The sequence below is a fragment of the Perissodus microlepis genome, chromosome 5 (assembly GCF_051167445.1).
Source record: "Perissodus microlepis isolate ML-2025 ecotype Zambia chromosome 5, ASM5116744v1, whole genome shotgun sequence".
NCBI classification, from domain to species: Eukaryota; Metazoa; Chordata; class Actinopteri; order Cichliformes; family Cichlidae; genus Perissodus; species Perissodus microlepis.
The window spans coordinates 17448312-17592490 of NC_140465.1; the positions used below are offsets into that span (position 1 = coordinate 17448312).

General features: G+C 40.2%; 3 protein-coding genes across 4 annotated transcripts in view; all 3 read right to left on the reverse strand.

The window, feature by feature from the left end:
• Nucleotides 1-10130: 10130 nt before the first annotated feature.
• On the reverse strand, nt 10131-75971 carry col7a1 (collagen, type VII, alpha 1). 2 transcript variants are annotated; one of them, XM_084928392.1, is made up of 119 exons: nt 75656-75971; nt 68591-68663; nt 68298-68478; nt 68053-68209; nt 67861-67954; nt 67591-67749; nt 67343-67500; nt 66260-66389; nt 65830-65949; nt 64843-64998; nt 64494-64613; nt 64249-64398; nt 61938-62054; nt 61597-61743; nt 61378-61503; nt 61121-61267; nt 60734-60856; nt 60237-60503; nt 59983-60126; nt 59713-59844; nt 59468-59614; nt 59129-59263; nt 58870-59019; nt 58651-58787; nt 58409-58535; nt 58140-58283; nt 57524-57690; nt 57252-57293; nt 57038-57064; nt 56904-56948; nt 56446-56565; nt 56296-56367; nt 56149-56184; nt 56009-56062; nt 55840-55914; nt 55513-55626; nt 53503-53529; nt 53359-53412; nt 53179-53250; nt 53048-53107; nt 52695-52730; nt 52564-52608; nt 51986-52021; nt 51842-51886; nt 51688-51723; nt 51511-51546; nt 51346-51378; nt 51181-51252; nt 51032-51091; nt 50817-50852; nt 50648-50728; nt 49705-49740; nt 49470-49514; nt 49286-49357; nt 49104-49148; nt 48980-49015; nt 48797-48838; nt 48529-48609; nt 48340-48375; nt 48189-48224; nt 47867-47947; nt 47738-47773; nt 46848-46919; nt 46673-46717; nt 46382-46417; nt 46083-46118; nt 45480-45584; nt 45335-45400; nt 45003-45038; nt 44448-44483; nt 44320-44367; nt 44187-44222; nt 43597-43701; nt 43223-43432; nt 43108-43143; nt 42971-43015; nt 42761-42877; nt 42601-42672; nt 42072-42116; nt 41629-41664; nt 39299-39334; nt 39176-39220; nt 39047-39079; nt 38861-38923; nt 38687-38722; nt 38027-38107; nt 37870-37938; nt 31105-31140; nt 30933-30992; nt 30774-30818; nt 30653-30688; nt 28507-28542; nt 28363-28422; nt 28122-28247; nt 27956-28027; nt 27697-27732; nt 27552-27611; nt 27405-27449; nt 26964-26999; nt 26806-26841; nt 26424-26480; nt 26235-26306; nt 24988-25059; nt 24880-24915; nt 24692-24772; nt 22966-23019; nt 22614-22667; nt 22458-22520; nt 22306-22368; nt 22045-22161; nt 20610-20687; nt 19781-19834; nt 19572-19620; nt 19337-19345; nt 15867-15947; nt 15439-15567; nt 12461-12628; nt 11902-12084; nt 10131-11814 (listed from the first exon to the last, which is right to left on the reverse strand). In XM_084928392.1, the coding sequence occupies exons 2-119, from the start codon at nt 68652-68654 to the stop codon at nt 11786-11788; spliced, it is 9237 nt and encodes a 3078-aa protein (XP_084784518.1). In that variant the 5' UTR covers nt 68655-68663; nt 75656-75971; the 3' UTR covers nt 10131-11785. The 2 variants fall into 2 exon arrangements, with proteins under 2 accessions (XP_084784518.1, XP_084784517.1); XM_084928391.1 differs by lacking the exons at nt 10131-11814; nt 11902-12084; nt 12461-12628; nt 15439-15567; nt 41629-41664 and adding an exon at nt 41275-41310 and having other exon boundaries at nt 15903-19345.
• A 48221-nt stretch (nt 75972-124192) lies between these two features.
• Nucleotides 124193-127796, reverse strand: LOC146387061 (PAK4-inhibitor inka2-like). The gene is made up of 3 exons (XM_084928393.1): nt 127650-127796; nt 127485-127518; nt 124193-126262 (listed from the first exon to the last, which is right to left on the reverse strand). The coding sequence occupies exons 2-3, from the start codon at nt 127500-127502 to the stop codon at nt 125282-125284; spliced, it is 999 nt and encodes a 332-aa protein (XP_084784519.1). The 5' UTR covers nt 127503-127518; nt 127650-127796; the 3' UTR covers nt 124193-125281.
• Nucleotides 127797-132741: 4945 nt separating this feature from the next.
• The window catches only part of LOC146387062 (guanine nucleotide-binding protein G(i) subunit alpha-2-like), a 57858-nt gene continuing 46420 nt past the window's right edge, over nt 132742-144179 (reverse strand). Inside the window, exons 3-9 of the mRNA XM_084928394.1 lie at nt 142543-142684; nt 140344-140504; nt 137631-137759; nt 135190-135319; nt 134864-135017; nt 133847-134057; nt 132742-133745 (exon numbers count right to left, since the gene is read on the reverse strand). Coding sequence (XP_084784520.1) covers nt 133867-134057; nt 134864-135017; nt 135190-135319; nt 137631-137759; nt 140344-140504; nt 142543-142684 — 907 coding nt within the window. The 3' untranslated portion in view covers nt 132742-133745; nt 133847-133866. The remainder of the gene's footprint in view (nt 133746-133846; nt 134058-134863; nt 135018-135189; nt 135320-137630; nt 137760-140343; nt 140505-142542; nt 142685-144179) is intronic.

Below are 144179 nucleotides of genomic sequence, written 5' to 3' on the forward strand. Positions count from 1 at the left end.
CATAGATAAGAATAGTGTACCAAATATTACCACAATCCATCCAATAGCTGATGAGACATTTTGGTAGGAAGTAAAAAAAGGTTAGTCTCATGACGGTGCTTGAGGAAAAGTCAAGGGATCAGATGATTCAGTGGATAATAATTACTATAAAAAACATTTCTGGACTCAGATTTATCAGCCTATAGCTATTAATTCATTGAGGGATAGAGGACTGCATTGGGACTAATAAACATTCAAGGAGTGTATGATTATGTGTAAAAAACTTTGTAGAACTCTCTTGAGTATTAAGCTAATTCATTTTTAGCCATAAACGTGAACATTATGGTGCTCCCAGGGAAATGGTGGAGATTGCAAAAGTTAGAATAATTTATCTGGGAAAATAAAGGTTGGGGGGAAAAAGTTCACATAGTCAGGTTCATAGTTTGAGATAGACTCACCAGCCACTTCATTAGGTACACATTGCTAGTAAAAGGTTGGACCCCTTTGGCCTTCAGAACTTCTTTATTTCTTAACAACACAGATTCAATAAGGCACTGGAATAATTTCTCAGAGATTCTGGTCCATATTGAGATGACAGCATCACCCGGTTGCTGCAGATGTGTCAGCTGCACTTCCATGATGCTGATCTCCCATTCTACTACGTCCCAGAGGTACTCTATTGGACTGCAATCTGTGACTGTGGAACTCATTTGAGTGCAGCTTTGTGACATCAGAAGATGAGTACACTGTGGTTGTAAAGGGATGAACAGTGTTTAATAACTATTAAAAACTCTGGAAGTGGTTGTTTTAGCTTGACGTGCTATTTACCACCACAGAAACTAAGTAAAATCAAGACAGTAGTATTTTTTTCAGTATGTGAATACTGAATTTTAAACACACAGAAGAGCTGTTAAAAAATAAGAACACATTTTAGAGATGTTTAGACGCTGACTTACATTCAGACTCAGTTAGGTGTGCCTTTGAAAATCACTGAAACCTAATAGCTGTTCTTATTACAGTAATACTCAGAAACAGCTGGAGTCTATTATAAATGAAAATGTCCGCAATGACTCAAAATATCACGAAAGCACCACTTCCGGCTCAAATAGAAAATAGCGTAAGAGGCGAGACTTACAAGAAAGATCCCAAAGGACAGGAGAAAATAAAACCAATTTGAACAAGGAACTCTGCAATGATAGAATTCAAATCAGAGAGAAGCTAAATTGATGCAGACAAGCACATAAATATATAAGGACTAGGTGAAATTAACTTTCAGAATGCGTAACCTGGTAACTGCATGCATGAGATGGAATATAGAGGCAAAGGAGACACGTGAAAGACAGTTGCATTGTTAAAAAATAAAAACTGAAGCCAACTGTGGCTTGACAAAATGACCTTGAGCTGAGGTTTGAGAAAAGCTAAAGCCAGGGCGTGGGGGAAGACATAGAGGATTATGGGTGAGGTGGAGTGAGAATGAGAGCAGATGAAGAGAAATGAAGAGAGAGAAAAGTGAGTGAGAGAAAGAGAAGAAAAACCCCAGAGAAAGTGTTGTAGCTATTTGATAGAAGCCCAGCCAATTACAGTCCTGCATTATGAATGCGGAGAAACAAATGTACCTTTTGCCAGCATAAAGAAGGGGAAGCAGGGCTCAGAGAGGCGTCTCACAAAATGCCACCTCAGAAGAGTGTTTTTATAAGCTCATGGAGTTTTGCCTAAGGAGGGGGTAGACTGACAGGTTGGTTCACCCTCTCATTAGTGTATCCAGGAAGTAGCCTTGGACCTGCACTGTGGGCCTAATGACTGTGTCACCATGACTGTGTGACCTGCCAGAGCTGGTATTTGGTAGCACTGTAAACTATAATTTTCTTGATGCTGTATTCCCACTGTGAGTCTGCTTCTTTTCAAATAAGTCTAATGGGCTGTGAAATTAGTTTTTATCTCTACACACAATATGGCTACAGAACAATTCTGGACTATCAAGTCTCCCTAAAGGCCGGGTTTGGAAAATGCATTTTCACTCTAAATTACAGTGCAGCCATTACAAAATACCCAGCTCCTAAGAACTTGCATATGCACAGTGAAGAACGTGCGTAGGCTTCAGTAGCAGAAGCTTGTCTTCTCATTCGATTGGAGGATATTTTTGTCCGGCATACACAAGTGGACACAGGTGTCTGCATGAATACGCATTCACCTGTGCTCCTGCAGTCAAATTCAGTCAAGACATTTGTGGTTTGATTGAACCACAAAGGGACTGTGTGATGGATGGAAGATGAGACGTGCACTGACCTGTCACTTCAATCCCCTCCCGCTTCTACACTTAGACCCTTTCTTTCCTGACCCCCTGCCTGTGCAGTCTGTTCTCCCTGGACTGCATCTGACATCTACAGTCCTGTCTTCATTCCAGCCTCCTGTTCCTCATCCACACACATGGCCTGTCACTTCCCTCCAATTCTAACTTAGCTAACTTCCCAAGCACCAACAGCAGGCCTTTCTCTATCCCGTCTGCATGCCAATCCTGATTATGAAAATGTCTACACTACTACAAACTGGTATATATATACACCAGTTTTTATACATGCATATATATATTTTTATTTTATTTTATTTTTACACCTTAGGGTGCTACTTGCTTCAGCGTGAAAATATTACTTGAAGCCTGCCACATATAATGTGTTGAATAAGAGAAGACGCCCCGGACCCCAGTAATCCAAACTGATACATCCACTCAGACGACTCACATATATCCATCTACACAGACAAGGGAGAAATAATCCTCTGTCTCATCTCATCAGTCTCTATCCTGATTAAATGACAATTTATCTGCATCAGTGTCATCACTTTCTCTGTGTTTGATTGTTGAGTTGTTCCAAGGTCAGGCAATGGGAGCTTTACTTTTAACAAATTTCATTGAATCAATAGGCAATTACTTAGGGATGCAGCAGTGTTAGAGAAGGAAAGTAATGGGCCCAAAGCTTCAGCACAGTTTGGGTGTATGAGAGAGTGCATAGTTCACCTGATTGTTGTGTATGAAACCAAAATGGATTGGCAGAACAACAAACTGAGTATAAACTTGTCATGGTCCTGGGTTTGAGTTTTGATGGACTCTTACTTCTGACTTCAAGTTCTTTTGTATTTTGAGCCTTAGTTCTTTGTTTCAGTTCCTGCTTATTGGCGTTGGCCGAGTGCCTTCCCTTTAGATTACCTTCCCCTGTTCTCATCATCCTGATTACAGTCAGCTGTGTCTTGTTAACCAGGCGTTAACAAGCGGCATCTTGCTGTGGCATCTCTGTTGTCTCCCCATTGTGCTCCATGATAGTGTTTGGATTTTTTTCTACTCTCATTGTTTTGTAGACTCATCATACATTTAATTAGAAGTTTGTTTTCTGTTACTCAGTCCTGTTTTGGAGTCAAGCCTTAGTGTCCATTTTCCTATAAAATATTGCAAACTATCCAAAATCAAAACTGAAATGTGAGCTGCAGTTGAAGGTTGCAGCAGGATCTCACTGACAAAGAGGTTTTGCAGTTCGGACTTGAGGTTAAATTGAGTCCAAAGCCAACAAAATTCAACACTCGTGTCTGAGAAATTGGGGGTGACTTTGCTGGTATCACAAACTGAAGAAGGGGGGGGAGGCTTAATTATTATTCTTTTTAATGTACCACTTTCCTAAGTAAGACATCTCAGTCATACTGGATGCACGTGAACCTCTATGTGTAGGTGTACTTAAAAGTTGCTCACTCTCTAACCTCAAGCTGTGATTTCTACATTTGCTGAGGACATTTTACATTCAGGGAGCCGTTGAATTGAAAAGCTTAATTCAGGTCTGAAAACTGTCAAGTTGAAAGGACTGGTTTATTTTGACATGAGAGTGAACAAGTAGCTGAGTGTGCTTAAAGACCGGTGTTTAAATAGGTATTTGCAAAACCTACAAATGTCTATAATCTCTACACTACCTACAGCTTTTAAAAAAGGTGTAGGTAGGGGGTCAGGGTTAGGGTATTTGATTTATCAAGTTTAGTATTGGTACATAAAGGAAGAATGTGAGAATCTGCACTGATGTGTTGACAGGTGAAAATTGGTCCAGTAGTAAACTGTTCAAAATATTTAAACATTTTTTTGTTTAAAGTGGACTCCGTTCTGTTTTGAAGTGTTTCGTTGTCACTTCTGAGGGAGATATGATGCCATAGATCCAATCATACTCGTACTCCAAATTTAGTGTAAGCTGTAGAAATCTAGAAAATCAACGAAAACAAAAAGAAGAGAGTATGTCTATTGTCAAAGTCTGCACCACCTAAAAAAAAGAAAAGAAAAAAGCAATGAATGCTAACTGTTGGTTTCACATGGGATTTAAACCCCATGGTCCTGGCTGCTTTCAGCTGCTCCCTTATTCACAAGGGGTCACTTCAGTGGGCACCTGATAGCTCCACAATGTTTACTTTGGCAGATTGTTTATGCCTTTTGTGATGCAACTCCAAAAGGATTTGTGTCCCACTGTAAAAATGTAAAAGTAGAGAAAATTCTAACTATTAAGTTGGCGTGATTCAATAGCATTCTGTTTTATCAGCTTTGTTATTGTTGGCTTCACTAAGATTAAGTTCTGGTGACTTTGATTTTCTTTTTCAGTTAATTATAATATGGGGTAACAAGAAAATCAAGTTGTTGTATGGTCAACAACAACAGTAACAAACTGTGAAAAATGTAAAAATCTATCGGATCATGATGCTTTGATAGTTTGTGTTTTCTCAAATTTACATTTACAGTATAAATCAAAATCCTCCACTTAATCCAGTCCACATTTGTTTGGCTCGATTTTATTTGTATCTTAAAGTCTCACACTGCAGCTTTAAACTTTAACTTGGGGAGCATTTCTTTAAATCTACCATAGATTACCAAGGTCCTGGATATATTTTTTTCCCAAAACCTACATGTAATTTACTGCACGGTAAATGCTTACTTACAATTTTATCTGCAACAAAAATGACAGCTATATAAAAAAGTTATCATCTGATGGCTCACACTGTGGGGCCAAACAGGAGTCCATGCTGCCACACTGCTACACTAACACTATCAGAAATAGGTCTAGGTGTTACACCAGCGCCAGCGAGCAGGAAGTGCCTTACAGGGTCCAATCTTAGTGCCATCTCCCAAATGTTCCAATAACTAACAATTTTCACCACTTTGCTTTCCAGTCAGCTGCAAAATTATAGATTACAGATTTGCTCAGAGTGAAGAGAGGGAAGTGGATCACTGGAGGGGAGAAAGATTGATGGAAGGAGGTGAAGGATAGGAGAGACACAGTCATGGATAGGGAGAGCTCAGAAACTGAAAACATCTTGGGCCATCAGTAGTTTGAAGATAAACTGAAATAGAGTATGGACCTCTGAATGACAGCAGGGAATGATGAGAAATGGCGTATGCTAAATGAGGCTTAAATGCCTCAGGTATCCCCTGAGAGGCTTTTAATAATGCTCAGGCATTGTGACACTCGGCTGGCCCAAGCATGTCCTTTCCATAATGAAGAGAATATGCTAATAGCTGACTCATCTGCTGGAGGAAAAATTAAGGAAAGCAAACAACACCTTTGGTGCCCTCTGTTTATTGAGACGATGGACAAGCGAGATGACAAAGTGAGAAAGTAGCGAGGCAGTTTGGAGGGAAGCGACTCTGCAGAAAACTAACAGTTGTCCCGTTCAAAATGAGGCCAAAGTTATCCATTTAGATGCAGCTAGCTTCATTTTTGCAGTTTCACTTTTGAAACATTTTTTTTTTTGCAACACAACAACATTGAGAACAAAATTCTGGACTGAAAGCCAATAAAGTAGATGAACAGAGATAGGATTGTGTGCAATACCCGTTTCTAATTGAAACTGCTCTGCGTGAATGTTTTCAGTACAGCCAGGATGGCAGAGAAGTTAACCTAAATGCGCAGATCAATAGACTAAATAATAAATGCTTACACTGGCACAACTGTGAGAGCTCAAGTGAAAGACTTGCAGGACAGAAAGAACGTCTGATGCCAAGTCCACAATTAAACTCCAGGAGATAAAATAGATAAAATAAGGGGTCAAAGCATTGAGAGAACCTGCAAGGAGCAGCACACATAAGCTTTGCAGTAATCCCAAGGCACATGTACTTTTCATTTTTCTCCTGACACTTCAGCATGTGCATATAGATGAACAAGAGTATCTGCACCTCGGCAGGAGGACCCACACACAAATGTTTTGCCTGATGAGCAATATGTGCACGCACGTAGGGTAGAAGTAAAGATAGAATTGATATGGATCATATGCTAATATGGCTGAGAGGCTAAAAGTGAGATTGAGCACATTTCTAGCATGTTTCATTGCTATAGCAACAGCCTTTGTACTTGTGGAGGGAAGTGGGTGGCAGAAAAAAGAGCAAGAGTGAGAGTGAGAGGAGTGACAGAGAGAGAAAGAGAGAGACTTTGGCTTGCTTCTCTCTCTTGGCGAGGTTCTACCAATCCAGCTCTCTGCCAACCCAAGACCCTGGGGCTTTAGACAGCCAAGGTCACTGAAGAGGAAAAATGAACAACTCCTGAACGTGTTTCTGCATACTTCTAATCCAAGAGAGGCAATAAAGGGCAGTTCCAGCTCACACAGGCAGAGGGAGCCACTACATGTGCCTAATCATGCCCTACTAGACCCAGCTACACATGAGCAGAAGGATCATATTGTTTCAAAAATACCCTTGAAGGGTCACGATCAAAGACGCATAAACAAAACAGCCATTAAATCCTTACTGTCTTCATACAGAAGGCATTGTTGAAAGAATCCAAGCTTTATAGAGTGAACGCTAAACCAGCAACCCTGTCTTTACATTTTTACATCAGCTTTACATCACAGCCTCAATGACATTCCTTCATGACTATTGTCCCAGTAGTACTGCTCTGATGGGAATGACTATAGCATATAGCTTAGCACATAAATAAAGTGCAATATTAGTTCATATTAAATTATCATTTGCCTACAGCCAAGTTTCAAACCCAAATCTGTGAAGGACAACCTTGAATGCCGAAAATCGGAGCGTCTACGTCTGTTTGTGTTCAGAGTGAGAGAAGCCTTAGGACCCCCAGAGGTAGGAGGGTGAATATGAAATTAGCTATGTTTATTAAAAGTCCCCTTGTTTCATAGAACCACAATTTAGCAGTCAGTCTTCCACATAAGCTCACCCCCCCACACGCTACTCTCTTCACATGTCCTTTCAAAGACTTGTGAGACGGCTCTAAAGGCTTTGGTGCATTGTGTAAAGCTGGCTGTTACGGCTGCTGAAATCAGCGATGACTGCTATTTTTAGGATATGGGAAATCTATCTGTAGCACTCCAATCATGAAAAAATTCGCATGGGTGTGTGCCATTCACACACACACACCATAGATAAGCACTCACACAACAGACATAACAAATACGAGGAATTGAGCCAATTTAGAGATAACAAGAGATAACTAATATATATATATATATATATATATATATATATATATATATATATATATATATATATATATATATATATATATATATATATATATACACACACATATATACACACATATATACATATATATATATGTATGTGTGTGTGTGTGTGTATATATACATCATTGCTACATGAGGTGTTGAATTTCCCTGTTTTGTCAGATTTGTGCTTCAGTAAAAGAAAGCTTTTTCAAGAATCAGAAAGTAGGTCAGTCAAAAAAAGAGTTGTGTGGATGATGAAACTTAGGTGCTTCTGGCCTGGTACAGGTAACTAACTGACTGAGGGAGGGCTCAGAGAGTCCTGGTGTCCTTTGAAATGTAAAAGCATTTAAGAACATTTATATTTAACACTAAAAATAGTTACACTGAGAGAAATTGGACCATTTAACTGCTCCAATTTGTGCATTGCAGGGCTTTTCTATATTCAATTTTAAAAGGAGCCTTTGAAATTCTGTAAAAAGAAATCTTACTGAGTTCCATTTCTTGCAAATATCTGCTGACTATACATTTATACATTTGTACATTGTAGAATGATGGTTTTCAAATTTTCTTTCAAATGGTACTTAACACATATAGAGGAGTTCAGGAGAAAAGTGTTTACAGCAATCGCTGGACAGAAAAAGACACGGTGGAATACTATCAGTCATGGATTGGCCTCCCCAGGCCTCGACGTTATTGAAGCAGTGTATGATCATCTTGACAGAGACTGAAACAAAAAGAAGCCAACATCCAAAGAAGAGCTTTGAATGTCCTTCAAGGAGACTGGAGAACTCATCCTGAAATGACAGGGAAATCTCCCCAAGAGAGTTCAGGCTGTAACAGGCTCAAAACTTTTGCACAGTACTATAAAAAGTTGCTCATTGATATTATTTTCCAAATATTGCTAACAAATCTTCTGTATTTGTTCTTAATTTTATAAAAATGATTGTAAGGCCTTTAATTGTAATTTGGAGTATTTTTAGATACTTAAAAAAAATAGGATGATGTGCATCAACCATTTGGAGAAAGCTGTTCCCTGTTACAACATGATCATAAAACCTACAAGAAATGTGTTTGTGAGTCTGATGAGGAATTACTAGACTTGCTTGGACAGAGTGGAGACAACTCCAGAGTTTTACTGAAAAAAAACTATAGCTACCGAATCTCCGGCACCATGCACTGAATGTTGAGCATGAATACTCAGATAAAATGCAAACATTACTCCTAGATGTCTAGATGACAGCGTTTTAACATAGCATTGCAACAGAGTGCATTGTGGTCCGTTTGTGCCCTTTTCTACATATTCATCTTTGTATCCACACTCACTTCCAACTAACCCTAACCACGTCCTTGCCAGAGTGTGCATAACTTGTTACAAGCAGTCGCACAACCTCATGATAAACACACACAAGCCTAAAGCACGATGCAGGGCAAAGATAACGCCGGAATTTAAGTAAGAGGAGGACGAGATGATGAAGCTGTGTGAGGCCAGCTGGAGTGTGATGAAACTGATATGGCATCAGGGAGACTCGAACCAGGGGAAATCAAGTGAGGGCAGAAAGCACGGAGAAACGAAGGGAGGAGGAGCCGTGGCCAACAAGTAGAAAATCCTCTCATTAATAAAATCCACTGATGAAATTAGAACATGTAATCAGTCACATACACCTCCACACACGCGTGCGCTTCATTTCTTATCTCCCTATCTTCGCCACTAAAAATATTATGTAGTGCATGTCTTTGATTATAAATCTTCTATTCACGAGCAGACACAGATCATATCAAGAAAGAGAACATCATCATTATTTAAAGCTCACTGAGACACTTTTAGATTTTAGTTGGGGAAAGGTCATTATTTCTGACTGCAGTATGGAATATGCAAACCTGTTTTCATGCTCTTCAGGTTTAAAGCTAAAAGTGATTCATCGCTAAATGAAAGCATACAACAACTTTGTTTTTAGTCAGACATTTGGTTTATTTGAAATGTTTATTAAAATGTTCCATGACAAACAGAAATGTCTGCACCGCACAAAGACACCTTCAACAAACTATAAAAATACATTTAAAAATAGCACCTTTTCTCTGGTAAGTAAACAAGCAGGCATTAACAGTAACACAACTCCCCGCAAATAATGATAAAAACAGTATGTACAAAATATTGGCAGAATATTGCGCTTGATTCTTCATATTTAACAGATATGATAAAACTATATTCGTAATAATAGTCAAATATATTTGTGCTTGCATAGTTATTTTCATGGAGAGAAGTGCGAGGGGTTGTTTGAGGAATCTGCGGGCTGGAGTTTTATTTAACGTTTGCATGGATAACATTAGAAAACTGAAGAAGTAAAGTTTGGATCAGCTCTTAAGATGCGCCGCAGGTGAAGACAGGAAATCACCGTTTCTGAAAGCCTGGTGTGAAGGCTGAGGCTAGTTGTATACATTTCATGTTATTTCTTTGTTTTCTTTTTCTTTTTTCAGGGTGTATGTGTTTACATCACGCTATTTAACCTAAATACTCTGTGCTGTTAACATGTAACATATGACGCCATTATCCTTTAATCCTTTAAAGCCATGTTTGATTCATGGGTTTTCAGTCTTCTACGTCATCACTGTGATTTTTTTCTCCCAAAAACTTGACAAATATGAGTTAAGTTAAAACTCATATATGCAAATCAATATTTATTTTTCATTTTTGTCATTTCATTTTTGGGGTTATTTTAACTGCTAACTCTAAATTGCCCATAGGTGTGAATGTGGATGTGAATGGTTGTTTGTCTCTATATGTTGGCCCTGCGACAGACTGGTGACCTGTCCAGGGTGTACCCTGCCCCTCTCACCCTATGACAGCTGGGATAGGCTCCGGCCCCCTCGCGACCCTGACAAGGATAAGTGGAAGAGAATGGATGGATTTTCAAAAACTTTGAAATAATTGCCAAAACAAAAAAGTTTAGGCTTTAAAGCAGCGGTCCCCAACCCCCGGGCCTCGGACCGGTACCGGTCCGTGAGTCGTTTGGTACCGGGCCGCGAGTGTTGAGGCTCAGGTGTGAAATGTATGGTTTTCAGGGTTTTTATCGGTTTTCAGCGTTATTTTGTTATTGTTTTTATCGTTAACTCAGTTTTCCTGGGTCTTTTCACGTGTGTTATGAATAAAGCTTCTTTTTTTCGGTACCGGTACTAGTTTTATTTTGTTGTATTTATCCGCGACACCTTAAAGGCCGGTCCGTGAAAATATTGTCAGGCATAAACCGGTCCGTGGCGCAAAAAAGGTTGGGGACCGCTGCTTTAAAGGTTTAAAGGCAGTTTTTTTTAACTAAAACCTGTTCATGGTTTTAGTGTTTTAAATCAGTTCGCAAAAAATATTGTTACTTTGCGCAGGTAACGCCTTTTGTTTCCAGAACCTACACTGGTGTCAACTTTTTCTTCTTTGCTAAATAGCACAGAGCCAGTTAAACAGTGTGTACATAGATGGAAATAGAGTACAACTACACCTGCACCTTATTACACAGCATTGTGTAGTTACCATTAGAGTGAAATTCATAACAGATGCTGTTTGTCCTGTCGTCTAAAACAAAGTCATTCAGCGTTGCAAAGAAAAATTACATATAGCTTTTTTCCCTTGTTTTTGTTTTGCTGAAATAATGTCATTTATTCCTTTCTCTAAGTTTGAAATGAACTGTGCCTTTTTAGCATTGTATTAGAGCGAGAGAGAGACACAATGTTTGCCAATATGTTTACTGTTTACAATCCTCTATTTTTGGTCCTTTTGTGTTTCTATGAACAGAGCTTGTAAAGGATTGCAGTTTGTTTTTCTGGTGTTAAATTTCAAAATCAGAACAAAAAACAAAACAAAAAAACTAACTTAATGTGAAATATTTAGCAATTTCTTTCAGGTAATAAGTGAAACTGCAAGCATCTTGCAAATGATGAATAATGATTGCAACCTGCAAACAACAGCCTCCCTCAAACAACCTGCAAGTTACTGAAACATACTGAGCTTCACCAAATTGGTAACCTTCCTAAGCAGCAAGATGTTATTCCACTGTACGATGAGTTTGGCAGTTTACTATCAATACTGTAGCAGTGTGCCACATGAACTGCACTCAATACTGTGGTATGGTGGAATAGTTAAACTGAGATGTGTTAAAGTCAGGTAAACAAGCAAAAGAAAAAACAGACCTATGAGGCATTGCGGTCTCCCTTTTTAGCAGGGTAAAGTTTGGTTGGGTTAAAAACAAAACAACAATAAATAAACAAAAATAAAACCACTGACATTTGACATCATAGTGATCTACAAAAGCCTACCATCCTGTGGCGGAGGACGAGTGGGCCACAATCATCGCGCTGTCTTAAAGGGAGGAGAACCTGCACAAAAGATCAACTGTTAGCTTGCTTGCATTATACTTGCATTATACTTAAACTAGTGTGTCTGTGTCTTGCTTCTCTTTGTACCATCAGCCTCCCCAAGACAGGTCTCTTCACACTCCTCCAGGTGAAGGAAACGGTTGTCATTTCCTTCACAGCCGCTGTAGATGAAGGGCCTGCAGGCTTGAGCCTGTCTGTTAAAATACCAGCGCATAGTGTACTTTCCACAGCTTCCCTCATCCATGGGCAGCAAGCACGGGTCTGCTGGAGCTACAGAACACATGCATACATGTAAAACTTGTGCATATATAGACACAAAGAAAACAAGACCAAGGCAGCCCAGGCAAACAGGATCAGTGGGAATAAGAAGCAGCAGGAAACAAGATCATGAGATTATCAAGCCAATCTATTTATTTCAACACTTCTTGTTTCCAAAGCAACATATTAACACTTCTTTGTTTTTGCCTTATTTTGTTGGATGCATGCTTGTCTTTAATAATACTGTATGACACCCTTAAAAAAACAAAAAACGGACAACAGCAGAGCAGCCAATGCACCCAGAGACATACACAGAGAGACAGACACCAGATGGCCAGTAGTAAGGATGAATAAATCCCCAAACAGGATGACGAATGAGCTGGTTTACCTTCCCCTTTGACTCTCCTCTTGGACCTGACTGTTCTGGACTTGACTGCTTTCAGATGTGTAACTTTGACTGCTTCCTGACCATCAGCTGTTGCCTGATCGTCAGCACTTGCTGATTTGTTAGGTTCAACTCTGACTGTTTTCTCAGATTTCTTTCTGTCAACCTCACCTGTCGACGCACACACAGACACACACAGACACACCAAAGAAACACAGCAAACAGCACAGACAAGGTCAACAGAAATTTTCTAAACACAATGGTAACAATGATAATGGGGGACAAAGACTGAACAATCCATGTTGTCAACATGACAGGTCACAGGCTCTGGATGGTGTGGGCTTGTAGTAGGCTGTGTGATAAATACTCAAGGGCAATAGAGTCTCATTATGATGAAATAAAAACAAATTGAAAAGCAGGCACATAAGATAAGCTGCTTCACCAGCACAAACTCAATTATGGCTTCAAAGCATAAATTTGGCATGCCTTTTTGGGTTTAACACGTGAAACAGAAAATTGTGTAGCACATATAATACATTTGGCAAAAGTCAGGGTCATAGTTACTGACTAAAAGTGACTTTTTCATAAGTATAATGACAGCCACTATAGTCAAATGAAGATTATTAAATCCACCTGCGGTAATTTTTATTTGGTGGCGTGGAAGCATAAGGTGCGGAGCACAGCATCAGGGGTTCCTTACAGGGGATTTATACTTTTGTGCTAATTTCCTGCACTGTAGATATGTCGTAGACCAAACTTTCTGAATGCCAACTCTATAACCTGATCTGTACCTCACAGTAACTACTGTGACCAAATGGCACTGTCAATGCAGCCACACAATGATGTCAGCTACTCCCCACATAGCAAAATTGGTATGGCCCAGATCTGGCCCACACAATGTGCTTACACATGGCCCACATACCGCAAAGAATGACGGCCCTTTGGTGGCCCAGATCTGGTCTGCCAGATCTGCCAGATCTGGTCTGCCAGATGTGGCCCACACATGGGCCAGCACAAGGCCAGTTGCAGACACACTGGTGGTCCTGTGCTGGCCCATGTGTGGGCTACCTCCGGCAAACCTGATCTGGGCCACCAAAGGGCCGTCAGTCTTTGCAGTATGTGGGCCATGTGTAATTTGTGTGCAGCCATGGGCCAGTTGCAGACACACTGCTGGCCCTGTGCTGGCCCAGAACAGTTTCAGCTCTGGCCCCAGATGTCAGCCTAATGTGTACCTTAATCAAGCCATGTAATAACAACATGTGCGAGAACATGCAAAACAGTGCAAAAGTAACATGACAAAACCCTGTTCAAACAGTGAATGGACTGATTCTTATATAGTGCTTTTCTAGTCTCCCGGATTACTCAAAGTGCTCTATAGAACATGCCACATTCTCCCAATCCCGCAATTTCTCTAAACCGAGTGCTTCCTAACTACACACTTGGAAAAACAGAAGACCAAAATTACAGCGACTATGCCCAGCAATTTGTGATCTCCTTGCTTTTGAAATGGTTGTTTCAAAGATGGGGACTAAGTCTGTGCGTCAAGACAGTAAAATGATAAAAAGACGGAGTTACACTTGTTTTCTATGTTATAACTTCACTGTTCTCCACGGCTGTCTGACGGACCAAAAACAGCACAAGTGAGAGTAGCCCACAAACCAGCTGTGCCACATACTTTGAACACTGCTTTCATCAACAGTGGATGCTCTCTGCCAGCAGACCCGTTATCCATGAACTGCCAGCAGACCGCGATAATGCTACCACTGCTGAACTATGATTGCAGCTTTAGTCTAACTAATCTTTACTAGTTTGAGTCAAATTGACAATTACATGAAATTTTTGTCTGATATTACAGCGATTAACTGTGATAAACTGGAAACAGTTGTGAACATGTTGCAATCTGATGTAAATGTCTTGCAGTATACATCCTAAAAGGTATTTATTAAGGCGTATTCTGGATCTCTATACCAGTTATGATGGTGCAGAATCAAATCACAGCTTAAATTAATGTGCACAGTTTTCTTAGTCTCATGGTTTCTCTTCAGACACAAGTGATGAATTCAAACGTAACAACACAAACAGTTTAACATGCCAGAAGTAACCAGTTACCACTATTTAATCTGCTGCGCCATTTAACTTCAAGATAATGTCAGTGTCAATGTTCAGTATCAATTAAATTAAGACAACAAATTTAAACACACCCTTAGTAGCAAGGGTTTCTAACTACGGGATATGACACACAGGTGCCCCAGTGCATAACTGCAATCCTCCAAGTTGAAATAAAAAGCAGAAGATCTCACTTTTGGAGGCAACTCTTCCAACAGTTTCAAGATCACCACCCACACACTGGCAGTATGTCTGCTTTCAAGAATTAGACAGTGAGTATTTGCAAACCTTCACCAATCTGTCTGTGAGAGGTTGCAGTAAGTCTGAGTTAGGCTGCTATTGTTTGACAAAACTTTTGAAAACACATTGCTTCCAGTGAGGTGACCTGTGCAATTCTCCTGCAATCTAAACTGGTTGCCACAATTACTTGCAATCGGTCACCAACAACAAAAGAATTCAGTGAAATCATTTGGCAACCACTGACTTTTCCTAGTCACAGAGAGACTGCCATCCTGTTTTTACTATGGTGTAATGGAGGCTTAAAAAACAGACTATGACACTGATTAATTCAGACATAGCATGAGTTGGTGAGATGGGTTTCCAATTGGTTTGCAGGAGCAAATTTAGGCAGAATAGATGCAGTTTAATCACTGTGCTCTCTATGAGGTTTGCCAAGTGAATGCATAGAAAGCTATCAGCTGACACACCATCACTCCATTATATAATGTGGTTATATTCAGTCATGATGGCCAAAAATGTTAATTTATTGCTGAAGCTGAGAAGTTGAAGGATACTGTTCTCTCTTCACCCATGTCTGCGATACTAAAACATGTTACTTCAGGAAAACACTGGAAATAGTGTAAAACAGAAATTACCATCACTCTGGTTGGCCAAGGGAGACGTGAAGTAGAGCATCTCCTCCAAGGGGTCGTCATAGGATTCGACGGAGTAGACATGCTCGTAGTCTGGGTCATTGGTATTTACCACCATGTGCAGCTCACGGCCTGAAAGAAGAGCAGCATCAGGCAGGATCATCAGAGACATCAATGACAACCTCTAATTTTTTGGACTGAACGAGGCCTGAAAATAACTGACCTCAGTAAAACAAGGCCCATACTCTACCAGTGTATTTTTCTTTATGTAATCAGACGTATATATTATTTTGTCGGTAGAACAGAAATGGAGTTCTCTGTTTTCTTGATGAGAAAACCACCCAAATGCTCAGAGTTCTCCAAATAAAGGACGACCAGTTAAATGTGCTTGTTAGGACAGATACATGGACAGACTGGAAGGAAACACTCACCCTCCTCACCCTTCAGCGCCAATTGTTGCTCTGGTGTAGGCAGAGCCCTGACTGGCGGGTACCGAATGTTCGGACCTGAACCTGGGAGAGCCAGATAGGACAGGGACACCGAGACAGGCACAGGCAGAATTCAGAAAGCAAGAGGGACAGGGAAAATGTTACACAAGGGAGAAAAGGGGGGTTGAAAAAGCAAAATGGTGAAAAAAAGAGAGGACAGAACATTCTGGTAGTAAAACATAAGCCAACAACAACCCCAAAGTACCAAAAAAATCATTCCACCATTCCAACACAGACACCAGCTTAAAGGATTCATTGAGTTTTTGCAAGACTTTGTCACTGTAGGAAAAGGTCACAAAAACTGGTTATAATCCTTTAAGGACTCAAGTCAGTGCTATAAAGACTTGGGTCACTCCAGTCAAAAGTGACTGTAAACTAAAACTATTACAGAGTTGTTCAATATTAAACATGCAGCTATTTCTTAGATAATAATACATCAGCTAAACATGAGGTAAATTTTGTGTTGGCCTCAAACTTGCATACTGTATTTATTAACAGCCTGCCTCACCAACACTTATCTCATGCGGGTGCTGCTTCATAACACTGATGTGGTCTTGCATTGATTAACAGCTTGAGCAACAAACACATTAGTGCAAACTCTGGGAAAGTTTATCAGTGGAGGTTCACATCAGCTTTCATTTGATTCATTTACTTTAGCATATTCCATGTTATTTACTTTTACAGAAATATAATAAATCAGGTATTAAAAATCCCCAAACAGGACAAAAATGAAAGATTTTTTCAAGATTTATCTGAAGAAGCTGAACAAACTTTCAGTAAAGTTATTTCGTGAAAACCACTGATATTATTTATACCATCATCTGTTAAAAAAAACTTCAGTAAACACCTTGTTGCTCACGGTGGCTTAAGGTGCAGACTTCTAGTATTTTTTTTCCGAGGGACTGAAAAAAATAGTGCACTGATTTCTGCAATGACCAAATTCCAGCAATTTTTATACATTATCTTATTTTGTATCCTATTATCAGAGAGAGAGTTCTCCAATTACACTTGGAGAACAAAATTCAAATGTTAAAAAGAGTTTCATGACCAGGTCTGAACCATTTCTTCATTATTTCTTCCTATTTTTATGCAGGAAAAGGTCTGGAAATGATTGCAAGTGTGGCATTTACATTAGGCAGCAGTGGCCACAATGCACCAAATAGCTCCCAATGCAAATAAAAAAGGGCATGCTTGCAAAAACAAAGCAAATCAATCATCCAGCCACTGTTAGGAGTCTCAGAATAAATAGCTTGGTGCATACTGACAAAAAGAACATACTAGTGGGCTAGACTATTTAAAAGCCAAGCATAGCCACACAAGATAATAGTGATTGATAAGTGCAGGGTCTCATTTATGTTGAAGAAAAACATCGTCACAACATTTAGTTAATTGAAGAATATTCTCCAAGAAATGGGGATATTGTTATCACCGTAAACAGAAGTCTTCACAGGAGAAAATATAGATTCACCAGAAGTTGCAAACCATTTATAAAACTCAACAATAGAAAGGCAAGGTGATGCATGAGCATGAATAGGGTCCAAGGACACTGAGTCATTGTTTATTGATGATATGACAGAAGGCAGAGGCAGCTGGGTGAATTTGGAAGTAGATGTAAAGAGTCAAAAAGAAAGTTTTCAGTCCTCTAATAAAGTAAATGCATCATTACTGGATAAGTAGCAGCAAGGTGCTGATAATCAAATGCACTGTTGTAACTGATCATCAGTAAGTGTGACCACATCTATGAAGGCGTACATTTTGACGTCTGGAGCTTCCAGATGTGTTTTAACACAATGCCACCATTTTCCTATAAGCAAATTCACCCCAAGGTCAAGCATGGCAGCTAAGCTGAACCTGAACAAACCACATACGTAAAAACAGAAAAAATCGCGGATGTTGGCCATAATACACATTGTCACGTTTGTAGAAAATCAAACACAGCATATCACCAAAAACACCTCATACACCTCATGTCAAGAACGGTGGTGGAGCGCTGATGAGTTAGGCTTGTTTTGTGGCCACAGCACCTGGACACGTTACGGTCACTGAGTCAACCACAAGTATTCTAGAGCCAAATGTGAGACCATCTGTCTGACAGCTAAAACTTGAGTGTAAGTGAGTCAAATGGTGGGACATTGATCTCAAGCACAGCATAAAATCGACAACAGGATAGCAGGAAAAGAAACAAAGATTTTGCAATGGCCCAGTCAACTTGATTGAAATGCTGTGGTGGGACCTTAACAGCACTGTGCATAAACAGACGCCACAAGCCGCAATGAAGTGAAGCAACACTGTAAAGAAGAGTGAACTGAAAGTCCTTCACAACCAGGCTGCAGACTAGTAAAGTCATACAGAAAACGATTAGTGCTGTTAAAGGTGGTTCTGCAAGTTAGTGAATCATGGCGTGTACTTTCCTGTTCACATTACTGCACATGGAAACATTCAGCCATGTGCACCAAAGCTGACAGGACGGATTCTCACAGAACAGATGGGCAATGACTCAAAACATACTTTGAACAAAATCCAGGAGTTTTTGAAAGTAAACATTGAATATTCTGCAGTGGCTGAGTCAGCAATTGATGTCAACCCAATTTCAGTACTAACTACTTAGCACTAAGTCTGCACTCTAAGCCAGCGGTCCCCAACCCCCGGGCCACGGATCAGTGCCGGTCCATGAGTCGTTTGGTACCGGGCCGCGAGAGTTGAGGCTCAGGTGTGAAATGTATGGTTTTCAGGGTTTTTATCGGTTTTTAGCGTTATTTTGTTATCGTTTTTATCATTAACTCGGTTTTCCTTGGTCTTTTCACGTGTGTTAAGAATAAATCTTCTTTTTTTCGGTACCGGTACTAGTTTTATTTTGTTGTATTTATCCGCGACACCTTAAAGGCCGGTCCGTGAAAATATTGTTGGGCATAAACCGGTCCATGGCACAAAAAAGGTTGGGGACCGCTGCTCTAAGCCTATATTCATCACACGACTAGAACATGTTTTATTTTTTTTAAGTGCCAGTAACCAAAAATGTGGACCTACTATCTGCAGCACCTGAGAACACACCATTTATACTGTATATTTGAGTATGTGTATGCTTCCTTGCTAATGTTGCCAGCATATTTTGTTTTTTATCCTTATTTTAGCTAATGTTGTTCACTCTCTGCATTGTAGGGAAGTGAAAGAAAGGAAAAGAGGTAATGCACATGGAAACAAGATATAGTCTAAACCTTCATGCAGCCCACTTATTCAGAACGAATGCAGTTGAGGTGCTAAACAAGACAAAATGTACTTTTTGTCTTTATCAGATACCATGTCACCATCTATCTATAGTGACATATGTGTTACACTATATTACTGTGACTCATGCTAAATCATAGCCCTTCTGTCAGCTTTTTTTTTCTGTTGCAGTTGAATGGCTCACTCACCTCCACACGCTGAGCATCAGACAGATGGACAGGAAGGAAGCACAAAGAGAGGGGAATAATAAAGGTCAGTTTAAACAGTCAAGTACGGTCACTACGGTTTCGAACCGCTCTGATGGAATTATATTTCCTCAAAGTTTAGCCATGGCTGTGACTCATGTGCTGTGATTAACATCTGAAGTTCGACTTGAGGACAATGCTGATATAAATTAGCAAAGGGAGTGCATGTAAGACTCACCACAGTGCTGACTCATCTCTGAGCGAACATACTCTCTGATCTCTTCCTCCTGAACCCAAAATAGGAAAGAAACAGGGCAAAACACACTTAGCAAAGACAACCCCGGTATCCACTCCAAGTAAAACTGTGTGTGTGTGCGTGTGTGTGCGTGCATGTGTATCGTTTGATGTCTTCGGATTACGCCCCTGCGGTAAGGATCAAGCACTGACCGTCATGCCTGCCTCTCCTCTGTCTCCCTTGGCTCCATCTGGGCCCATGTCTCCCTGCAACATAGACAGGTATTAGGACTTATACGACCCACAGAGAGGCTTGCAGCGCATTAATTCATTAAACTGAGACCAGGTGCCACACATGAAAGAACTTCACAGTCAAAGTGGAAGGTTAAATCACCAATAGTGACTTAAGCTCTTAATACACAGGACTAGTATTTCTTGGGAACCTCTAATAATTAGTGATAACTAATATATGCCAATTCTACAAAACTGTTTGTTCAGCAGTGTTTACTTTATGCTGCTTGCAAAGTAATATAGTTAATCACATTTAGAAAAGTAAAAAAGAAAAGAAAAGAAGAAGCTGAAGATGTTTATATGATTAAAATGGCTCATTTTAGCCCATTGCAATGTGTTTGCTAGGCATGCATAATTCAACTTTTGTGCATATAAATGAGACGTTATTGTCATGAACTTGAAATGATGGGATGCTTTCATAAAGTGTTTTAGCTGCATAAAAGCTAAAATAAAATTGCTAGGTGGTTGCCAGGCATTATAATGTATCATGTTTAATTCAACTTTTGTGGATAAAAATTACACGTTACTGTCAGGAAACACAAATGTGACACTTATAATAAGGTGTTATAAGGTGGATTTTGTTGGTGACCAATTCCTAGAAAGAGTGAGTTCAAATCCAAACATACTGAACTCTTGAAGAATGATTTGAACGAGGAATGATAACATTTATTGCAGCATTCTGTAGGGAACATCAAAAATGGAGGCCAACAGCACAATCAAGAAACAGACAGAGACATGTTTGACAACTGACCGGCTCTCCTCGCTCCCCCGGGATTCCTGGGATACCACGCGGACCAACTGTGGCAGGGCCAATTGGACCTCTCTCCCCCTGACGCACAGGCAAAACAACATTAATATAAAGTACATCCAAAGTGGAAAGCATTCACCTAGCTACATTGTCCATTGCCCACATGATAAACAAACGGTATCTGCTTGTATAGTTTTTATCAGTAAAAGCTGTCATTACCTCAGCCAAGAAGGGTACATTTTTGGTAGCATTTGCATGCCTCTTTGAGTGTCATCACTCTGACTATAAATGTGATAGCTTGGATTCTAATAAAACTTTGCAGGTATGTGGAGGTCATGTTAACAATCCATTAAAATTTGGCTTACATCTACCAAGGTCTTCAAGGTCAGCTTAAGGATTTATTGTATGACTTATTTATTCTATGATTCTTAGTGTGTGGTGTGTAAGGTCAACATACATACTACCATGTAAAGATCTAAAATGTCAAGTCACATTTGAGCTTTGACCTCTGCTTCAATGCCAATAGTTTGCTCTACAGACCTATTTATAACTATGTTTCTTACTACCACTGTTTCTACTGACAGCATTCAGGGATTTAGGACACGATATATGGGGATTCCTAAATACTTTGCACCTCTGACATGTTCAAGGTCAAATAAGGTCAAACATTTATAAAATGTCTTTTTTCTTTTTATTAATTACCTAATCCTACATAATGGCAGCTAGAAACTGAGCTGCCTTGGTGGAGGTTTGATGTCTCTGAGTGGTTCTTGCTGATATTCTGTCTCTACTGTGTCTCCGGACAAGAAGCAAGACGAACATTAGTGTGTTGATATACAGGAAAATAACACGACAGGCCTAGACAAGAGTGTCTCAGTTTGAAAAAAAAAAAAAAGCCTCTATCAGCAACATTTGGTTTTGCTCCATTGTCAACAGCTTTTTTTTATTATTTCCTTGATAATAAAGCAGACAAACCAGTCAAGTACAGGGCTCATCAAGCTGTCAATCATCATGAAGCAATACACAGAAACAAAAACAAAAAAATGTGTCAAGTAAAGAAGAAAAAGTAAGAAAAAATAAACACAATGAAAGAGAAAGACAAAAAGAAAGTGTTATCTATATATAAAACTTGCATCATATTTTTATGACAAAACTGTCATCATCTTTCATCTTTGTTGGCACCACATTACTCGAGATGCTTGGGTGCAGCTATTTTTTGCAAACAGTGACATAAGTGATACGTTCGTCTATTCTTTCTTCTGTTATACACATTTTTGTTTCTACTGAAAATTCTGCACAGTCACACTTAATGACGTAAACTGTGATATAAATAATTTTTAAAAAAACATACTAATATCACAGTCCTACATCCTCGTACATTAAACATGTGGCCAAAGTGTGGAAATAGAAATCATGAAGCCAAAGAAAGAATAGTCACCTTTTGTCCCTGGAGCCCCTCAGGGCCCTTAGCACCAGCTGGCCCTTGTGGGCCGGTCAAGCCGGGGCCTCCATCTGCCCCTCTGGGACCTGGAGGACCAGGTACACCAGGTAAACCCTACGTCAAACACAGAGACTGTTATTTTTATGTTTCTGTTGTTGTGAGGATGAACAGTGGCGCAGAATCTGGAGATTAGGTACACCACATGGCTAAAGGGAGTACTCTAATTTTAGATTTGCATGTTTAATGTGAGAAACTCACCCTTTCACCTTTCTCTCCCTGAGCTCCTTTGGGTCCTGCAATCCCATCAAAACCACGGTCACCCTACATCCACAAAGAAAAATGACTACACTGTGCATTTGCACTGGAATATGGATATGAAACTGGAACTTGAGTATGTGCAGAGCACAAACCTTGGGACCAACTAGTCCCTCTTTTCCAGGGATCCCCGGGGCCCCAGAAGGTCCGATGTCCCCCTACAAAACAAATGATGATGACCACTCTTAACAAAGGACACAAAGACATCCACACACCACACAATGACTTATTTCTTCAAATATTAGGCATACCTGTTCACCCTTTCTCCCTGGTAGGCCTGATCTTCCATTGGCACCAGCATTTCCCTGAAAATCGCACACAGCCATTATGCTCCACACCATAAATACAAAGTGCAACCTAACCTAAAGAAATGTAATATGTAACCACGTCATAGCAGCAGAGTAACCACCAAGCAGCTTTAAGTACCATCAGCTTTTAACTAATATTAACATGATGTATTTGGTTAACTCATTATTTAAAAAACAAAAAGAAAACACAAAGCTTCAGAATTATTAAGTATACCTAAACAACTTCTACGTTCATCTTTACATCTTTATTTCTCTTCTTTCTACCATTTCCCGTTTCTCTGCCTCACAAACTCACCTTTTCTCCCTTGGGTCCATCGCCTCCACAAATTCCCTTGGGTCCTCGGTCACCCTGGAAACACAAAAGTTTTTCACTGACAGACATAAAGATCTTTTGTGAGCCACAAAGTGCAAAAACCAGCAAGGCAGAAAGCCCATCCACTCACACTGTTCCTTTACCGAGCACTCACTGTGCACACGAACAAGCACTTTGTGCAGCATATTTCCTACAAAAACAGATATGATGCAGACCTTTGTGCTTTTTCTTTTTTCTCCTTGCAACGGGTATTCAGATAAAAATGTAAAAGTATGTAAAAGCAAATGTGACCAAACAACTGCAGCACATTCTGAGAACTGCATTTAATGTCTCTGACTCCCGTAAATCCGCATGTATGCCTCTGATTTCGATTTGATTTCTACAGATGCATATGGAGAACTCGGGTGATCTCCATTTCTAAATGTCTCCTGTTGTTATTGTTGGCATCCAGCTTACCGTTTTCACCATCCCCAAAATAGTCTTTTGAAACCACAAGTCACAAATGAGGGGGGACTTCACGGAGAAACCAACATTCACACTTCACGATCATGAGCTTGTGACTTAGGTCAGTTAAGTATACTCTATTCATGTATATTCATGTTTAACGTATGGCTTTGGGCACTTGTTGCTGTACCTGTCCTGACTTCCTCGGTGCATACTGACAATTTGAAGCAAAAAATGTCAAATTTGGATTCCTTACTCCATAAGACCTCTCATCACTGATTTTCAGTCCAGTTCTTGTGTAATCTGGCATACCTCAGCCCGTTTCCCCTCCTTAAGAATGGCTTCTAGACAGCCATCCTTCCACATGAGACCATGTCTGAAGAGGCTTCAGTGAACAGCAGATGGATCGGCTGAAGGGCCATATGCATCTCTCAGACTGTTTGTCAGGTCTTTAAAATTAAATGAATTACATTTAATTAAATTTAACTTAAAATTTAAAATTGGTTCTTTGATAAATTGTCTGTGATGTGTAGACAGCATTGGCGCTGGTGCTCTTTTTAGGCTTGAATGATTTATAGGTCAGCGTTAAGTAACTCAACAAACAAACAAAACAAAAAAACATGCCTTTGAATTGGTAAGGTACAAGGACTGGACAGAAAATTAGTGAAAAGCCCCCAATGCCCCCCAAAAACTTTTAAAAGCCCCTTTAAAAGCCTAAAGAATTATTGCTCCATACCACTTTAAAATAGGGCAAGAAAAGCTGGATCCTGGGAAACAGAATATAAAGAAATTAAAAGCACCTCAAATCGATTTGTTTCCTTGAGTGAATGTGTTTGATTTGCATCTTTTGGTGGTGTATTTCACCTGCTGTCTTCATGCTTCTCTTGAAGCCGTTTTAATAAAGGTTATAATAAAAGAAAAGCATAGCATGCCTTCACACCCCTGTGTCATCTCCCACTTTGATCTTTGTTTCAAATTGAATTTAAATCCATGAAGTAAGTAAAATAGAAATGGGAATTGAGTCCACCAGGTTGAGTAAAACATCATTTTTCTGCTATCAATCATCATAATAGAAGTTGAAAGTATCTATATGTGTGACACAATTTGCACTAATCCTCTGCAATCGCATCAATTTTATGCTATTATTCAGTTATGCCTGTCATCACCCATCCCTGAAAAACACTGAAGGGATAAAAACACAAAGCATGAATGAGCACCAGCTCAACCACACACACACACACACACACACACACACTGAAAATACCTTAACTCCTCTTATTCCCACGTTACCAGTCTCTCCCTGTTCACCCTTACGCCCTGGCAGTCCATCTTTTCCCAGTAATCCCTAAAAGTCACAAAAAAACCACAAATCACCTCTGCTTTTTTTAACTGATGACAAATCTACACACAGGTAATAAAGAAGCTGCAGTGTGATGGAAGCTAAACACCGACCGATTCACCAGGTACTCCAGGTTGGCCTGCTTCTCCCTGCAGAGACAAAACAGTAATTACAGCAGTGAAATTACTACACAATCATCATCCATGAGCGGCGTTGCTTGCCTTCTGCCCACCAGGTCCTCTGGCACCTGGGAAACCGGTAGATCCTCGTTCTCCAGGTTCTCCTCTCAAACCCTAATGTTAAGTAGACACATGCACATAAATATAGATATTGATCTTCTTACAGATCAATACAGTAGTATTTTTATCTTGATTTTTTTCTGTGGTAATATCATAATATTTTAATCATTTTAAGGTTGGAATTGATTCCTGTTAAATCCCCAATCAATGTCTAAGCCTGCATGGCCAACACATACACTTCATCAATGATTTTGCATTATGGATCAGTTCTTTAGAGTAAACACAATAAAAATGCACTAAAAATTCTTTAATGCTGAAACATTGTTAACAAAAAAATAGTTATTACAAAAATCTGGCATTATCAACCAAAAATGCCAAATATTTGTTGAATGTAGCCAAACAGGCCTAAAAAATATAATTAAGTAGACAACATATAGGCAGACATACTCAACACTGCTGTAACCCCAAATGGCCACTTAAGACTGCTTCTAAAAGCAAGTCAATCACAATCAAACTGTCCAATTAATTAAAAATAAGGAAAAAAAGATTAGATCGATTAAAACTACTCCTCCATCATGGTAAAATATGTTCATTACAAGGTTTGGCCAGATAGTGCCAGTGCGTTTAACACGTTACCTTTACCTTAGATATTTTTTTGTGCATTTTTAGACAAATATTTGACAAACATTATGGATTACAGTGCAGATATTTTTACACAACACCCAAGACGAGTCACTGCTGTGAAGTTTTAATGCCCCCTTATTCACGAGGGTTCGCCACAGCAGGTTGCGCCACATGTTTGATTTGGCAGATTGTTTTTCTTTTAACAACGGATGCCCTTCCTGACACTATCCCAAACGGATTTCTTTCTCCTCCCTGAGAAACAAAGGTCGCAAAAGTGTAAACCACTACTCTAGTTGTAGTTGTATTTGTATGTTATCAATCTCGGGTATCTCTGTGTGTGACATTGATGCAGCTTTCTAAATATATTTCTAGTGCTGGCTGTTAACTCTAAATATTGCCACAAATAAGGCACAAGATGATGTTCACACAACTTCTGCCAAGCAAGTCCATATCTATTATTTACAGTCTATAGTTTCAGCTTCTGAAATGCAGCAGTTCCTTTCATCTAGTCGCCGTAAATTATTTATCTTAACTGACAACAACCTTAATTGATGGGCTGCTTTTCTGACATTATTCAAACCAAACAGTTAATTAATTCATCTTACCACTTCTCCTGGTGGACCTTCTTGACCTTTTACCCCCTTTTCTCCTTGTATACCTTTGGGTCCTCTGTCACCCTAAAAGCAACAACAGTAAAATTCAGAACAAGTTTTTTTAAAAAAATATTACGCTATCACAACTAAAGTCAATATTTAGCCACAGTAAATGGTGTCATGCATTTGTTGTTCACTGACTGTTTCTCCTTTGTTGCCCTTTTCTCCAGGAGGTCCTCCCACCAGCACAGTGTCCCCCTGTAAGTGATACTACATCTGTAAGAATCCGCTATAAGCCCCAAGCCAAACACACAACGCTTTATCCTTTTGTCTCTTCTTTCACTATGCATCTTGTAATATCACAGGTCATTACCATTGTATGTATTTATACATTCCTCCTGCTCTCAAGGAGCCAAATCTGTTGTAAGAGTTCTTTTTAGTAACAGCCACATCTGAGACATGACTTATTTAGTCCTTATCCATTCACTGTCTCTGCCGCCTTTACAAATATACACAAATAGACAATCAACAGAGTGAGAGAGTGAGCAGTGGTACTGCTTATTAGATATTAAAATGTACACACCTTCTCTCCTTTGTCACCTTGCGGCCCGCTGTCTCCCTGAAAAGGCATTGCATTCAAGCGTGTCAATTTAATTCACTACTTTACATGAGCAGAAAGCTCAGGGGAAGTAGCTAGGATGATGACAGAAAAAAAAAAAAAAGAGGACCAGTGGTATTTACCTTCTCTCCCCGAGCCCCACGATTCCCTGGAGGACCCTAATGAACACAAAAGACACACAAACACATTACAAACAGCTTTATAATGAAAAATGACTGTGGATGCTTCTGCCCCATCAAATTGCATTAATGATGTAATGTCACAACTCTGTAGGGTGCACGGTTTAATTAAACAGTGAGCATCGGTAGAATAGATTCCTGCTGATCGCGCTTTCTACCTGCAATGCACTGAAAAGCCAAAGACCGACTGACTGAATAATTTATAGTCCAGGAAATGCACTGTGACCTTGTGAAGGGCAGCTTTTCTATAATAACAATAAGACTTTGCTTGTGTTCTTTGCTTCACAGCTCAAAACAGATCGTCCTTTGGTTTAAAAAGAAAATTGAGATCTTTGGTGAACAGGCTCTGTCTGCTCCTGAATAAAGGAAAAACTGGATATTTACAGATGATCCTCTCTCCCCATCCAATCCAGCTCGACCCTCCTCGCCCTAGGACACGACAGACACAAGATGAGCAGAAATACACAATTCTTAATTTATATATTTTAGGAGAGAAGTTAACAAATCAGTAACGCAGCCACTGTGTCTTACTCTGGGCCCTGAATCTCCTCTTTCACCTCTCGCACCGGGGACGCCAACACCAGTTTCCCCCTGGCAACAGAAAATATATGAATTCAAAAAAATCTATACACATTTAAGCTGCTGGAAAATAAAATATTGCATGTGAGAGAATCACCTTGTCTCCTTTGACCCCGTTAGTACCAGGAGATCCCTAGAAAACACATTATTGATCATATAAATCCATATTCAATTTCTTCTTGTCTGTTATGGCATCTTCCTCCATCTAAATCAGATCTATTCTTGATTTTAAGAGCTCAATTTAACCCAACAAAAAGGTGATCCAGCTAAAAACAGGTAAAGCACAATTAACAGTCAAGCCTAAACTGGAAGCTCTCAGGAGAATATACTCTGTAAATAAAAAAACAGGAACTTACTGCCAATCCAGGAGGTCCAGGAGGACCAGGGGGACCAACATTTCCTGCACGGCCAGCAAAGCCTTGGAGACCCTGTGAGTGAAAACACAGACAAAGATGTAAAGGTTAAATTAATAATAATAATAATAATAATAACAATAATAATTCTCCTAGTGGATGAACCAACCCTCTCTCCCGGGGGTCCAGGAGGTCCTGGTTGTCCATTTTCTCCTCTCACACCAGGTGGCCCACTGTCTCCTGTTTTCCCTGCAGGACCTGGAGGACCAGCTGGACCAGGCATCCCTGGATCCCCCTAAAATGCAGTGACATTTTCACCCTCAAGTGAGGTGCGCCTGATACAGCCCACTATCTGATTGGAAAGACAAAACTATAGATCATCTTTTGCTGCGATGTGTGCTATTACTCACTTTTAATCCTGGAGGCCCAATCCGACCAGGAGGACCTGCAAGTCCTATCCCTTTCTCTCCCTGAAACACACATTTTATCATAGCAGTCACTGTCAGATTGGTTAGACTGCAGGAAAATCGATAAACCAAATGACGAAAGCTCACCTTATCGCCTTTTGGCCCGGGAGATCCCTGTGCCCCCTTAATTAAGTTGTGAAAAAAGAAGAATTATTTATTGTGTTATTTACTTTTTCATATTTGTATCAACAGGAAATTAGTCAAAGTAAAACAGAAAAATATTAATGAATGAATTGCTGTTTCATAAATTTATTGTGCAGATTTAGAAATATTTCATAAATGTTCCAGTTTCCGGTTGTGAGAACCGTTAATGTGTTTTTTTGAAAACCTCAAAACCAACAAATCATTAAAATCTTGCACATCACAGTCGTCTGGGCAAAGACAGTAAAAACAGGAATAGCAATTTCAATGTCCTTGTGACTAGAAAAAAGCAGTGTTTGCCCCCGATTGCTTTGACATTTTTGTTGCATTCAGATGAAAGATTCAGGTGACAGATTGAAAGAAGTTGCAGCAACCAGCTTGTTGCTCAGTGGTTCAGAACCGTTGGCTGACCCCATTCAATTGCAAGGTGCTGCACAGGTCATGTGGTGGGAAGCAAACTTTCTCCAAATAAATAACATCCAAATGAGACTGACTTCAATCACTCTCAGACACGCTGGAATAGGAATGCAAATAACTGCTGTCCGAGATATCCAGATATCTGAAATCACTCCAAGTCAGTTTACAGAAATTTGTAACACGCCTCTTTGCAATATGAGATACAACTCATCTAGTTTCCAACTGGTTGCATTCTAGTTATATTTCTATATAAAAGAAAGGTTGAAAAGCCTTATGTCATTTTACAGTTAAATTGCCATAGTGGAACAACTACGTCACTATTTTCTGTTTCAGCTCTATGAGGTTCTGTTTAGTAATTACTGTCATTTTCTGTGTAATGTGAATTCCTGTGTATGTAGGCAGCAACAGATAGCAACAGATTTGAGATTTCCACCAATTTATCTCAGTTAATCACTGTATTTTCACAAACAGATGGTGTTTGTGAACTAACTTGACCCCATTCAATCACAAACTGGTAGAAGACCGACTCCACCGTGTTGCTCTTTCGTTGCTGTCTGGATACACCAAAGTCACTTTAAAGACAGCAGCTGACTCTGCGTGGTCACAGACCTGGGCTCCAACTTGGAAGGAACAATTTCAAAGCCAACAACAATGCAAACGCATTTACACAAAGTGCAACAATTGTCTCCAGCCTGGGTTTTCTCTAGTGTGACTGTCTATAGACTAGTGTTTCCCCAATGTGTGGGCTCTAGTGAGCCATAAAGGTGTAGCATAAGAGGTCATTTAGTTTTCTTTTACAATGTTGTAATTTCTTAATAAGTGCTGGCCGTGTATGCTGTTGTTGGATTTGTTGCCTTTTTTTTGTCTGTTTTTGGTTTTGATTTTTATTTTGCTGTCTTTATTGTCTGTGCTCTTCTGTCCCGCTGTTTGTGACTGTGTAAACAATTTTGAAACTTGCATAAATAAAAAAAACAAACAAAAAACAATGTTGTAATTTAGTTTGCACTACCCTAAAGATCTATAACCAAATTATTGCAAAGTTGATCATATCTCATAAATAAAAATTTAATTAAAACTCATCAAATTTCAAGTGACATGTTATGCTTAATTTTGTCACCTATTTTTATTCCATAAAATATCTTGTATCATGTCACTGGTTAAAGGGGATGTGATGGCAAGAAAAAACCTGTTGATGGAGATGGGGTATACAGATTTCAAACTGGGCCGTGGCATTCTTATATGACTGATTCAGGCATGATTATATAACTTGACTTCGGAGTAAATCAGCTATCAAGTTGTTAAAACTGATTTCACATATGCATGAGGTGGGCGGCACTGAATACTTTTTCTCCTCTTATTACATACACATATACATATAATATACATTTTATTATTTTGCACTAATATTTATCAAGGCATAGAAGACATTTTAAAAAAATCAAACTGTTCAAAATTTGATGAATTTTCCCAAAAAATAAAAACAGTGACTTTAATTCCATCGACTATAATGGATCACTGGATTTGTTTATGTGAAATTACACAAAATTACACACTACTATTGACATCAGCATTGCAAATCTTCCATAAAAGCATAAACACTATGACTAAGACTTCATTAAAAAAATCTAATATGACTTTTTGAAATCCAGTTGGGCAGTGGAAGTTGATTACTCACATCTTCTCCAGGTTCTCCTGATTCACCAGCTTGTCCCTTGTATGACAACAGACAGCACATTGTGTACCTTCATATTTGTATATGTAAGTACGTCATTATTTTGTCCCATTATCGTACTCACTCTTTCTCCTTTGATGCCAGCAACACCTTTGTCTCCCTTGTTACCCTAAATGACAGCAGTTGTGCATTCAGATATACAATTTTAATGAAAAAGCACTTAACATTTCCAGTCGGTCCCTCTCACTCACTGAGGGGGAGCTTGCAGTTTGGTCAGACTCACCTTTTCACCAATTGGACCTCTCTCTCCAGCTGTGCCTGGCAGCGTTAAACCAGGAGGACCCTGCATCAATCAGAACCAGGAAAGTGCTGTAAGCTGCATTCGTAAATGCTGCTCTATTGCGTCACTTCATGCTGCAGCTACTTCCACATTAATGGCAATAGGAGTGACTCACCCTCTCTCCTTTGGGTCCAGGAGGTCCAGCCACAGCCTGTGTACAGAGTACAGAAGAAGGAGGAAAATAACAGTAATTACCTGCACAGCACGATGTGGGTTGTTGTTCATTAAAAGATGCCAACGTGTACCTAAAAGCTTTGGTATTAAGTATCATATTAGCTTAATCATCTTTGCTTCTAGCTCTCGAATATTAAGAGCCTGAATGTCTTCAGGACGGACAGCCAACAAATGCACACTCACTGTTTAAGAATAGCACAGCAGACTGTGAAAACATTTGAAAATCTATTCAGCTTCACTGCCAAAAGCCTGCAAGTCCAGTGTGTCTTATCACTTGTACACAACAATATTTTAAAGGCAATTTAAGAAAGACTGGATTGTAAGGACTGATTCAAAAAATGCTTAAATCCAGAAGTTACTTCGTGATAAAATTCTGTTTTTATTTGTGGTGTTCAAACATGTTTCACCACAATGATAAGGAAGAATAAAGGAAGCAAAGTGGAATAAACGAAGCACATTATGGAGTGTGACAGACAAACTACAAAAGTACTGTGCTTCAGAACACAGGCATCGCTTCCTGTTAAAAAGGGAGTTCTTCCTCCCTGCTGTCATTTGCTTGCTCACCGGAGATCACCAGGTCATTGAGCTTTTCTCTCTCATATCACATTGTTTTTACCTTAAAATATAAAGCAGCTAAAGATCATTCTTGTTGTGAGCTGGACACAAAAAAGACACAAAAACAATCTGAAGTAAAACATCTTCACAAATCAGGTGAGGATTATTGCAGGGATTCTCAAAGTTTAGTGACATACTGCCAGTTTGGGAAGGCAGCATACGCCTGATTGCCAAAGAGAAAAAAGGCAAACTTTTAGTTGTATGTACTCTTATGTAGTCATTTTTTATTCTGGCTTTTATTTTAGCTGTGATTTTACAAAGTTGGGGGAAGTTTATTTTGCCATTAGGCCAGAGACAAAAATATATAGAAGTACTCTCGAGGTGTGTGATACTTTATAGCAGAACTGAATGAACTGTACTTGAAATGTACAGTAGATCATTCTTTTCTTGCCACAGTAAATTGAGGGCTGTTGATGATCTTCTTTGAGATTTCTGGTGTTACAGAAAGTCTGGAAATTTCTGTAAGTCAAGCGAGAGAGCGAAACCCTTAAGTTAAGAGTGTGTGTGTGTGTGTGTGTGTGTGTGTGTGTGTGTGTGTGTGTGTGTGTGTGTGTGTGTGTGTGTGTGTGTGTGTGTGTGTGTGTGAGACAACAAATGTTGGAGAGAAATCCTGAGCAGATGAACAAGTCGTATATAGCAGGTTATCAGAGTCACTCAAGAAACTGAATGAATATAACCATTCAGGGAAAAAAAATGAAAACAAATCCATTTCATAAGTCGTTTTATTTTTCATGTCTTTCACTAAATGCATCTTCTTCAGTGTTGTTGGGCATCGGAAGTGAACCAGTTCATGGCAACACGGACAATACCGGTGCTTTTTGAATGTTTTCTATACGTTGAAGCTACAACGCTGAATTACTAATGTTTTCAAAAGCATGCCATAATGTGTCTGTGAAGGTTTTCAGTCAACCAGGTCATCGTAGTCTAAGGAGCTTGGAAAGAAAAGCGTCTGGACTTCTTTAAGTTTCCTTGAAGACGTTTCACCTCTGAATTCAAGCAACTTAAAGAAGTCCAGACGCTTTTCTCTTTTCTCTCCAAGCTCCTTAGACCATGCCATGCTCTTTGTTGACTTTAGCGCTGCTTTCAATACGATACTCCAAGACAGACTAATAGTTAAACTGCTGGAAATCTGACTTCCTTCTACCACCTGTCGCTGGATCAGAGACTTCCTCTCAGACCGTATACAGAGAGTTAGAGTGGGGCCTCATCTTTCCTCAGCCTTAACACTGGCTCTCCACAAGGCTGTGTACTGAGTCCTCTACTGTACACTCTGTACACACATGACTGTGTTACTTCCCACCCAGACAACGCAGTCATCAAGTTTGCAGATGATACCACCGTGGTGGGGCTCATCTCTGGGGGAGATGAGACGACGTACAGAGCTGAGGTTCAGAGGCTGACAGATTGGTGTGTAGACAACAACCTGGACCTCAATACCACCAAGACAAAAGAACTGGTAGTTGACTTCAGAAGGAGGAAGTCTGAGCTGCAGCCTGTCAGCATCAATGGCGAGTGTGTGGAAAGGGTCTCCAGTTTCAAGTTCCTGGGTGTGCACATAGACACAAACCTCCAATGGAGCTCTAACATCTCTGCGGTTTTGAAGAAGGCCCAACAGCATGTCCACTTTCTGAGGATCCTCAGAAAAATGGACCTGAAGAAGGAGCTGCTGACCGTCTTCTACCACTGCTCCATTGAAAGTGTGCTGACATATTGCATCGGTGTATGGTTCTCCAGCTGCACCACAGCACACAGAAAGGCACTCCAGAGGGTCATCAATATGGCCCAAAAAATCATTGGACATCCTCTTTCCTCCCTGAAGGACCTGTACAGCACTCGCTGTCTCAAGAGGGCACGCAGCATCCTACGGGACGGTACACACCCAGGACACCGGGTGTTTAAGCTGCTGCTGTCTGGCAGGAGGTTCAGGCTGCTGAGGTCCCGAACAAACAGACTCAAGGACAGCTTTTACAACAGGGCAATAGCCCTAATCAGTGCTAACAGCTGACCTGACTGGCTACCTACCTGAACTTTTTGGGGGGGGAGGTAACAAGGGTAAAAACAGTAACAATAATAATATTTATATTTATAACAAGGTGCAATAACAATTAATGTGCAATAATAACAATGTGCAATACAAACACACTTATTCTTCTTTTTTATTACTAAGTTATTATACTGTGTTGTGTTGTTTGTGTTGCGTTGTGATGTGTCGTATCGGGTCGTGTTGTGTTATATGTAGTGCTGACGTAGGACAGTTTTCCAATTTCATTGTACTATTGTACTATGTATGACTGTGCAATGACAATAAAGAGTTATCTTATCTTATCTTATAATGTCTTTTGTTAAAGAAGCTCCAAGTTAATGGGCTTGAAAAGCATCTGGCATTGTAATAGTTTACGTTTGCCTGAATGTTTGCGTCCCGAGATTAAATGAACGGAACCAAATTATGTGTTAAAATATAGGGTAACTCAGAATTTTGAAACACTGCGTTTCAATAATTGGAAAAACAAGCAGCTGGTATTGTTCTTAAAAACAAATTAGTTAATTCCAGCACTGTAACACACACTTCATTCTAGACTGTACACTATGTTAATGTAAACCCCTTATAAAGGGTGGCAAAATTCAACAACATAACAGCCTGCCATTAAAACAAATCAGATCTGCTGAGACTGAATTGGAGGAAATTCATTACAAAAAGTAACAGTTTAATTAGAGCTTATGCCACAATTAAAACTATTAATGTACACTGTTTTTTCTTTATTAGAAATTTTTAAAAGAATCCATCAAACCATCAGTAATAAAAACTCAAGTCACATTAAAGTGTGGAAAATGTGATAATGTGAGAAGCAGTTAACAGGGAACATTATGTAAGTGACCTTCTCTGTCATTTTTAGTTTTCATCTGCAAGAATTTGGCTTAATTTCCATCCTCACTGACAGAATCAACACAAGGAAGCCAAACAATCCCCTTTAACAGATGTCTCCCATCATTCGTTAACAGTATACCAATGTTCATCCAGCACAGCTGTTTGAGCATGATCATTTTTGATTAGGTTTATCATTATATTAGTGGTTAAAATAGAATAAACTACGAGGCACAGCAACTGCCCAACAAGTCAATAATAAACTCCAGGTATACAAAGTAGAGATGGACCGATCCGATATTACGTATCAGTATCGGTCCGATACTGACGTAAATTACTGGATCGGATATCGGAGAAAAATAAAAAAAATGTAATCCGATCCATTAAATATCAAAAAAGCACCTCGCAAAACTTGCGACATGGCGTAACTCGGCTCATAACCGTAGCACATTGCAGCAGTGCGGGTCACGTGATAGAGCGGCTGTGTGTATTTGTAGCCTCGCTAGCAATCCGGCATTTCATCTCCGAAGAAGTTATCCCAGAGAGAAGTAAAGCAAGTGTGTAAGTTCATCTCTGAATGTCTGTAAAGCATTCCCGCGTTAAGCTTAACAACAGATATATGGAGTGACCGCCTCTCTCTCTCCCTCTTCTGCTGCTACTTCAATCATGAAACTGATTAATGATCAGCTGATCGGCTTTTCTGTCCCGAGTCCGTCTCTCTTGTTTTTCTTTTATTGCTCACTTCGCGCCAGAAAGAGGAAACCAGCGGCTGAACAACAGCAGCACGTTTAAGCTTGATAAGCTGTTGTTAGAATTTATTTAATATTACTTTCTACACCAGGATCCTTTTCTATGTAGCTGACGGCTGGTAACTGTGCAGGGGCGGATCTAGCAAAGTTTAGCCAGGGGGGCCGATAGGGCATGAACAGGGAAAAGGGGGCACAAAGACATACTTTTCTTTCTTATTCTCATTTAAAATGTCTAGCTTTTAATAAATAATTATCCGAATCTTACACCCAAAGTTTTAATCTGATGTAAAATGTATAGAAGTCCATTACTGTATATAGTAACTATTAAGTCTAATATACCCTAGTAAGCTATAGTACTTTTTCCTTTGGGAAGGTACCATCTGTGCAGAGTGCAATTTTGTTGAAGAAAGGTGTTGAATCTATTTGATTATTCTTGAAAAATAACTGATTTCTGTGTATTTTTTTTTCACACTGCATCAAATTATAGTTGATTACGTCAATTAAGCATCATGAGGTGGAGGGTGGGAGGTGGTTCCCTATTTTATTTTATTTTATTTTATTTTATTTTATTTTATTTGCTGGGAGTTTTAGAACCCTATTAGTTAGGTTGCTTAATATTTCTGCTAAGTACTCTTTAAAATACCAGAATAGGGAGGATGGAGTAGGTTTAAGTTTATTAGATTGATCAGTTTTGCTGAACTATGAAATATTTTGGGTGCAGTGTATTTTTTGCATACAGGTATCACAGAATAGCTTTAGTGTGTGTTTTTTTAACTTGAGTATGAACTTATACAAAATGCAGCAAGATATTAAAAAAACAGTTTTATTGATTAAAAAATACACTATATCGGATTCATATCGGTATCGGCAGATATCCAAATTTATGATATCGGTATCGGTATCGGACATAAAAAAGTGGTATCGTGCCATCTCTAATACAAAGATGTCTTACTTCACACAGGGTTTGAGTTCCCAATCGAAAAACAATAAAACTGTGGAACAAAAATCTATGGATCAATAAAAAAACAAAAACAAATTAACTTTAAAGTGACAGACTGCACATAAAAAAGGAATGGCATTTGACCTAACGCATGTGAACCCATCTGTCAGCCACGGTGGTTGTGTTAAAGCCTGGCCTTCAGCATGGAGAGCTGCCAATAGATGTGGCACACTGGAATTCATCAAGGATTTTAAGCAAAAGGATGAATGCAGAGGTATAGGTCTGTGTCATCCATTCAGCTGGAAAACGACTGCAAACATACAATACTTACAATAGGGTCTGGAGACTATCTGTTAATGATTTAATTTATAATGATGAGAACATTTTTGTGCAGGGATGTTTAGTCATATAACAGATTAACACAGCTGACACTTTGCACAGGAAGCTTGAATTCTTCTATTACCATAAAGTCCCACCATATCCAGTTTATTATAGGAAAGCATAAACTGGAGACACGGCCTACTGTAAAATAAAACACATGGTCTTAGAGAGAAATTAAGATTAAATACTCAAAAAAGACTTTTTTAACACCCCAGAGATACTGCTTTGTGTTTCACCTATTCGGGAATTAGCGACCACTCCAAACAGCTCAAAATGTCCAAGGTTAGAAGAGCACAGTTGGCCTGACTGTTTAAATATGCAGAGGCAGAAATGTGTTCAGACAGAAATGAGAGCAGGTCCACATTTATCTGGCATTACTCCACAACACAATTTATGACTGTGTTTGACCTCATGAATTACAGTTTCCAGTTCCAACGACCCCAAAATTCTCCAATTGCTCTGACAATATACTGGCTCTCAATCAAACCTTTTCCATATTAGATTCTTAGATTATCCTCATGTGTCACATTGCCAGTCAGCATAATTAAACCATCTCAGCATCATGGCTATCATCTACAAATAAAACAGTAGTACTCCAGTTTCTCTTTAAGAAGAGTGGACTTACAGGGGAACACATCTGGAACCCACTGGGGCTAAGGTTCATGCTTTAAGATGCAGCTGTGGCTAAGATGGTACAGCGGGTCATCGAATTATTGGAAAGTTGGTGGATCAGCCTTCCAATGGGTCGACTCCCTGACTTCTCCGGTCCACATGACAAAGTATTGTTGGGGAAGATATTGAACCCTGAGTTCTCTCCATTGGAGTGTGAGATTGTGTCTGAATGTTAGAAAAGTACTTAGGCATAGAAAAAAAAGGTGCTCTGTGAATGAGACTGTGTTCAACCGAGTAGAAACGCATTGTGTAACTACCAGTCCATTTACCATTCACTGCTCCTAAAGGAGGACTCAGAATAGAACCCCCTGGTGTCAGATAAAAGCTCTTCAATCTAATAATAACGCTATACTTTTTAAAATTATTACTTCATACAACAAACCATTCTGTAGCTTGGATTATATCCGATAAAAACAACCAAAAAACTAGCTGCATTTTCTGTGTCTCTTAGAAAGAGATTGCTCGCTAGACGCAACATCTGCTCACCTTCCCTGGAGGCCCGCTGTCTCCCTGCTCCCCCTTCAGGCCAGCCTGGCCTGGAGGTCCTGCAATGCCCTGAGGAACAAATTACACAATGTTAACACTGAGAAAAAAAACACTTAATAGTGCTGCCACCGGTGAGCAATATGACATAAACTCAAACCTGCTTTCCTGGTAATCCAGGTATTCCTTCTTTGCCAGGCACCCCATCTCTTCCAGGAACACCAGGTTTGCCTGCTTCACCCTGAGGAGCAGAAATGCCTTAGTATATGTGAATGTGTTTATCACTCTCACACTGAAGATCATTTACTCATTCAAAATCTGAACCGATGCCTGTGTTAAATTCACATCTTTACATCATTGATCAGTTATGGTCTACACAATAAGACTCTAAATAATGCACACAATGCCAGATAAATGAACTTACATCTATTTTTCTTGATTTTCTTATCAAAGTATGCCAGCACTTATTTTCAGGTTATAAAAGCGCTTCACATTTTAATATATTTAGTCTACAATAGTCAACATATTACACAAATCCAGCAGTTAGCTATGTGGATGTGTGAGAAAACCAGAAATAATAATGGTAGAAATGTTGATATATCCCCAAAAAAGAAAGAAGGGTCTGATATCCAAAAAAACCCTATGCAGCTCAAGCTGTCAGCAAAATCTTGGTACAGATGTTTTGGCATTTTCAGTTAATCACCTCCCTATTTTCAGCTACAACAAAACTGCTTGAGGGTCAAGACTTTTTTTTTCACGTTTACATTTCCTCACTGTGTGACACATTGCAGCCGCAGCAGGATTAAGACCAAATACGCACCACCTGCCCTGGCAGTCCCGGAGGCCCCTGTGGACCCTGCAGGGAGAAAAAAATTACAGTGGTACGAAGGAACACATTTTGATACACACCGTGAGATTTTAAATGAATTTCACGAGAAAACATGACAGAATTATGTTCCCCTGCTGAGAAGTTATGATTTGTGGGAACACATACCACAGCTCCTGGGGGACCTGCTGATCCTGGCAGACCTGTGCTCCCCTGTGCACCAGGAGGACCCTGCAGAGATGAGAAATAAACTCACAGGGTTATCCGTTGTACATCACAACTGTGCGCATTGTTATATTATTCGGTCCCGGAGAAATTTAATGCATTTTATATAAGATGTAAAAAATTTTATACCTGTACACCAACACCTGCTTCTCCTTGATTACCCTGTAAAAAACAAAAGTTTTATAAGTTTGATAAACAAACAAACAAACAAAAATCTACTTGTTGCACACTAAAGTTTTGATAATGTAGTGAACTCACCTTTACACCTGGTGGACCTGGCAGCCCAGCGGGACCCATGGGACCCTGTTAAAAACACATCATCAACGTTGGTAACTGTTAATAAGAGTCTTTGAATGTGTGTGACATGTTTGTCATACTTACAGTCGGCCCCCTAATGCCTGGCTCTCCTGGGTTTCCCTATAAGCAAAGTCACAAAGTCACATAAAAAATTGAACATCTGCACACAGGCCACATGCTAAAGGAATTTTTTCTTTTTTTTTACATTTTTAAAAGCTAAATGGCTTTGTTCCTGAGAGTTATGTAAGAATGTCAGCCGTGTCTGTCGCTAAATATAACTTTCTGCTAGGAGTTCACAGCAGTCCCAGTGAGATGATCACTGATACAGAAACAAGCAATTCTGCATTTGACCGCTCCAAAAAACAACCAAATGAGTGAATATTAAACTGTGTACAGATCAGCTAATGAGTTTATGTATTTTTGAAGTGTCTGTTTCTAGTCTTTAACTCTAAGTTAAATGACTACTGGCAGTAGCTTTATATGTAACAAAGTGATGTTTTCATCCAACTCTGAGTAGCAAAATCCAGAGCTGAAAAATGACGCCAAAGGTTAAGCTTATGAAACACAAAACTGAGGCAGGTTCCAAAATTGAGTACATAGACATTTTATTTCTATATATATTTGTATATTAACAATGATTAGCAGCTATCTATTAACTGCATTTTATATCCATCAATCCTTAGGTAAAAAAATGATCACTTAAAAAGAAAAATCCTAAAACTGAGGCTTCAGATTTAAAGGTTAAAAACCCCATACATGTTAAAATGATAAAATGTACAGATAATTTAAAAAATGGTAGCCTTTAAAGCTAATTTTAGTTGTCATAATAATGTAATGAACTCATTTTTTAATATAACTTACTTATTAAAATTTTTATTCAGGCTTAAAGAGGCTAAAAGTCTGCCCCAGTGTTTGACGCATGCTTTTACATATACTACCTTTTTTGTACCCATGCAATCTATAGATCATCTTGCTTACCAAGCAAGCTAGCATCAGCTGATAACTTCACCCTCTCATTCAATTCAATTTTATTTATGTATCACAACAACACTCGCTTAAGCTGCTTCATATTGTAAGGTAAAGACCATACAATAATACAGAGAAAACTCCAGCAAACAGATGAGTAAAAACTTGGAGACAGTGGGAAAGAAAGACTTTGGCTAGATCAATTTTTGTATACAGTCAACTCCCAAGAAGCAAGCAACTAACTTTCAATTTCAAAATGTAGAACAATTCCTTTAGGGAACATATTTATGCCTAAATATGTTTAGAAAAATTGAGTACTTAAAAAGATGCACACTTTTTCTGTACCCAAAAATCTACAACTTGGAATGATAAATACTGTCATATGTACATGTCTCTATAGGAAACATAAAATACAAGCACTTAATTGATGGACAACAGGTAGAACAATACAAACAGATTATCTGAAATGTCAACAAGGAGACACTTGCATGGTAAGCTCTGAAAAATCAGCACTGTGCAAGGGATAAGCAAACAACAGACATCAGGCACAGCTGCATGCATGATAAGCAGATTCGAGCGAATCATCAACCGTACTTTCTGGAGTGCACCCAGTTTAGTATTCCCCACACTACTGTACATAAGAGCTGCGGCTGAGGATGTCAGCCGACTTGCTTTCATCTCGTCTAACAAATTTATGGTATTTTACACATTTAAATTTTTTTCTTCAAAATGTAGTCCTTGAGTTTGACACAGATCCTTTTGGACATTTCATGAGGAACTGTTCGAGGTCTGACTCTTATCCCAGACCTCAGCTCCAGAATCATGATTCTAATAAGAATGAATTAAGATTAAAGAGGTGAAAATTGGCTGGGAGGTACATGACAATGAGTGCATCCCGATGACAGGTTGTGCTCCTGGTGTTAAATCGTGCTTTATTTTTTACCCTGCTTGCTTTGTAAGCTATTGCCCATTAGCATCTTATCAGTTTTGGTCGAATCCTAATTATATCTGATACTACAAGGACAGATTCTCCAAACCTTTCACACCTATTTCCCCAAAAGCTCAAGCATGCCAGCCATCAGCAGAGAACCTACCGGTCTGCCTAGAACTCCTGGGAACCCAGGGAAGCCCTGGAGAAATGACAGACAAAGGAAAGTGGATGACAGGAGGGAGGGGGGGACAGGTAGGTGGAGAACAGTGACGAAAAAGGGGAAACGAACAACACACACAAAAGGAAATGGACATAGATAAGACGCACACAGGTAGAGAGAGAAAGTTAAAGAGTGAGGCGTTAGTCGCACAGCTGCATGTGGTTATTGCCTAAGGATCTACGAAGCCTCGGCCCAAGGAGGGAAACAGCTCCGTTGGCTTTGAACTTGCAGTCAGCCTGCAGCTTTAACTCTGCAGATCAAGCCTAAAAGAAGCAGACTGTGTTACTGGTTACTCACTGGTTGGCCTCGAGGACCAGCAGGCCCTGTTGAACCCTGCTCAGACACGCAGGGAAGGAAAACAAAAAGTGTGAGGAATATTTTCCTTTCTTTCCTTGGTGTTACCATGACTGATGATAACCATGACTTACAGAATTTCCCCAAAGTGTGTTTTGGGGAAAAAAGATGAAACTTTAATGTGTTCTTTGTAGAGATGTGGTTCCTACTTGTTACATACTTTGAAAACAATAGATTATAGGCTCATTATGTCTGTGAATGATTATCAGTGATATAAGGAAATACACACACTTACCAAGTCAGCTGAAATTAATGTTTAGAATACATATTTACAAAATCAATGCTATATAATTTTCACTATGACAATTCGAAAGTACAGTGTTGTAAGAGTCAAGTTAACTTTCAGAAACCTCTGCCACACATCCCGCAGGGAGCAGTCCACTTACCGGTTTCCCATCCTGGCCCGGTTTTCCAGTCTCTCCTGGTGTTCCCTGCAATTGCAAGCCACACATCTGTATCCTGACAAATCTCATAATAGTAATTATTATAATAGTTTTATATTAGACTGAATAACACTTTCGAAGAATACCTGTACAGCAAATTTTCTTAACGCAATTTAGCTGAACATCAACAAATATGAACACAACAGGTCATCTTTACATTTCAGTTTTGCAAGATAAACAAGAAACAATGTTTTAATTAGTGGGAATTTAAGGAGGCGGAAGAGAAATTTTAATAGCTTTAGACATAGCTTGACTAACTGTTTCCCCATGCTTACAGTCTTTACACTAAGCTAAGCCAACCAGCAGCTACAATAGTGTAATATTTAGTGGACAGATGTTAGGATCACATCTTTTCATCACTGATCTTCCTAACAAGCAGGAGGTGGTAGTCAGAATATTTAAAACACATTTTGAGTTCATGATTAGAGTAACAAAATATTTTAATCAAGGCTCCATTTGAGAGGCAGCTCACCTGTGAGCCATCACGGCCTTTTTCTCCTGGCTCTCCTCTCTCACCTTTATCACCTCGAGGTCCCACGAAACCCTGTAAGGCGCATTCCAATTGTTTATTCATATTAAGACACATACGATGTGACATGACACAAGATGTGTGTAATATGCGTAAATCTTACGCGGTCTCCTTTAGGTCCTGATGGTCCTGTAGCACCAGGTTCTCCCTTCAACCCAGATACTCCAGGAGGGCCTCTAGCCCCAGGAGACCCAACCAGGACTGAGTCAGCAGATTCTCCCTATAAACCATAATCACATACATATCTGTGAATCCTTTTTTTACTCTACATTTACTAAATATCTTGTCACAACAATAACTAAAACTATTTTACCTTTTGACCTGGTGGGCCAGCTGGTCCTGTTAATCCATCCCGACCCTGAGAAACAGAACAAACTGTCAGTTAACTACAAGAACCAGGAAATTTACTAAAACAAGAAATGAAACCATCAACCTAATAAGAGGACTCACAGAATCTCCTCTGTCACCTTTCTCTCCTCTTTCCCCCTAAAAAACAAATATACAATGTCATCACTGTGATGCCACAAAAAGAGACCCCATTTGGTTGCCCAACTCTCCTCTCCACCTTATCTCCTGGCCTTCCTGCCTCTCCTAGTTCCCCAGCTCGTCCAGGAAGACCTGGTATCCCTGGCTTGCCAGGCTCCCCAGCAGGCCCCGGAGGTCCCTCTGGCCCTCGTTCGACAATGGCTCTTCCTGGAGGCCCCGCTGGTCCCACAGGTCCTCGGTCCCCTGCGTCTCCTTTGCCGCCCCGCTCTCCAGGAAAACCACGAGCACCCTAGGGCAAAACCAGAATAAAAAACGATTTCCCTATCAATTTCATTCGATTAATTACACTCTAAAGAAAAAATCCAAACAAGATGCTTCATTCTATCTGACTGGAAGTCTTCACATCATTTTGTCTTTTCACTTTAATCCTCAAAGATGCTTAGTCACACTTACATCTGCTCCAGATGGTCCTCTCTGTCCAGGCTCACCCTTATCTCCCTTTTCACCTTTCTCTGAAAGTGTGTCCTTGCTGTCCACAACCTCCTTCAGATCAGACACCTGTGTGGAGCAGAAATCCAAAACGGAAAAGCTTTATAACTTTCAGCAGCAGATGCCCATCTGCAAAATGTTTTAATCCCCAGATAAAACTAGTCATTTAGAATTCATCCCAGCAGCTCAAAAACTGCTCATAAACAGTGTCACTTTAACCTGCCAGGCATAATTCTAAAATATATAAGCAGGTGTATGTGCATAATAAATGAAAGACTCATGCCTACATTTACTGGACTAAATGAGCTGCTGAAACAAGGCCAGACATAAATGGTATGATGACATTTGCAAGAACAAAGTGGGAAATATAACACTTTGCATACATTTGCAGGAAATGTTCTTCTCTATAAGCTATAACAGAAGCAAGAGTAAGTGCTGATTTTAAGACTGTTTAGATAATTGCATTTTTTCCCCATTATTCCATCCATCCATGCAAGTGAAAGCCAAAAGAAATCGTGTTCAAATTGAGTTAGTCATCTGAGGAGTCCACCTACCTGAATACCAAAGCCTGCCAGAGCTTTCTGTACATCCTGGCAGGAAACACGGAGACATTATGAAACCGAGATGTAGAAATGTAAAATACTGACAACTGACAATTACATGACAGGCAATGTGCTGATGTCTTACCACTGACGTCCCGGGTTTGCCAGGTGCTCCATCCTCTCCTGGGTCTCCCTAAACATAACAAGATATGAAGGAGTCAAAAAAAAAAAGTGGACCCTCGATGTCACATTTTCGCTGAATGTTTCACTTACAGTTTCACCTTTCAGGCCAGGCAGACCTCGCTCTCCCTGAAAACAAAAAAGAAAAAATGAGAAATACCAATGAGGGTGAGGGGGGAATCGCACTGCAATATCATCACAACAAACTGCACACAATAATAACGGCATCACAGTAAAATGATTCTTAGATCTTTGCAATCTTTCTTTTGTGCAAGAAAAAATACTCCAGAAATGGAAAAAAAAGCAGGGCTTATTTCTTTAGTAATGTAACTTTGGTGTTAGAGTGTGTGTGTGAGTTGTTATTATTCAGCTTTAATAACATGTTAGTTCAAAGTACTCCAGTTTATACTTGCTAACTAAAAGGTAAGTTAATTGTTCAAAGAGGACTGTGAATGTCATATGCCAACTAAAGATTCTTGAAGTGTAATGAGTTCTCATAAGAATAGAAGGTGAAAGACTTGACCTGTAGCTGCTGTTACATAGAATCACATTTCCATTCACTTCCTGTTTCAGCTACAGAAGCAGGACACCAGTTAATACAAAAAAGCCCAGAAAAAAAAGAAAAAACATCTCAAAACTACAACTTACTCTGGTTCCTGCAGCTCCAGGGATTCCTGGGACACCCTGAAAGGAAAACGGGGACACAAAAATGAAGACACCCTGGCAGCTAACAAACAGCAACTTGTGTAGATATGACACACATAACTGCTGCTTGTGGATGTTGTTGGCTCATGGTTTTGGGGATAACAAGAGCAACATACATAGAATATAGTGGACAGTAATAATTATTTGACTGCCACTTATTTTCTTTAAAAATATATATTTCTCCAATAAATAAGCTAAAAGAATCTAACTAAAAGATGCTCAATTTAGTTTCAGCAGCACCAACAGCGGCAATAAGAATGGTAATGCACACTTACGGGCGTTCCTGGGGGCCCCTGTGGACCTGGGATTGGTGTCGCTTCAGCTCCTTTCACATACACAACCTGAGAAAGGGGAACATCCCGTTTCATTCAAAACGCCAAATTAACTTTGCTATTTTTCACATGTCGGCTTCACTCGCACCTGACCAGGAGGACCAATGCTGCCAGGTAATCCAGGTGCTCCTGGGGGACCAGGGGAGCCTAAAGGCCCAGAAGGACCACGGTCCCCTTTCTCCCCGTCACGGCCCTGAAAAACACATGCTGTTCACAACTGAAATTCACCCCACACACTTTCTTCCTCCTTCACTATAGTAAAGGCTGAACTATAAAATCAAAGCAGGTGGCCGCTGCCACCCCTCCACTGATGTTCTAGAGATAATTAATATGAATTTGCACATGAAACCGGCACTCTGACATTTGGCACCCCTCTGGATTCCACTCAGAAGTCGCTCCACTTAAAGGCTAAGCTAGATCATTAGAGGTGAATTTATATAGCTTCTTCAGAGGAGCCCATTGATTCAGCAGTGAGAGGCTGATGTCAATTTTAGAACAAACTATGGCTGACAAATATACAGCTGAAGGGGGAAGTGATCAGGAGAAAAAAAGGACGGAAAGCTGATATGCAATAAAGTCATAACAGGAAGGCAGGGCGATATAAGGCATCTCGATAAGATATATAAAAAACAAACTGACAACAAACACATTTTTAAAAAGTAATCATATGAAAGATTTTGTGAAAACTGACATCTCTTCCAGCTGCTCCAGCTTCTCCTTTGTCACCCTGTAGATTAGAAATAGACATTAAATACAATCTTCAAAAATAATCCTGCTAAATTATGGGTTTTCTTGTTTTAATCCACTCTTTATGTGCACATCATGTAAAAATAAAAACCAATGTCTAATGTACGTACATGTAACATGCAATTTTACATGACAATCGCGTGGCTTGGTTAGCAAAAATCGTGCCATGGGTCAAGTAAGATGCCTTTACAGAGTCAAACTGTGGAAATCATGTTGACTAAATCGTATGAAAGAGACACAGACCTTTCTACCATCTTCACCTGGCACGCCATCCTCGCCCTGTGAGTCCAAACAAAATGCATTACAACAAACAGGAACAAAGTGCATAATGGCCAGTCTGCCACGGGAGCACTCAGTGCCTCTGCTTTAGAAACTCACTTAAGGGAACCATTATGCGGCAGAGCCTGAAATAAATGTCCATACTGCTTTTGATCAGTAAACATCATTTACAGAATAAAGGTATAAAAAAGGCCATTACCAATTATACAAGTACATCAAACTATGAGGATATTATATTCAGGAGGTCAGAGTTACCGTTTTGCCAGGTGGTCCAGCTTTGCCATTTTCACCTGCTTTACCCTGACAAATAAAAGTAAGGTTAATTAGAAATTTGGAAGCAGAAGTTCGGTAAAAACATGTATAGGCCTGACAGACAGAACAATGGAACATTGTGGGAGTCTCTTTTTGAGTGGGATAGAGGGGTACTCACAGGTATCCCTGGATTGCCTGCAGGTCCAACAGGCCCTGGGGGACCCTGCGCCCCTACTAGTCCAGGTAATCCCTGGCAGAAAAAAACAACAAATAGTCCAAGAGTAGATTTTGCAATGAATTACTAGACACTGTAATACAGTGCAAAATAGATTTAAATGTGATTTGTTTATTTTCTGAGAGGATCACTGTGTAAAAGATTCAGATTCAGAGATGTCATCGCTAGATAGACTTTAATGTGCATGAGCAGCTGCAGAGCTGTTGTACAACTGCCCTGTAAGCCAGGATTTAGATCTTTTAAATAAACCCTATGTTTCAAAGTTCTGGACTTTTAATAACATTATTATGGTCAATATTGCATAACAGTCTCCTCTGAAAAATGGACTGGCCTGGAGACATCTTTCCCTACAGTCGGCTTACGCAACTCAGCACAGATCTAAAAGCTGTTTTTTTACAGTTTCCACAGTGCCCTCTGCAGGACGCCCACTTCAAGTGCATATGCTCACTAAAATTGAGAATGTTGCAAAATAATGACCCCGCAACCCCGAATTGGATGAGTGGAAGAGGGATAGATGGATGCTGGAATAGATGGATGTGGAAGATGGATAGATGGATGCTCATTAAAATCAAACTATAGAAGACACTTCCATCATGAACAATCATTTGCACGGTGATAATCTCAGACAATATGAAAAGTACATTTCCTGAAACTACATTAAATACATTTCCAGTGCAAAATGATTAAAAAGGAACAATGAATGAAAACCTGAAGGGGCAAACAATTATACCCGTCTACTTAAGTAACAATACAACCAAAAATAATGTGTTTATTTTGTAATGATTGCCTCTTTCACACAATCATCTTTAAAGACAGAGAGAAACAACACTTACATCCCTCCCTGGATCTCCCTGTTTCCCAGGATCACCCTATAGCACAAATAAAAACAAATGCAGTGCATCAGCTACACAGAGACTCTGTGAGTCTTATAGTTTGGTAAAAAATGAGACAAACTGAAATACCCTCTGGCCAGGTGGCCCAGGAGCCCCTGGTTTACCATCAAGACCAGGACGCCCATCTAAGCCAGATGCTCCCCGTTCTCCCTGGTAATACATCAGTTAAGAGTTAGGAAATCACATGGTTATTACAGTCTGTAAGTTAGCAGTAAAAGTGATTTAACTTTGCTATGAAGCTTACTTTCCCCTATACACATGTTTCTGCCAGCAGATTCCTACTGGAAATCTGCTGTTTCACTAACAAAACCAGTGGAAGTTTCCTTGCAGCACAATGACAGAACTACACATGTCAGAAGAGAGCAGTAGATGAGATTGTGTGATTCCAAACCTTCTCTCCAGGTGGTCCTCTGTCTCCTGTGTCGCCCTATAAAAATCAACGTGACATAAATATAGTTGAAAGTCAATGAAATTCAGACAGTTAAAGATATGCATTAGAGATAATTGCAATGTAGAGAATGAGAGAAGGAAAGTCCACTCACTCTTGTCCCTGGAGGCCCCCGTTGTCCCTCAGGACCCTTTATAGACGACAGGAAAAGAACAAGAAGTCACATCACTCTTGCATACTAAAATCTACTGAGAACAGGATCTGTGCGCATTCAGATTTATATAGGGCGACTTATCAGATGCTATGAATGCATTTAAAAATTGCAAGAATGAGGAAGACTCACTCGTAGGCCTGGAGCTCCAGGAGTCCCCGCCTCGCCTTTCGTGCCTTTGCCGCCATGCTCTCCTGGGTCACCAGCATCACCCTGGGAATCACAGTGATGTAATCTGCTGCTATATACTTTTTTTTTACCCAGTTACCTTATATTTTTCAACTTATTTCAGCTATTGGTGTTTATTTAGGATATTTTAACAGGTCAAACGAACATACTTGATTTTGTAAAAAAAAAAAAAAAAATTCTCAGTGTCTACATGCACAGAAAAAGCGCTCACCTTTTCTCCTCTCTCTCCTTTCAGCTGGCCCTGGATATCAGCCTGTTGACAAACAAACATGGCAAATGTCACATGTAGCTCTGCCTCCTCTGTGTTATCAAAATTGGGTTATAAGTAGTTAATTCAGTGTTAAGCTGATTCCTGGAGGCTGTTAAACAGTGTTCTGTGACACTGTTTTTTTACCACTGTTCCTGGTGGTCCTTGGGGCCCTTGAAGTCCCTGGTTGAAGAGAATAAAGTGTGTGAATCCACTAACGGTACATATAAAGACACATCTCCCATTTCCAAAATGAAAATAAGCACCATACCTGTTCTCCCTTCTCTCCTCGTGGTCCAGACGGTCCAGGGCTGCCCTGTGATTGAACACAGATCAATAAAGGTGCTGAGCGGCCGACCTTTTTCACAGCTCCTTCTCTCAAGGTCTCAACAGAATAGTACAAGAGCATACTGAAAAGCTGTCTGTATGATAACACATAAATGAGCGTCTCACATTTCGTCCACTCTCTCCCGGGTCTCCTATGTCTCCTTTCTCGCCTGGTGGCCCTGGCTGACCAGTCTGACCCTGAGTGCAGCATCAATCAAAAGGTCTGTTAAGTGAACTTTCAAATGAGGCAATTTAAAGGTTACGATTGAAAACTTAACTTTAAAATATGCTTCAAAGAGATTTGTCATACCCTCAGTCCTCTTTCTCCTGGCTTCCCTGGAAGTCCAGACTCACCCTGATGAAAAATTTAAGTAAAAAAAAGAAAATGGCCAAGAGAAAGGATGGAACTACACCTAAATATTCATGACAGAAGGATCCTTTCTTTGTGGATATATATGATGAGGATGATATTCTAGTCAAACAAACATATTATAAAAGGTAAAAAGAAAAAAGAAAGAATGTGAAAGAGCAGATGTTATACTCACAGGAATGCCTTCATCACCCTTCTCTCCTCTCTCACCCTAAAAAAACGGGATTAATAATTTATTTGGGTGTGAAGCTCTGTGGCATTAAATTTCAAAATCGACACTAATCCAGTAGAGCATCTGAAGAGAGTACACATGCACAAAAGAAAGGCACTGGACATGTCATGAATACATAAAGGGTACTTGTTTTTACCTCTAAAACGACCATTAGAAAGAGGCGCATGTTGAAAGAAACAGAAGAAGGTTGCTGTTGATTTTTGATTACAGCACTGAGAGCAACATGGACAACCTTAATATCTTAATACAAAAGTATATGGACACCTACACATTACACCTACAGGAGCTGCTCAGCCATGAAAACCCATACCATGAAGGTCCCGGCACACAGTTATTGTGCTGATGTTAATGCGCAAGGAGGTTTGGAGCTCTGTACCTTTACGTGGTCTGACACTTGGTAGCTGAGTTGCTGTGGTTCCTATATCTTTCTGATTTCAATAATTGATTGTGTTTGTATTTTAGGTGATTGTGGAATATCTTGCAGGATAGAAAGTGACTTGTTAAGGTGTGGCCCAATACTTTTATCCATATAATGTACTTCACTGTGTAAGGTAAACCAGTGAAAGAATAAAAGAGTATAAAAGTTTCAGTAGAAGCTATAGTTTCCCATAGAGGCTGGACCATATGGTTGATATTATAATAAGAATATTAATGTGGAACCAGAAAACATTTTCCATATATCATAAATTTAGATTATCAACTGATTATTACACTTATTTTAAGTACAGAAAATGTATGTCAACAGTCCTTTCTAAATATATTTACACTGTGGAGTAAAACTTAAATTATCACTCAAGCCTACATCCTATTTGTAAACTCTTGAAAAAAAACTGTTGCTTGTCACAGTAAAGGTCAGGTAGTAACTTCATCCAAACACCGCTCTGACCTGTTTACCGGGAACGCCTGGCTTTCCTGGGAATCCTGCGCGTCCATTTTCTCCCCTCTCTCCCGATTCACCTGGATCTCCCTAACAAACAGTTAAGAGGACCAGATAAACAATCAAACAGACACTAATAAACAAAAACAACTGAAAGCATACACAGCAGGCCTCTCACCTTGGCACCTGGCCTTCCGCTAATACCAGCGGGCCCCTGAGGGAAAAGCATATGTTTATGTACTTTTGCTCTGAGAGGTTTGGGAATGACAACAGGTGGCACAAGGGAATGCTTCATGAATAACTGATGCTTGTGTCAGGAATACATCACGGCAGTTGTAAACAGTGCATCTGTGCCCTTTGTAGCTCTGATAAAGAGAAGTTAGGATGACTTACTCGCTCTCCCGGCTCTCCCTTAGGTCCTGCAACACCTGACCCTCCAGAGCCCGGAGACCCCTTACAGTATAAGAAAAAAAATCAAAAACCATTATGAGGTACGGCAAATGATGAACATTTAAAAGCAATAATTAACCTATTTTTCTCACTTTCTCTCCTCTCTGCCCTGGTTCTCCCTTTTCTCCTCTCGAACTCTCAGGGCCAGGTACGCCTCGCTCCCCCTGCGGGTGAAAAGCGGCGGAAGTTACACCCATGAACTCTGAGCGAGCTCCGCTAAAATGAAAAGTTGTAGGAGATGCGATTTTACACATTACCTGTTCTCCTTTCCTCCCTGGGAGACCTTGAACCTGGATGATTTAAATAATTCAATAAAGGCTTGTCATCATACACATAGACTGTCGTGAATATTAAGTGTACATCCAAAAAAACGCATGAATAAATGAATGTATGTGATGATTTTCTCATGTCTGATTGCTCACAGTTCTCCCAGGCTCTCCTCGTGCACCGTCATTTCCCTGGGAACAGACATGTTCACTTGTTCTTTCATCTTTGCTTGGAAATTCATTACACCAGATTATGAAACATTCAACGTCAAAATCACGTTCCTATTGACCCGCTGCCTCTCATATCATTGCACTTAATTATATCAGTCTCACCTTTTCTCCTGGCGGTCCACTGGGTCCTGGTAAACCCTGTTACAAAAAGGAAACACCATTTTGTGAGACTCCTAATGCAGATGATGCAACAAGCATGAAATGGAAAGGCACACAGATGACATTAGCCAATATAACATAGCAGTCTGTCACTTACTCTTACACCTGCTGGTCCTGGAGGGCCTGGCTTCCCTGAATCTCCCTGAGGAGGCAATTTAATTCAGAAAAAAGTGAAAAAAAATCTTTTGAAAGCACAAGATGCTAACCTTTAACTAAGACTACAAACTAAACCAGTACTCACTCTTCCTCCAGTTTCACCAGCTGGTCCTCTCTCCCCCTACAAAAAGGTTCAAATTCAACACGTGATCTTTCGGTGAAAGTTTCCCTGTATTAAATCAGCACATGCAATCAACAGAGTCTTACTGCCATACCTGCAAACACTACAACTGAAAACATTACAAACCTTTTTGGGGTGTGCTTGAATACGTGTGGGTAAAACGATGCACAGCATCAGTGGTACCAATCTACTGAGCATCAGTGACATCACTAAGGTGTTTGCTGAGAGGATACTAAAAATCCTTCCCATCTGGCAAGTGATAAAATGGCATCATCCATCATAATTCATGACTGTTTCTTTTCTCGGGCTCTTTAATATATCATTTTATGACCTCATTACTTATTCATTCATTCTGATTTTTTTTTGTGAGTAGCATAAAAGGACTACAGCTGTTACATCATCACAATGATTTTTTTAAATGAATGTTGAATCTTATAGAAAAGGGGCCCCAAATATTGTGAAAAGTTATCTTGATCCATATAACAGAAAGACAAATAAACAGTGACACAAAGAAAGATTCAGTCTCATGTCATGTGACTCACCCTATCTCCCTGTGATCCAGGCTCACCTGGTTGCCCTCTGTCTCCCTATCAGGAAAGAGAGAGTGATAGAAGTCATTATTCCGTTGGAAAAATGGCAAAAGTTTGTTTTTTTTTCCCTGCCATCGACTTACCTTGCTGCCAATTTCTCCTGGAGGCCCACGGGGCCCCTGAAAAACAGAAACAAAATGTTCAAACCTAAATTTATCAGCTCCACTGAGGGGGTTATGAATTTATTTCTGTTTCTAATTACACTGTTTCCTAATTAGCAGGATTTCTCAGCACCCAAACATGGCCATTTAGAAAGCATTTCCTCAAAACTCTGTAACTGTAAGGCACAGAAGCACTTTTTTCACATGTATTTATCTATCTAAGCCACCTTCATCATCCTGTCTGTTCTTTCTGATATTTACTGCATAAAATGGATACATCTTCATCATACTGTACTATGAGCCATGCTTTTTAAACACCCATGTGTCTGACCTACCCTGTCCCCAGGTTCCCCATTTTTGCCTGGAGGTCCAGTTTGTCCTTCGGCACTGTCACCCTGAAAAATAATCACAGGCCTGTGAAATAAACACATTGCATCATTCTTAAACCGACTCAATAGGCAACTACCTTCTCCCCTTTTCTGCCCTCAAGTCCTGCAGGTCCTGGTGGACCCCGAGGTCCCTGAAGTCCTGGAATACCCTGATAATACAAAAAGCAATTAGTAAATGCAAAATATGCCTTGCTTGTACACAGAGCCAATCTCCAAAATAATGTGTCAGCACACTGTCTGCGATTGACAGCTCTTACAGGGGAGCCCTTCTCGCCTTTCACTGCCACCCCGCTGCCTACTCCTGGAGGTCCCTGTCAGCAAAAAGAAATAAGAGGTGAGAAATCATTCTGCTCGTGTGATCCTTCGCAGTGAAAGGACAAGTTGGTGATGGTGTGACTCACCCTCTCTCCTGGGCTTCCCTTGTCTCCCTGTAGAAAAAAGTGGAGGAGGAGAGAGAAAGACAGATTGAGAAAACAACCGGGGGGAGAACGAGGATTCAGAACATTGTTACTAGGACGAAAAACTCTATAATAAGTTTCCCAAGAGACTGATGTGCGTCATGTGTATGCACACAAACTCACAGGTTGATCTGTAAAACAAAAACCCAAAAAACAAACAAAGGACATCTCTGCTGTTTTATGTATTGTTTTATTGCGGTCATAAGCCGCTACTTTTTTCCCACACTGTGAACACTGCGGCTTATACTGACGTGCGGCTAATGCATATTTTTTGTCATGCGGCCAAAAACATTTTGCCTGGTAACAGTAGACCAATAAAATTGATAAGTAGTATATATACGGTATATATTTTTACCGGTTGTTATGTTACGTTGTAATGTTGTTTGTGCACTGTTCCGTAAAAAAACATACGCAACGTAATTTGTGTGTTACCGATACGTACGTATACTTAAAGGTAGCCGTGTTACAGGCGCTGTTCGAGGAAAAAAAGCATTTGCAGTATGTATTTTTGTATGTTACCATAACGTTTATGTTACCATGTTTATGTTACCTTACGGATTAAATTAAACGTTAAAAATCCTCACGTGTAATATTTTTGTGTAGATATCTCATATTACAAGTGAAATGCATACAGCTTAAAATCCGGTGCGGCCTGTACAAGTGCAAAATTGATTTTCTTTCTAGGATTAGAGCGTGTGGCTTTTCATCAGGTGCGCTCTGTAGTCCGGGATTTACGGTACCTTAAAGCAGATTGACATAATACAATGATCTGTTAATAACGGGACATTCTTATAAAATAACTGAAGAATTGGAAACTTTGCTGGGAAAGAGAATAAAGGATGTGATTTTTCTTCATTATTTCCCAGTGGGTCACCACAGCTGATCGATCTGTCCCTTTATCCCCAGCCAGTGACCAGTGAACACTATGATAGACAGGGTAATTCATGTCCAGACTTCAGACTTCGCAAAATCAAACAGCATCAGTCTCTGGGGCGATCGTGGCTCAAGAGTTGGCAGTTTGTCTTGTAATCAGAAGGTTGCCAGTTTGAGCCCTGGCTCGGACAGTCTTGGTCATTGTGTCCTTGGGTAAGACACTTCACCTGTTGCCTACTGGTGGTGGTCAGAGGGCCCGGTGGCGCCAGTGTTCGGCAGCCTTGCCTCTGTCAGTGCGCCCCAGGGTGGCAGTGGCTACAACGTAGCTTGCCATCACCAGTGTGTGAATGGGTGGATGATTGAATGTGTAAAGCGCTACACAAATACAGGCCATTTAGCATCAGTCTCTGTTATTGAATATGAAAACTGGATTTTTAATACATTAAAAGAAAAAAAAGACCTGAGACTTTTTAAATATGGAGTGGAAAACTGAAAAGTAGAACCCTGATAAAAACCTCCAACCAAAGAAAAACTGCCCAAGGATTTCTTTACATATACAGCCAATGATTGATATTCCACTGATGAAATATGTAGGCAGCTCAATACTACCACCATGTGTGAGACTTTGACAATAACAGTTTCTTGTTGGAGAAATGCTCCACAGACTCCATAAACCATATCCAACAGCTGTTTTCTCAGTAGGAATGGAAATAATGGAAAGAACTGAGTGAAAAAACTGTACCCACCCAAGTATATAATGACCAGTATATAATAAGCTTGTATATAATAACAGAGCAAATATTCATTGCATTTGAAATTGCTGCTGTTTCCTTGTACTTGTAACAGAGCTCAGGGAAACTGACTGGGTGGTTTAAGATACGTTTTAGCACCGATATGGCAGAGAACAAAACTTCTGCACAGAAGTCAACCTGGCGGTCAGTGTTTTGCACTAGGAAAGGATGTGGGCTCATACATACATGAGACATGAGTAAGGGCACTTTACAAATCTGATGTCAAAAGAATTAACTATGAAAATCTATTTCCTTTTTTAGTAGAAGCGAAACAATGCAGGAGAAAAACCTTGACTGAAAGCCCTGGTGTTCCTGGTATTCCTGGGCGACCATCCTGGCCTCGTGTCCCTGGAACTCCAGGTTCTCCTTTGGTGCCGTCCCTGCCTAGCCGACCTGGTATACCCTTGCCACACAACAAAAACTCAACTCAGTACATATGAATGATGGATGACCATACAAACCATTTTAACTACACTCTCTTCTACACATAAGATTTTACAGATGACACTTTGGCCCACTGTGGGTTTTAGGATTACACTGGCTATTTAAAAGAAGTTAAAGAATGCTGTGAATGTCAACATAAAAAACATGACTGGTTATCTGGTGCTTTTCTTACATCTGTTCCTGGAATGCCTGGTTCTCCTTTCCTCCCTGGAAGACCCCCACCACCAGTCACAGAACCTGGTTCACCCTAAAATATCAACAAAGTGCAGTAAACAGTGGAATAATAATACTTCACCTTTTTTCTGAATTGGAAAAAAAGGTTAAGATGTTTTTAAGCTCACCCTTTCACCTTTATCACCCTTGGGCCCCAGTGGTCCTGGTGTTCCTGGTTCACCCTAGAACAACAGAAAACAAAGGAAACACTGCAGTTCAAACTCAGTCACCAACAACTCTCTGGTACAGGACGGCTGGGGCTACTTACTGGGTTTCCTCTGACACCAGGTAAGCCTTGTGAACCCTGTGCAGTAAAAAAAAAAAAATAAATAAATAATAAGTAACAGTATTTTATTGACTCGCTGCTAACAAAATCATAAACAGTCAATCTGTGGGTTCCAGTCACTCTACTCACAGGAACACCTGCATTTCCAGGGGCACCTGGTCGCCCTGGTAACCCTTGATTTCCATCAATACCAGGAAAACCCTAAAGAGAACACGGCTCATTAGTTTGCTTCTGTTTTGGCTGGTTTGTATGGTTTAGAATGATTTCAGCTACACTTACTCGCTCTCCCTTTTCTCCTTTTACCACTAGCGAAGGGTCAATTGGGACACTTTGGCCTGGTGTTCCTGGACGACCTTCAGGGCCTCTGGGGCCATCTCTCCCAGGCAAACCATCACGACCCTGTATGAAGATTGCTATTTTCAAGAAAGAGCTAGCATGGCGGTGGACTGCAAACCGACATGCAGATTTGCATTAACCATAGGCAGGCTAAAGCAACTTAAACAGCACAACCTGTGTAGAGCTGCCAGTTAACACGTTCAGCTGAGCCAACACTGTTGTGGGCTGATATTGATTTGCTGGATTTGCGACTGAACCAGACTTTGTGGCCTGCCTGGACTGACTTTACACTCAATAACTGGACGCTTGCTAAAATGTCATATCAATATCCATTTGCAGTAACACTGCACTACTGCAATGCCAAACTGAATCATCAAGTTCAGTATAATTAAATGACTCACAGGCTCTCCCTTGCGTCCATCTGCACCATCTCTGCCTCTCTCACCCTGTGGGTTCAAACAAAGGAAACAGCATCTTAAAAGCTGAAGAACAAGACCACTGGAGAAAAAAAAGTGCAACTTCAGCTCTTCAATACCTTTTCTCCACGTTCTCCCTTGTCACCCTAAAAGAAAATTAAAAAATAAAACTAAATATTTAGAAATTACAATATGAACGGCAACAGAAGAAAGCTCTTGCTTTTATCAGTTACATAATTAACAAGCAATTAATCAGAGCAGGTTACATCAGTCAATTTGTGGTTATAGGTTATAAAACGTAAAAATACAGCATGACGGTACACAATAACTTACCCGAGGGCACTGAATGGTGCACTTATCTGTACTGTGAGTAGTCTAAAAAACATCAACAGAAACAGCTGAGATTTAGACTTTAATTCTTATCACCGTTAAAATAATCGACACATATTCACTAATGTGAGTGTTACAGATGTTTAAATAGTTACTGGAAAACTAGCTGTTTTGTTTGCCTTCTTCTTTTTTTAAGTACATGTCAGTCCAGATCACACCAAGCTTAACTCTAATTCAAGATTGTAAACAAAATATTTTATCTGGTTTCTTCCCACCTCTTGCGGCCTGGCAATACCACAGAGCAAGTCAGCTAGATTTGATTGTAGCGTGTTCAGCTGCGCTGGATAGCTTGTATACAAGAGGTTGTTGTTGCCATCTGACACAGCCTGATACAGCTCCACAGTGTCTGCCTGGTCGACACCAACAGCTAGGACTTTCACACCTAGCAAACATGCAAACAGAAAAATCAACAGTATTTGTTTGCAAGGCAGAAAAGATCATAATATCTGTAGTGTACTGCAAGTGAACAAACTATTTGTGGAATTATTTTGTAAGCATTGTTAATTAATTAAATTGTTTATTAAAATTTGATATGCCAAATACTCGGCATATCTCAGCATGATGTGCAGTGTGTCCGGCTCTGTTCAAGATGCTTTCAGATGTTTCATTCTATTAATGCTTTTCATTTATTTTTAGATTGAACACATGGCTTCCTACATTTTTAGACACACTTTTGTGGTAGATATGTCCCAACTAAACTGTTCCAATTCTGTCAAATATGCTGCCTTCATAGGGACCAGGCAGTAACACCCATCCAAGTTAAAGCAGCTGTCATTCTATTATATTCTGTTAATATTGTGACTTCATGTCAGTGATCCTCTGAAAGAAAACCTGTAGCTTTGAGACTGCTGGCTGCAAGGCTCAGGTCGTCATTGGAACGTTTGTCAGCGATGATGACAATAACACCAGGGACCCTTAGTCTCCGTCCAGCCGATGGGGTCAGGACATACTGTCTGGTGAATGTTACCGCCTCACCTGCAGAGGGAGACAGGCAATATCACAAATGTCATCGCACAAAACAAAGCAGCTGCTCACATGGCACTCAGTAAGAACAGCAAAGGACTGTCAGAAAAGATAAGGAGAAAGACAAAAATCCCAACCGATGTTGCTCCCTGGGCTTTCATCAAAGGGTATGGACTGAATCTCTTGAAGAAGGGTGTCAGATCTGGCATGGCGATTGAGCAGGAACCATATTTTGGGTCTAGAACCATATACTACAACCCCAATCTGAAACAGATAAAAAAAAAAAAAAGCCCATAAGTAAAAGCTAAAAAAGGACTGGAAATAAAACAGTTGTACATTTCCCTGATCTGTTGTGAGACTTTATTTTGACAAAAAGTACCTGTGTGTTGAGGGCTCCAGTAGTTCTGAGAGACTCTGCTGTATTTGTGAGGAATTCACGTAAAGGTCTTGCAAGATTAATACGATCAGTCGACGCAGGTACCAGAAACACCACATCTAGAGACCCAAGCGCACACACTGCAAATAGAGGTGTGTGTCAGGGTTAGTAAGCGATACATTCTTAAACAAAAGCATATGAAAGAACATGTGTTTGTTTTACCAGGGCGTCCAACTACAGAGCTTTCCCCTCCTAGTCCACTTGCAAAGTTGGGTTGCAGGCTAAATCGATATCGAAGGCCCAAACGCAGCCCGGGCACCTCATAAGAGTTAGATGAAGCAGGCAGCGTGACGGACAAGACTCGACCACTATCTGAGAAATGTGAACAGTGGGATTAAATGAAATGCATAATGTTAACAATGCAAGCATGTAGCAGTTGAAACAAAACAAAAAAGTGAACATGTATACCGCGATGCCTTACCTGATTCTTCTCTCCAACGAAGAATATATCCGGTGGCACCTTGTAAAGGACTCCAGCCCAGCCGCACAGAATCCTGGGTAACCTCTACCACTCGTAAAGTTGTGGTAGGCAATGAAGGCGGGGTATAATCACCAGCTGTGTGCATTCAGATGTAGTCAATTTATCCCATTTATCAGTCAGTTTTGTACATTTTAACGGTTTTCTGTGAAATTTGAGATTTTGCAACAAGGCTTCACAGAACCCTGCATATTCCTGAAGGTTTATGTTAGCACCAATCAGTATTTGTGAATTACCTCTAAAACACATTTCCTGCAATTATATCCAAAAGTCAGGACTCACGTGTGGTAACGCTGACAGATACCGGGGCTCCCTCTCTGTTTTGGACTAAAGCCATGACCTGCACCTCATACTGAACTCCAGGGTCCAGCTGGTCTAAATCCACTGCTGTCACATGTCCAGCTACCAGCTGACTCCTCTCTTCACCACCTACAGCAAAACACAGCAAGAGTGAGTGATCTAAGAGAAACAAGCTTTTATAACACTTTAATATCAGAAGAGACAAAAGAAGAAACAAAACCACACACCATCTGTTCTCCTCCAAGACACACGATAAGATGTTGCTCCCTGCATGCCAACCCAGGTGACTCGGACAACCTCTCCGCGGCCCTCCTGGACTTGCAGTGATGTCACAGTCCCAACCGTGGACTGATCTGGTTCTGTCAGTAGGATCAGGAAAATACTAAGCATTGTTTACTTTAAAATATTCCAAGTAATCCACACTCACAGCTAGGTTTATGTAAAAAGATACACTTTGCACCTGTTGTTCTGGGTATTTGGCTGATCTAGTGAGATACCTGTTTTGACATCTAGAACTGCAGGAGTCCCTTCTCGAGATCCAGTCAGTGTAGAAACCTGCACTGTGTAAGTCGAATCTGGCTGCAGTCCATCGATAGTGTAGGTAGAAACACCGGCATCAACGTTACGACTAGTTTCGACTCCTGCAGCGAGCAGAATATTGTTTGACACTAACACATTCCTTTATTTATTAATCATGTATGTGGTTCCATGTAAATGCATGCATTTGCTTTTAATGCAAATAATTACAAACCATCATCACGGCGCCACGTGATCTTATACCCAGTTGCCCTTGAGGAAAGTGACCACGTAATGTGTATTCTCTGAGGCGTGGTGTCAAGGACACGAAGTCCAGACAATAACCCACTTTGGGGATTGGTCCGAGTAACCAGCGTGGCCACCTCTCCAACACGCTGATCAGCAACAGCTGCAACACCAATTATTAGTGCCTCATCTGGCTGCAGGCCTTCTAGGGTGAAGGCCGTGAGCTCCGCTCCCAGAGTACGGGATTGTTCTACACCTACAAAAGGGAGAACATAGGGTTACAAAAAAATCTAAATTAATCAAGCTAAAACAGAAAAGAAATATAAACAATTAAGCAACAGTTAGAATTTTGTGTGAATTCTTTAGAGACTCAGATAAAGTGAGAAACAAATAATGGAATAATACAACATAAAAGATAATATACCCTAAGATCTTATATTGATATACTAATATATATAGGATAATATTTATATGCATAACACTTACTGTTGCCTTGTCTCCAAGTAACCCTGTACCCCGTTGCTCCGGTAACACCTGTCCAGGTAATTCGAATTCTCCGACTATTTGCATTTATTACTCTCAGATTAGTCACCTTTCCCACAACTTGCTCTGCAATTATTAATATAATGATTAATAAAATATAGCATCACAGTGCTTTTAAGGAAAAAACAGTGGATAAAGCCTGAACTTCACAGAGGTCCATTCAGGTTCGAACGTTTTCAAAGATAAAAAACAAACAAACACATCTGCCATTGAGTCATCCAAAGGCAAGTGAATGTGATGATCTTTTTGTTTGTTTTTTGTTGTTGCTGAAATTGGCAGGTAAAAGAAAGACACAGGAGAATCAGAATGTCAGTAGCTTCCTAAACTCACCTGGTTTGATATTGACAGTCACCGGGTCTCCTTCGTTTTCTCCCACCAGTGCCGTGACACTGACACCATACGAGACCCCCACTATCAGGTCTCTGAGGTCAAGGGTCGTCTGGTTTCCAGGAATGAGTCGTACTTCTTCTGTTTGCGCTGACATGACATGAATCATACAGAAATTTTACCACCAATCATGTTTTTATTCATTTGGCAACAGAAGATATTGATTTGTTTTTCTTTTTAAATGACTAAGTTCAGCGTACAGTCAGTGTTCAAGATGATAACTCTGTACTGTGTGGCCCCGGCTACACCGGTCCAGCCAAGTCTGACAGTGCTGCCCAGATACTCCACCACTCGCAGGTTGGAAACCCTTCCCACTGGCTGTTCCTCTGCAAAATCAAGGGTCAAAGTGATTCCGGCACAATCAGCATGTTTATGACCCATACAGTAAATCCAAAATCAGTTTAGGGTTCAAGGCGGACCTCTGAATGTGGTGGAGACAGGTGTGGCTTCCTCACGACCTTCGAACAGGGTGTACAAGGTGAAGATATATTTTGTGTTTGGTTTCAGGCCTGTGAGCACAGAGTTGGTGGTGCTTCTTGGAAAGGACAGACTCCGGACAGGGCCTCCTGAAGCACAAAAGAACAGTGAACAGGGATCAACTTTTTCTCACTCTATATATAATATCAGTGCAGTATATGCTTTCTATTTCTATTTAAAGTTGGGATATAATAGAATACAAAACTAAAGCTGGCAAAGTTGGGAAAAAATCATAAGAATTAATTTTTTGAAATTTTGCTTTCATGGTATATGTATGTCTAACCTTCCCCCTCCCTCCACTCCAGCCGATACCCTTGAGAGGACTGAATGAGTCTCCAGGTGAGGCGGATAGAGGAGGGACTGGTGATAGCTGCTCTGAGGACCTGCTGCTCTTGACGCTCTGAGGGGAAAAAATAATACATTATGCAATATGTTTTGAAATGTTTGTATGTACATGGGATGGCTTATTATGTTCTGTAATTGCATCTTCTGTTTAGAATGGCTGCAGACTTTCCATTCTAAACCAATTTCAGTGTAAATGGTGGGCAACAAACCCACTTTCAAGGTACATTTGCCATACTACAAATTCTGTTCTTGCAGAATTACTACATGCATGGACTCCTGGAGCTTTTTTACTCCACAGTCACTGATTCACACACACATGCGTGCAAACACGCACACACACTAAATAAGAGCAACTTATTGTTTTCGTATCTTGTGCCAGGAGGACTGAAAGACGCTTCTGCACTTAAATAGACGCCCATGATTATTGGACACCCAGTCTACCACGAGAGCTACAGCCACACACAAAGATCTATCCCCAGACACACTTCATATTGTGTCGTGATAGATTATTATAAGACTGAAAGTAATTCCATCGAACATGAAACTTGCCTTCTTTAAACTTGATACAAGTACAATTTTTATAGGAGTAAATAGGGTAAGTACCAGGCATTTGTTGCAAATCAAATGTACTTGATTAACTGGTCATAAGCAATTGTGAGCACCTTCATAAAAAAAGACGTTCAGGTCTGTTTTAACAGATTGTCACAATCTTCCCAGGACATCCTAACAAATTCAACCCCAGGTCAGACTGTGCAATGCTCAGAGAAACTGCGAAAAAACCCTCAGTCTCTACAGGTCCCAGCTAGCATGTTAAATGAAAGTTTATGACAGTATAATCAGAAAAAGACAAAACAAGTATGGGTTATTTACAAGCATTGCCAGGAGAAAAAGTTGCATCTGAACAAGCCACAAGAACTCTGGAGCAGTACAGTGCACCACATTTGGTGACAACCAAACACGGCACATTAGCACAAACATCTCATACGAACGGTCAAACACAGAGGTGGAGGGGTGATTTTAGTCTCTTTTGACCGTAAGACCTGGGCACCTTGCAGTCACTGACTCAACCATAATGCCTCTGTAAATCAAAGTATTCTAAAAATAAAAGTCAAATTTGAGGCCATCTGTCCAACAGCTAAATTTGGCCATGCAACAGGACAAACACATCAGCAAAGCTACAACCAAATGTCTGACAAAAGATAATAATCAAGGTGTTGCACATTATTCTTTTTGATATAACTGGATATCTGAGTGGCTACAGAGCAAAAGTGAACATGAACATGCATGCCACTCTTAAACCATTGAAAATCTATCATTTGTACAGCAGCCAGTTGCAGTATCTTAGCCTGCATATGCAAATTGTACACGTTCGTGTCAAAACAGATCTTCGTGGTTGAGGAATCTTTTGTGAAATTGCATTAAAGCTACAGTGTCAAGAAAGCAGTGTAATGATTGACAGCCAAGTAAATCAGTAACAGATTTAATACCACACCTCCGCCCTGAGGCTGTCAACGTAGTGGACAAGAAATCATCACACAGGTCGGCAGCCACGAGACAAACAAACACGTTCTCTCCAATGCTGTGAATGAGCACTTTTCTTGTAACTGAGCTGCAACTACATCGATGTGTGTCAGATAAAGGTCCAGAGGTCAAAGAAAAGTTTGATAATGAAAAGGTAACTTGAAGCTTACACACACAACAAAGTGCTTTAACAGAACATGTTGTATACATCTTAGTTCTCTGGTTGCAGAACTGAACCACAAAAAAGTTTCCAGTTCTCCATTCCCATCACTCCACTGCTCAGTGTTGTGTCCCCACAGTGACTCAAGTAACACTGGTCCAAATGAAGAGACAGCATATGGGAACTGCTCACGAGAGGCAGATGGTGTGTGTGTGTGTGTGTGTGTGTATGTGTGTGTGTAACGAGGGCGTAGGTGTGCTACAAAATGTTCCCCAAACAAAACAGCCCTAAACAGTAACACATGTAGACATTTTAAAATAGAGATAAACCGCAAGGAGGATTTCTATCGCTGCTTTATTTTTCTCCCCATCTTCTTCCTGCTGCTGCACTTGGCAGGACAGGATAGAAGGCAGGAGCAAATTCAAACAGCATTCTTTATGACAATTAGTTGCTAGAGAAACAGGAAAACTGGAAAGTAGATTGTTGCCCCAACGTACTGTGAGTCACTGATGGGATGAGAACAGAGGAGAAGTTTGGTGGTGTGGCAGACAACTGAAAGCACGCCTACCTATCTTGAATCTGGCCGTTGTTGGAGAGGCCTCTGTGTTTCCCTCATACAGTGGGATAATAGTAACAATGTACTCAGTATCTGGCTGTACCCCGGACAACGTGTAGAAGTCGATGTCACCACCGACCTCCACGGTCTCTACATCACGACCTAAGTGAACAAAAAAACAAAGACAAAGATGTAAAGATATGTGACGCAGTAAATAGATGCTGTTAAAAAAAAAGATGTCTGATGTGTCCATCGACCTGTAAACGGTCCCCAGACCAGACGGTACGCCCTCGCACCGCTGACACCTCGCCATCGCACACGAACACTGCCCTCTGACTCCGTCTCCACTGATAACTGCTGCACAACCTCAAGGTTCACTAGCACAAAAACATAAACAGAGAGACGTGAAGATAATGTTAATATACTGAAGGTCAACACAAGGAGACAGTATCACTTAGATCAGGCACTACAATTTATCATTTCTGTGTATTTGTGGCAAACTGTACCACTTATTGTATTTTACCTGCTGACTATGGTCGCTCACATTACAGGAACATTATATAGCAGCGGCAAAAGGATTAACAGCAGGCGAGAGGACGAACTCACGTGTGCGGGCGTTGAGGACAGACGGGGATGCAGAGTTTCGTGGGAACAAGGGGTAGAGGCTGATGACGTACTCTGTGTCAGGCTGAAGTGACTCCAAGGTGACAGATGTGGAGCCTGCAGACAGTGACCGCTCCAACAGCTGAGCTGTCGGCTGACCTACACAGAGAAGAGCAATTAATTAATAAATGCCCTAATCGCAAATCATACTGTGCGCTATGTTCGAACATTCAGACAGAATATTTTTGCCTTTAGGGCCTCGCCTGTGCTTGATTAGTCTCGAGCATACTGAGAAAGGCCGTGTGCCTGTGCAGAATGTAGGTGTCTATCTTTGCCTGGTTTCACTGTATTATAAATGTCAAACGGTGCACTGTGAACAGGTAGGAACATCACTCCATGCTGCGCATGCTCACTACAATGCACCCATTGACGTGGCAGTGTACGATTGACAGGGTAGCTTAGCGTGGCATTCTTCTAGAGAAGAACTGATACTGGCACAGCATGTGGTGAGAGAAAAACCTTATATGAGCCCTCGGGGCCCACTTTCCTCTCCTGAATCACAGCCTAAGCACCCACCCAGACCTCCTGACACACCCGGGTGCTATAAATGTGAAGACAAAATTACTCACAGTCCATGACATAAGCAAAAGTTTTCTCAGTCTGCCTAGCTTCATGATCAGCGATGATAAAATGTATTTGATATTTTAGGTAATTATAAGGCTATAAACATCCCAGCTGACAGCCAGTGCCTGAGGGAAGTTAGATGTTACAGAAGCTAATGTTGATCACACTGAACCCATACTGCTACACACCCTTTGCATGGCCCCTGGATGCCATAAAAAGTAACAGTTATTAACTAGTGTTGACTTCTTTTCCTTTTTTTCATAATTCTGCCAAGGTTAGCATCGTGGCAGGGCTATTCTGACATTATAGGATAAGAACGGATTACCAAAACAGGCAGGAAACATAACAAATACGTGTGTGCCTGACCTTGTGGTCCGTAGGTGATTCTGTAGCCCTGGACAGGAGTTGAAGGTTGATTCCAGCCCAGAGTGAGAGAAAAGAAACCTGCTTGCACCAAGCGCAGACTGGAGACACCTGGCAATGACCCTATGTGAAGAGAAAATGGGCTATTTCATATTGCAAATGGACCGATACTTATCTAGCGCTTGTCTACTTAATCTGAGAACTCAAAGCATTTTCTTATTACAAACCTAATTCATGTATTGACACTCACATTGATAAAAGTGCTTTTTCCGATTCCTAGCCACTCTTAAACCAACATTCAAATGCTCACACTTTGATTAATGGATGAATCAGAGACAACTGGGGTTCAGTAACTTGCCCAAGGATACTTTGACATTCATAAGTGTTTTGTCAGTCTCTTGTGTCTCAGTTGAGTCGTTCACTTTGTACTCACTGGTCCGTTGCTTGGCAGAAACAGAGTCTCCCACACTGTTGGGGTACTGGGCGATGACAGTCACCAGGTAGTCTGTTCCTGACCTTAAACCTCGTGCAGTGTAGGTCCTCTGATTGGCAGTGACACTATCCTGCAGGTTGGGACAGGGGTGATCTTTGTAAACTGACACTCCTAAAATACGTGTATGACTGAAAAATAAATCATCACCATCATGCCAAGGTACACAGAAGTGAATGCAATGCTTTGCTCTGCCACACTTTAATTTTTCCTTTTCCTTGAAGAAGATCCACCCATTAGACATGTTTATACTCAGCCTGAACACACATGCTTCTCGAGCAAAGCAGGATTGCGTCTGGCTCGTAAAACTGCAATTAACCGTTTCAGTGTAGGTCACATAAATGCACCTTTGCTCATTCTCTAAAATCCTTCAACACCTGAGGTCACGTTACCTCGACATCAGTGGAAGAAGTCATGGGGTGAAAGAAACGTGCGAAGTTAGACTTAGAAGACTCGTTTGGCAGGTGACAGCCATATAAAAACAACAAAGTTCAAAGATGAACCACAAAATGCACATTTTAAAGAAAAAGAAATATATTATATACTATTAAATGACATAAATCTTCTTTTATTATTTTTTTCCTGCTGAAGAAAAGATCCTGTATAACTCATTTCTTCCTTTTTTTAATAAATCTTTTTGGGACCAGCATAAAATTTAATCCATCAATCACATCCAATTCAGTGTCAGCTAACCTGATTAAAAAACTAATGATACAATAGAGCTGTAGATGTACAGTACAGTAATCTTAAACATACTATGATATAAGTAATACACTTCATAATTGTTTAAGCTGTGCTTTAGCACTGTGTTTTACAAAATTCTAAACACATCAGTAGTTTACGGCAATAAATGAAAAATGAACTTAAAATGTAACGTTTATGCAATCTGCTCCACTTGTCAATCATGTTGATAATTTCTTGTGAATCATCAGGTGGTGTGTAAAGGTGTATCCTATACTAAAGGAAATAATAAAGGAAGCACTGAAGCACTTCAATCTGATTATTTGGTCGCACCCCTGAACTCACCTGACGCATTTCTGCTATGACTGGTTGACCCAGACCAGTGAGTGGCACGTGCTGGATCACATAGGCACTCACAGGGCCCCCTGCAGGACTCCATCGGAACCTGAGAGAGTCAGACGTCTGGCCTGTGAACTGCAGGTTGGATGGACCAACAAACGCCTCTAAGAAGAGAGGGGACACGGTTAAAATCACACGTAGTTTTACAATAATTGTGACAGTTTAATTTCTTTGAATTCTAATGTTAAATATACCATCGCTAGCATAATCGCCTCCTGCTTTCGAGCAAACTTGAGAGTTCACAAGAGGAAGCAGCGTGTTCAGCAGTTTGAAGTCCCCAACAAAGAAGGTAAAATCACTGCTGGGTTGGGACGAGATCTGAGCCAGTTCATTCCTGTCTGCGCTCTTTATGCCTGATAAAAACAAAATAGTTCTCAAAGAAAACAAAGCACTTCACCTGAAGCTCTGGTATAATTCCAGATTATTCAGAATAACTGAGGAAATACTGCAGATAAAACACACACCAACTGCAAAAACATGAACTCCCTGACTGCGCAGCTTCTGTGCTGGCTCGTTCACATTGTCCTGTGACTTCCCATCTGTGATTAGGATCATGATCTGAAAGTTAAAGAGGGTCCATAGATAAAATTAGCTAGAACTGCTACATTGAATAGATAATAATTTATCAATCATAATGGTATAGCTACTCCTTAGACCTTTGGAACATCCCGAACAGAGGCGGGGTTGAAGAAGTTATCAGAGGCAAACTTAAGGCCGGCACCAGTGCGTGTGTTTCCACCTTTATAGTTTATATTCTGGACAGCGTTGACAAGCTCAGTGCCATTCAGGTAGGCAGTCAACGTGAACTCGACTCTGATGATGGAAAAATGTGCATTAATATACAATTCTGCACCTACCATGTGTTTTTTAGTTGTTGTTTTTTTAAATTACTCTCAGTCACCTCGAGGTGTCACTGTACTGTACAACACCGAACCGAATCCCTGACTCGCCCACGGAGCTGGCGAATGGCTTTACAATTCCAGCCATAAAGCCCTTAACCTGCAGGAAATTAGGTCGGCCAATACTGGAAGAGCCATCAACCAGGAAAACTATATCTGCAGCTTGTACATTATCACACCTGTCTGATGGACATAAAGGACAAGAATTAGAAACAGCAACATAAAACATTATGTCTGTCAGGGAAGATGTGACAGTAAGGTAAAGTGAAGTTATTTCAAACAAAAGGCATTTTACCCTGAGCTTCAGCATGTTTCACAGAGCACAGCAGGACAGTTACAGTGAAAACCCAACTCCACATCTTCACAACCTGGGACACACAAAGAACAGGTAATATTATCATTAATATCATCTCTAAAAACAGTCTGAACAAATTACAAACTGTATATAGATATTTTAATATCATCTTCATTTCTGTTAACCACTATCTATTAATAGTAAACATCAACACTGAAAATCCGGTTTCTGCTGACTGCCACTTTCTTCTTGTTCAGCTGGATTTCATTAGTCATTTGTTCCATAGCATAATTTGTGGGTAGTTCAATCCAGTAATTTGTCTGCATTTTCTTAGGATTCTAGTCATGGTTCCTGCCTATACCTGTTCTGACCTACCTGACAGCCTTTATTTCTTGTTAGCCTCATTACTTTGAACATGTTTTCCTGTAACACAAACACGTAAGGTCTCTTTTCTTATACCAGTCTGTCCTGCAGTCCAGGTTTTGCACTGCACCAAGAAGCTCTCACACCTGGTGAGAAAGTGTCCAAATACCTACCACCCCATATTACCTCATGGACTATTAATGTTATTCATCATTACTGAAGAGACCACTACACGAACACATTACGTGAACAAGAAGCCCTGCAAAAAAGCATTGTGCATGCGCTTTTATTAAAAATTAGTAGCCTTGTATATATGACTGAGTGTTGTTTTAAAAGTCCTTGATATTATAGTGAATGATGACCTCAGAGAAAAACCCACAAAAACCTGTAAATCTGAAAAAAGTAAATGCTATATATAGCTCAGTTAACTAATACCAACCCTTAAACAACAAGATTTACATGGTATATATATATTTTTTTTTTTTACTTGTCATATTCTTGCATGTCTCTCACTAGGTATGGACTCCAAAAAGCAACAGACTGATCTCTATGAGTCCACCTCTTGCATTCAGCAGTGCAGCGGTTTCCAGTAAAACAGCTAACAACCACAAAGGGAGAGAACAGCTAAAGATCAACAACACAGAGTGCCGTATTTCACATCGCCAGCTTTTCTTAATATGTTGGCAAGTGAGTTGACATGACTAAACAGCTTAGGTGGATTGTTTCACTATTACCTGTCTCATGCTAGCTCCACTCCGCATGCAGTGTGCGTGTATGGTGAGTAGGTGCACCCACAGTGAGAGCAGGCTAAGGAGAAGCAAGCGTTACTTCAAATGACAGCAGCAGACAGTGAGCTGAGCCACCCTGGACAATTTGTAATTTTACTCATACAATAGCAATTCAGTAAATTTATATTCTTATATGTTTTAGTTTGTTGCACTTTATTTATTAAAGTAGGAAAAGCAATGTTTAAGTCAAGCCTGATGTTGCTTTAACATAAAAGAGCATTAAGGTAGCTGCTTAAAAGGTTCAATCTAAGATACAACATGTCAGGTGGAAATTATTAATATTTAATATATTTTGCAATATGTTAATATTGCACAGGCTCCTTTAGTTATTGTTAAAGCGTTGTTGCAAATTTCTTTTAAATATTGTGATATCATTTTGAGGTTATATCACTGACCCCTGCCAGAGGCTATCCATCTTTTACATACACTCTACGGACCTCTGTGCATGTTGATCCTAAAAGAATAAAATGCAACCACCCATCCATTTGCTTCCACTTATCCTTGCTGATGATGGAGCCTCTCCCAGCTGTCATGGGGTAGGAGGCAGGGTATACCCTGGACAGATCACCGACCCACAGCACATTCAAACCCACAGTCAATTTAGAATCATGCATGCCTTTGAACTGTAAGATGAAGCGTGGGTAACCAGAGGATACCCATCCAGACACAGCGAAAACATGCACACTTCATGCAGAAAGGCCACAAACTAACTGGAGCGTTTGAACCCGGAACTTTCAAGCTCACAGCAAGAAAGTCTGCATTCATTCTGTGTCAAACAAAACTTCCTGTTCATGTTTCTAATTTACACAAGAGTTTGATTTTTTTATTTTTTTTAACAGCTGTCCTTCTCATTCTCTTCCCTCCACACACACTTCACATAGCATGCATATTCAGAGCATACATGCTTCTGTACATGTGATCATGCATCACACACCTTTCATCTTTGCTCAAAGGATAGTGGTCAGAAAAGACTATTTTTTACAGCGAGCATCAGATCCACTCTTAAACTTCACTAGTGTAACTCGTGTTGGAGTTTGGCCATAAAAAAGCTTTAACGTATTTTTTCTCCATATTTCTCTTTGGCCACTGTATGTCTGGAATGCAGATGTCAGATCCTTACAGACAATATGCACCATTCTGGAAAAAATCCAACAGATCCCTGATTCACTTGCAGACCATCTTGCAGCATTACTATTCTCTACAGTGTATCTCACTGTTACCATGTTTTGCTCATAAGAAATTTCCAATATGATTTTGGTGACAGCTTTTTTTAGGTGAAGAAATTCCTTCTGGATGTGGAGTATTCATTTTCATGAAAACCTTTGATTCATCTTTGACGCAGTCAGGCACAGCATTAAAGTTACTGAAAATAGCTGACAGATGTTGAGCCAAAGACAGAAACATCAGATCTACTCTGTAGGGATATGGTAGCTAAAGTAAACACACAATATAATGAAGGAAACATGAAAAAAAAAACATTTAAGTGGATCAAACCAATTACATATGTTGGTGGCAGGACAGCATCAGACTGGAGTGATTTTCTGAGCCTGAATGTAAAGAACAGTAACATCGTCTGACATTTGGAGACTTTTATAGCTTGGCATTTTGTTGCAACACTGACCAAAACCAGACTGACTATCAACGAGCTTTGGTCCGAGCTAACCCACATGAAAGACACATGCTGCCAGACTTGATAAGACTCACAATAAACAGAAAACTTTTGCAGTACTTTGAGTATCAAAGTTACTTCTTATTTTAACCCTTACCATAAATAGAATGTGTTACCTTTTAAATTCATTAGGATACAACTACTTTCTAATAATTGGAATTTAAATTAGTCTTAGCCTTGATCTGTCAGAAGCAAGCAGTAACCTCCTAAACCGAAAAATACTAAAGGCTACAACTTCTTGACTAGCTCCAAAAGACACATAATCAACAGAGAGTGCTATTTTAAAAAGCCTCAAAAAACAGCATTGAAACCCAGGTTTAAAAGGTTGGAACAATATAGGTCTACGCATAATTATCCCCTTAGAAATTGGCTTAAATTTATCGGTGTGGCTGCTTTGATTGATTGGTGGTTTATAGTCACTGGCTGTGAACACAATTAACATTAGAGGCAGCCAAAGCTTCATTAAAGTTGAAGCTTCAGTTTTTCAGTTTTTATCATGTTGTTTGTTTAGGTAAGTTTATTTATTTATTTTTTTTGGTATGCGGGTTTTTCAAGATCTGGAATATTAATATGTCTATGTCTGCCTTACTTAGAAAGTACTTGGGGTAAACTGCTGTTTTAAATGCACTGCATAATTAAAAGTGACTTGACCTGATGTGACTTCAACCTGGAGAGTCCACAACCAATGGGCGACACCACGGTGTCCACCTTTAATTTACACTCTGTGATCTGATGGTCACAAACTGCCATTTTGATTTATGACAGAATGTAAACCAGTCATATGATTGGTTAAATAACATACATGTATTCTTACTAAATGCAGTTTAAGATCTTGTAGCCGCACCTGAGGTAAGATGTTATATTGAGCTAGCTGGTAAAATTCCACATTGAATGAAAGCTTTTATTATCATCGGATTGCCACACCCAGTTTCACAGCAGAGGCTTGCTCAGACTTCAAATAATCTAGTTACAGTTCATGTAAAGTCCAACAAAGAGTGCATCAACTTTAAGGTTATTCTTTAACATCTATAACCTCGTTTTGATTCAAATGTGCACTTTTCTAGGGACTTCTGGAGGAAAGTTTGCATTTCACGGTTCCTGATGTGCACACATGTTTAACTGCAGCAACTCTGAAACCACAAATCCCTTCTTAATACCTATAACACCACCTCTAAAGCTCACTAGTAGATTCTGCTGTAATTATCTACTGTAAATACATCAGGACTCGTGCATTTCTACAATAACACTTGAGTGCTGTCACACATTCTGCACAGATCTGCTGAATACTGTTCAGTGAAATTATTTTAAAAATGAAAAGAGACAAAAAATATTCAAGAATCTAAAGTTAGATAATAACCAGTTTTTCTAATGTTCAAACACTGCTTGAGGCCAGAAGCTCATAATCACTGATAAATGTTTGTTCCTTAAACAAGAGTTTATTTTTGTCCGAAACACACATCACACACAGGAAGCTTAATGTGTTCCAAATGTAACCCCTCTTTCCCTTTTCAAAAATCAAAGCATCTATTTTGAGGCTCTCACACCTACAAATTTAAATTATGTACCGTTAACTCCTACCTTTTATGTTATTTTTCTCACTGTAGCAAATCTATAGAAGTTCTGTTTATTGCTGGTTTTGTAAGCCAAGTTTTGAGACTATAGTCTATATTCCCAGCCTTTTCTGAAGTACAGTGGCTAACTTACCACTTTGTAATGTGATTTAAGATGTCACCAAACACGCCATCTTATGACTAAAAGTTGCACTAAATGTTAAATGGACTACAAACAATGGATTTTTCTTCTTCTTGCTATTCCCACGATACACTCACAAACCCTTTTCTGTTTTCAGGCACAAATCTGTTCACATAAAGTCCTGGTAGAAATACTTCCAAGTAATTACTGCCAATTTACAAGCCAATTGTGGGGTGTGTGTGTGGGGTGACCTATTTCTGAATGTTTTTTTGATAGATGTTCATCAAGTCTATATTAACAACGTGTCTAGTCTGGCTTCCACACCTGGAATGTTTAAATTATGAACTGGCTTATGGGCATGACCACACCCATGACTAGCCACTTGGCAAATAAACCAATCAAGAAGGTTAAAGGGTCAAAAGCTCAGAAGCTGACTGCTTCTTCTTCTTCCTAAACACAAGTCCCCCAAGCCGTCAGACTCCTGAACACTCAGTGACAGGACTGACACACACACACACACACACACCAAGTTACTTTTTCCACAATGCTCAGTCTTTTGCACATTTCTATTGCACTGTCTTGTGTCTGTATTGTTCTATCTGGTGTTACACTGTCTTTGTTTTGTTTTTTTGCAATTTTTGCACATTGCACTTTATATAGTCCTGTGTTGATTGTCTGTTATATATTACATGTGGCACCATGGTCTTGGAAGAACATTGTCTCGTTTCACTGTGTACTGTACATGGTTAGAACGACAATAAAGCAACCTGACTTCAAGTCATTTTTAAAAAGAAAAAGTAATGTGTGCATAACAGCACAGACAGAGGAAGTAAAAGACATTTAAACCTGTGGAAATTGTTTAATACTCATCCTAAAGCTTCTGTTGGAAGTTTGTACAGGAGCTAGACTATGCTTTCTAAAAGCTACGCTTTTAGTAGAGATGCCATTCTCCCAGGGGGGCAGTGGGACACAGGCCACTGTGCTGTGACAGAGTGCAGGATTGTGTAAGAGCCAGCATAACATCAGTCTAGGGGACAGAGAGCGACACAAGTGGACAAGGGGATGGAAGGATCAAACGGGGTGGAAATGTCACAGTAAATTACTCAAAGTCTCGAGCTAAAACGCTCAGGATCTTGTGTACTTTGTACCCAAAGGTTGATCTTGGCAACTAGAAACAAGCGCTGCTCCGAGGCCATTAGGGAATTAAAACAAAGAGGGAGGGCTAATGCAGACTTCTTTGGCCCCTGAAGTCAAATATATCATCTCCCACTTCCAACAATAATGGTTTCTTTAACCAAACAAAACAAAAACCTTGTAACAGCAACATTTGAATCTTATCCATGACCCCTTGCTGTAACAAGTTTCAAAATAAGCTCCAGTCTTATCCTCCTATTTAAGCATCACACTAGCTTTGTATTACTGTTATCAAAAGCCAGACTGACTGCATCAGAGAAATGACAACATTCAATGAGAAGTTATCCGTCTCATTCAAAAGCATTAATGGACTGAGACAAGTCAAATCCACAGGGCTTATAGTTGGTTTAATCCAACATAAACACAGAGAAAGAGAAACCTAAGCACGAGTAAAAACGGGCCATTGTTCATAAAATTGTTAAAGCAACTTTCTTATCCTAAAACCTGAATAGAAAATGCTGGACAATGCACACATTAAGCACACGCGGTAACCAGCAGCAGCAGGCCTTACTTGGGATGACACACTTGGGATGAGTCCAGAGACATCCACTACCACAGTGGCACGCCAAAAAAGTTAACCAAGCATGGCTGCAGCAATGCAGCAAATTAAAAGGAGAGAGAGCGAGAAAGTGGCAGGGTGCATGTGAGGCTGTGAGGAAGACTCTAATCATTCCTTATATATATTTTCAGGCATTTTTTTTTTCTTTGCTGTTGTCTGAGCCAAACCACAGCAAAGAAAAGGATGTCCTCAGAAGTAGTACAGACAGTTGAAACCAATCAAGATACAAAAGGCTGAGGAGGAAACGTAGGAGGGAGATTCTTTTGCAGCATCATGGTGTAATAATGGCCTCTCGCTATAAAAGTTCAGCTGAGGTCAAGATGTTATGAACGTCTAGTTCAACTAATGTAGGGATTTGGGGTCAGAGCAAAATTATTTTCTTTCTTTCACAAGGCAGTGGCGCTTACGATTTATTAAGACTCCTGTGCCTGATTCTCGTTATCATACAGAATACAGAAAAGCCAAGCATTTAAAAACACTTGTAATTATGAGAAGGGTGAAAATTAGGTGATGAATGTTCTGGATGTTCTTGTGCCAAGTGAAGCATTTTTTTTTCTGATGGCAAAGCGATGGGCTTAAAGGGGCGGTGTACTGGCTACAGTTTGGGTAATTCCCCCATTTGCACAGTTGCGCTTACCAGACTGCAAGGTGTGCAGAATAAGTTAATGCAGTGCACACATGCATAGCATTCTTATATAGACTGTCATTAGTAGTCTTCAGTGTAGAAATGCATGCAAACTGTGCACGAACTGCACCCAAGCACAAGGGCTCCCACAGAACACAGTTTCCACTTATCTTACCTGGGGATCTCTTCTCCTTGCACCCGACTGCAGCCTGCCGCTCCCCACCTTTCCACCTGTGGCATATCCACCAGCCCTGGATCTCCGTGCAGTATTTTGACCACACAGACGAGAATCACAATCCCGGCGTCCAAAGTCACAACTTCAAAAAGGTAAAAAGCAATCCAGTGGAGCTCAAACGCCTAGATCCTGTTGCTGCATCCCGGTGGAGGACCGTCAGATGTGAACGCTATTTCTGAATCCCGAGGCAGCGCTGCTCAGCGTGGGCTGAACTCAAGCAGGAGCAGAACAGTCCAGACTTGCTCGGATGCCTGAAGGGGAGTCCTGAGCTCTCCCTTTCTGCTGCCTTTTTTTTTAACCTCATTCTCTTTTCATGTCGTCCCTCCCTTCTGCTGACTGAAAAGCAGCCCATGCAACCGTTTACATGTGAACAGTAATCTCGTTACTTCTACCTGGAAAACTTCTGGTCACATGATTTTTATCCTGCTGTAGACCGACTTGGAAAAAGTTATGTGCACTGGTGGTACTATCACAAAACAAAAACAATAATGACTAGTACTTAATGGAATATTTAGTTTAACTGAAAAATGTGTAACCAGTGATCTCAGAATCTACATTAAAACTCCTCAACAAAACAAAAACTGTAATAAAAAACAGCCTTTCTATGCCTTGATGTGGTGCTAATGATTCTCAAGGCTAGCTTCTAAACAGCTTCTTAACCAGGCTGCTGCAACTTTATTTCGGGGGGGTTGTGGAGTTTGTTTATTATAAAAACAAAGTTAAAAGATTTTAAATGAGGCTTTGTTTAAAAGGAAATGCAGAAGAGTTTCCCAGAAGGCTCCAAAAATAAACATGTAATTATGTCAGGAGTAACTTGGATAGGCAAACCCTCATGAAATTTGCTTACAGACACATAGTAATATAACAAATTATGTATAGCACAGTAGAAACCATATGTTTGTTTTATTTTTCCTATGTGCTTATAAACCTAATTATAACCCTCTTATTCATTTTTAGGCTAGAAACGCTTATTTTACTACAAAAATAATTAAGATTTAAAAAAATAAAAAATACCTATAGGTCAGAGAAACCTGCGACATAATGAAATTCCCACGATATAAATTTACAGATAAATCTTGTGAAACAAGACAGCAAGTGCAACTAGCTTAACAACTGCCTTGTGTGGAAAAAGCATAAACTGTCAACATCGTGCAAATTAAGTACCAGTTTCTAAATTTGAGCAAAATAGGATTTGGGGTTTGATACCTCACCTTCTCAATGCAAGGTGAGGTATCACTTGAAGTCCATCAAGCTGCAGGGGACTAAAGTGAGTCAAACCTCACTTTAGTCCCCTGCAGCTTGATGGACTTCAGTTTGGTCAGTTTACGAAAGGGGGTAAACCCTCTGCTTTAACAAGATACTTTTTTGGTCATTAGCAAGGAAACAGTATGAGTTAAAACTGCAGAGTCTCTGCTCATCAGTATGCACTGGGATATTGGATCAACATTCCTACTTAACCTCAATGCAGATGCAAATCACAGAAAAGTATTTTTAATTAGAAATGGAGAGGCAGGATTGCCTCATTATCATTTGAGGTTTTAAAAGCATGCTTATCCAGCCACTGTTTTCAGCAACATTTGTCAACAGCTTATCATTTTTTTAAAGTGTTTTCATGTGTGGTTATAGATTATCTGTGACAGGCATAGCTTCTTTGGTAGCAACCGAAGGTTTGGACTGCTTTTTTTTTTTTCAAGAAACATATCCACAGTTTTTGCTGTAATTGTAGTTCACACTGTAGTTAACGCCATTTGAAACACTTTAAACTGGAAGCAAGAACCTACCAATTTAATCAAAGAAAAAGATTTATGGTAATGAAAGTGTATCCTTCATAATATATGTACTGTTGTTCAATAAAATGAATGCTCTTCTACAGGGAGCTGACAGACACTCCCTGGTTCTGTTACTTCTTGCCAAAAGGCATCACCCAGCCACTCTGAGCCTCTGTAACTCACATCAACACCAAATTAGACTGCTCGGCATTCTTTGCAGGGCAGCTTCCTATTGTTAACTTTTACTAGCGTGCTAGTTATTGTTGCCATAGCAACGACTGCACATCTGAGCTATACCTATTATATTCATACGGGATTATTCTGACTGTATGCACTATTTACAGGTAAATTACACTCCTACTCTTAAATGGAAGTGCTGCACTTCATATGTCATATGGTGTTGTGAGTTCTATCTGTTTTTATGATATCTGAAGTGATTAAAGTCCCAGATTAGATTTTTCATGCTCTCTTCCTCTTCTGTTCAGAGGGTACATTTACCACTGAATTAAACCTCAGAGGTTTCTTTTTTTTTTTCCCACTTTAAGCGAGAGCCAAAGGCAGACTCTGGTGTAAACAATCAGGCAGGAAGGCAGACAGAAATCTGTGCTAGGCAGATGTGTTGTGCAGCTCTGGATCTTTTGAACCAGCCAGCAAAACTGAAACCATAACCATGCTGCACTAATAAAAACACATTCCAGTACAGAATGTATGTTCTCCTGACAATGCTTTTTTAACCTCTGCTGGTTGGGAACGATTGAGACAAGATGACTTGTGGTTTAAAGTTTGTACTTTGCACATCACCTCCCTGATTTAGTCTCATGTGTATCCTTCAATCATAATCATAACCAAGATACAACAGTAAACAGCCCATGTGGCTTGAATTCAATTCCCAGACCTGCTGAATTCCTTTGGTCAGGGCGGAAGTGAGTAAGACAGTTATCCTGTCCCCAGCTTTTTGGATCATTCTTTCCTGTAGCCAGGAACTGTGGACAGTTATTATAGTAATTATTTCAAATATATGCATTCACTTCAGCTGCAAGAATTAAATTGTGTGAATGTGGCACTGGGTTCTGCTGGAAAACATCTTACTTGTTCAGTAAAACCTAAAAATAGCTTAAGAAAAGAGAGAGTGAATCATATCTTAAGAGAATCATCCGTCTACTCGGTTCTGTTTTCATAGATGTACGGCCAGGAGAACATGTCAGTGGAGGGATGTCATGAGAGCTCCGCCATGCACGCAGTGAGTTCAGGAGTTCTCATGGCAGTGTTCAGCCTGGAGACATAATAGGACATAATGAACCCCATATGATTAAAACAAGATCAAGGAGGCAGGGATTACAACTTGTAATATTTTAAAAATGAGCTTCTTCAAGCAACTTGCTATCAGCAAGTGTGAACATGGTTTGTGGAGGACTGAGTTGGCACTGGTTACTTCATCTCATCTCGGTTTCTGTCATATTCAGAGTCAGTTACTCCATAATAGCCTTGATAATCTGTGGTGCTACTATTTTCTTTACAATTTCTCAACTAAACATTTTTATTTATTTTTTTGTTGTTTTTTTGAGAGGTACGCACAGGTACTGGGTGGTGACGTGTGATGTCTGTTTTCTGTGCTTTTCCTTGTGATTGACACCAATCTCTCCATTTCCTGTTCTCCCTTTACCCTTCATGTTTTTGCACACGTTGAGGTGATTTACCTGGGTTAGACATTAAAGGAGAGTGCAACGTTTCTTCATGTAGGCACTCATTTTGTTCTCTCACCATTTTAAACAAACCAATCGTGTGAAACGATTTGAGCCTTCCTTTGGTTTTTGTTTGTTGCAGACAGGTCTTAAATCAGACTGGTGAGTGACAAAGAAATGCACCATCTGTGTTTGTTTACCAGACTCAACCAGGCAAAGACAATAGACTGGCCCTCTGAATGGCTTTGGAAAATGTAAAGGAGGACAGAAATTTTGGAATTGTGATGCATTTTCATTAGGTTTAGAGCGTTCCCTCATCACAAAGCTAGCCTTCTTACAACACCAGAGTCGATAAGTAATAGATAAATAGTTAAATGAAAGAAAAGTTCCTGTTTTTTTCGCTGTCTATTAAACGTCTATCAAAAAAAGTAAAATAAATAATTAAATAGAAACGTTTCTGTTAATTAACAAAGCAATCTGAACAATGAGCCACCAGTTTAGCAAATTAATTATTAAGCCCAAAGAGTTTAAGTCATTTACTACAAAAGCATTTCTTCATCATGTACAAAACACTGAGACATATTGTTGAAACTGCACTCAGTATCTTTATATCAAGATATCATAGGGATTAAACATGTAGTTAAGCTTCGTTACACTGACAGAAAGGGGAATTTCACTGGCGTGGCCCACATAGGATCAAAGTGGGCTGGATGTGACCCACAATGTAAAATGAGTTTGACATCCCTGCTTTAAGGTTATCTATACAAACTGCTTTTTCTTCTGTTTGTCTGTACTACAGGACACAACAGAGGAATGTTTAGTTAAGAATTCACAAACTACTCACCTTGTTTTGGCAAGGAAGGAGGACGATGAACAGCCAAGCTTCCTCTTAATTCCTTAATCACCTGCAGCTTTCTTCTTAAATACCACATGTCCAGGTGAAAAATAGCAGTGAAACGCTCTCGTAACTACATTACAGAAGAACGAGAGGTGAGAAGAGAACATAAAGCATGAAGTGTTCTGACAGGTAAAGTATAATTAAAAAGGGAAATTGTCAGATTGGTACATAGCTGTGTCCAGTGTTTGGTGGGGGTGGTTAGCAGCTTAAAGTCAAGATTTAGGTTTGTAGGAAGGTTAGGAGGCTGGGTGATTTTCCTTTTTTCTCTTTTGAAGTTTGAAAGGTTAACGCAATCGTGGTGCATGAAGCAAAGCTATGATGACTAGAAAAATGACATTTCCCCAAAAGTCAGCTGATAATAAGTCGCAGTAAAGTGCTACATAAAAGCTACTCGAGTTCCTGCTTATGCTTGTGAAATAAAGACGTCTGTAGACATTTGTGAATAGAAGCAGTAGCACAGTCAGTGTAATTAATATAATCATTACACTGACAATTCCACCTCCAACCTCATAGTGTCAAGAATAAAATCGTAACTTTTACTCGTTATTACTTATTTTTTGAAAATAACATGCATTTAAAAGTCAATTACAGTGTCCATATTTTACAGTACAATTCTGACCAGATGAACACCTTTTTGATCATCTGTTTCCAAACCAGCACACTGTGACTCAAAGCATTTCATTTGCTCTTAGATGTGTCACTGTTGCCTCAAAACAAACGCTGTGTGTTAGGAAACATGCCGTCGCTGCAGAATGCTCTGCTTTGAAAGGCTTCACTTCTTTAGGTCTCTGCTTGGGATGAGTTCCCACTGGCTTGCAGACAGAAGGCAGCAGTTGATGTTAATCCCGGGTTTTTTATTAACAATGTGGTAACATGTCTGAACAAACGGATGTAAACAATAGCAGTGTCTTTGATGATTCACCAGTCTGGGCTGGATGTTGATTTCCTCTGTAATAGCACCGATGGGCATCATTATTCTTGGCTGGAAGATCCAACATGTTTTAAAAGATTTAGAGGCAAAACCTCAGGATTAAATGACTGTCACGTCTTTATTAAAATTAAAAATTAAAAACAAAACGTAAACATAATTGAAAACGAGCAATTATGTGTCTCTTTAATCTTTGTACCAGTCTCTAAGGTATAGAGACAGCTGCTTTTTGTTTTGGAGAAGCTCATCCCAGCATAATTTAATTATAAATCAGAATTTGTGTGAGGTCCCCTTTCAGAGTTTTAAAACACCACTTTACCTTTCCAGCTGTCCCATTACTCTATAACAACAGGGTTCGTGGGGCTTAAACAGAGAGCGTAGACTTCCAAATATCACTGTGATTCACTTTCAGGTCTTCACTGCTCTTCCTGTGAGCGTAGGTACATATTAACCCCTCTTGTAGAACTTCTCATGTCTTTTAGGTGAAATACACTGTTCATCACAAGGATTTTTGACCTTTGACTTGAGCAGTAGTGCGCTGGGTCCAACAGTAATTCAATTCAATTCAATTCAATTCAATTCAATTCAATTCAATTCAATTCAATTCAATTCAATTCAATTCAATTCAATTCAATTTTATTTATATAGCGCCAAATCACAACAAAAGTCGCCTCAAGGCGCTTCATAGATACAGAGAAAAACCTAACAATCATATGACCCCCTATGAGCAAGCACTTTGGCGACAGTGGGAAGGAAAAACTCCCTTTTAACAGGAAGAAACCTCCGGCAGAACCAGGCTCAGGGAGGGGCGGCCATCTGCTGCGACCGGTTGGGGTGAGAGAAGGAAGACAGGATAAAAGACATGCTGTGGAAGAGAGACAGAGGTTAATAACAGATATGATTCAATGCAGAGAGGTCTATTAATACATAGTGAGTGAGAAAGGTGACTGGAAAGGAAAAACTCAATGCATCATGGGAATCCCCCGGCAGCCTACGTCTATTGCAGCATAACTAAGGGAGGATTCAGGGTCACCTGGTCCAGCCCTAACTATATGCTTTAGCAAAAAGGAAAGTTTTAAGCCTAATCTTAAAAGTAGAGATAGTTTCTGTCTCCCGAATCCAAACTGGAAGCTGGTTCCACAGAAGAGGGGCCTGAAAACTGAAGGCTCTGCCTCCCATTCTACTTTTAAATACTCTAGGAACAACAAGTAGGCCTGCAGAGCGAGAGCGAAGTGCTCTAATAGGGTGATATGGTACTACAAGGTCATTAAGATAAGATGGGGCCTGATTATTTAAGACCTCGTATGTGAGGAGCAGGATTTTGAATTCAATTCTGGATTTAACAGGAAGCCAATGAAGGGAAGCCAAAACAGGAGAAATATGCTCTCTCCTTCTAGTCCCTGTCAGTACTCTTGCTGCAGCATTTTGGATTAGCTGAAGGCTTTTCAGTGAGTTTTTTGGACATCCTGATAATAATGAATTACAGTAGTCCAGCCTGGAAGTAATAAATGCATGAACTAGTTTTTCAGCGTCACTCTGAGACAGGATATTTCTAATTTTAGAGATGTTGCGCAAATGGAAGAAAGCAGTCTTACATATTTGTTTAATATGTGCGTTGAAGGACATGTCCTGGTCAAAAATGACTCCAAGGTTCCTCACAGCGTTACTGGAGGCCAAGGTAATGCCATCCAGAGTATGAATCTGGTTAGATACCATATTTCTAAGATTTTCAGGGCCGAGTACAATAACCTCAGTTTTATCTGAATTAAGAAGCAGAAAGTTAGCGGCCATCCAGGTCTTTATGTCTTTAAGACATTCCTGCAGTTTAACTAATTGGTGTGTGTTATCTGGCTTCATGGACAGATAGAGCTGGGTGTCATCTGCATAGCAGTGAAAATGTATGCTATGTCTTCTAATGATGCTGCCTAAGGGAAGCATGTATAATGTAAACAGAATTGGTCCTAGCACTGAACCCTGTGGAACTCCATAATTAACCTCAGTGTGTGAAGAGGACTCTCCATTTACATGCACAAATTGGAGTCTATTAGATAGATATGATACAAACCACTGCAGCACAGTACCTGTAATACCTACAGCATGTTCTAATCGCTCTAATAGGATATTATGGTCAACAGTATCGAACGCTGCACTGAGGTCTAGCAGGACAAGCACAGAGATGAGTCCACTGTCAGAGGCCATAAGAAGATCATTTGTAACCTTCACTAAAGCTGTTTCTGTGCTGTGATGAGCTCTGAAACCTGACTGAAACTCTTCAAATAAACCATTCCTCTGCAGATGATCTGTTAGCTGTTTGACAACTACTCTTTCAAGGATTTTTGATATGAAAGGAAGGTTGGAGATTGGCCTATAATTAGCTAAGACTGCTGGGTCTAGAGATGCTTTTTGAGTAAAGGTTTAACCACAGCCAGCTTGAAGGCCTGTGGTACATAGCCGACCATTAGAGATAGGTTGATCATATTTAAGATCGAAGAATTAATCAATGGCAGGACTTCTTTGAGCAGTTTTGTAGGAATGGGGTCTAAAAGACACGTTGATGGTTTGGAGGAAGTAATTATTGAAGTTAACTCAGAAAGATCAATTGGAGAAAAAGAGTCTAACTTAACATCAATGGTACTAAGAGTAGCTGTAGATAATATTACATCTGTGGGATGATTACTGGTAATTTTTTCTCTAATGATAAAAATTTTATTTGTGAAGAAGTTCATGAAGTCATTACTAGTTAACGTTAAAGGGATGGTTGGCTCAACAGAGCTCTGACTCTTTGTCAGCCTGGCTACAGTGCTGAAGAGAAACCTAGGGTTGTTCTTATTTTCTTCAATCAGTGATGAATAGTAAGATGTTCTGGCTTTGCGGAGGGCTTTCTTATAAAGCAGCAAACTATTTCTCCAGGCTAAATGATGATCCTCTAAATTTGTGACACGCCATTTCCTCTCCAGATTACGAGTCATCTGCTTTAGGGTACGTGTTTGAGAATTATACCACGGAGTCAGGTACTTCTGATTAGAGACCTTAGTTTTCACTGGAGCTACAGTATTCAGAGTCGTACGTAGTGAGGAGGTGAAATTATTAACAAGATAATCAACCTCTGTTGGGGTAGCGTTCAGATAGCTGCTCTGCTCTGTGTTGGTACAGGGCATTGAAGATGATAACAGTGGGTGGATTATATTCTTAAACTTAGTTACAGCGCTTTCAGAAAGACATCTACTTTGATAAAATCTACTCTCCACCGCTGTGTAATCAATTATTGTAAATGTAAATGTTATCAGGAAATGATCAGACAGGAGAGGGTTTTCAGGAAACACTGTTAAATGTTCAGTTTCTATGCCATATGTTAAAACAAGATCTAGAGTGTGATTAAAGTGGTGGGTGGGTTCTTTTACATTTTGAGAGAAGCCAATTGAGTCTAATAACAGACTAAATGCCATGTTGAGGCTGTCATTTTTAGCATCTACATGGATGTTAAAATCACCCACAATAATTATTTTATTTGAGCTCAGAACTAAATTAGATATAAAGTCTGAGAAATCAGACAGAAACTCTGTGTAAGGCCCAGGTGGACGATAGATGATAACAAGTAAGACTGGTTTCTGAGTTTCACAGCTGGGGTGGACAATGTTAAGCATCAGGCTTTCAAATGAATTAAAAGTCTGTCTTGGTCTTTCATTAATTAATAGGCTGGTGTGAAAAATTGCTGCCACACCGCCCCCTCGGCCTGTGCTTCGAGGTTTCTGGTAGTTAGAATGACTCGGGGGTGTTGATTCATTTAAACTAACATAATCATCCTGCTGCAACCAGGTTTCTGTAAGGCAGAGTAAATCAATTTGTTGATCAATTATTAAGTCATGTACTAACAGAGACTTGGAGGAGAGAGACCTAATATTTAATAATCCACATTTCACTGTTTTACTCTTTGGTTCTGGTATAGAGCAGTAAACGCTGCTTTGATAAAGCAGTTATTTGAATTCTTAGGAAATACACACTTTTTTCTCAGAGTTTGATGAGTGGATCAGTGGAATTTTTTTCCGGCAGAAATCGCAGAAGCACAGCTGGAATTAAAAGCATTATTAATGCTTAATACTTCTTAGCCAACAGGCTTCAGTTCATCTAAGAATGGTTAAAACATACCTTCTTAGATGAGCCCTGGCTAGATGTTGAACAGGCACTATGCAATGATCTAGAGATTTCAGACCTGCCATTTATTAGCTCAAACATCAAAAGACATGAATGCTTTAAAAGCATCAACATCAGCTTTTATCTGACAGCATGGTGGGAGTTTCTAAAAATAACGGAGTCTTCATTAATCCCATGCAAACGTACACCTATCTGGAATAACCCTGAAATATTACAAAACAATAATATGATTAATTTCCCAGAATGGAGTTGTAAAGGAATTAAATACTTAGAACATATATTAGAGGGAACAGAATTTATTCCATTTGACAGACTAGTTACACAATATGGGATCAACAAGAAAAGATTTTTAGAATATCAACAAATTAAATCCATAGTAAAAAAGAAATTTAACCTCAGTCAAGTTGAATTACAAACACCACCAAGTGCGGTACATTTTCTTACTCTTAAATCCCCCAAATTATTATCTAAAATATACAGAACACTTTCTAAAATAGATGAATCAATATCCCTTCCTATTGCAAAGTGGGAAGCAGATTTATCAGTCAGCTTAGACCAAAACTTCTGGTCTCAGGTATGCTTAAAAACCTTTAAATTGATTAAAAATCCCAGTCTGCAATTAATACAATACAAAATACTACATAGAGTGCACTATACAGGTCATCGGATGTTCAAGATGGGCTTTACATCTTCCAACAACTGCTCACACTGTCAAGGCAATACACCAGACAATTACATCCACGCTCTTTGGTTCTGTCCACCAGTGCAGAAGTTTTGGCGCGAGATATGTGAAGACTTATCAAAGTGTCTGAAATGTAAAATTCCAACCTCCCCTTTAGTATGCTTGTTGGGAAAATTGGATGATGTCACTACAGAAACTAATACAGTCCACATGGTTTTTACTGCCCTATGCATCGCCAAGAAAACGGTCCTAATGTACTGGAAAAATAAAAATGATCTTAATTCTAGCCAATATAGAAACCATCTAATAGATCACATTAGTCTCGATATAGCCTCTGCCACCACATTAGATCAATCCCTCTGGGCTCCTTTGATCGGCTCCATCACCTAGCGGGGGTAGGGGGTCGTGGTTTGGTCCCGCCTTAGCTATTGTGGTTGATGTGGAGTTGGGACGGGCTTAGGGCTCCTGGAGGACCCCTAGAGACGTTATCCCTGGAGGGTTTAACCCGGGGGTTGTGTTCATAACCTGGTTAGTGGCTTTGGTCGCTCTTAGAGGTTGTTCTCCTCGTGGCTGCGTGCAGCGGGGCTGGAGGATGGTCTGTGCTGGCGGACGTAGGTTACTGGCCTGGTGGCCTGGCTGCCCCTGAGTGGATCCGGGGCAGGCGTGGGGGTTTGGGGTTCGGGGGTGCTTCGTCTGCGTGCTGGAGCTCTGGCTGGGCCTTGGGGGCTTCGGTGCTCGTCGGTGTGTCGCCGAGGTTGTGGGCGGGTGGGTGCACAGGGGCTCAGCCCTGGTGCAGGGGGCCTCTTGTGCATTGGCCTAACTGGGGGGCTCTTCAACCGGCAGGGAGGTTGTTCCATCCTTGCAGGAGTCCACTCTGCAGGTGGGGGAGAGACATAGGAGAGGTGGAGAATAAACTTAACCTGGGTGTCTGTTGTCTTGTGTAGTCTGGGAGATGATTGAATGTTGGGGTGGGTACAGTTTCCTCTGCGGTGGGGTAGGGTGGGCTGCCCCGGGTCCTGTGGGGCTTGGCGGTGCTGCTGCCGTAGGCCCCGGTCTGGATAGGCCTGGGCTCCCTTGCCTTGGTGGGTACCAGAGGACGGGGGTGCCTACTGGGGTCAGCGGGGGAGCTGGCCCTAGGGAGGGGCATCCTCCCCTCCCTTCTTTTCCTCCCCCATCCCGGCTACCTCCCCCTTCCCGCTCCACCACACCCACCCACCCACACAGGTAGGGCCTTGGGGTGCGGGTGTGTCACCAGGGTGCAGGGGAGACATGCTCTCCCTTGTTTTAAATGCACTTTAGAGCAACACGCAGCAACACTACACATGAGCGGGAGGAGGGAGGTATGGGGTCTTCACACACCCCCGTTCTCTACTAGCCATCGGGGCGGGGGGTGCTGGGAGGAGATGTTGGCTGTCCGATTGGCCTCCCTGCTGCTGCGGAGCCTGGGACGGTTTGCTTGCCTCCACCCCGGGGGGAAGGGTAACATCTCTTGGGTCTGGGTGCTGTTTCCCCCTCTGGGGGCGAGGGTACCTGGACCCGGGGTATAGAGTATGTTTGGGGAGTGTGATTGTGTATACATGTCCATTTATGTCAATCCTTACGTTGGGTGAGTGCTGAGTGTTTGTATATGTGTGCATGAGGGTGGGAATGCATGTTTGTGTCTGTGTGTGCTTGTTTGTCTGTGTCTATATGTCAGGTCGGGTCTTAGACTCCACCTCTCTGGGAACTCCCAGGCCCTCCAAAGTGTGGAGGCCTATCTCCCCTCACCACACTCCCTGCCGGTGACTGATGCCCTCAGGGGTCGGTGCATTGGTGGTTCTTGGTGTCCGGGGCTGGGCGCTCAGGTATGTACCAGCTCACTCCCGGTGGCTACTTGGCGGGGCCTGGTGCCTGTTGCTCAGTCAGGCCTCTTCCGGGGCGCGGGGGGCCCTCAGGCCTCCGGCCTCTGGGCCTGCGGCTCGGTTCACTCTGGCACAGCTGGCTGCCGGCAGAGCCGGCGGGCACGCCGGTGCAGGCCCCTCTAGCTTCTGCTCGGTGGCTACTGGGTGACCCCTCGTCTGGGGATCCTCAGCCCTTCCCATGAGGGTGGCACGGATGCCCCTCCGGTGGTCCTCCTTGGGCTCTCGCACTCTGGGGCCTCTGGATGTCTGGGGCCTGGATCTCCTCCATGCCTGCTTCATGCCCTGGGGGACAGGGCTATGGCTCTCTACATCCTCTTGCAGACCATTACATGGGGAAACCATTTGAATACAAGCGCGCTGATCCACACAGGTGTGCACACGGGTGTTCACTGTTCGTAGACTTAAATTACACCTTTCTTGGCTGCTACTTCAAAGCACATTGTCTGTCACACTGTCTGTCCTGCGTGCTGCACAACAACATTGAATATTTAGTATTTACTGCTGTTTACACTTAGCTAGATTAATGTGATGGTGTTGTGTTTAGTATGTTGCTTTGTTTTTTTTTGCTTGTTTTCTATTCTTTCTCTCTCAACAGGTGACCCAGGAGATTTCCCTTTCTCACTGTCCCTCTCCCCTTCTGTTTTTCTTTTCCTTCCTCTTTCTTTCTCCCTTTCCTATCCCTCACTCATGTCTGTCCCATCTGTAACAACTGAAAATAAAATAAAATAAATAATTAAAAAAAAAAAAAAAAAAGCATTATTAATGGCTCAGTTTCATTAAGTGTCCTAGAGACAGACACAACTATCCTAAGTTAAAAAAAAACCTAACAATAAGAGGATTTCCTGCAAACAAGGATTTGGCAACAGTGGGAATGAAGAATTCACTTTTAACAGGAAGTGACCTGGAGCTGAACCAGGATCAGGGACGGCCTGCAATCAGCTTTGACCAGATTTGGGATAGGTTGATAAAAAGAAGAGCAAAACACCCACTATGGGAGAAAATCTTCAGTATTAAAGATATAAGAAGACAATCAGAGACTTACAATACAGGTTTCAAAAGAAAAACTAACAGAGCAAAGAAAACTGGACTAAAGGACACAAATTAAAGTGGGAAATAAGTACAACTAAAACCACGGGATATAACATGAGGTCCACTAGCCTTTATTGTATTGTATAAATAATTATGAAAAAAAATGCGCTTTTTGTGAATTTTGCCTGGGAACTGCTGCGATATAACACTGAGGAGCTGTGGAGGTTGATGTTTTGTGCATACACTGCCGACTGTCACTGTGAAACCTTTGACCTTTCTAAGTAAATGGGACTTCTACATTTTACAAATTGTACACATATAATTTTCAGAAATCATACATTTATATTTGGAACATATGAAGAAACTTAAATTATAACCTTAGTGAGAAGCAACGAACAAAATCAGATGGTGTTAGTCATGGGTTGGAAATACTGAGGTTTAGTTTAAAGGGTGGGTAATGGTTTAATTGTTCCTAGCTTGATTTCCAGACAGACAGCTGACTAAGCCTCTTCTCACGCGTATTGACTCAAACAAGCATTTTTGTGTGGTCTAACAAACAAATCTGGCTCATTTTAATGTACACGGATAAACACAGCAACACTCAGCCAGTGTTTTGGGATATTTTTTTTTTTTATTTCCAAAATACATCTGCTATTTTCAAATAGCGATTCAATGAGTCATGTGTAGTTTGCAAGGATTTAATGCTTTACTGAGGGTGCATGTGCACTAGGAATAAAATGTGCAGCTGAGATTCTAGTTTAATGCTGACAGAAAGTAGAGGAGCGGTTTCTGTATGTACATGATTTGGGGGTATCATACATTATCTGGAGGCCACATGTTTGATCTTAAAAACCTCCAGAGTAAACTGTGCAACAATTAAAATACATTTGTACCCTTATTGTGACAAATTCATAGGAGTGAATAAGGAAAGTATCACAGTACAACAGCAGGATCCAAGAGGATGGGACATGTGCAGTCTGGTGCAGGGTTGCTTTTAAATAGCACGGTCTGTATGTATTGCACCACCACAAGAGGGAGCCACAGGACAATGACTTCCCAGCTCAAGTCATATGAGTGCCGTTAAAGAGGTGGAAGTATTTTAATGTATGCCGTTACAAGAGTCAAACAAACTAAACTCACGTGACAGAAAGTGAACATTTCTAAACCATGTGTAATATATTAGTGTTCTGCAATAACTGGTCCTAAAATTATGTTTTGGCAAAAGCTGTGGATTTTTGTTTGTTTTTAGAGAGCGGTGGCTTCCTCATTGGTATCCTTCTAATGGAAACCAAACTCCATGGACTGTGATTTCTTTTCTAACCCATCCATCTTCTTAAAACTGATCATTTGAAAGGGCTTTATAACAGCTGGTATAACAGCTATACCAGCTGGTACTAAGCAAGATGCGAGGTACTTTGGACAGGTTGCCTGTCCATCACAGAGCTTATTGTATATGCAAGAAGCAGAAGTAGTGAAGGGGGATGAGTTTAAATACCTGGAGTCAACCATCAAAGGCAAAAGACAGGTACAAGTGCACAAGAGAGGTAAAAAAGAGAGTGCAGGCAGGGTGGAGTAGGTGGAAACCAGTGCCAGTAGTGAGACCTGCTGTGATGTATGATTTGGAGATAGTAGCACTAAGAAGAAGGGGACAGCGGGCCGAGTTAGAGGTGATTTTCATTGGCAGTGACAAGAATGGACAAGAAATGACTACGTCTGAGGGACAGTTTAGGCTGAGTGGTATGGAGACTAAGGTTAGAGAGGCATGGTTTGGACATAGTAAACACATTGTGCAAAGGGAGTTGAATGTGGAGCTTGACTACACCAATGAATGTAGTCAAGCTTCTCAAATCTTCTAGGTTGTTTGATTCCCCGCTTCTAGGGAGAATAGAGATGAACACCTGAACTCTCCGTGATTATTCTTTAACCTTTTAAATCAGTAATTTCTTAATATTTCTTTCTTAAAAGGCATAAGTTCAAGCAGTTCCAGATGCTTCCTGTGAGTAATGTCAAAATGCTTTTTTCTTTTAATGACTTGAGCTCATTTGTCTCCATCTAGCTTTTACTGAAATTTGTTGCCTCTTACAGTCGCTTGAATAAAAGTCAGCACAGGGAAAGGTTCTCCTTCAGGGCTTGTTGGCAAAAAGCATTTCTAAAGTGTAATTTCCTGTAAACCCAAAAGGCAAATATGATATGAAACAAAGTCAAACATGATACAATATAAGAATCATACTTCCACACCGATAGGTAGTCCCTGAGCTCGTGGATGAAAGTCTTTTCATCGTGACATGTGCTCATTGTATATATTGTATTGGTGTGGGAATGAAATTGGTACAATTAAAACCAGAATTACATTCTTTCTGTGAAGATGAGACAAAAATGCAGAGTTCTTTAAAAGACTACACAAACCATCTTTAAGAACATGCCATGAAGGTAGATGGTCACTAGAGAGCAGCAGAGATTCAGCACTGAGTCTTTGAGTCTTTGGGATTAACTCATAATTTTGGTACCATAGTCTTGTGTTGATTACATTTCAGTTTTGCTACCAATCAAGAGTGGTTACATATTTCAGATGAAGTAAACACAAGTGTAGAGTGAATCGCTTGGCATACAGGTTAAAAGTAACTCTGTAAATGTCAAGGTTCAGTTTACTCACAGAGGATTTAGCTGAAAGTTGAGCTTTTGTTCTAGTACAGAGGAGCAGTAATACTCAGTCCCTGCGACCTTTTGTTTAAACTAACAGGCAAATGTCCGATCAGCTGAGGATGAGTTACTGTTTTCTCATCACCATGCCTTTTGGTGACCTTTCGATGCTTGCCACAGAATTTCAAATCGTCAAAATCATACCACCTTAACAAATTTGAATATAGTCACATGTGACTGAAATTTCTCTCGGTTGATCCTTCCACCCATATTTTTTTATTTCCTTTCATCTTCATGTTCTTCATGTTCAGACCTGTCAGTTTTGTGACACTACAAAAAGTGGAGCAATAATAGAGCAAGGCGTGGAGAGTTCAGATCCCTGCCCATCCTAATGTTTTTGAGAGATTTAGTCTGGGTCTTAATGACTTATCGCTGCATCATTATCCTGCATGTTTGCAGTATTTAGACATACACAGCTGGTAACTAAGCCACTGCTGTGCTTTTATCAGTCATAAATGTTGTGAAAGCAGAGGAATAGATAACCCCCCTTTTTCATACACAGAACACACACCCATTAAGAAGAGTTTCTTTCATTTGTGCTAAATGAGTTTTGTAGTAAATAGCACACAATGATGCTTGAGGAAGAAAAGAAAGAAGGCTTTCTGAGAGTCCTCATAAAGGGTGAGAGGTCCTTTCTTTTCTCAAAGCCCTACTGAATAGACTGCTGCCTGCTCTCTCTTTTTGGACATAATGAAATACAGTAGACTTCCCCTGCAGCCCTTTCAGCCCTGTTGGACACACACACTCACACACTTGGCCATTTTTCCATCATTTCAGAAACCATTACATTGACTTATGTTCGTTTCCTGGAAACGCACTCTAACATGAATCTCAACTACTGCTTGCCTAACTGTGCCCATGATTCTAATCTTAAAATGTTTTAGGATTTTATGTTAGGATTTTTGTTTGGACCCCATAAGGAAGACATGTCCCCATAAGGAGATATAAATAGAAGTAAATAGTCAAGGTTTCCACACTGAAGGAAATACATGTATCATACACACAAGTGTGCAGTGGACATTTCCAACAATGGAAATTTTAATCACACCAGAAAATTTATGAGTGGACAAATGTGTATTAAATAAAGCTGAGTGATAGTGGCACAGTGTGTATAATGCTTTGAGGCTTTGATACCTGCTCAAGTTGATGACTTTTGTTATTTACACGTGACGAGGAGTCTGAAAGTTAAATCCTTGTACTAGTGATGTATGTTATAGTTCATAAAACAATTTTTTAAGCAAGTACTGACAAGCATCATTTGTATGCCACTCAAAAATGCAGGTTTCAAACTCAGATGAATTCAGACACTCTTCATCAGTGCCACTTTTCATGTGACAAAGGGATTAATCTGAATAGATTTAAAAACAGAAATGCTTTTGATTGATTAGATGTTGGTATGTGTCTAAATGCACCAGAAAATTATCGAAGCCAGCTGCTTCAATTGTTTTCTTTTGATTTCCAGTTTTAAAATGTGGTCTCTAACTGGTTTTCAGGCTCTCTGAATTAAACGATGTGGTGTCAGGTTCTTGAAAAGATTTTTAGGAGGTGTATCAGCCTTTCACCGCTGGCAGTTTATTTATTTGTTTATTTACCAAGTACCAATTTCTATTTTCCTCCGATCTGTTCATGGGTCTTTGTCTGTAACCTATGATATAATGAATTATAATACATTGAATCGTGGTGTTTTTCATAATGCTGTAAACATTGGGAGAGAAATGGAAAAAAATGCTTTTGTGCTCAAATACTTGAAAAAATATATGACTATAAAGATTTCTATAAAGAAACGCTTCTCATGCTTCTGATATTTTACAGTGCAGATGAAGAGAGTAAGGCTGGGTTTGCTGTATATTTGTAGCCCTGGTGGGCTGACATGTGATGACAGAAGACTGGCAGCCTCCTCCATCTGGCCTCGCTCTTGGAAGCAGTCTGGTTCACCTATCTGTGTGTGTCTGAAACCCTGGCTCTTGGCTGACTGCCCTACAACCATAAATTACTGTGTTTGTGATCGTATGCTTCCAGTGTGTTTGTGTCGCAACAGTTGTGTCTGTGCCCATTCATATGTGTGTTTGTGTTTCTGGCTTTAAATTTATCCTCAGGTGTTGCTGAGAAATTTCCCAACTATAATAAGTCACGAGGTTGTGGATGCGCATGATCACAGATCATCCTCACCACAAACTTAGATATTCAAAGAGAATTCCAGGAAGAGTCATTTAATGCGTCACAGTTTCAGTGTGTGTGTCTGTGCTTGTCTGAGGTGAATTAACAACTCCAGTCATGTTCACACCATCCCCACCTCTTTCTCTCTGGTTTCTTTATCCTCTTTTTTTTTTTTTTTACCTCCTTCCTGTTCTTCCATCTGCTCAGGGTCTTTGTTTGTGTTGGTTGTGTGTTTAAGGCTATTCTTACTGGGCAAACATGCTCCATTTTCTTGAGAGAGGTTTTGTCACTTTGTCAGAGCTCCTCACATTCACCCTCACGCACATTCAAGCACATGTCCAAACAAAAACTTCAAACATGCTCAAATACAACATTTGCTCAGCTAAGTTAGGCAACTGTATTCAGCATTTTTTAAATCAACAGTGGCTTAAAACACCTACTTCTATGAAAAATGGGTGACTTGTAGTGACAAATCAGTACATGACTGTGCAGTTTCCCTCAGCTCTAAGGGGTTTTAGCATTTTTCAGCTAGCTGGTTTAGCTTCTACTCTCATTACTGCCATTCCCAATACCAAAAAAAACAGACAGATGAAGTCAGTGACCAGCTGGTGGATGTGAAGCAGTATTTAGTCAAGTCATTAACACACACAAGTCCATTACTATTCAAAAGTCTTGAACCACTCATTGTGCTGGAAAACTGAGAAACAGGTTTAGTAATTCATTAAAACCAAATCAGAAATACAATATCTAGACCCTTTCCAAAAAATTAGAATATCAGGGAAAAAAATATTTGTCTTCAAAACGTTAGACTTTCAGAAATTATAGATTCAGGGCCCACAACTTAAATTATTTCAAGTACTTAGTTGTTTATTTGTACATAATTTGGGCTTCCAGCTCATAAAACCCACAAAAACAGGAATTCAAAAAATTAGAATATGGTGAAGACATCAGCCCAAATTTTACAGGGCATGAATGTTTTAAACTGAGTGTCACACACAACTCATCTACTAAACTCAAAGCACCTGCACAGGTTTTCCCAGGTGTCATTAAATTGCTTCACTTTAATTCAATTGTCTCAGTTAGGTTCAATATGGGGAAGACTGCAGACTTGACAACTGGCCAGAAGAGCATCACTGATACCCTCCATAGGATGGGTAAGCCACAAAAGTTCATAGCTAAGGAGGCTGGCTGTTCACAGAGTGTTGTGTCCAAGCATATCAATGGAAAGTCTAGTGGAAGGGCAAAATGTGGCAGGGGAAGGTGCACCAGCAGAAGAATCTATGGGGTATTATCAAGGGGAAAATGAGGTCTACCAGACCCAAAAACAAAGAAGAGCTGACAGCAAGCATCAAGGTGTTACGTTCCCCTGAGGGGTCTAGGCGGTGAGGGGGAAGTAACAAAAAGTGTCCGGGTCAGAAAAAGGAGTCAAGGAGGCAAAAGGGTTAAATCAAAGAGTTTTATTGAAGTTCCTGTCAAACTCAACTAAAAGAGACGGACAAGCCGCTAACACCATTTAAGGAAAACAAAACTCAAGCGTTGGTCAATAACGTAAAAAGTCAAAAAGAGAGAGCAGCTCACTAACTGTAACCACACAAACATACAGCTCACTAGCTGCAACCACACTAATGGCACTCTGGCCCAGAGCTCACCTTTCCCTGGGCTTAAATCTCTTTAATTACTGACGAGAGTTAGCTGCACAAAAGGGAAAGGTGGCACCTCAGGCAGAAGAGGTGGTGGGACACGCCCACACAGGCACCTTCAGGAGGAGGCCCAGCTAGGGCCGTAACACAAGGAAATCTGGGCTTCCAAAACTCCCAGGCAATGCCACAGGCTGATTGCCTCAATGCCATAGCGCATCGAGGCGATGATTAAAGCAAAGGGATTCCCAACCAAGTATTGTAGATTGACATATTGTTTTGAAAGTACCACATTTTGATCGATTTGATGTGAATTTCCTTCTTTTTTTTCTGCAAAAACTGAGTAACATGTAACATGTAAAGTAAATGGTGATGTCTTCACAGTATTCAAATTTTTTTTGAATTCCTGCTTTCGTGGGTTTTATGAGCTGGAAGCACAGATTGAAATGTGTCCCATTGTTTGTTTTTCTATACAGGTATGCTTTTACTGCACTGCCAGTGTGTTTGCCTTGTCAATTAGATTTCCAGATGGTATTGCATGGTGGATAAAAATCTAATGGTAATTTCCTGTATTCATAATTTTATGATTTTTGACAAGATCTCCAACACCACTGGCTGAAATGCAGCCCAAACCATGACAGAGCCTTGTTTGCCTGCTTTATGACTGACTTCTTGATCGCCACATGGTGTCTAAACACTACAGGCCTTGGCTTACTTATTATTGTTATTGGAACCTGCTCTGCTATGTAGCTTCATCAAAGTCTAATTGCCAAATGGTTTATCACTCAAACTTTATATATAAATAGAGCAGCATGACGGTGTTGTGGTTACCACTGTTGCCTCACAGCAAGAAGGTCTTGAGTTTGATTCCACCACCTGGCTGGGGTCTTTCTGTGTTCTCTCCTTTTTCTCCGTGGATTCTCTCCTGGTACCCTGGCTTGCTCCCACACTCCAAAAAGTTCACATGGTTGTCTGTCGCTCTGCATTTGCCCTTCGATAGACCCCCACCCCCCGACCCTGATAAGGATAAGTGGAAGAGAATGTTTAAATATATTCCGTGTTCGCTTTCTTCAAATGAACTGTCCTTATTGAAATAATCATAATTAATTAATTAATTAGTAACAGTAAGAAAGTGTAAAATATACTGAAAATTTTATTCACTCTTTAATATGTCAGGATCTTTTACTCCATAGAGTTATGAGGTGAGACACACTGCAAGCAGTCTGGTATCTCTGCCTATTAGAAGTACTGACACAGAGACACAAACGGACAGGATAAGAGCGATCTCTTCCCCTCACGAGCTATATTTTGTAAACTTTGTACCACTGTGAGCCTGTATATATAGAGAGAAGCCTTTGAAACTGTCCTGATGCATGCAGCAGCTGCCTGACCTGCCACTGATATTGGTGGGTTCTCATGGCGTGTTGTCTTTGTGTTGGGGTCCTGGGCCTGGCACCCATCACACACAGGAAACAGGCCCTGGCCCTGAGCTGCACATTAAACACACAGGAAATACACACAGGAAACCATGTGTCAATTCTTCGTGCAAGACTCGCACACTCCTCCATCCTGCACTCCTCTCCTCCAGAGAAGGGCTGGCCGCCAGAGCCCTGCTGCACACTCAGCTGACAATCTGTCTAATTTCTCTGCGGTGTGTGCAGTCTGCTGCAACCCAATCACCCCACATCCTCCACATCCCCCGCAACTGACTCAGATCCACCATGACCCCTCAAACCAAATCTGTTTTTTTACAAAGTAGAAGGTAGGACAAAGGTCACAATACTTTTCTGCACACAGAATCGTTGCAATTAAATTATACTTCCAAAAATGCTCTTTTGCATTTTCATGCACTTAGACACCCTAATGTTTTTATCATAATCAGAAAAATGAGAGATGCTGACCCTTTTCTGTAAATACATTTCAGTTTATGCAGCTTAGGTTTGACAAGCTGCTCTATTTCCCATCCACACCCCCAATCCTCCTTCTTTTTCCTGGTGACTGCCACATCAGGGAAAAGCTTGCTCTGATTCATGAATCTGAGACTATTTAAAGTCAAATTCAATTAAGAAAGAAAGTAAAGTGATAAATGAATTGAGGAACTTTAAAAACAAAACAAAACAAAAAAAGCTTGTCTCCAGCATGCACTGGGCAGTTCTCTGCTCATTACAGGGAAACAACACTGTATTGAAGTTGATCTGTATAAGTGTCAAAATAGTGCTTGATGGAGTTACCACAATAGGCTCTGCTGCCAGTGACGCTGACCTTATTTAACACACAGTGATTCCAAAATCCAGGGTAAATAGACAGAGCCAAGAAAGAGTCACTCATGCAAATACCCTGAGAATGAATCTTTCTTGTCTGCCCTCCCACGCCAGCTAAGCTCCAGCCATCATTAAGTCTTTAGAAGCTATAAAGACTGTATCTGTTTACTGTTGATTAATCAACATCATGTTTGGCTCTGCCGCTTTGGAGTGAGCTCTTGTCTTTGTAATAACTATTTCATTCTCATGCCAAACACCCAAGAGACGCTTCATCAAACTGGGATGAATGTATTTGTGGATTTATAATAGTAACGTACCTTTTCCCTCTTGTGTTTTTTTCGGGGGTTATCGGTTAATATCTCTGTTTAAATAACCGCTGCATTGATTCTGTCATTCGCTGTAGCTGTCATGCATCAGCACCATCCAAACTACCCAAAAGGTGCTCTGAATGTTTTTAGCAAATGTTTGTTTTGAAACCCCAAATAACTAACAGGCAGAAAATGTTACTTACATCTACATCCATGACCACATCCCGGAAGTGCTCTGTTGGCCTGAAATCTGATGACTATGGAGGTCATTTGAGTACAGTTTAAGAAACCAGCTGATCATTTAAGCTTTAGGACATTAGGCATTATAGCAGCCATCAGAACATGGGTGACAAAACAATACTCAAGCAGGTTGTGGTGTTTAAATGATGCTCAATTTGTACTAACAAGCCTAAAGTATGCTAAGAAACACTGCAGCAAAAACTGAGATTCATCAGACCAGGCAATATTTTTCCAACCTTCTGTTGTCCCTGAGCCTGTGCAAATTGTACCCTTAGTTTCTCAGGCATCATAAGGCTTTTTCACCCACACAGAAGTATCACTCACTGGATATTTTGCTCTTAGAGATAGAGAAAAAAAATCCCAGTATGAAATACTCAGACCTGCCTGTCGGACAGTTTCCCTTGACCATTTCTACATGTCTAAATACACAGAATTGCTGCCATGTGACTGACTGGTTAGATATCTACGGCCGGTGAGTAGAAAATACCATCCGGTTTCACATAATTGGTTAGCCAACAATAATCAATCCAAGAACAAGTATGTAATGGGAACCCAGGGTAAAGCACTTTGGATAATGTTCATTTTCACAAGACCACCATCAGGCGAAAACTGAACAACAAATAGTGTGTATGGCAGGGCTGCAAAGAGAGGGCCCTGTTCTCCAAAAAGAACACTGCGACCCATCTGCATTTTGTTAAAGATCACAGAGACAAACCACAAGGCTGTTTGAACAATGTTGAGTGTCAGAATGAGCCTAAAATAGAGCTTTTGTTTTAAGTAAAACGAGTTCTGTTTGGAGAAAGGAAAACACTGCATTCCAGGATACCAATCCCATCCAAGCTGTGAAACATGTGATGGAAGCATCATGGTTTGGGACTGTTTTGCTGCATTTGGCCTATCATCACTACAGGAGCAATAAAGTTTGAATTATACTAGCAAATATTAAAAGAAATTTTCAGGACATCTGTCCTTGATCTAAATTCCAAGATAAGTGTGTCATGCAACAAAACAGCCCTCAGAAAACAAGTCTTTCTACCAAAGAATTTCAAGAGAAGAATACCATTAATGCTCTGTAATTCCTGACCTTAATCAAGTGCAAATGTTGTAGAAAACATTTTCTCTTAAATTTTTTCCAAAGACGATCAAACATGACAATAAGTGAAAACGTTTGATTGCATGTTTTGATGCACAAAGGAGTCATAGCACAAAGGTCCACACATTTGCCTCTTACAGATAATAAATGACTAAAGGTAATCGTTCCACCTCATTTCTTTAATTCTTTTCTCTGAGTCAGCTTTTGAAACTTTTGGTGTTTAGTGTTTATCAAAAACTCTGGCAAACTTGGAAAATTTCAAGTTTGCCAGCTTTGTTATTGCAGCTGTATACTGCATATTTAGAAGGTAAGAAATGGTGAGTGAAGCTGACCACACGTACAGAAAAGTGGCACTGGTTACTCTTGTGATCAGCGAATGACCCAAAGTCATGAAACAGTCACAATATGCGCACCGGATTCTTAATTATCTGATGACCAAAAGATTTCTGTAATTTTAAATTGGTTGACTGAAAAATCTGCCCAGGTCATCCTCCAACATGTAAAGGAACATAATCATACTTCCTGATGATTATATAGTATGTAGTGAATGCTTTTGTAATGCCCAGAATTACTATTATTGAAAATCCTAGCTGCTGTGTAAGTGATAAATTTACAGACCTACTGAGCAGGAGAAGCTCTTATGTAGATATGAACTTGCCTCTTGAACTATTCATCAAACTACAGTCCTGTTTTGGAGCCTATCCTCCATCTGGTTTCCATGTCTGGGCTTCCAATGTGGAGCCATCCATCAGTGAGATAGAAGTCTCCTAAATATTTCCTTTCTCTTTCCTCTATTTAAGATATCTCTGTTAGTGTTTCTGTCTCCAGCTCGTCTCTGAAGTCTTCTTTTGCTGCTCTTTCTCTGTCACTCATGCAAACAGACTTAAAACAGTATGAGTACACATTACCCTGTTTTCTGGATAAAGCTGAATAGAATATCTAGAATAAATACAATAATGTTCAGGTTGCATTCCCCACACAATGCATACTTTAATAAATGTCCAGAAATTGCCATAGTAATATGCAATGTAATATAAAGGCAATTCAAAGACCAAGCTATGAGCCTGTGAGCAAATATGTCACAGAGCAGTAAACACATGGGGAAGGAGCAGTGATGCAGGAGTTCGGATCATGTTTGTGTGATTCCTTTGAGCTTCCCTTAAAGTAAAACTAGATTGGATTTTAAGGCAAATATTAACCCGTCCATATGTGACACTTTGAGCCATGACTTAATTGAAAACCAACTCCTAGAGTTTCAGGCCTTTCTGCCCTCTTCATCAGCCCCTTGGGGTAGAGTGACCTCTTCCTCTTCAACCTCTGGTGACCTTGTGCCAGGTTTTGAGGGATTGACTGATGCTCACCTGCTTTTCATTTGCAACATATGTCACAAGTACATTCATCATTATATCTTATGTGAAGCTGAGCAGGTCTAGATTTGGTTAGGTTAGATTTGGTTAGGTTTAATACTTTAAGGTTCTGACATAAATCGGAAATGTCAAGAAGCTACAGGGTGTATGTAACTCGATACATGGGACAGTCTGTATTTTCCCCTTCGAGCACCTCAAGGAAGTCTGTGTGTATGCATGACCCCACAGTTTCATGCATAGACAATCAGATAAATGGCAGGTTAGCTCCAAGCAGAAGCTCATCATCTGTGCCCGTATTCTGTTACCCGGCACTGACTTACCTGACATGTGCTCTGAGAGCAGGATCCAGATGGAGGCATGACACGTTTGAATAGAAATGGCCATGAGGATCATCACATACACACACACTCAAATATGTGTATGTGTACAGATCTGTGCACGTCTGTACCGAGGATCTCCGCTCCGAGGTTTGGTGAAAGGTCGCCGTGACCTGAATTTTTCCATGCAGGAAAGTGTTTCTGAATTCCTTCCATTTGTAGTTTGTAACACAGGAATAAGGTTGCAAGGGACATCAACACAATGTAAATCAGGCCCAATATTGACCGAGGGAGCATGTCCAGAGGCACACTCCCACATGCTTTTCTGTGGAAAGTTATTCCACACAGCGTCTAGGGAGAAAGGCTCCCCCTGTCAAGATCCTGGCTGTCAGCTATGAGGTTAATGAGAGGGAAAGCAACAGTATTCACAGGGCCATTGAACTCGTAACAATACTCAGTTTATACCTAAGCATTACAAAGACTGAGGGTAACCGACCAGGCGTGAATGACAATAAAAGGAGTGGTGATAGTGTCTTACTGCATGTTTGATATGTAAATTATTCTTATTGAATAGGTGATATTGAAGCTAAAACAACTGTGTGCTGCATATAAGCAAACATCTGAATGCAGACCGGTGCCATTAACAATACTGTGTGTCACTGCTGAGACTGGATGCTGTACCCATTGAGACATTTAGTGCTCAGTTCAGTTCAGTTTTATTTAAATAGCACCAAGTCACAATAACCATTGCCCAAAGAAGTGTTACATTGTAAGGTAAAGACCCTTTAATAATACACCCCAACAAAGAGCAAGCACTTGGTGACAGTGGGAAGAAAAAACGAACTTTTGACAGGAAGAAACCCCACCCCTGGGTCAGCTATAAGCTGTGTCCAGTTGGAGGGTGATGGGAGGAAGACAGGACACACTGTGGAAGAGAACCAGCGATTGATAATAAGTGATTGAAATAATGACTGAATGCAGGGTGGTGTATAAACAGATAGAGGAAAAAAGTGATGATTGAAGAAGAAATGGTCAGTGCGTCATTGGTCTAAGCTGGTCCCGCCAGCTTAGACCAACTGGAGCGTAACTAAAGGTGAGTACCGGGTCATATGATCCAGTCCTAACTATAAGCTGGGGGGTCTGTCTCCTACATCCAGTGCTTGTGTTCTTGTATTGGTAATGGGAGAAAGGGGCCATGGGACTGAATAATAAATTTTGCATTAGATACAATATATTAAAACATGCCTGCAGAGGATCTTGGAGTCACCATTAGGTTTCTGACAAGACATGTCCCACTGCAGTGACCAGGAGGGGTGACAAATGGTGTACAAACAGTTGCAGAGCACACACTGAATGGAAATGTATATATGCAGATGGAGCGCGGCCACACCGACGTTGAGAGGACTGACCTCGGGGTTAACTACTCTGCTAAGTGCTTAAAGTCATAAAGCTAAAGGTGTGAGAAAAGGATCATAAATAGAAGTCGCTTTTAAGAAAGGGCTGGTGTGGCAATGGTGATTGTATGTGTCTCAACCAAAGATGTTTAATCCCCTCTGGCATTGCCTCACACTGGAACCAGACGGGGATTATTCTGCTAAGTGCTGTAAGATCTGGCTGTACAGCATAATTGGCTGCAACTCCAGCTCAGCTATGATGTGACTGATGTTGTCAAAGGCATATTCAGTATATTACTTTATATTCTTCATGCTGTTGTCAAAACAGTCAAAATTTCACATAATGTGAAACAAAGAGGAGCCCAGCTCACCAGGAAGTTCTATTTCATCTGTAAAAACACTCAAGTCATCCAACCTTGACTTCTGGGGGTAAATCCTGGCTAGCACTGCAGATTTGCGAGTGATTATTGGTTCTGCTGATTTAAATAGCAGGAAAAGCCTCTATGATTCCCATCACCTCCTGTAGGCCACGCATGGAAGAAGCGTTAAAGCCTGTTGTACGTGGTGGAAGCGATGACAGTCCATCCCGTGGGAAATATTTCCTTACACTGCTGGCTTTTAGATCAGAAAATGCGCATCATCACATGTGTTCAGAATTGAAAACTAAGAACTCCCATTTTCTCAGAGCATGACCGAAAGCCTAACTATCTATTGACTGTCTATTTAGAGGCTGACGTCACTAAAAAGGTGTGAGTGGTGCAGCAGGCCCTGAAGCAGGCATGGAGGGACAGGAGTTGCAGTAGCTCCATGGATGACTCCACACAAGCTTGCTTTGTGTGGAGAGCCGTTTCCTGCATTCACAGGAAACCCTCATATTGGAAACAGATTTTCTCAGATGGTTGATCTGAGCCAAAGCCCAGCTGAAAGCACTCTCAGATGCTGCAGAGTGCACACAGAAAAGGAAGAAGGAACTGTGGGAGGGGGCCAGCTTTGAAACTCATCCCCCTCATCTTGCAGGGTGTGGGGCATTTCCTTCATTATTTTCTCTTTTTTTATGAGCACATATTTCTCTCTCTCTCTCCCTCTCTCCCTCTCTCTCTCTTGCACTTGCTTTTTTTTCTCCCCTTCACATACAGGTCTCATGTTTCATTGCTGACTGGTGTTTGGTTTTTCAAATGTCAACACACACGAGTCAGCCTGCGTGGAGGAGTTACTCCAGCCCCAGCGGCAGAGTGAGGACCACGAAGACCTGTGGTCAGATGGAACTTTCAGGGTCCAAACATAAATACAGCATGCAACACACCATCACAGCATGCTTTTAAACTCTCAAATAAAGGACGTTAACATATATGGATCTCAGCGCAAGCAAGTAGTCATCTATTGGGTGTATAAAACTGTCAGGAGAAATCCAGCTGACCCTGGACTCAACCCAAACAATCTCCCTGCTACATGTGGACACGCACACATATCTGGGTTTCGCACATGCAAGAATGTGCCTACTTTCTAAGGAGTTGATTTTCTTGGCCTGCAGTACACGGCTTATACTGGAGAATAATTGCAAAACTAAAATAAAAACAAACGCATAACATTCATCACAGAATTTCTGTGTCTTCTTTTGGATCTAGCACTGCTAAAAAAGAATTTGTTCCTGCTGTCACATATTAGTCGTAGCTTAAGTAGATGTCATTGTAAGGTATGAACTTTGTAATCTGATATTATTAAGTCATCATTAGGGTATTATCTTTGAGGTGAAAAAAACACACATATAGAGACAGAGCCCAAGCAAACTGCACATGCAAGCATTAAACGCAACCAAGAGCTGACGCCCTTCCAAATGCCTCTAACAGGCTAAGAATAAATTATTCTCTATGACTGCTCGGACAGACTCCACCTTTAACACACTGGCTTCAGATCTGGCTGTTTGTGTGGAGTTCTCATGGTGTCCCTGTGCCTGTGTGGGGTCTGTCCAGGTACTCTGGCTTCCTCCCATACACATCAGGTTAATTAGTGATTGTAGATGTGAGTGTAAATGGTTGTTTGTCTCCCTGTGTTTGCTCTATACTAGATTTCACTCCAGGGTGTAGCCTGCCTCTTGCCCCATGACAGCTGGGGTTGGCTCCAGTAACCCATCCTTATTTCATCTCTGAGAATTTATGTCACACCACTGAGCTCAGTGGCATAGTTTACAAATGCAAACTATCCACTGATGATGAAATCTCCCTTTGCTGATTCTAACATGCCTCTGACAGCAGGCAATGCATCAATATGATCCGAATAAAGTCTCCCAGTGAGAAGGCAGTTTGTGACTATGTCACACTTGATGCACCAAGTAATACCTTAGGGGCCACTACACCAAATCAGCAGCTCAATTCTGTCCAGGTATCACCCGGTAGCCACCACCATACTCCAACATAACCCTGAGGTCAAGGGAAGTGTGTCGGGGGTGGGACCCCCCACAATACGGGCAGGATTTTCAAGGCCACACAGTTAGATCTCTGGATATTAATGTTTACCTCATGACAATTTAAAGCAACCAAAGAGGCCAAGCAGAAATAAATAAATAAATAGTATAATAAATAATTCCTGCAAGACTTTTTTCTGTGACGGGCCGAACATTTTGGAAACAACACAGGGTCACGTTCACAGTGTAGTTCTGATTAGCTAAACACAATAAAATGTCTGGTGTTTTTCTAGAACATGCTTTTTAGTTTATTGTGTGTGTTTTTTTAATTAGGATGAATGTCGTAAAAAACTGAGATCATAGATCTGGTTGTACAAACCAGTTCAAATAGCTCTGACTGTATACAAGTGTAAATCTCAATGAACACAAAAGCAGTGATATTGTTCTAATACAACATATGGATCTAACATGTCTGTGGATTATTTTCTTACCCTGATACGTTGAGTACACTTTACTTTAAAAACCCATGTGATTTTCACTGAAGTGATATTCTCACTGCAGGACTTGTTAATGTCACATTTCCTCAGGCATTAATAAATGAATCAGGCATTAATCAATGAATATTGCTGCTTTTAAAAGATTGTGCACCTCTTCCACCTTCAGACAAAGAGGGAGAAGAAAAGAATAATAAGGAGTGAAACACAAGTATCTACCTATACCTTGATCTGGCCTGGATGCAGCTTCACAGTATTTTAAATGAGGTTTGTAATGTTGCTACATCAGTCACTTCTTTGAGGGTTTTCCAGCTTTTCCTCCGGGTGCGTTTCTCAGTAATCCTCATTTCTGTAAGGGTTCTTTTTTTTTTTTTTTTTTTTTTTGCTTAGTTTCTTCTTTCCTGTGTGCTGCTTTGGCTGACTGCATGTCTTTTGTACATGTTGGTGGGCCAGACCTCATCTTACCTTCCAGGTGCTCTAAATGATCTGGAGGAATCTTGGCAACTTGGCAGCGAGCTGCATCTTGGGGTGCCAAGGCAGATGTGGGCACATTGTGCACTTTGCACATAAATCACTGAAAACAATTGTCCTACTAGATCCATTTATTACAACAATACCACAACTGCAGCCATGCCTCAATTCTAAAACAATCCTGACATCAACCATATGCATCAGTGAGCACACGCATGCATGACGACTCACTTGGGATATAAATAAACTGCCTGAGAGAGAACATATGTGCTGTAGGTTATGCCAAAGAAAGACTTCTTCTGCTTTCCTTGAGGGAGAGCGTGAGTGTGTTCAAAAACCCCTACACGTGTAGTTGAAGAGCTCTAAACAGGTGTTAGTGAGAGAAAGGCTTCCCTTCGATCATATTTTATTCACAGGAGTGCCACGCTGCCAAATATGCTCCTTTTTGAACGAGGCCTCAGGGTGTGTGCTGTAAGCTTCTGCTGGGAAAAATGTGCTCTCTTTGTCATTTTCTCCCTCTGCTCCTGTCTATATTTGAACATGAGAATCTCCACTGTGGTAAACCAGATGCTTTGCTCTGGCTTCAGACTGGGAGTTTTTCCTTGGCGTGGCTATGTGATTAAATACTGGGACAGAGAGGAGAGCAGCTGAGCGGATCGGACCGCCAACCACAAACTGGGATCCTCACAGTGCAAAAATTGCGTTACGGTCAAAGGGATATGAGAGCTGTTATCTTGCTGACCGCTGTATGTAAAGTATTTTCTGTCATGCTTTTCCCACTGAATTTGTTCTGTCATAATAAACAATGAAAAGCCATCGTTTTATTGTCGCTTATCGTGCACAGTCTGCAAACAATGTTGAATTTGTATAAGATAGAAGAAAAGGTTTCTGTAAATATCACACATCTGTTTAGAATAGCAATGCAAATGAAAGCAAACCCTTAAAGTTCAGCAAAGTGATTTTAAGCAAAAGCAAATGAGCTACCCGAGTATATGAGCCCCCGGTGTTTTTACTACAGCCCGTATTTTCATTCCGCATATAGTTTATCTTGTTTTTACATCTTGCCGTCATCCTTATCTTGTTGAGGCAAGTCATCCTGAGGCAAACCTCACGGCAGATATGCATACGAGAAAAAGAGTGGTCCTGTCCCACAATGCATTCAAAAGCTGTTTGCACTGCTGCACAGCCCTGCAGCTATAATTAGCTGTTCAGCTTATGTTAACACTTGGACCCAAAAGAATATAGCCTTCACATGCACTCACCCCCACTTTATTAGGTACACCTTGCTAGCCCCATTTTGCTTTTAGAATTGGCTTCATTCTGTGTGGCATGGATTCAACAAGGTGCTGAAAAAAATTCTCATTTTGGTGCTACTGCACATTCGTCGACCGTTCCACCACATCACAGAAGTACTCCGGTGGGTTGAGATCTGGTGACTGTGGAGGCCATTTGAGCGAACAGTGAACGTGGCATCAAAAAGGCATTTTCTCTCAGAGAATTGTCGCTTGTATTTGGTCTTTTTTAGACAATTCCCAGTGAACTACAGAGATGATTGTGGGAAAATCCCTTTAGATCAGCAGTTTCTGAAGTACTCAGACCAGCCCATGTGGTATCAACAACAGTGCAATTCAAACTCACTGAAATTTCTTTCTCCCCATTCTGCCACATGCCTAACTACACTGAGTTGTGATCGGTTAGATATTTGCATTAACAAATGAGGGAAACCTTGTTACTCTCTTTCTTTTCCACTCAATCCATAAGTGAAGAAAAAGGCAATATGTGTAAGGCAATTAACATAGCACAACCTAACCTGTTGTCTTTTTCTGTCAAATGTACCAAATAACCAAATCTGTGCAATAACCTCCAGTGTTTTGTAAAATACTGGAATTCTTTATCTGTGTATTTATTTTTTGCACAGTTACCTCTTAGCAACCTGTCACAATCTGCAAGATGCTGCTGGGAAATGCTGAATAGCAAAAGACATTATAAATTACTTAATATTATAATATTACTAAATTTTCTTGAATTCTGTTTGTTATTTCTGCCTATTCTTTCCATTCATTTATTTCCACGTTAATTAATCACCAGTATCAGGATCCATGTCAGTATACCATTCACTGAGCACTTGTATTCATCACTAAGCAGTTTTTAGCTTAATGTTGTGTTTAATCTGTTGCCAGTCTGCAGAGTCTGACCTATGAAGTCAGATGATTATAAGATTTTTAGCTAAACCACCTATTATTTCATGCACAAAGTTACGACTGTTTGTGTGGCTTTCATGATCTGTTAATGTGCTTTGAATGTAAAGAAATACACAGTGATTCACTGAGCTGAGTCACAGTTGACTCCGGTGACTTAGTCAGTGACAGCAGTGATCCTTCAATAAAAATTTCTGACTTCATTTAATACATGTCAACTCAAAAAGCATGAATGTACAAGCCCTGCATCCAAAAATATATTTCCATTTCCTTCAACTGTTTTTTTTTTTTTTCCATACTGGCTGGGTGTACGATATCAAGCACTGTGCAGCATGTAGACACATGATGGCGTTTGATATCTACGGACACATTTGTAACCACATGTGTATGCTGCTGATTTAAAAATAAATAAATACATAAATACATTTTTAACACGTGATTGAATGCTAACATATGAGTGGCATTCACAGGTCAGTTACAGATCACAGCTATTCTTACATTTAACCAGGGCTGTCTTTTAACAGCCAGCAGCGACCACGGAAAAAATATGCAGTCATCACTTGTGAGCAAATCTTCAGCAAATACAATAATATTGGTTTAAGGGATGGCAGTGCATTATCTAGACCTGACTACTCACTAAACCCATACGAGTGCAAAGAAGCAAAAAGAATCCAACTCAAACCTTTCTTTGTGGTTCGCAGCCTGGTGCCAATTATCGTGATTGGCCCACGGTATGCTGTGTCCCAGCACAAAAGCCACACACCATCAGGTGTGGGACTACATGAAAAACCTGAAATAAGAGATGGGCTGGGGGGAGCTGACCACTGGTTTATTCCAGCTGTGATCCACTCGACAAAATTAGACTTCAGTTCTAGTCGCTTCTCAGACAAACTAACTGAAATCGGATTCCTTCACAAAGTGGTGCACCGTTTTAAAAACTGGGAAAGCAGCTTACTCTCATTTCCCTGATGCTTGAACCAGAGTTTTACAGGGAGGCCTTCAGTACAAACAAGCATGTGGGATGTGTTACTGGAGTGGAGGGGCAAGCAATTTATCTTGAAGAACAGCAGTAGACAAGAAGAAGATTAAGTTGAGGCCAGATTTCATTTTTGGGCCAGTGCAAGCACACAAGTGGTTCCACAGGCAACAGAAAATAACCGCTCGGTTATTTTCTGTTGCCTGGGAATGTCAAATACTTCTTTCTGCAGCTCAACTGTTTAGTTTGCTGATTAATTTGATGATGCTATACATTTTTTGGAAAAATCAATAGTTTTGTAAGGTTAAAATCATATCTGTCACGCTTCAAAACTCCTGTGATGTTGCCTGTGGTAAGAAACAGCCTGATAAGCCTCACCTGTCACATTCATCCAAATATGGTGTTGGATACAAAACGTATAACCCTTCGTCTCCACATCCGCCTCACTTGCTATTGTTTAGACAAGCTGCTGTAAACGTCTGCCCATAGGGAGGACTAGCAGAAGGTAAGTACACTGTTTAAACTCAGCAGCTTTCAGTGCTTTTTTTAGTATCTCCTTATATAGGCCTGGCTCATCAGTTTGTTGGGCTGCAGCATTTCATGTCCTCCAGAGCAGCAGACAGTGAGCCCCTGTGTAAGAGCAGCCTTCAGGGTCCAGGAGGTCAGTATGTGCAGCATAGTGCAGGCGTCTTTTAGTTTGAGCGGACTCTTGTGTCTTTGTTTTCCTCTGCTCTTGTGCTCTTGTGCCACACTTACTTTCAGGTTGTTAACAGTCCCAGTGGTCTGCAGTAGCCTCTTTTGTAAAGTAGCAGGCCACACTTGGGACTAGTCTGTCACAACTGACCTTATTGATCTTTTTCAGCAAACATGACATCTGCTCGGCGCTAATTGAGAGAAGTTTCATGCCTACAACTGTCAGCCACTATAGCAAAGTGCCAGGCTGTTGTAAAATCTAATTGTCTCTTTGTCCTTAACAAGTAAGTGTTGTTTACTGAAAGGCACCGACCGAGGAGTAAAGATGAACACTCGGTTTCTTTCTTCTGAAAACAGAAGAAAGTTAGTTTGACAAAAACACACAAAGGGAATAGCTTGGCCATGAACCTACCATCTACCAGAACCTCTAATGCACAACCAGTATGCTCACCTGTTACGTTACTGTGTAATTAAACTAAATGAAATGTGTAATTGTGTGATTCCATTCCGGAGTTTGAGTGGCACTATATCTTGGCTGATTGCAATAACTTCCTGGGGTCTTGCTGTCACTGTGATGTTTCCCACTACTCTAGTTTTTGTACAGTCTAAACAAAGAGGATAAAACATGTTTATAAAAGATCTTCGAAAGATCTGCTATAATCTGGTAGGCTATACTGATCTGTAAACAATGCAAAACAAACTGTTTCAGTGTGGTAAGATCAGATCTTCACACTGAATATATATAAGGATAAAAATATATGTATATATCCTTATATGTTTCCATATAAGGAAATATGCATTCTAAATCTACCGTTTATTTTGTTTCAATCTGATTTATTGCTCTTGATGAAGAGAAAAAATCTTAGGTAGATGAACCAATGAACCAATTAAAAAACATTTAAACTGACTTCGTTATTTTAAGAATCTTTGAGAATCTGTATTCTCTCAGTTTTTCTTGAACTATAACACAGTATGTGCTGTGTAGACACTGGACTGTACCATGTAGCATGTGAGGCGTCAGAGATCCGAGTACAGAGAGCAGACTGAAGGGCACACATCACCTCTGGGTTCAGAGGTCAAAAGGAGCCACACTTCCTGTAGCCTGTGCCATGGAACCCCTGCTGCCTGCTTTACTGGCTCCCTCATTGTTCAGATTTATCATCCCTGCCACTGATGTGGCTTCTCGCAGGGGCCATTAAAGACCAAAGAGCATCACCCCAAACCAGATGTTCCACCTAACAAAGTCTTCAATGCAGTCTTTCACTGAAGCTTAAAAGCGCATGAAAGATGGGCCTGACAGTAATCTGTAGAAAGTCACAACATGAAACACTCCTGCAAATGAAAAGACTTTTCCAGGTACTTCTGCTTTGGATTATTACAACTACATCCTTGGATTGTGTGCATTGCAAGAATTAAAACAATTCTGCAAAGAAGAGCGGGATAAAATTCCATCACAGTGACGTGAAAGACTGAAAGATTGCAGCTTTTGATGCCAAGTGTGGCAAAACCAGTTATTAGATTTAGGGGGAATTTACTTTTCACACAGGAGCAGGTAGGTTTGGATAGCTTTTCTCCCCCTTATAAAACAAATCATCATTTAAAACTGCATTTTGTATTGCTCAGGTTATCTTTGTCCAAAATTATTATCAGTTTGAGTATCTGAAACATTGAAATATCACAAATGTGCAAAACACTAAGAAAACAGGGAGGCGGTAGATACTTTTTCACATGACTGTACATAGAGAAAGTCAGTAGGATTGTGACATGACCTGACCCACTTCTAATTATTGACTTGTGTGCAAAAAAATGTAGGGAAAAAAGCACGAAAAACCCTCTGACCAAAAACTTTTTTTTTCTTTTCTTTTTCTTTTTTTTTGACGTAAATTGACCATCAACTTAGTGAGAGTGATGCTCCATCCACCAGGAGTAAGAACAGGGATTGCACAGAACATAATTTAGCTGTCAGAAACCGGCGTGAAGAGCTTATTATGAGACATTCTGTGGTGTAGCTTTGTGTCTGTTCTAGAGGAGGGAGAGCCTGAGTTCATAGAAAAGGGAAAGTAAAAGATGAAAAAGAAGAAAGGAAGATGAGAATGTGAGAAAGACAGACTACAGTGTGGTGTGGTCTGATGATGTGACATGAAAGCTCTCTGTCATTCATAGTGGCGTCTGAAGTCAGCGCTGGAGGATCACCACCCCGCTGCTGCCTGCTGTGCTCTAGAAGCAGAATGTGGCTGAAGAGTCAGGGGGGCTGATGATCACATCAACCCTATTAGGAGAGTGCATGTGCAGAAGGCAGCTGTGCACAAAGGAGCACAGTGTTCACCTCTTTCAGCTGATGGAGGACGGTTTCACGTGCCATGTTGATAATAGCATTAGCATCTAATCAATGGCAGCACTTCAGACTGCTCCCACTGCAGATGATGCACATGTATCCTTGTGATGATCATGTGGTTTCTTATTTGTCTAATGCTGACAGTGAGGCACTGCAGTAAAAGAAAAACAGCCTGTCCCGAATCTTTAATTCTCCTTATGCTAAAGAGATTTAACATTTATTATCACCTCTTGGCTTCACAGCTGTGTCACGGTGCAGTGTGACTGACTAAGCAAATGTTTGCTTCTTCCCAAACAACAAGTCACGTGTCATGTGACAGTTGAAATGACTCAAGCAAATTAAGGCTCCGGCTCATCACGGTGCACACATGCTGTCTCTGCATGTTTATGTGTAATTAATTTCTAGAGCCAGCAACTTTGGCGTCGCTTCAGGGTTACCAGAGAAGGTGTCAACAGCTCATTGTCACGTACAGGGCTCAGTCTCAGTCAGTTTTCATTTATGCACTTTAAATAGACTAGACTGGCAAAATTATTTTTTGTATTATATTTTTGTATTTGTTTTTATTTTATCTATTTATTTCTTTTATTTAACTTTTATTTAACCAGGAAATCCCTTGAGAGTCTGTTTCCAAAGGAGACCGGTCTGAGAAGGTACACCATTTACAAGGTTACAAAAGCAAATGAAAACAAGTAGCATAATCCAAAAAATAAAATCTAGCTTGGGAACAATAGTTTCACTCTGTAATCAAGTAATTCTTTATAAATGCAATGAACTCTATAAGAGAGACAAAAATCCCGAAAGGTTTTTGTCTGTCCTTTTGAAATATTGTTGCACAGATTGTTGCTTGCTGCCCAGCAAACATACCATCTGGTATGGCCACTGTGGGCATAGACCAGGGGTGGGCAATCTCAGTCCACGAGGGCCGGTGTCCCTGCAGGTTTTAGATGTGTCCTCAAACCAACACAGCTGATTTAAATGGCTAAATTAGCTCCTCAACATGTCCTGAAGTTCTCCAGAGGCCTGGTAACGAACTAATCATGTGATTCAGGTGTGTTGACCCAAGGTGAGATCTAAAACCTGCAGGGACACCGGCCCTCATGGACTGAGATTGCCCACCCCTGGTATAGACCCACGGGCGCTGTGCCCCACGTGCACCTCATATTTCACTCTGGTTTCACATTTGCCCTGTGGTATATCACCATTTGCTTGTTGGGCAAGTGTGTAAAGCTCTACATTATGGAGCAACTCGCTCAGCCCATAGTGGGGTTAAAAAAAGTACATGATTAAAAGCAAAAGAGAAAAAAGAAGCAGCAGAAGAAGAAACCAAAATTCTAAATTCATTCATACTGGATACAGCTTATTTTAAACATTTTCATTTGTCCTTAATAAAAGATAAAGGTTTAAAAGGTAAAACTGTGAAAGTTTAAGACATAGCCACTCGTATAAGTCACTGAATATATAATAATATATGGCAACATCCAAAAGCCAGTTAGCTTAGCTTAGCATAAAAACCAAGACTCAAAGAAGACAACTAGGCATTGCTGCAAAGAGAAGAAAGTCCAGCTAATGGGATAACTGAAACTCAGGTTCTTTAGTAATTTCATGTTGGTTTGAGGCTTTTTTTAATAGCCAATCCCATTAACATCCCATTTTGGGTTCCAATAAAAAACTAATGCTAGCTCAAACTTAACTCAAGTTTTTTAAAACGGTGGGCCACAATTTGACTCATGTAATAGTTCATGTTCAACTTTTTCCTACAGTCTGAGATTTCCACATTATTGTTTAATCTGTATTTATATATTTTCTTCTTTGCAAGTTTATACTAAGAAAAAAGTATGTAAGCCAGAGTTTTACACTTACATACAGATATAATGTAGCAACAGTCTTCTCATTTAACTATCACCAAGACATCAGATAAGGGAATTATTTCACAAATGTTTGAACTGTTTCATTGAATAAACACACGGATAATTATTATGTTGCAGCAGTAAGTGCACACTCAGCACATCACAAAAAAAATATCCATGGAACCAGGAAAGCCCATTTGTCTCCCGATTTCACCTAATTTAGGTAAAAACACAGCATGCTTGCAGGTTTACAAGGATAGCTGATGCTGCCTCAATGTGTTTCATCTGCACCAAGAGAAACACAGCCTTGCAGAGCAATGTATTGCTTAAAGTTAGCCAAGAGTACTGCCTGATTTCACTGTGTAAATACAGGCATTAGCTGAGGTTTATTTGCACTAGTGTTGCTGATGTAAGTTTGTATTCAAATACAGGCAGTGAAATGGCAGAAAACAAAACAGAAATGTTCAAGAAATTATGTCAATTTTATTATGCAGAAAACTATGAGTGAGTCCACAGATAGATGGAATATAAAAGTATGTGTGCTGGTGGGGAGGGGGCTTTTCCCTTTCATCATTCCTCAGGTCCTTTTATTATTTTGCCAAGGCAAAGATGATCGTGCATCATGTGTTTGGGGGAGGGTCGATGTCGGCGAGTAGGATGGATCATCACAAGTCACGAGGGGCCACAGAGGTGACAGAGCTCAATGACACAGTAATTAGCAACACAGTGGTCAGCCTGTGATGTAAAAGTGGCTGTACTGTGTACTGGTCCGCCCCGCAGCTACACAGACGCTGCGGTGCCTCAGGTCACCATGAACGCCCCGGTCATAAAGTGGTCGACATCACAAGCTTATTACCCCTGTGTGTCCCTGTGCAGCTAATTGTATGAAGGCCATTTTGAGCTTTTCACCATCACAGTGAGGGCATTTGGGGAAAGTGAGGACATCTGGCCACCTCTCACTTCATCACATCTACTCTAAGGCAGGTTGTAGGTTTTAGACATGGTTTTGAGTTAAATTAGTGCCCAGTTTAAGCTTTGATTAGGATTAGGATTAGGGTTACTGTTAGGTAACAGGCTATAGAGATAGACTCTGTCCTCCAAAAGGACTACAGCTTATAGACTCACAAAAGTGTTGCCATGTGTCTGTATAACCTCTGGTTTCACTTTGTTACAAAAGTCATTACAAGAACTGAGGGTAGCCCGTAATACTGGTTGTTTAACACAAAAAAAGTAATGTATAACACATTAATTGCTAGTTTTCTTAAAAGGTATGCAATATATTTCTTAATTACTTGCCGGCGAATGTAATTCATTTCCCTACTCATTACTTAAGTTACATTAAATACCCTCTCTCAAAGAGGACACACATATCATCTTTTATCTAGTGTTTACGTATGAACACAAAGCAGAACTGAAAAGCACAAAGACACTTCAGAGTGATCATATGTATTGTAAACAAAGTAGCATTTGATCAGTTATGAATCAATGAGTTTCAGGTAATTTTTCCATCTCTGTAAATGTATTATTTAAACCTTAGCCAGACAATTATTACAGCTGTTGCTGACAAGCACTCGTTAGCGTACCAGCAGCTCTGTGATTAGCACTAAAGTTAAAGGGACAACTTTAGCTGAGAGAAATGTTGGTGGGGTTAATTTTTTGGTTTTTATACCCAAGAAAGGTTAAACAACAACAACAACAACAACAACAACAACAGCAAAAGCATCAAACTACATAAGCCAGGAGGAAATTAAAAGCATAAAGCAAAATTTAAAGGTGAGCCAGTTGAGGCTTTTCTGAGGAATTTCACTAGAATGTCACTACAGGGATTAACAGAAACAGGATTATTGGCAGATGAACGCAGATGTTCACCTACTCCAGTCCATCAAACTTTTGATGTGACGAATACTGGTAAGTTTTTCCCAAGTTCAGCTTGTTTTTTCCTTCTACTACTGGGCTGGTTTAGCCGGTTGAAGGAGCTCTCGAGAGTTCCCATATTGCACTCCCTTGCGTGTAACAGTGATCCATCCCATTTCCTGACTCATCATCCAAATCCTGCCGTTCACATCCTTTCTAAGCGACAAAGGGAGTGGCAACAGGTAAAGGAGGGACAGAAAGTTGCTTCAAGGCTGATCTGCAGTGGCGGTTGGTTGAGAGGCCTTTAGGTCTTTGGATTTCCAGAATATTTCTGATTTTACAGGCAGCACCTGTTTTTTCTTCCCGCTAAAAGTTGAATGGCGGCTGAATATTACAACATAATTTCCTAGTGCTGAGCAATGACCTGCTTTGGCACCATATTATAATTGACAAATTTGTCACCAGACATTTCTGGGTAAACTCAATAAAGCACATATTACATTCTCATGATGTGAGGATTGTGCTGGACTGTACTCCAGGTTGTGATCATATGATAGTCTATCCCGACCGGGTTAATTTCTCCATCAAATTAGCCTGCAGAAGTTACCCCATGACTATGTGCTACTGTCTTCTTTCATCAAAATGTGACTCTCATTAAAGTATCTGGTTTATGTAATTGATCCCTCTTTGCAGTCCATTTACAAACTAAAGCTGGGTAAAAATGAAAGTGATCATTCTTTTGAGTAACTCCACACAAACTAAACTGTTAAAGTTCTTTCATAACGTGTCACCTAACCTGTCTTGGTTTTTTTTGTACACCGTTGACTCAACTAACCGATCCCGTCTAAATTCTAAGGCAAAGACAGCCACAGCTTGAAATTCTGGTTATTAAACCGTGACAGTGGTTGTTCTTGACATATGTACAGCAATGTGCAAACGTCTTCAGCTACCTCGCATTTCCTCATGGTTTCCTGGGAAAGAGGGAAAGAAGAGATTGAGGAGATTGATTGATTTAAAACGTGCAAGTAAAACACGGAAATGCACTGTATAAGCCATAAAACAACTCATTCTAATGAGCTTGAAAGTCGCTCCGTTGTCTGTTGTGTGTAGACAACAACACGGGTTCATCCCTGGAGTTAGGCGCCCTTTTTTATGCCTAAATGATTCATAGGTCAGTGTTAAGAGACTTAACAAACAAGAAAAACAATCCCTCTAAAGATGGTTAGGTGCAAGTACTGGACTGAAAATCAGTGAAAAAGCAAAGAAAGAAAAACTTTAAACATTTGTTATTCTGTAGCAGCAGAGATGGGTTCACATAAAGGTGGAAAGTCAAATCTGATTCTGTTTTTTATGTGAAATCATACAATGTAGATAGGTTTATCAAATTAATACACATTAAATGATAATAACAGTCAACCATTGAAGTTTAAGGCCAAAGGAAAATAGCTTGAGAACAAATGTCAGGTAGCTTTACAGTGATGAGTGCCAAATACATGTAAATGAACAGGACAATGTACGCAGCGTATCAGCTGAGTGGGAGAGAGATGTGAGAGAGTCTTGGGGGCTGTGGGGGGCTCTGAGTTTAATATTTGACTCCATCAGTCGTACTGAAGCGTTCATCCAGTCACGCGGTCCGCATTAGGACTGACAGCTTTGTTTAAAATCAACAGTAGTCCAGGTGCGGCGGGCAGCCATCTGCTGCAGTAGCCCACCTCCTCTGGCCTGTGTTGACACAGGGGCCACAAGGAGAACGTGCTGCTCCGCCAGACAGGGGATTCTACTTTTCAAATATAGCTATGACATTATAACGAATTTACTAAACAGTCACGTGCTAGCTAACGACCTAGCTTTCTGAATGTAAAGCTGCCTAAAATACACTATCTGCAAATGTAGAATGAAGTTAGCGAGCTTTATGGGTTCTACCATAATTATGCGAAACATAGAAGTCTCTTTTTTAAATTTACTTTTAAAAAATTCTGAAGCTGCTGTCAGCAGTCATCAGCTATCATAATGTGGTGTGGAAGCTTTTGTTTCTATATAGATAAAGGATAGAGATATCATTTTTTAAACTGTAATCTTTAATGGCGCTGATAGGTAGCTTGCCAAAAAGTGCAGTTCCTGGAGTGGACAGTCCTCAAACACTTCCATGGTAATGCTTGTTTTAAGGTAACAGAGCTTTGTCTGTTTGCATAGGTAATTGCCTACAGAGAGCCTGCGGAGAGGGGTTTTCAACCAACGCAAACATGCTCCCATGTAGTCCTTCAAAAACCCAACAGCACCCAGCTCGACCAAGCGTAGCTCGAATACTTATTGGTTGACAAGTGAAAGGGAGAAATGCAAAAACCATGTTAAAGATTTATATATATATATATATATATATATATATATATATATATATATATATATATATATATATATATATATATATATATATATATATACAGCATGACTCTGGTCTGCAAGAGTAGTTCCACTGCACACTTGAATTCCAGGGACAGTTATCAGCACTGTTCTCACATGGGATCAATCAGACATCTCATGGATTTTGAGGTCTGGCTGATTAAAGACAATTTAATTTTCAACAATGTGGAACATCTGTGTTCTTCCATGCAGCTCCATAGGGTAATGTGAACACTGCTGTCAGTCAGTGTTATTACTCAAGGACTCAAGGAGTCAAGGATGGTAGATTTACCTGCAATGGATAGACAGAAAAGTTGTATCAATCATTGTGGTAAAAAAGTGAACTATATATATTACAAAATGTCAAACTATCCCCTTAAAAAGAGGAAATATTTTGTATATATAACATAAATAGATGTTGCGTTGAATCAAATGGAAATAGGATGTGCAAGAAAATTAGCTTTGCTTCTATGAACCTTGAACAATGTTTTGTATTATTTACTACATCTAAAAGGTAGGCATCTGGTCTCTCACATGATTGTATTACTTTACCGTCTGACGCTCAACAACCACATGATGACGCACACTTATACCCACGTTCAATCCAGCTGATCCTCTATGACACTATGATTTGAGTTTGGGTTATGTAAAGCTGTTATGTGAGTGGCCTTTGTCAACTTCTGTAAAATGCCATCTACCTCACCTATGGTCTTACAGAGAGTGGTGGAGCGGTTTCAAAGGAAACCGGCGAAGCTCCTTGAATGCATCAGCATCTGTTTTTAATGGATGGAGCCCATGTTGGTTAAAGTGGTCCAAGATGGCCAGATTCTTTCAAAATGAGGTTAACAGTGGGGTTAGCGTTCAGTCATCCACAGTGTATCTTTACTCCATCGTATTAGAAATAAATCTCTGAAAAGGTAAACAAACAGCCCGTGAAGTGCCACGATCACTACTTGTGTGTGACTGTGTGAACCCACCCCCACCCCCCGGACATTTTCTCTCATTTTTCTCAACATTTCTATTTACACTCGGCCTGCTCTGGCATATATCAGGACAAGAGGTCACTAAATAAGTTCAGCCATCATAACAAATTATCCATAACCAAAACAGTATGAGAGCAAATCAGCCATGACCAACTGGTTCAGCCGAACAGCGATGCACAGTCCGCACAAACAAATATCACATCTTACTAACAAATACCTGCAGGGGTCTGGGGGGAGGGAGCGGGGCTGGGGGGGGGAGTGACGGCAAATTTTATTTCGATTAAAAGTGAATTCTGAATGGAGAATCGAAGAATGAAGATGAGTCGGAGGATGTCAGCAGGAAGTAAAAATGTCAGAGGAAAAAAAAAAGAAGAGTGGGAGGAAGCGGGAGACTGAGAGATCTTTGAGACCACACAATGTCTGCTTTCTGTTTGTCTCATCAGTGTAGCACATCTTAAGACTGGAGAAGGACTCCATTGTGCAACCATCCAATGAGGGTTTTCAATCCAGAGCTGTAGAGGGACAGTTAGTGGCGAGACCATGCTGTGGAGCGCCACAGGAAGACAACTTATCAAGGTCGCTCTTCTGACCCCAGTTTCCTGCTCAACAGAATGACCGATTGTCTGATCGGGCTCGCATCCTAATTACTTTTCTCACACCCAGACACTTCTTGCTTCCATAGCTGGGCTTTTCATTGCAGCTTGCTTCACAAAACTCCCATTTATTCCTGTATTTAACTCCTCATTAGCATTTTGCTCCTTGCCTTCTCTTTCTTCTTCATAAGTGCAGGAATGAATGTTTCTTCCATCGCTTCTTCTTGTCTCTCTACACTCTTAAAGTTTATCTGACCACAAGCCAGCCCTTCCTCGCTGCTTGCGGCAATGTTGCATCCTGTGTCTGCAGTAGTTGGGCAAGATGCAGATCCTATTGCTTCACTCTTCTTTGTATGTCAGTCACACGAAAACACTTTAAGTTATGACCCACACAAGGCTACATGTAGATTAGTCTGAGTTAAATCATCCCCTAAGATTAGAAGACGGTGCTGTATGGTTGCTTTGGTCAGCACAGATTAAATATGGTTAGCACTGTTGCCTACAGCAGGAAGGTTTGGCGTAATTCTCCTTCATGTCTCTGACCAAGGCACTGGCTTTGAGCTGAAGTTGCCCAATGCATGTGGCTGCTTACTGCTCCGAATGCTCAACATTAATTAAATGCACTGACTGGATTTCCCAGCAGGGATCAATAAAAAATCTTTTGACCATACATGTATATATATGTGTGGCTATACAACATAAATCAGGGTTATAGTGTGTGTTTTTCCATACAGGTTTGCAGCAGTTATTTCAAGCAGAGAAATCCAAAAAACTGTTTTCTTTGCAAAAAATAGAGCGTCTTCTTTGTGGTTTCTGGTTTCTGGGTTCAGCTGTGCTCTACAGCAGGGATGCTGGTTTCTTGCCTGTAGCCTTCTGTTCCTGTTTTATCAAAGGTAAACTGTGTGACAATGTTTGTGTGTGTGTGAGTGTGAATACTTGTGTTTGGCAGTGAAAGTTTGACTTAGCTGTGATGTTAGAGTTAATGCCCCGACTGTGTGAGTGCAAACCGACATTAGGTCATGTGGCCGTGAATGGACTCTGAATGCCCAGAGTCGCTCTCACACTTACATCCTCCAAAAGCAAAAGCGTGAAAGAATGTTGAGAATGTGTGGCTTTGGCGTCTTCTACATGCTTTGGAGAGTCTCCTTTGTGTTATTTACTGGTAGCGTGTTAAAACCGTTTCCATTGTACTGTAGATCTATAGAGAGCACCAGCCTCTATTTAGAAATATAAACACACACACAAACCATACGTGTTTCTGCCCCACTGTCTTAAACCAAATACATTTTCCAAGTGGACATTAGAAAAGGGGATTTTGGACCCTGTGGGCCCCATCTTAATGGAAGGGAAATTGCTGCTGTGTGGGAGTGCTGAAACATGAGGTTCTGCGAAAAATTAAAAAAAAAAACCCATTAATAGTCTCCAGAGAAGCTAATGTTTTTTCCATCCTCTTCGGTGGTGTTTTTCCGTGTCAGACTGCGGAGACATCACGTTGGCAGGCAGCAAGGCTCTGCTCTGCTTTGCAAATATGCATGGAACAGGCTCTGCAGTGGCCCATTATCTTGTACCTGTGCCAAACGTGGGTGAATAGGACACAACGTTACACAAGCTCAGGCAGGTCTGCGCTCACACGTAGTGCAACTTCAAGGTAAGAATAGAATGCAAAATAAAAAATGCCACCACATTCCAGAGATGGTGCTTGTGTTTATTCAAGCCTTAAAAACAGCAAAACAGCCCAGAGTAATCCTTCATAATATTGCTGAAATTGAGAAATAGCATGGATGGACTGTTTTTACTGATCTCCTGCAATCAAGAATTCATTCATAAATTCACAGAAATTATGTGGGAAAAATGTGAGAAAACTTGTGTTGGCACAGGTTTAATACAGATGGATATTTGCCTCATGTAGGAACACACAAAAAACAAGCTGACCTGCTATAGATAAAACATTAAACCATCAGATATAAGCACAAAGTAGTGTGGCAATTTAGCTCCTAATGAGGTATTTCTTACACAGTGGCATTGGATTACTTGCAAAGGCATGTGTTGTACTGAACAGAGGAAGTAGGGTCTGACCTAAGGGGCCCTATTTGGCTATGAGAACCAATGCAAAGCCTCCTGGGATATTTAGACCATGTCATCTCAACTGTTATGATTCCCACGAACTTAAGACACCAGTTTATAATTGTGAAAAGCAGCTGTGTGACTCCTAAATGCAGTTTGTACACACCAAAAGGATGAAAAAGTTCTCATGGACTTGAAATTAGACTGAATATATGTATATATATTTCAATTAACTATATCAAGTCGACAGATAGATAGATAGATAGATAGATAGATAGATAGATAGATAGATAGATAGATAGATAGATAGATAGATAGATAGATAGATAGATAGATAGATAGATAGATAGATAGATAGATAGATAGATAGATAGATAGATAGATAGATAGACTTCCTGTCCCAGTCCTGATAAGTTAAGTTAAGACAGTTAAAGTTTTTTCCCCTAAAGGAATCAGTGATGTTGCACTTTCTGTTTCTCTGAAACATGGAATCCAAACTGTTGGTAGCCCAAACAGCTCAGTGAGTCAGTCCTTTGGAATTTCTTCAGAATCCAGTGTAAATCATCAACATTAGTTTTATTAATGTCATATATATTACTGTCATCCGATATCCCAGCATTTTGATGCCATGAACACAAGTTTCCTGATCCACTCCAAGGGTAGGTAGTGGTTACCTGGGGGTTTACCCACTGTAAAATGGAAATAAATTGCCAGATTATGCTATTTAATTTTCCTATTTCCAAGTAACACTGATTCACTTGGATCTACATAACTGTCAACAGGAGTTTGATGTACAAGGTAAACTATCTGAAAAGTAAATTACTAGAAAAATTCTTCTTCAACAGAACTAAAAAGAAAATGAAAGAAATTGTACGTTGCTAGATTTTTCCCTTTGTTGTATTTTCAAAAAAACAATAGTCACTGGTGCTACAGGAAACTGAGAAGCCCTACTGACTCTACTTGTTCTACGTCTTGTTACTGGACAGCTACTGTTTTCATAATCCTGCCCACGCCTAGGACAAGCACTAAATGGCCAGTAACCTTTCAAAGATTTTACCTGCAATTTGATGGTCAGAAGTTTAATTACTGGCCCTATAGACCAGCCAGCATCAGCAGTAAAAAACTTCCACCCCTGAGAGCACAGAAAGACTAAAAGAGCAAACTGTGCTGAAAAGCAAAATTGTCTGGTTACAATGTAGATTTTAGCGCTCACATGAGCTTGTGTGTATGGCAACACAAAAAAATTACACGGCTGAGGAGTTTGGCTAATTTTGTCACCTCATCCATCTACTCCTTTTATTTACTAATGTGATATTTACATGATTACATTCATGAACATGATTTCATGCTGGCACCGAAACTCCCGGTGAGGACCAGGACTAAAATTCCCAGCTAAACTTTTAATTAGCAGGAAATATGTTTTGTGTCCACTCTGTTAGACTGGGCCACCCTGTAAGCGTGCGATGCTTCAACAGATCTGCCTCAGATCATCTCATGTGCCAAGTTCATGAATGTTGTTTACGACAACTGTTAGTAACAGAGTTGAACTTGCTCTAAGCAGAATGTGGGTGGCAGCCATTCTGTTGAAACTGGAGTCATTTTAAAAGGACCTTCTACTCCTGAAGCAACCTCACCTCTGTGCCCAGTGAACGTGCTCCTCTAAAGCCTTTACGTGCTTTCAGAAGGAGGCAGTGGAATCAGCTGGATGGGTAATGACACATAGTTCTTAGCTACATCGGTGAAAAATTAGAATATGTCAGTAAGATATTTAAATGTCAGGTAACCTGGCATTTGTTCCCTAATCATTCTCATCACTGATCCTAGTTTCACCCACGTGTATGGAAGTTTGTTTCTTATGCTATCCATAGGTCATAATTTGAGGTTATTATCTCAGAATTGCAGGTTAGGTGTCTCAAAATTTTGAGTTAAACATCTCAACATTTCTATGTACCAAGTAGGTTGAGTTAGCGATTCAAATTTTAAGAAAAGAACTTATCTTAAAATGTGGGCATCACACTATTCTCAGACACTTTTTCTTTAAATCAATACATAATCATTATGTTTGTGCCTGCTACTCTAATCAGTGATCCTTTCCACCTCAGGAGTTAGGTATATTCAGTTCAGTTTATTTATATAGCACCAAATCGCAATAAGAGTTGCCTCAATGTGCTTTATATTGTAAGGTAAAGATCCTACAATAATACAGAGAAAACCCCAACATTTAAACGACCCCCTATGAACAAGCCCTTAGCAACAGTGGGAAAGAAAAACTCTCTTTTTAACAGGAAGAAACGTTTGAAAGAATCAGGCTCGGGCAGCCATCAGCTGAAACTGGTTCTGGCCTGTAAATAGCTATAAAAGATGCTCCTGCTTTCACATCTACTGCATGTAGTGGGATATGTTCAGTAGGCAAAATGCCATTGAGGTGATTAATGTGTTGCATTCATTGTTTCCTGTGTCCTTTTCTCTCATTCCCACTGGAAACTAACATGCGCCTTAAATGTAATGAGCTCAAGAAAGAACCAGAGAAAAAGAGCACACCCAGACGATTTGCTGAGAGTCTCTTCACAAAGACGCTCTGTTTAGCTGCCTTTTAGAAACTATCATGTGAATATTGTAACTGCTTCATGATAAGAGCTCAATTTATCCCCAGTGAGTGCTCAGCAGTAAGCCCTCAGTGACATTCCATCAGGAGACCTTGATAAACAGGCCAAGACAAACAGCGCCCAGTTAGAACCATCTTTCTCTCCTCTCCTCCCCTGTCCTTGATATCAGACATGATTGGTGAGTCTGGCTGCAGCAGAGAGCATGGGAAATCCCATTGGGAGAAATTCTTTATCTTTATATGGTCTGGTGTAGTTTGTCCTCTGAATTGATGAGCAAAGTGAATTTGTAAAGGCAAAGGTGAAGTGATTGTTAGCTTATCTTGGTGCATATGCCACTCAGCATTTTTCTCCCTTTGCTTGGTGAGCACAAGATTAAGTATACCATTAAGTAAAGTGTGTGGATGAGTTGGTACCACCTGTAAGGCTGGACCACAATAAGAGCAGAGCCCAGGTTAAATGGGGCAGGGAGCTATTAGCGAGACGTTCTTCATAAAGCAAAGAGAATAAATGTGTGCACCATCTGCAGCCAGCTGCTTCACCTCCTCTCACCTTTTACTGCAGACACATGGGGAATTACCTCATCGGGAACACAGCACTCTGTTGATACAGCCTCTGATTCTGGCCTGTAAATAGCTTTGTTGTCCTGGTTAAAGCCTCTCTAATGGTTTCAACTTTTTGTTGAGTAAGAACATGAGTCCCATGGTATCTAACAAAGTACTGGAATGACTATAGGTCTGCGCTTCCTACACGCTATCAATTTATCTTTTTTTTATTATACCCCAGTTACACTGAACCATCCATCTACAACCACCATCTCATGTGCCCATTTCTAATGAAAATAAATGAAACTACATTCATTTGCTTTATAGGAGAGGACGCTTAAAGCGTCCTTTAACCGACCGGACTGTGGAGATTTATTATCAGTGTAAGGAAACTGAGATAATGATGGCAGAATGTGTTCCAAATGTCTCTGGGAATTTAAAATAACCAATGAAAGGTATACATAAGAGCAAGTAGAGTTTGGGTTTTTATAACTTCTTTATTTTCAGCATATTAAAAATGGGAAACAGTCATATAAAAATAAAGTGACTCTGAGGATTGTTCAGTCTGTAAATGGCTCCACACGAAAATGGATGTCAGATGTAGCTGATAATATTTTTGCAGATTATAGGCTGCCGGCTGCCTGACTTCATGAGAGCTGCAAAGCGGTAGAAGTCCGCATCAAGCTCATTAATGCACGCGTGCGACTGGTGGAAAAACGGAACTTTGGACTGTGCTGCCACAACCGGACAGGACAGACGTTTTGCAGCATTGTCAGTTCTGTTAATCTGAGATTCAGTGGATCTCATCCTCACTTTGTCCTCCACACTCTTAGACAGTCCAACTAGTTTCCTCCTCATATTGACGAAGAAGGCTTTTCCCAGCCTAGGCCTTGAAGTTGGCTTCAGGTTGGTAGGCTCTGGACATTCTGGCAAGTCCATCCAGTTCTGTATGAGATCTGCAAAGCTGTTGTCACCTAAAACCAGAGGTTGGCGGTTGCGCCCTCTGGTCAATAAAGAGTTTGTCCAGTCCTCTGGGTCACTGGCCTCAAATGATGTCCATGTCTCCAGACAAACGTCAGAGGTGGATTTGGGGCGAATACGTCCGCTTGGTAATCTTTGTGTGCGCATGCAGGCTGAAGATGACACCCGCACATTCCTGGTCCTCCTCAGATATACTCCATCATCCTGCCACGAGGCCTCGGAGTAGCCTGAATCAAACTCCAGACTCTTGTGACTGCTGGGAGAGGCCGTGCTCAGCCTGAACCCAAACCGGCTGCTGGAGTCGTCCTCATCCTCTTCCAGAGGACTCGCCAGGCAGCAGGCAGAGTCGTAGGTACTGGCTGTGCTGGCATCAGACATCCGCAGGCGTGCGCGTTGCTCCCGTTGCAAAGCTCGCTGCTGACAAGCGCGTGCCAGTGCCGAGTGTTGGACTAAGGCTGGGAGTTGAGCGCTGATGGGAGCAAGGGGGCGCCTGGCTGCAGGGCAGCTTTTCCAAGGTTGTTTTAAATCTTGCAGTGACCTCATCATATACTGCATCTGCTCCCGTAGGCAGTCACCGGAGTCACTTAGGCAAAGCTGCAAAGAAAAGACAGAGTGTTAAGAAGTTGGCAATTAGTCATATGAATAAAGCTAACAAAAGTAGATGACTGGTAATCATTAATCCTTTTTAAACGGAGTGCTGGATAAGGTAGGAACTATTTTTGGGACATGTTCAAACTTGCTTGGAGTACATTTCAGCCTATGAAAGAACATCTTTTCCTATTGTAATCTTTAAGGTCAAAGAGTGCAGTTCTTCAAGAAGCCAATTTCAAAAACAAAGGCTATATGTTTGTCCGTTAATTCACTGAACCACAACTAGAGTGAACGCCCTAATTTCATTGACTCAGAAATGATTCAACTGACAACCCAGACAAATGTTATTCCAGAGAGAGAAAGAGACATCCTGCCCAAAGTGAAGCGACCTGCACACAAAAAGTTGATTTCGGCTTAGCTACAGGGGTCCTGTCTCTTTAAGGGTGCAACATGCCTGCATATAAATTTTACCAGGGTAATACTCCTGCTTACTCTCTGACTCAAGGAGCGGATTGGTCAGAATCAGCCAGTGGACACTGGTGGCTCACTCAAACTTAAACAAGAGATCATGTGATAGTGAGTAGATAAAGTTTAAGAGTAGAGGTGATGGAGTAGCAAGGAAAAGTGGGGTCTCCTTTTTTTTAAAAAAAAAAAAAACCCACTTTAATTCCCTGTTGCAACAAAGTTTGACATCAGTACAGAGGTAAGATATGAAAGGATAAGCAGTACAGGAGGAAACCTGACACAGTCCAACACCCGCCACCACAACTGCAGGATTCTTGTCAATACAGTAACCTCTGAACCTCTATGACCCCTCATCTCCTAGTCTACTGCAGAATTTGACCCTGTTGCAAGACCTTCTGCCCCCATTTTGCTTTTTATCATAACTCTGCAAGCTGCTGCACAAAACGTAAGGAAGTAAGGAACGTGCACAGGAGGATTATCAGCGCGTATATGAAGTATCGGACAACATGTTCTATCAAGCGACGTCCCAGTTGTTGAAAAACAGTGAATGTCTGGTAAACAGTTAAACTTCACCTTGTTTTTTCATGTGAGGACAGAATGAACTCTTATCATTGTTAGGGCAAACCAATGCTGTGTGCAAAACCCACGATTTAACATGTTCCACGCGTGGAAAGACTGACTCTACTAGTCTATTCAGAATATACTAGAATGATTTCGGGGTTTACACTTTTATAATAAAATTAATATAAAGCAAACTTACCATCTCTTTTCCTTTCATCTGTAAAACTTAATATCTGCAAGAAAGAAAATGATGGAGTGGATTTAATGCAGCGCCCCACAGACATGAAACCCCTCATAACTAATAAATAACACTTCATGAAAGTGAAGTGAAAGTAAACAAGAGTTTAGGCTACACAGCTCTTACCTTGAACGTGACAGCTTCGTCCCATTAAGAGAAAATTGTCCCGATTCGATCAAAGCAGTCGCGGGATTTAGTGTCCCCAGTAAGGAGTCAGCCCTTTCGGCTCCAGTCGCTTGATATGCTGAGTGAAAATTTCAACCCCCTTGGCCTCCTTTTACAGCTCCGCGCTCTGCAGCCAGTTACAACCACTCGTGTCTGAATGAGCCAATCAGAGCGCAGGATGCCCGCAGAGCTCATTTGCAAAACAGCAGGAGAGAAAAAAAAAGATACTTCTGTAGAATAGCACCCCCACAACTCAATTCAGATTTTTTTAAACATACCCTTCATCATAAAACACCGTTGTCGTGTAATGTTTGAACGCAAAGACCTGGGAAGATTTAACCCAGAACTAGAGATTACTTTAGTGGGCCTGTAGCATTTATAAATGATGTTATGAGATTATGAGCGATAGGAAAAGTCTTTCTTTCTATCGCTCCCAGAAATAATAATAATAATTCAGCTTTTACTTCATTTTAATTCACTTATTTTGTTGAAAAGGCGATCATAAAATCGCTTTCTGGCTTCAGAAAAACAAACTAAACAAAACGGCAAATAGTAGAAGTTTTAAGAAGCTTCTGTTTTTTTTGGTCAGAGCAAACCCCTAACTTATCAGATGGTAAAAAACAAAACAAAAAAACTTTCTTTCTTTTTGACTGCGACTGACTGACTGCTTCATATCCTCTGTGATGCATTTATACGTAATCAAACACTTTTCATTGTGTTTCCTTTCCTAGCCCCTTTTTTCTTTCCCACATGAGTGTTTTAACCCAAACCTTAGCGCTCTTTTTCAGGTTGTTTCTAATTTTTGTGGCGCTTGTTCAATTGATGGCTCATTGCACTCTCATCCATTTATTCAGAAGCAAAGTAAGTGCCCGAGTGTAAATTTAACTGCATGCCACCACCACAACAGTCATTTGGCACCCCACCTTCCATTCAAAATAACGTGTATGCAAATCCAATGGGCTAAGGCATGCATTAAGTTGTTGGTCTTTGGGGAATGATCCTGATGGCCCACTGTTCATGTGCAGATTAGTGCTCACAGCAAGCCTCAGAATAGCGGAGCCAGTTTACCTGTTCCAGAGTTAGATTTCTACGAAAACTTGGCTTTGTACACGAATCTACCTGTGTTTGTGTGCGTGTGTGGCTCTGAATCTGCCATCCAGAAAAAAGTGAATTGTCCTGACAATCTAATCCCCACAAGACTGTAAATGGTTCATTTTATAGGCTACTATCTGAGTGCAACCTGTAGGTTTTAAAGAACGCCAGGCTTTTAGCAATGGGAATTATTTGCTTCCCCCCAAAATAAAAAAAGACTCCCATTATCAGTGGTTCCCCTTAAGAGTCCTTCTGTGTCCACCACCCATCCCATACACTTTACAGGATGAATTAAGTAATTAACTACACTGTGCTTTAAATGGAACTGTGATTATTACCTTTCTTCTGAGCAATGCTGCTCTCCTAAATACCTAATGGACTGACTTATTGTACAAGCTGATACTTAAGCAAATCTGACTATCCCCAATCAGACCAGAGATGAACTGCTTATTATCTTCATTATAGTCATCCCATTGCCTATGTTCAGTTTTCTCCTGTCATTTCAAATCACAAATGTTTTAGGATTTATGTTCATCATGGGAGCTACTCGAGTAACTGAGTCAGGGCACAAAAGATAAACTTTTAATTCACTTTTAGGTCCTGCTGGAGGTTTTCCAAATTCTTTTATTTTAAACCTGAGCTACATGCAAGTGCTTAAAGTTGTTGTTCAAATATCAGGGGGACACTTAATTTAACCAGATGTTGATCTTAGCAGATTAAAACAGAAAGCTATATAAAAAAAAAAATCAAAACATCTGCTAAAATTGCCTAAAGTCATATATAAAACATCACAAACACACAATACACAGTTATTTTTTTCAAGCTTTAGGAAATGTGTAGTTTTATTCTTTAAAAAAGGCTAAGAGGAACTTCTTGTTTCACTTCTGGGTACAAAATGATTCATTTTATTCTTATACAGGCTTAATATGTACTGTCAAGTTAGCTTTTGTCGGTCTTTATGGGGTGAGGATGATTCATATACACTCTTATTGTGTGTGACATAGAAAAGTCAGAGAGCCAGAAAACAAAACTCTAAGATGGCAAGATCAGTCATGATTTGGTGATGTGTGTGTGTGTGCGTGTTTAAATAATTTCCCAGCCATTGTTTCCATCATAAATGTTCAGCCCACAAGTTCACAGTTATTTTGTGGTTCTTTATAATTCCCGAAGAGGAATGAAAGCTCTCTTCCTGCTGCTGGCTGGTTGTAAATCATTGGATCAGAGTGACAACAAAAGGTTCAAAATGTAAATGCAACGATCAGTCATTTAACACCTCACCTGCCGTTTACATTTCGTGAATAGATGTCTATGCAAATCTGAATGACGGATTCATCCAGACAGTTGGGGAGCAATCCAACATTAAGTAGCATATGAGCATTTGCAACAGATGAGCACTTAAAATAAAACTGAAATAACTGGTGACTGGACAGAGACTTTGACATCATACCTGATGATTAAGTGTGCCTGAGACTTCACCCTGCCTTCATTCACAGAACCGGAGCGCCCTCTGGAGAAAATACTTTGCAAGGGAAACTGGCTTGAAGCGTACCAAAGGGTCATGCTGATTTTTCTGCATGCAGCTAACAAGCATTTTTACATTACTACCCCTGTCAATGATAGATTCCTTTACTAAACCTACAGCAATGCAGATATGCAATATAGCATTATGAATGTCAGTATTATTATATCAGTGCTTTATAAGCCATAAAAAGTCTAAGAGGCTTTGTCACGACTTCCTCCTGAAGGATCATTTCAGGAGGAAGTCACAGCTTTGGTAAGACTGTATTATTAGTATGCCACAAGCTAATGTGAACTTTTTGCTGTTTTCTATTCCCACCTTATCACTCTCATCAATAACAATAACAATATCCCAGACATGTTCATGTCCAGGTAAACTGAACGTTGCCGCTGCCATTTGCCAATCAAAAACTCTGAGTGGTGAAGTGTTTATGCAGTCAGTTTTCAATAAATAGCAGATGCATCTGTGTGGTTTTTAAGACGCAACATATTTCTCTAGACCTGCAAAGTACAATGTAAACCTTTTCTCCAAAACAGTCATCTACTTCTATAGTTTCCCCTGTAGAAGCTACAATCTAAATGTACTATATATGCTATATAGCAAGAACAGCTGCAGGAAAAAGAAAACGAGACATTTTCTGTTTCCTGCCAGTGTTAAATGCTTTTGGTGGTGATAGTTTTGTTAGAGACTGACCAAGAAAGTTGAATAGTCTGTAAATATTTGTTGATCAGCTATTATCTCTATATGCATGTGTCCACCAGATGGCAGTCTCAGTGTTTTTAAAATTCGTGCATGCCTCTCGCATCAAACAGAAGACATTATTGAAGCAATAAAAAGCTGTATATAGCAGGTCTCTTACTTTCAATTTAAGAAGTCTTCCTCCTGTAAATGAAAAGAAACATCAAGCATAAGCAAAACACTTTTTAACCCTTGTGTTTAACCCGTGAACGCCTAGTGTTTTATATTTGAGACACGCAGATTTTTGTTTTTGAGACTCCTACGACATCAGCGAGATTTTCCCCCTGAAAAATCTAAATTAATAGAATAATAAATTTTTCAGCTTTTTTTTTTTTTTTTTTTTTTTTTTTTTAAAGGCAGATGTAGCAAATATGATAAAAATGAAAAGTCATGGCAATAAAAATGTAATTCATTTTTATTGCCATTCAGACGGTTCCATAAACTCCTGGCTTTCTGGCAATTATTTCATGGTTCAGGTTTTAAAGGGCTAATGCAGCATTCCTTTAGTCTTTTTTGGTCTAATATAAGGAGTAGCTTATGCCAAACAGATGCATTTTTACCAACACTGACTGTTGTACACATTACTGTGCAAAAGTACTGTAACCCCTCGTTTCTTTGTATTTTGTTTGGGAAATGGGTGCAGCGATTTTTGCGATTGGAAACCTATAAATACAGTACATCAGTTCATCTTCCAACAAGCTTAAAAATCATTCTTTGGTTTATTTTTCAACACAGCCTGAGCTCTCTTAGTCAAGCTTTCTTGCAATTTCTGTAAGTAGTCTTCAGGAAAAGTTTTGCAGGCTACTTGAAGGACATTCAAAGCTATTTTTTAGATGTTGGCTGCTTTTGTTCTGTTCTTTGTCAAGACGAGCACACACTGGTTCAGAGTAATTGAGGTCCGGGCTCTGAGGAGGCCAATCCATAACCAATAGTTACACATATTTTCTAACCAGGTAATCTTTTACCAGATGTGGGATCACTGTCATGCTGAAAAAAGAAGCCAATCCCAGTACACACTTTCCAGATGATATTGCACAGTGGGTTAAAATCTGATGCCATTTTCCTCTGTTCATAATTGCGTCACAATTTTGACAAGATCCCCAACACCACTGGCTGTGTAGACACAACACTGGTTGATACCTTGAATTTACTGCTTGAATAATTCATTGGTCGGTGTTAAAAAAATCCTCTGAAAATTAGTCAGTGACAAAGACTGGAATGAAAAAAAAAAACCCCAAAAAAAACAGCCAAATGTGCAAATGAAAACTTTGAAAGACCTCCAGAAAGCCCCAAAGCCTGGAGAACTATTTAATCAAGCGCACCTAAAAAAAATATTACAAGCCAGTCACCTTGGAAGCAAAACAAAGGGGGGTGATTCAAGACTTTTGCACAGTACTGTAGCTGTGTTACAGTTCACTACATTTGCCAGCTTTTGATCAGCTGCTCTAATGCTAAAGTCAGTCATCTGTGGAGAATTTAAGGCCAGGAGCATTCTTTGCTTTTACCGTGTCCAATTGACATTGATGAACACAAAGATATGTATTACTGGAGTTTAGTTCTTCCTCCGTGGCTGAAACCATCTAATCAAAACCTGCTTAGCCATGATATTAAAAACAACCCTTCGGTTATTTTACTGGTGTAAAACCATCATCCCCCTGTTTGAATCATCTGTACAAATTTACAAAAAAAATATGGTATCAAAGCTCTCAGTGAACATTTTATTCAGTTATCACCTGAAACATGAACTGGCAGCAACATTAATGTAACACAACAGACAGGAAACCCCAATATACCGAGTTTGGTGATGTCTACTTTTATTTAAATTAAATCATAAAGGAATTTTTAAAGCATTTTATTATTTACCAAAAACACTAACCTCTTTACGGAATTAGATTTTTGTCTCTCATTAACAATCACAATACTACTCAGAGATTCTAGGCAGCAGAGCACAGTAGGTCAAACAGTTCTGAAAGCATTTCTAAGAAATGGTTGTAAACAGAAGTCAAGGCACAAATATACTGCAACAGACATGGAAATGATACTATAAAAGTGAAAGAATGTTAGGTACACACATACTTTAAATATTGTTTAGAATTGAGCCACAATTTCCCCCCCAGCAGGTGAAGCCATTTTTTCTTTTTTTAGCTTTTTAATTTTTTTTCCTATTTTTTTTGTTTTTGTTGGAATGTTACATACTTTGTGTGGATTACAGAGCTAATATTTGCCAAGTTGAGTCATGCAGAATATATACTTTTTGCTATGAATGATGAACTGATGTAAACATTATAACAAAAGCACTTTTTTTATGAATCATATTTTATGTCCATGCCTGTGCTTCAGCTCTTAAAAAATAAGCATCATGTGATTAAAAGGTTAATAATTTGCACATTGGAATTTCTAAAAGTAAAATGAATATATATATATATATATATATATATATGCAAAAGAAAACATTTCCCTCCTCTAGTAATTGAAAATAAAGAAAAAAAATAAAATAGATGTTGATTTTTGTGGTCATAGCCCAAAGAGTTAATAACACGAGCAACTGGATCAGCAATTGTTGAAAATCTGCAAGGCTCGTCGGGTTTTCAGTCTCTTAGGTGTCTTTTTAAAAAGCAGATCAAAGCATAAATCGTGGTTGGCCAGTGCAGTCATTCATGATCCGTGTATAATCCCCCATCGCTATGGTCAGAGCGGTTCAAGTAATCCTAACAGAAACACAGAAAACAAACAAAAATATCTCAGTCATTTTGGTTTATGAATCCACATGGCTCTTAGTGACTTCAAGTCCTTTCTTCTTTTGACTCACCTCGACTCTCAGACTGATTTTCAGAAAAGGCCACAGTCCTTCAGGTTGTTCTTGATGATGACATCGGTGACGGCATCAAACACAAACTGCACGTTCTTGGTGTCAGTGGCGCAGGTGAAGTGGGTGTAGATTTCCTTGGTGTCCTTCTTCTTGTTCAGATCCTCAAATTTGGTCTGGATGTAAGTCTGGGCCTCCTCGTATGTGTTGGGGCCTGAGAAAAGTTTCAGGAGAGCTTAATCAGTGTGGAAAAGAAGTCAAATCTTTTTGCTGATAGGCAGAGACAGTTTCACTTGGCACTCATCCAAATCTACTCATTTCCAGCAATTCCTACGAATCAAGTATTATTATTTCCTTATCCTGCATTGTAGTTGTGCACGTAGTTGCAACCTGCACCTTTATGCACGGGCAGTCTGTTACATTTAAGTCAAAGAAGCCCCCGTTTTACAAATGTTGTTTGCACTTTTCCTTTCTCACATGTAGCAGACGAGAGTTTACTGCCTGCTTCTAAAGAGTTCTCAGGTGAAGGATTTTCCTGATTAGAGCACGCAGCAGGAAGGACACATGGAGTGCATTTGCTTACACTGTACCAATGTGAATTTTTTAAATTTCATATTTTCATTAAAAATGGGTGCGCCTTTCTTGTGCAAAAACGGTACGCTCATTTCTGGCTTAGTGGAAAGCAAGTGGGGAGGAGGGGAGTATAATTTGCATCCAGAAGTTTTAAAGAAGATTTTGGGAAAGTGTTGTAAAAACACCTTCAGATTTTGTTTTCTAAAAAGTTGCTCATTTCTGACACATGAATGGACTGATAATGCACAAGAAATACAAACTGGGGCTAGATTTTGTTTCATGATTTCATGAAAAATACAGCTTGGCAAGTGAAAACAAGTCTCAAAACAGGTTTTTCGTGTTTATCATTCTACACAGTTGCAACGTTATCACTGGACTTGCTATAAAGAATAAACGCAATGACAAATGTGTTTATGATTGTGTTTGTACTGAGGCAGTCATACATACCAGTGTACTCAGGGAAGCAGATGGTCAAAGGGCTGTGAGCAATCTTCTCCTGAAACAGGTCCTTCTTGTTGAGGAACAGGATGATGGACGTCTCTGTGAACCACTTGTTGTTGCAGATTGAGTCAAAGAGCTTCATGCTTTCATGCATCCGGTTCTGGGTGGGCCGGGCACAAATGCGGAGATAAAGAGATTATTAGAGAACACTATGAGACCACACAAAGGAAATGAGTTCACTGAAACCTCGGCCCTCCTTCCAGTTCTTTTCATTTTCTTGGGACTGGACTCCAATGTGAAGTTCAGCAACTGTTTTCTAAGTGTTTACTCACCATCTCCTCATCCTCAGCTAGGACCAGATCATAAGCACTCATGGCTACACAGAAGATGATGGCTGTGACTCCCTCAAAGCAGTGGATCCACTTCTTCCTTTCTGACCGCTGGCCTCCAACATCAAACATCCTGTACAAACAAACACAGTGTAAACATATTCCTATGAGGTGGATGGGACTCAGCAATGAAGGAAACATTTTTAGGTCTCTTGACCTAGTTTCCCACTTCTGCCTCTCTTCAGGCCTCTGTATTTCCCTGCCTCCTGAAGGCATTTCAGCACAGTGCAGCTGGTAACAAGAAGACTTAAGGATGACGCATGGTGCGGAAGGTTTCTCACTAAGATTATGTATAATTTATTCATGAAGATGGAGAGGACTTGGATGCACGAGCGAGGATGCTCATCTCGACTGTGCCAAACTCAATATTCCTTCTTTTCAGCTTCTCAGAAGATATAGTTGACCGTTTGTGACATCTTAAAGCAATACTCATATTATGACAGTATTCTTCCTGCTGAGCAGTTTTCACTTTGCAGAATTTGATTCACTACAGCAGCACTTTGGCTCTCCCAAAACGGCCAGCTTTGTGCCGACTGAAGCAGGGATCTTTAGAACAGTGACACACTTTACACTGTTTACCCCACCAGTGTGCTCATCCACAGCACTGCTCACATAAGTCATATATATCATACACTCCAGCACGAAAGAGACTGGATTAGGTAAACTCGTCTGCATGGATTTGGTTAATGTCCTTTACAAAGGATTACTTTATATATCGAGACACGATGTGACGCCTTCCACATGGGAGCCACACACTGACACGCTTATTTTCAGTAAACTCTGAGTGAAGAGGTGTTGAATATTTTCCGAATACTTTCCCCTGTTGTTTGACTACTGTGCGCATCAGATATGAAGTATAATGTGGTTGTGTGTGGTTATAGCAATGGGGGTAACACCACTAGCAATAATCACAAACAAAAACATTTCTGAGAAGCATGGCTAGAAATCAGTGTTCAAATTTCCAAAACAGCAACAGTTTGCATTCCTGCAATTCTTTCACTGATGTGTATAATCCTGCAATGGCAACTATTCATTCACTAAAATCCCACACGTTCCCACAGTTTACTCGCAATCACTGATATCGATCTTTCTGCTCATCACTGAAGGTTTTCCCCTCTTTTTTTTTACCCTATGAATCGTAAGTAGAAATGTGACATTACAGTACAGTAATGGATGGCATGAGCTGTTAAAGGTTAAAATAATACTAATAATAATGGCCTCAATTGTTCAAATGAACAACTGCTCTGCAAACTGGAAAATAAATAAATGTTTTCCTTTCTGAGAATTTTATGACTTTCGGTAAAGAAGAAACATTGTGTGCTGCAAAGAAGCCACAACAGTTACAGTGCAAATATAAAAGCATGATTCATAAGCCCATAAAAACACTTTCTTGGCTGCTTTGGCAATATTCAAAAAGTTACTAGAAGTAGTGGAGCCCAAACTCTTTGAGGTCATGTATATAGAGTCAAAACCTGACATACTTGACTTAAGCCTTTATCAGTGAGGAATCATTCACAGTTACTTCATTTGCATTATAACAACTGAAAAAGCGAAATAATTAAATAGCAGCTGAAAATGGTCCTCGGGAACACAAGATTTTCAGTGTGACATGCATCCAACACTTTATGGACCTCTACACAGAACCTTTCGATGACAACTTGTAGTCAAAGCAGTAAAGCATCATTTTCTAAGAAAGGAGTTTTTATGTGCATATTAAATAGAGCTTAAAGTGACATTATAAAGCCTGGAAGATCAGATTAGACTTCAGTGCTTTTGTTCAGTCATTTTTTGTTCACATTCATAATTTAATGTTATCAATATGTAAATAAGAATGCTCAGAGCAATCACAAAAATGCAGCACTACCCCTCAGCCTGCTAATACACACACACACCTATGGTATCAATTTAAAAATCCTGCATTTACAAGATTGTCTTAAAACTTGACCTCGAGGTCAAGTTCACCAGGATTCGAACTCGTCCGACCTTCAGCAGCTGCACCCAAGGTATCAATTTCAAACGTCTACATTGCCTCATTTTTTGAGTTATCACATTTACAAACTTGCATATCCACCTGCCCGCCTGCCCAGCGGTTTGACGACAAACCCCATCATCCGTTTATAGCTGAGGGGTAAAATGTAAAGGTGATGCGTCTCATGCTCTATGATTAACTGTATTATTAGATAAATGTTAAATTCCTGACTCATCAAATTCATGTCTTTTAGTTAGCATGCTTAAACAATTATTCACTTTTGATGTTTAAACAGTTGGGGGGGAAAAGCAAAAAAAAGTTACAGGTTACAGCCTAATGTATCTTATTTAAATTTTGAATTTTGTTTCATAAAATTAGCTTAAAGAGCCGAGAAAAACAGTAAAAGAAGTCTTACTTGAAGTGCAGGTCCTTGAAGGTGAAATGTGTTTCCACAATGCCTGTGGTCTTGACTCGAGTCCGCAGCACATCTTGCTGTGTGGGGATGTAGTCTGGCTTGGCTATCCTCTCCAGGTCATTAAGGTAGCTGATGGAAGGATACAAACACATTACTATTTATCAACCTTGGAGCATCCTCCTCTAAACTAACAAAGGGTGTTTCATCTTGAGATACTTTGTTAGGTTAGAGGTGAGAGAATGTTCTTTCTGGTTCAAAGCCCCATCTGTTCCTGGAGACAGACGTGAGACATGTCTCATGCTGGCAGTAACAGCACCGGCAGCACATTGCTGTCTAAACACAGACGAATTTATGATCGTATTACATGTGTTGACATCCTGTCAGAGAACGCCACAAGACTGCTTGTCCTTTACAGTTTCTATCTACCCAATCGCATTTAAAAATAAACAAACAAAAAAAAAAACCAATCACGAATACTTAAGATGGACTTAATGGGCTTTTCCTAACTTGAATTTCAATTGCAGACAATAAATGTCACTATGGGGATCAATTAATAGCATCTTAAATGTAACACAAAATTGCTCTAAACCAACTGAAAAGTTTTACAAATAATATTTGAAGCTTGCTTTAAAATGCCGCAAACGTCGCAACCTGCGGTTAGTAAAAGCTCAAGTTTTTTCTCATCAAACATTCAGCAATTATAAAATAATGCTGTATGATCAGCAGCTCAAATACAAAATTCTGCTGAGACACTGAGATCTTAGTCTTTAAACAGACACGAGCACAAAGGGACAGTGTCTTTTGTTTATCTCATCTTATCTCAAACTACACAGAAAGAGCTACAGGGCGAACATATAATCTGTCCATCTTTTAATGCAGTATTCAGCTGCATAAAAAAAAAAAAAAGAGTTACTGTGCAAGTGTTGGAACTTAATTTAATCTCCAACAACACCACAACCCAAGTGTAAATATTTGAGCTTTCATACCACTACTCATTCAGCATGCCTGACAGTGTAATCATAATCCCACTCAGCCCAGAGAGTGGTTTAGGCTGCTTTTGGTGTTCATACATCAGATTTAAGAGTGTTTGGTTTGATCATTGTGTTTATAAATCCTGTATATTCATAGAATTTGGTTCTTAACTGCAGTTGTTTTTTGGAAGGTTGGTGGCTTTATATTGTCACATTTATTACACAGAAGTTTAAGACACCTGGCACAAGGCTACAGTAGATCTGTAGAGTGGCAGACTAGAAATATTGCTGCACTCATAACAATTACAACACAAAGAAAAAACAGTTTATTGACAAGCACGGTTACTTGATTCTTGAAGCTGATATTGACAGTTCAGAATATTGTAAAGAATGAAACTGGAGCTGTTCTGCTGAGAAAACGATGTACTGACAAAACTTCTAAAATACGCCAAGCATCTTTTACTCAAAGAGCAAAATATGTGTGATAGACCAATACTGACCCAGCTTATGTATATAGACGTGGATGAGAGAAAGTAATAAACTTAGGGGTAAAGCCTCTTTTTAAAAAAAATGAAGACGAAAAGAAGAAGAAGAAGAAGAAGAAGACGAAGAGCAGATCCAGGGTGTGATAGAAGAGAGGCCTCGGTTAATGTGCGCTGTGCCATTTTCTTTCTCTTTTATCTCCTCCTTTTCTTTCTCTCCCTCTCAGCAGGTGCTCAGATATGGATTATGGTCTTGTGCCAGACTCATTTGGTCCTCAACCTACTCACTCTGCTCTCTATAAAAGCAATGATGAAACACTGCAGTGTCCACTCCCAGAGGTGCTAAATGTGAGGCCGTGTTAGCAGCATGTTTCAGGGTCCCCTCAGCTTTAACAAGGGCGGTGAACACGAGACTGAGATGTTATGATTATACAGGCCAACACAAACACAGAACAATATTATTCTCCCTGGATGCTAAATATCACCTGGAAGCACTTAGCACTACACTGAAACCTCACAGCAAAATCTGGAGGTGTCATCGATCAAAGTGTCATTATCGAAGGGTTTCTATTTAAACAGAAAGCAGTGCTGTTAATTGCTGCTGAAGCTTGTAGGGATATAGTGGTTAACAATGCTCTCTATTCCCCAAGACTCCCCCGAGGGTGGACGTGATAACCACCTCGCACCGGTAGCGTCTCGCATTTACCTCATTCTCTTCCCATTATTACACCAGTAGATAAGAGCGATGCAGCCGACAAATGGGGCACTTAACTGATAAGGGTCATTGAGCTAATTAAGACCTGCAGAGAGACTGAGCTCGACTCTGTTGTCCGTATAAGGCAAAGCCACTGATAAAATTAAACACTGATGTCTTCAATATTAATAACCATTACTGTTCCCTGCGCAAGCTTTGTCAGTGTTTGATGTGATGAAGTAGAGAATATAGGACAATATTAAACATAACAAAGAGGAATCTAATAACAAGAAAGGCCAAACTAAAAAAGCAAAACAAATGGAAAGTAAATTAAATAAATAAATAAAAAAATACAAGTAGAACTAAAATAACAAAAGGTTTGGATATTGGGGATTAACCTACTTATAGCAGTAGTTTTAAACTTTAGCTCTAAATCTGGATTAAGGAATGGTTTCATAAATTAATTAAACATGTTTTTTTTTTTTTTTTCTAAATGCCTTACAGTACCAGATACGCCCATGAATGTCTTCTTGTTCTTTCCACTCCCAGGTTATTAAGGCACTTACTAGGCTGCAGAGTCGTTTAGCTGGTACTCTCGGGCCCGTGTGAAGCAGCTCTGGACACCGCCATCAGCCCACAGTCGTTGGATGATGTTGGACAGGTCCTCTGGCAGGGTGCCCTGCTCTTCTGCCGCTCCTGACAGCGCAAAAAGTTGGCGAGCATCATCCTAGTGCAAAAAAACAAAACAAAACCCAAAAACAAAACATACACATCAATATTTAAAAATGCATTTATTCTTATTTTTCTTCATGAAGGAACAGACTGATAAGTCTAACACTACAGGACTTTGCTTTCACATAGCTTCCATTGTATTTGTAGTTTGCATGGAAAAATAATCCTGGCTCAGAATACATTTTATAATTACGAGACATAAGATACTAACTTCATTAGTTAGGGCAAAATCAGAAAAAATATTATTACAGTAAAACCATCAATCACTGAACCACAGAATTATTTTTTTAAACCAACTGAGAAAATTGAAACTTGTGTTTATTGAAGCGTACAGCCAAGATTCCCATGGTTACTGATATTCTGATTAAAATCAGTTATTAAATTTGGTAACTGGTTATATGCCACCGCCACAGAAAAAACAAACAAACCTGCTGTTATTCCACGTATTCTGTGTGTGCTTATGGTAATTTTGCATTTTAAAGACTGATATCTTGATCGGCATCAATTAAAAATAGCACAAACTACAACCCCTACACACTTCTGGTTTCATAACCGGACAACTTCTTTTTCTTTCCACATTACGTAACTTGAATTTCCTGTAACTGTACGACCTTCAAACAAGTCAATCAACAGGCTCGGGTTAATGATTCTCACGGCTTCATCCAGGCATACCCACAAAGTGATGGTAAAAGTACGTGTATGCTTGTATTCTCTCTCTGTCCTCTGTGTCAGTGTCCTGCAGCTCACCCTTACCCCTCGCAGTCAAGTTTACGGGAGGTAAACAATATTCTGGATTACGAAAACTCAAATCCCTCAGTGATGATTCAAAACAGGTATGTTTTTAGTGAGCTCAGCAACACACAGACATACAAAAGAGTTCTGTGCACTCTAAATCTTGTGAATGCTTCAATGTTAATGTGACTAAGATTAATCTGATTGATAAAAGGAGTATATGTCTGAAAGTGCCGTAACTGATCCTATATCAGTACCTTGCATTCACATTTATTTGGTAAACAATGAAGACGCATGTACACAACAAGTGTAGAGTAAAGCAGCTTGTTTCTTCTTGACTGAAATGATTGAAAGACACAGGATACTAAAAAGCTCTTTGCAGCTCACCACAATGGCGGTATGCTTAACTTAAAAATTACTTTTTAATACTCTGTCCGGCAGAACCCGTCATGCAGCGCTTACTACCTTGGCAGAGCCAATCCTGACACACAACAGGCAGTTGTGTCAGGATTGGCTGGCGCACACACACACGTTTATACAGCTACACTGAAATAAAGGTCACCCAGGAGGGTGAAATTTGGAAAACATATCAAATGTGTTTAAAAAAACCAAATCAAGGATTATTCGAGTTACAAAACAATCAATGTTTCACAGCCTGCATGAATCTAAGATGGGGTGGAATATGAGGCAAGAATCACATGAGAAATTATAGCTCAGTGGAACAAATGATTTTGTTTCATGTTCTCTGGAGTAAAGACTGACTTTATTTCTGTGATCTTTTTATGGGTGGTACTCTGACACTGCAGGCTTCCATCTTCAATATCTGCTGCCCAGTGTTCATTTATGAATAGAATAGATCACACAGCACTTAAAGAGAAATTCTTGATCTGCATAATTTCTGCTGCCTCAAATCCTTAAATCCTCAGGGCAAGATATGAAGGGTTATGAAGAAGGCAGAGAGGAAAATTTTGGTAGTGATTAGTCAAGATGATATCACTAAAGCTTAACTGCACTATACTATCCTGCAGGTTTAGTATAACCTTGAATGGCAAAGTTAAAATTACGTGGGAGCATTGGAGCACTTCGACCCTTTGTCTGCATTTTAATGTATATTTAACATTAATTATATTACAACAGGTGCACTGAGCAAAGTTTAAAAGTCTAAAGCTCAGAAGTTTCCGGTGATTTATGAAAAGAGCTGCAAAATCTTAACATTTTTGCATCACTAATATCATTTCACTCATATCTCCCTCACGGAGAGGATGGCACTGGGTGAAAAGTTCTGTATTTTAAAGACATACCGCTCTGGCAGACTCCTCATAGTCAACCTTGAGGTTGGCCATGGCTTTGATGATAGCCATAATGGACTGGATTGTGTTGCTGTAGACGACCGCTCTGTACTGCCTACACTCATCTTCTGAGTATCCATCCTCGTGAATAATCCTGGAGAAAAGAGGGAAGGATGGTGATTCAGATAAAGCAACAACCCATACATAATTTATGTTAAAAAACTAAACTTAGCAATTATTCACAAAGCTGAATGCTGCTATAAAATAATGAAAAGTACTGTAGCAGACACCTAAAAAAAGAACCTGTTAAAACAATAGAAATGTATATTTCATGTGATTAATTAAAAAAAACAACAACAAAAACACAGATCTGTATGTGATGCTGCTGGTCTGAGCTACTGGGAACGTTCAGGTGTTTTATATCATTCAGTTACAAGAGACTAGAGCAAATATTTACTTGCTTTTTGAGTTGTATAGATACAACTGTAGAGAGGGAAAAAAGCATTTGTTTGAAAAGACAGAAGCCTCTGGGCTGGAAACCAAACAGAACTATCTTCCCCAGCCTGCCTCAGCCAGGATGTTCAGTGGTTGTGTGATGTGCTGAATAGGACCTCATTAAAATGCAAGAGAGCCCACTGTGAAGCAATGTGAGGCGCAGCCAAAATCACTGAAAGCGCATGGGTGGCTTCCTCTCACACTAAATGATTTTAGAGAATTACGTCCTTACAAGTGACAGTCTTGTAAGGCAAAAATAAACTTGTCATTAAACTCTTTACAACTAAGAACAATCAGGAACTTGATATTTGGCACAAAACTGTTCAAACATCACATGAGGTTTCTCATGTGATGTCAGGCGCACGTTGCTTGGGAGTTTTCCGCCATAATGGACATGAAGCAACTGCCAGTTGCTAAGGAAAAATGTATTCCAGGCTGGTTGGAAGTGATTCCTGAACTTTTCTGGCTCTTGCTATGTGAAATTAGTTGCAAAGAAGGTCCAAAACAAGGTCCAAAAACCTCCTACTGACTGCCAACTGATCGGTAGTTCAACTTGGAGACCTTTGTCTTCAAAGCAAAAGCTGTTCTGCAGCAACTATGTTTTAAAGTATGTAACTTTTAATTTGAAGGCAATCGATCTCTATGTCAACTTTGCGTTATACTTTTCATATTCACTACAGCTGTTTCTAGACGAGCTCATCACTTCCACCAAGTCCACAAACATACAGTCCAGATCAAAAGTTTAAGACCACTTGAAAAATGCCACAAAAAAAAAAAAAAATCATATTTTGCATGGTTGGATCTTAACAAGGTTCCAAGTAGAGCTTCAACATGCAACAAGAAGAAATGGGAGTGGGACATTTTTTGTGCGTGCAATTTATTGAAAACAACACTGTTTTACAGCTGATCAACGTTTAAGACCACATGCCTTTAAAAGACCAAATCTGTGGATTCATTGTCATTTTCTGTCAGGTAGTCACACTGTCATGATGTTCTGATGGCGAAGGCAAAAAACTGTTCTTTTTTGAACGTGTTCGGGTTGTTGAAATGCATAAGCAGGGTCTCTTGCAACGCGCCATCGCTGTTGAGGTGGGACGTAGTAAGACAGTCATTTGGAATTTCTTAAATGATCCTGAGGGTTATGGAATAAAAGT

What these genes read in the sequence shown, in the direction of transcription:
- col7a1 (XM_084928392.1), bottom strand. Translation starts at nt 68,654, where the DNA reads ATGTGGAGTTGGGTTTTCACTGTAACTGTCCTGCTGTGCTCTGTGAAA. An exon ending in AAGGTGACAGAGGAGATTCT is followed by an intron (nt 43,016 to 43,107) that starts GTGAGTCCTCTT and finishes TCTGTTTCTCAG; the next exon opens with GGTCGGGATGGATTAACAGG. An exon ending in CCGGGCCAAAAGGCGATAAG is followed by an intron (nt 28,423 to 28,506) that starts GTGAGCTTTCGT and finishes TGTGTGTTTCAG; the next exon opens with GGAGAGAAAGGGATAGGACT.